General features: G+C 43.2%; 1 protein-coding gene across 4 annotated transcripts; it reads left to right on the plus strand.

The window, feature by feature from the left end:
* The first annotated feature begins 48,250 nt into the window (after positions 1 to 48,250).
* mdfic2 (MyoD family inhibitor domain containing 2) lies at positions 48,251 to 116,919 on the plus strand. Of its 4 annotated transcripts, none has more exons than XM_078203205.1 (5): positions 48,251 to 48,398; positions 49,003 to 49,090; positions 109,466 to 109,711; positions 115,714 to 115,893; positions 116,271 to 116,919. In XM_078203205.1, the coding sequence occupies exons 2-5, from the start codon at positions 49,003 to 49,005 to the stop codon at positions 116,507 to 116,509; spliced, it is 753 nt and encodes a 250-aa protein (XP_078059331.1). In that variant the 5' UTR covers positions 48,251 to 48,398; the 3' UTR covers positions 116,510 to 116,919. The 4 variants fall into 4 exon arrangements, with proteins under 4 accessions (XP_078059331.1, XP_078059316.1, XP_078059323.1 ...); XM_078203190.1 differs by lacking the exon at positions 48,251 to 48,398 and adding an exon at positions 48,418 to 48,520; XM_078203197.1 differs by lacking the exon at positions 48,251 to 48,398 and adding an exon at positions 48,418 to 48,520 and having other exon boundaries at positions 116,274 to 116,913.
* Positions 116,920 to 132,802: the final 15,883 nt, after the last annotated feature.

The raw sequence follows: 132,802 nt of genomic DNA on the forward strand, positions 1-132,802 counted from the left end.
GAGCGACATCTCGAAAGCCACGATGCAGGCGGTGGATGAATCCATCCCTTTCCAGGTGGAGAGTGATGCATCTGATTTCGCCCTAGCCGCCACACTAAACCAGGCAGGCAGGCCCGTCGTGTTCTTTTCCCGCACCCTTCAAGGCCCAGAAATTCGGCACTCAGCGGTGGAAAAGGAGGCTCAGGCCATTGTGGAGGCAGTCAGACACTGGCGCCATTACCTGGCAGGTAAGCGGTTCACCCTGATCACGGATCAACGATCCGTGGCGTTTATGTTCAGTAACACGCAGAGGGGCAAGATCAAGAACGATAAGATCTTGCGGTGGAGAATTGAGCTCTCCACCTATAATTACGATATTATGTATCGTCCAGGGAAGCTCAATGAACCTCGGATGCCCTCTCGCGCGGAACATGCGCCATCATGCAGGAGGACCGCTTGAAGGCTCTCCACAATGATCTGTGTCATCCTGGAGTCACCAGACTCTACCACTTCATCAAAGCCCGCAACCTGCCTTACTCGGTGGAGGATGTCAGGTCAGTGACTAGAAGCTGTCGGATTTGCGCAGAATGCAAACCACACTTTTATCGACCAGACCGGGCACAATTGGTCAAGGCCACTCGCCCTTTTGAGAGGCTGAGTGTGGATTTTAAGGGCCCCCTTCCCTCAACGGACCGGAATGTCTATTTTCTCAACATAATAGACGAGTATTCCCGGTTTCCGTTTGTTTTCCCCTGTGCGGACACGTCAACTGCCACCGTCATTAAGGTTTTCAGTGAACTTTTTACCCTGTTCGGGTACCCCTGCTACATTCAGAGCGACAGGGGCTCGTCGTTCATGAGCAACGACTTGAGGCAATTCCTGCTCTCATTCGGGATTGCCTCTAGTAGAACCACGAGCTACAACCCTAGGGGTAACGGACAGGTGGAAAGGGAGAATGCTACAGTCTGGAAGGCTGTCCTACTGGCACTGAAATCCAGGGGCCTTCCAGTCTCCCGTTGGCAGGAGGTCCTTCCAAATGCGCTCCATTCTATCCGCTCCCTCCAGTGTACGGCAACCAATGCTACTCCCCACGAGAGGATGTTCTCATTCCCTCGGAAGTCGTCCTCGGGGACCTCATTGCCAGCCTGGTTGACGTACCCAGGACCCGTCCTTCTGCGGCGCCATGTGAGGGCTCGCAAGTCCGACCCCTTGGTCGAACCAGTCCAACTCCTCCACGCCAACCCTCAGTATGCCTATGTGGCATATCCTGACGGGCGAGAGGACACTGTCTCCATTAGAGACCTGGCGCCCGCAGGGGACGTAGCAACTCCTGTCGCTCCTATTCCCCCAGTCACAAATCCACTACTCCTCATTACTTCCCCAGACGTGGCGCGGTCAGCACCGGGACCAGTGCATAACACTTTTACTCCCATGTACAGCTTGCCTGAGACTCGGAGATCGGCGCCACCATCATCATCACCACCACCACTACCACCAAACGTTCCAGGATCCCCTGCACCATCGCCTCACCAGGGCCGGCCGGCCCGGGAGTCCTTGAGGGGACAGCCAGACGTTGCTTTGGAAAGAGCGCCACCACAAGCACCTGCTCCGGTTTCGCAACCGGTGTTGAGGAGATCGGCACCTGCTCCGGTTTCGCAACCGGTGTTGAGGAGATCGCAGCGTCGGTGCGGTCCTCCAGACCGTCTGGACTTGTGAATCCTGTGATTTTTCTGTTATTGTCTGTTTATATGACCTGTTTTTCGTCCACCCCGCCACCTTTTGTTCTTAAAGGAGGGGTGAATGTGGTGAACCATCATTGGTTCACCACTGGGGTTTGTTACTATGTTACTGTTGGGCTAGGGTGTTGTTACTGTGGGGGTTGTACTATGTTGTTGGGTTAGGGTGTTTACCTGTTATAAGAGTTATCATGGCACATTCCAGTGGGGTCCCGCCTCCGGTGGCGAGGTATAAGACCCCCTGCTCCGGCAGGACCCCTTCAGTCTGAACTGGTGTATTCGTGTTAGTAGTTCCATTGTTACTTTATTAAAGCCTTCAATACCGAAGCCTTGGTTCCATGTGCTTATTGACGCGCATGATATGGTAATGTTTGAAGGTACTTAGAATGAATGCATAGGGACCCAATGTTGCTTGGTACATTTTTGATAATTTTTCATTGCATTGTCAGTTTTATTTTTTACATGACTTTCTATTCTAATCGTTGAGATGGAGTCTGATGACTCTTTTCAGAACAAGCTTACAGCAGACAACAAGTAATCCTAGGAGTAGTATTATGCTACAAGACTTCCACTTGTCAGTTGGTATGTGAAGTGCTGCTTCAAGACATCAATGGTATATTTGATAAAAATCATGTTTTTGACTTGAAATTTGTTGCTGCTTCAACTTGGGGTTTATTGCCTTGATATTCCTACAGACATCTTCCACTCATTATTCCCCTTCAAATAAAAGTGGCACTAATTAATGTATTAAAACAAGGACTGTCAAAACTTCTGGGGAACATTTACCAAAGTGATATTGTGTTCATGGTTACATGCCATGTATACACCAGATACAAAACATTGATTTTGGCTATCTATACTGAAATGCTGTTTACTGGCCCAAATGGCAACATGAGTGCTGTTGACAACTGTCTGAATGATGGGAAAGTGTTGTAAAATTAGCCTTTCACAATGTCCTTTAACATTCCTGCTGTTGATTGATGGTGTATGTTATTATAATGATGTAATACCTTGAGCTTATGTGCTGTACAAAATACAAGGCACTAATCACTATTAAAGAATTGGTAAACACTTTGTGGGTTCATTTAAGAAGTCTCAGCACATGAGAACAATTATACTCAGGTATAAAACTTGAAGACATCAGAGCTGTGTGTGTGCGCACTGCTCAAAGCAAAAGTGAAACTAAGATTGGATTACCTGACACATTTTTCTTCCAGTGATATCATGCTGATATCCCTTAAATGGATGTTACTGAATTCCCCTTTCTTTTTAAAGATACTTTCCTCCCTTCCAAATAAATATAATTATTTACAATAGATACTCATGTTTAGTTGACAATACATAAGTGACTAGAACTAATGAATCTATGAGTTTCCAAAGTGTAAAGGTAACCTGCTGATATGCCCAGATCTTGTAATTGTAACCTTGTCTGGAGGTTTCTTTAATTGCTCACAGTGTTCTGTCATTCTTGGAGGTTGTTCCTGGTTGCATTTGGGATTTTGTCTTAAATACAAAAGGACTGTATGGTGATTAAGGAACTGGAATAGATCTGAGTTGTCCTTGGTTAAGACTCACCATTGCACCTTTCCATGTAATGACTTCACAGAACCTTGGTTCTGAACAAATACTTGGCACCTCGGCTAGTTGCTGCAGACCTTCAGTTTTACCCTGGATACAAGCTTATTGTCACAACTGTAAACTTGACAAATCTGTGCCTGCATTTTATTGTGCATTTCACCTTCACTTGAAGTTTTAAAAGTTGCTTTCTAGTTTCTGAGAGAGTAGAATGGGTAAGAGCAGGTGGCACCATAATAGTGGGTTTGCTGCAGTGTCCTCATTCCCTCAGGGCCAAGGGATGTCTTTATGGCAGGAATGTTGCTGCGGAGCCCATCATTACCAGCTAATGACCCTCAACCCTGCAAAAAGGGCAAGCTTTAGGGTTGGGGGACATGGCAGGAGAAAGAAAATCTAGCTAACGTATCTAAGCCCAGGCGTTTACAAGAGACCGAATCCATCAAGCAAAATCTTTAATGAAGATATTAAAGATTTAAAAGATGGAAATTTTTTATCATGCGAGAGTGAAATATTTAATTTGTTGAATATTTGATTTTATTTAAACCCTTATCTTAGCTGTTAGAAAATTCACGTACTGGGGGAAAAAAAATGCTTGTGTAATCTCAGGACAATATGCTCTCACATAAAATATCAGTGATGTGTGTCCCATAGAGTGACACCTTTAACATTGAAAATAGCTGTCACAATACTACCTACAGGAGTAATAGCTACTCCAGGTATTGATAATCTGTTTTAAATTAAGCACATGTCCAACATATCAAATTTAAGATATATAGACGGATAGATATAAGCTAGATGTAAACATAAGAATTACTTTCTTTGGTTGACATAATATCAGATATATGATAAAAAATTAGTTTCAATCTATAAAGGACTGTTTTTGAATTTAATCTAAACTGTTTGAGTCGACAAGAAAAGTGAGCATATATTTAAACTAGTGGTAGAATAAGGTAAATATTTTCAGCTTCTAATCTCTAAAAATGGCCTCAGTCAAATGCATTGAATCAAGTTGTTTTATGCAATCTGTTTTGAATCCCCACTGGTGTCCATTTCTACCTGACATGCCAGCACATGTGGCAGACAGTTATTTGATATTGTCTTGTGCATGTGCAAGTTTAACGGAGGAATGAATGCAGAGGTTAGGAGGTTTGAATACCATTTGGGTCAACAGAACCAAACGAAATACAGTGACCCGGTGTAAAAATGGATAAGGTCTTTGATCTTAGTTGCTTTAGGGTATATCATTTTAAAATTACAGCTGCAGACATCATGCATGAGGTCATCTATCAGAGTGCAAATCAGCAATTATAACAGAACCAAATATGAAATGCCAAAGATGATTGACAGCACAATAGAACTGGCAAGCAGGTTAGAATGAATTATATGATATTACAAAACATTCCTTAATTTAATTTGTGAAAAATTCTTATTTGTGACACCTGAAAGGTCTTGTTCCCAAGCTGCCCTAGACTTCCTGTCTATGTATGAATGTTTTGCTAAAGTCTTCAATAAATTGCATACAAAGATAAAAGATTAATTTGACTATTTATCTCTGGATAGGTAATATATAAGTTTGGCATTTATTTCTGTAGTTTAAATGGTCATTTCTAACTATTTTAATTCGACATTCCTGGGGGGAGCACTGGATTGCTTGCTCAGTGACATTAACCATTATTATACGAATGTCACAGCCATGCATGACCTATAGTCAATCACACCTGAATGTGGCACAATGTCCAACATTTCAAACCAATGTTTATTATTATCTATATCAAGCCACCATGACTCCCTACCTGCCCCTTCTGAATGGTGGACGACTCTGCAGCCTTTTGCTTCTTGTAATCACACATGACTATTGGACTTCTTTACAATTCTTACTATAGAGAAAAACTTGGTATTTATAAAACCAATACTTGTTATTACACTTCACCAGTCCCAAGTATTATTCCACTCAATAATCCAAGTCTTCCTCAATTGATATTGCCAAAAAAATGCCAATTTGTTTGGCATTTTTAGCAGAGTGGCTGTTCTGTTTACAAGTCTTCTGGATGGGGAGAGAAATGTGGGATAATTTCCCCCTTTTTGTCTCTCAGCTGCCTGTAACAAGATGTATTTTAGAAAAATAGTGTTTTATCTCCTTGAGTGCTGTGACTTTAAATAATAGGCACAAAAATATATAAGTTTGTATCAAAAGAAAGGATGAATGTTTATTTTCCACAGTGCAAGCGCGCATGCGCGCGCGCACACACACACACGCACACACACACCAAAGAAAAATAGCCGCTGTCTACATCAATAGAGACAAAGTAGGAAGGGTCAAGAGCTTCTGTGTTTTTAGGTGTCCAAATCACCAACAACCTGTCCTGGTCCCCCATGCCGACACTGTAGTTAAGAAAGCCCACCAATGCCTCTACTTTCTCAGAAGACTAAGGAAATTTGACTTGTCAGCTATGACTCTCACCAATGTTTACAGATGCACCATTGAAAGCATTCTTTCTGATTGTATCATAGCTTGGTATGGCTCCTGCTCTGCCCAAGACCGCAAGGAACTACAAAAGGTTGTGAATGTAGCCCAATCCATCACGCAAACCAACCTCCCATCCATTGACTCTGTCTACACTTCCCTCTGCCTTGGCAAAGCAGCCAGCATTATTAAAGACCCCACGCACCCCGGACATTCTCTCTTCCACCTTCGTCCGTCGGGTAAAAGATACAAAAGTCTGAGGTCACATACCAATCGACTCAAGAATAGCTTCTTCCCTGCTGCTCTCAGACTTTTGAATAGACTTACCTGGCATTAAGTTGATCTTTCTCTACACCCTAGCTGCGACTGTAACATTACATTTTGCACCCTCTCGTTTCCTTCTCCATGAACGGTATGCTTTGTCTGTATAGCATGCAAGAAACAATACTTTTCACTGCATGTTAACACATGTGACAATAATAAATCAAATCAAATCAAAATTCCTAAACTTTCCAGTGATGTGTTTGAGATCCAATGCGGACCACTATAAATCCTGAGGCATGAGTTTAAGGCCATGGTCCACTCTGCTGATTTTTAGTGATGTTGTAGATGGAACACACAACCATGAGGAGGGAAAATGGGACAGCGAGAATTCTTTTCAGTGCCTCATGCCTGTGCAGCATGTAACCAACATTGCTGGCCCTGCATTATCCCAAGAGAAAGTAACCTGCTAGACGGCTATATTTATCAAGTTACCATGCAACTAATTCATTGAAATTACACCTTCTCTGCCAAAAGAGCGTGTTCTTTGAAAGGAACGCACACATTGTTGAATCCAGTGCTGTTATCTTATAAATGATTCTTTAGAATAAAGTATGTAAGAAAACAGTGTGGATCCTTGTCTCATTTCAGGAATATTTTTATATTTGTGACACTATAGTTAAGAAAGCCCACCAACGCCTCTACTTTCTCAGAAGACTAAGGAAATTTGACTTGTCAGCTACGACTCTCACCAACGTTTACAGATGCACCATAGAAAGCATTCTTTCTGATTGTACCATAGCTTGGTATGGCTCCTGCTCTGCCCAAGACCGCAAGGAACTACAAAAGGTCGTGAATGTAGCCCAATCCATCACGCAAACCAGCCTCCCATCCATTGACTCTGTCTACACTTCCTGCTGCCTCGGCAAAGCAGCCAGCATAATTAAAGACCCCACACACCCCGGACATTCTCTCTTCCACCTTCTTCCTTTGGAAAAAGATACAAAAGTCTGAGGTCACGTACCAACTGACTCAAGAACAGCTTCTTCCCTGCTGCTGTCAGACTTTTGAATGGACTTACCTTGCATTAAGTTGATCTTTCTCTACACTCTAGCTTTGACTGTAACGCTACATTCTGCACTCACTTGTTTCCTTCCCTATGAACGGTATGTTTTGTCTGTATAATGCGCAAGAAACAATACTTTTCACTGTATGTTAATACATGTGACAATAGTAAATCAAATCAAAAGTACAGCACAGAATAGGCCCTTTGGCCCTCCAAACCTGTGCTGATTAGGATGCCCTAACTAAACTAAAAAAAACTCTACACTTACTCGGTCTGTATCCCTCTAATCTCTCCCTATTCATGTACCCGCCCTAACTAAACCAAAAAAAAACCTGCCGTTACTCGGTCCACATCCCTCTATTCCCTCCCTATTCATGTACCCACCCAGATGCCTCTTAAATGTTGATAATGTGCCTGCTGTTAACATACTGATTGCTATCTCCAGTCAGTTTCAGTCATGTGGTAATAGTATTAATGTACTCCATTGTCCACACAATGTGTTGATGATAGATTTTCATGATACATAATGGAATGATATAGCATCAACATTCAGCCATAATTAACCAACTGAATGTATTGATTTGTAATCCTACCTTCATGGTGCCAACAAATCTAAAAGCCATTGTTACTTTAAGTCTCTTCATTTGAAATGGAAAGGATGGTCATCAACACCAACAGTCAACTGACATAAAAATTTCACTTTCATATTTACTTTACTGCCTTAAAATCTGATCAATGCTCTTTTGTTCCTAAGATGCTAATTGTAGTATCAGTCAAATGGGAGCAGCGATTGAGTCTAAATTGTATCTGTAAGTGCAACTGATGTAGTATAAAGATGAATGTTGAAACTCCATGTGAAATTGTGTGATGGTAATGCAGTTTCTGCAGTCGAGCAAACTTGCCAGAGCTGCATTGCCCTGTATAAATGATACATATATCAGACCCAAAATACTGTGAGACTGCTGGAATTATACCTCCCAGCACTGAGTTCAGTAGAGTTTGCAGGGTCATCTCATCTGCATGGCACAAGTTGGTGCACTTGGGCTGCATGTCAGGTTCCTCTTGCTGCATGATTGTCAGAAACTCAGCATCCACTTTACCGGGGCTAACATTGGCCTAAACTGCACTGGTGGGGTCAACAACTGACTAAGGGATAACCAGTATCACCTTACTTGCATATCAGTTGGTGGCACTCTTGCTTCTGAGTCACAAGATTCTGGGTTCAATTCCCTGCCGTACTTGGCATCAAAAACTAAAGCTGACACTCCACAGTAGTTATGGAATGCTACGCTGTCAGAAGTGCCATCTTTTGTACAAGGCGATGGCCTAGTGGTATTATTACTAGACAATTAATCCAGAAACTCAGCTAATGTTCTGGGGACCCAGGTCCGAATCCTGCCATGCCAGATGGTAAAATTTGAATTCAATAAAAAAATCTGGAATTAAGAATCTACTGATGACCATGAAATCATTGTTGGTTGTCAGAAAAACCCATCTGGTTCACTAATGTCCTTTAGGGAAGGAAATCTGCTGTCCTTACCCGATCTGGCCTACATGTGACTCCAGAGCCACAGCAATATTGTTGACTCTCAACTGCCCTTGGGCAACTAGGGATGGGTAATAAATGCTGGCCAGCCAGCGACATCCATGTCCCATGAATGAATAAAAATAACTGAGGACCCATCCAGCTGCTTGGATGGATATAACAGATTGTTTGGTAGTATGTCCAAGTATGGCAGGGAAGGGGCCCTAGCCAATAGTTATCCCTTGAACAGAATGACAAAAAACAGATTATGTTACCATTATCCCATTGCTGTTTATTGGAGCTTGCTGTGCACGAATTGGCTACGATGCTTGCTACATTATGATAGTAATGATTCTTCAAAAAGCACTTCTTTGGCTGTAAAGTGCTTTGGGACATCCGATGGCAATGAAAAGCACTATACAAATGTAAATATTTCTTTCTTTCAATTGGTATACCATCCTCCACTAATATGCCAGGTCCTGACTGAGTGCAAGAAGTAAGCACTCCCAGTGTAAGGAGTCCCCACATTAGCACAACTAAGTCTCTCATGTTTTACTGCGACATTCTGTTTGACTACTGATGAGAGACTGGTGGAACCCCCAAAGCATTTCTGCATCACACTGTTTGCACATAACAGAACAATAAGAAAACAGAGGCAACTGGAAAGCAAATAGTAGAATGTGGGGATTAAGCAAAAATATTCAGAGCAAGAGGCATCCAGTAAATGTGAGCCAAGAGGCAAGGACATCTAATACAGGAATTTTGTTTTGTTTCTTTATAACAAGGCATTTAATAATTTGCTACTGCAATATATTACTTGCATGTTAAGCACAACGTAAGTGCATTGCAATTTTTCATTCAAAGATAGCATGAGAGAATGTGAATAAAAGTGAGATAATAACATTCTATCTAAGCCACTACAGTTTAGAAACAGCAATTATTTCACACAGAGAGGTTTAGAAATAAAATAGATGACAGAATTATTGCATTTTGAACTCTGACCTTTCGTAACAGTTCCTCTTTGCCTAGTTGTTAACACGATAGATATGCCCGAGAGTCCAATTGTTCTATCAGCTACTGAAGCAACATATAAAGCCTCTGTATTTTGCTAGGCGTCCTTTCACCATTTTAAAATGCCCTCTTAAATAATAGATGTGAGAACAAAAAGTGACACAAACCTAGTAGGGTCTCCAAAGAATTTTCCAAAGCAGACAAATGTAACTTCTCTTATGAGCATCATAAGTGGCTAATTTTAAAACAATGGGTCTCCAGAGTACATATTTAGTAAAGTACTAACAATTATGCATGTGTGGAAGAGGAAGGGAGTAAAGGGAACTGAAAGGTCTAAATATTGTAATTCTGTCTGTCACTTCATTCCTTACCTAATGTCTTTGAGCTATATGGATTCGATGTATGCCAATAGGGCAGTTTTAAATGGATTTTTGTCATTCGGCAACATAATTTCACCTTAAATGGAAATCAGTAAAATGAACTCTGCGTTTGTCTTACGTTTTGTATATTCAATCATTTTAAATGCTTAGAAATTACTGTTGCCAACATTAAAGGACAAACATTGAACATGTTCAAGTGGCATTTTTTTGTCCAATACTTTAATAGTGACCAACAGAAGGAATGTCATACAAACAGGTTAAACATTTGTGAGCAAATGCCAGAGAGCTCATTGTGTGCGGGTCTATCCTGCTGGAATATGGTTTTGTGATGGGGAGGGGGCGGGGGGGGGGGGAGGTGTGGGGGGGGGGGGAAGTGAATCTAAAAAGAGATGAAAATATCATAAAAATATGATAAAGATATAAATCACCTTAAAAGCAGTTGAATCACTAATTAGACAAATCAGCAAATTGACTTGTATTTAAAAAGAATGATATAGCCAGTCTAGCATCTCAATACATCTTTTATATCATCTCCGGATCTGCAGTCTTTTTAACAGCTAAGCTTGGAAGCATTTAATCAATAACTGAGTGTAGAATGAGCAATTAGTCAATCAAGAGCTATGAGTCACAGAACAGCAATGAATCCATACATTTTTTATCTTCTCTAATGTGTTTGAGCTACATGGATTTCACAGTGCTGATTCTATCCAAAATGCACTCATGAAATTTAACTAATGAAAAATTAATTATTAAATGACAGCCAGAACAATATACAAGGGTACAATCAGTAATGAAATCAGATAACCCAGTAAAAACAAAACAATTACTGCAAATGAAAGAAAGTGCTATAATAAACATATCAACTAAAAGTAAATGTGTGGCCATTTTATTGATGCTAACCAGTTTACCATAGATTATCTCCATGTGACATTGTCTTATACGTGTAACTTTCTATAATATTAATGCTGCAAGGATTTTTATGCACCCCTGTATACACTCCCTAATTTTAATTGGGGAGTGAGTGGAGCCAAGAGAGTGAGAATCAGGTTTTCTTCAGCTCACTGAAGGGAGGTCTTCTTATTTTTATTCCTACATCTTATTTGAAGAGGGTAGGTCCATTCCTCCATAAATCCAGCCTCAATGACAGAGCACCAAGGGACAAGAGTGGGAGCAGGTCGTCAACAGGGACCTGTGGGAACAGTCCTTAGCAAAGGTAGGCCTGGGGGTGGGGATAGAAGGGGGGTAGGCATTCGGGAGACAATTATGGAGTGGAGAGGAGAGGTTGAACAGAAACCCTGATATTCCCTTCCCCCTCCTCCTTTTAGCATCTTGTCCCACTCTACATGACCTTTCTTCATTCACCAGTCATGTTCAACTCCCAGAGGAAGCCCTTCCAGATCTTAGGAGTCCGGGGATAATGATGCAGCTATATAAGACCCTCGTCAGACCCCACTTGGAGTACTGTGCTCAGTTCTGGTCGCCTCATTCCAGGAAGGATGTGGAAAAGATTGAAAGGGTGCAGAGGAGATTTACAAGGATGTTGCCTGGATTGAGTGGCATGCCTTATGAGGATAGGCTGAGGGAGCTCGGTCTTTTCTCCTTGGAGAGACGAAGGATGAGAGGAGACCTAATAGAGGTATATAAAGATGTTGAGAGACATAGATCGGGTGGACTCTCAGAGGCTTTTTCCCAGGGTGGAAATGGCTGCTATGAGAGGACACAGGTTTAGGGTGCTGGGGGGTAGGTACAGGGGAAATGTTGGGGGGAAGTTTTTCACACAGAGGGTGGTGGGCGAGTGGAATCGGCTGCCGTCAGTGGTGGTGGAGGCAAACTCAATAGGGTCTTTTAAGAGACTCCTGGATGAGTACATGGGACTTAATAGGATGGACGGTTATAGGTAGGCCTAAAAGGTAGGGATATGTTCGGCACAACTTGTGGGGCCGAAGGGCCTGTTTTGTGCTGTAGTTTTCTATGTTTCTATGTTTCTATCTCCCATGTCTGTTTCAACAAAAATTTTAAATCACCAAGAAGTGACTAAACACCAGCCAGATCACTCCTGATAGATTATTCAAGTTTCAGATGAGGACAGGAATACTCCAGAAATGCATACAATTGTACCACCAGCCAAAAAAGATAATGCCAACAACTAACCTACATGTGATTCATAATTCCTTTAAATAGGGCTGGGTGGGAGGGCGGGGGTCCGTCAACCCATTCAATGTTGTGTTCAGCTTTGCAACGTTAAGACAGGCATAAGCTAGAGTGGGATTTGAAAATGTCAGCAATGGCATCATATCAGCATTGCACAACGACTAACCTCATCCTCTGCCTGCTCTGCACGCTGCTGGTGGTTAAACTGGTACAAACATGGAAATCCCTTTCCCAAGATGGCATCCGGCGCACTTCCCCAATTGGAATCACGCCTCTGCATCTCATACCCATTTTGAGCGTTATTAGGTTTAAAATACAGGCACTACACAGCCCACTTTCTACCCTCCCCCTCCATCTCCCATCACATGACTCTGTGGCTTTGTGGTTTGCTGTTTCTGACCTCAATGATTGGCAACTTATCTCAAACTCACTTAGCTCTAATTTAGCCAGTCATAGCCGATCCAAGGATTGAATTAATATACATCTGCAATTGGTCTGTCTTCTGCCTTCGTATTAAATTACTGAATAAATTAGGTTTTCTATTCCTACATTTATTTTCATCACATCTTTGTGGTTCTTTCCTCAGAGTAACATGATTGGCCTATTACACATTATGCTCATATTCTGAACCCATCTAAAGTAAACCCATTGTTTTCTGCAAGGACGTAACATGAACTTTCCCCACAGTCTGCCTGGAAAATTCATTTCTTCTGCACCTTCATATTTCTACAATAAATACGGAACTAAAATGTTATCCCAGTTATTACCACTTAAATTCATCATGGTATCCTCTGTAAATTAAGATTTCCATTCATTCTCCTCACTAACTTGCCTGAATTAATTTGAATCAACTTCCCAGTGCCAATGTTCCTTCTAAAAAAAATTAACCGAATAATTTCTTAACTTCTCTATGTTAGCTTCAGTAAGATAGCTACCATATTAATGCTCAATATTCATTAAATTAATTCATAATGAAATTACCCTCTTTGGTCACTCTATTTTTGTTACCAAATCAACCACTACAGTGAATGAATTCCTTCTCACCCCATGCTGTAACTCATCTCCATAAAGAATAACCCCTCTTCACTCACTTCTCAAATGTTGTTGCCTGAATAGATTATTTCATAAAAAATACTGAAAACATTAGCTCATTTATGTCTCCATTGATTCTATCAACTCTGTTACCTAAAATTAAATAAATGACACTCTTTCTTCGCTTTGTGCTCACTCTTTGTTCCATCATCCAAAATTTATGCTTGTTTTTTTTCCTCTTTTTAAGCAGGATCTTCAGCCCCTAAATGGGGAGGAGGGTGTGAGTGTGGAGGCAGGTGGGCAGGACCGATGCAAAAAGATTTGGTGTTGTAGGTGAAACTTCAGTCTCGCGCCCCACCCACACAACCATTAACATTCAAAAATGAATATTGTGCATTAGCATGAATAAAAACGCTGCATTTATAATTACAGTTTGATTTTACATGAAAAAAGGGAATATTATGATACTGAGTGTACATTCTCATTGCTCTAAACTTTTCATAGGATATGTACTGGAAGAAATGCACTTCATAATGGGAAATACGACTCACATGATGTAATACTCCTGCAACAGCTACTAGATGTTTTTATGTGTAATTTACACAACCAATAATCATGAGGATAGAGTAGATTAGATGAAGTTACATTCCTCGATATCAGTTACTGGTTCACAGTTCTGACATAGTTATGTAACTATACACATTTATAAAACTTGCTCATAAACAGGATGGGGAATGCAAATTAAATTTTGGGAAGGCTTTAATGTAAGTACTTGGAAATCTATATGCATGTCAGTGTGTGTGGATGTATATCAGTCGATCATTCTCGATCTTTCGTTTCTACTGCCGAAATCTGTTTAAGTAAAAAGTTTTAAAATTTGTTGAGAGGATGCCTCAAGATGGAGGCTCCTTCTCTCTAGCCTTGCCTCAAATTGCAGACTGCAGCTTCTTCTGAGCTGGCAGTCCATCCATTGGCCCTCCAGCTTTGGGGGCCTACCCTAGCATGCCCTCTGGCTACTGATTAACCAATTCAGAGAAAATCAAAGCTGGGGTTGTGGTCCCAATCCAACCTAAAATCCCTGCTTTTGTCGTTTCTGATCCAATACCATTTTTCCACATTCCAACCCCTTCTAGTTCCTTCAGTAAATAAACATTCTCTACTACACTCCTGCCACTTCTTTTTCTCTCCATTGCACCCTTGGCTTAGACATCCCCTCCTCCAATTCTTTTTCTTATCTTTAGCGAACATGTCCACGTGCATTCATCATGCCATTCCCTGGTTTAGTTTAATACTTTTTAAAATCTAACTCATCCTCTAAATAACCTTCTGATTATTATATTATTCATTATCATCTGTTCCCTTTGTGTTTGCATTCACAGTCTCATTTTTCTCTGGCTCCTCCTTTCTCACAGTCTTCAGACTTTCATTTTGATTTTCATCCATCTTTTCTCTGTCTTGCAGATATTTATCTGGCTAATTGTACCTAAATCACGTTAAAATATTTCCTATTGTCTATGTACTGCCTTAACTGCAAACATTTATTTCCCATTTACTTAATTGTGTTATGAAGGAACTAGAAGGGGTTGGAATGTGGAAAAATGGTATTGGATCAGAAACGACATTTCATAAATGTTCCCAAGCCTCTTCACTGCCTACTTGCTCCAATTTGCTTTTTAGAAGTACTTCCAGCATTATCTTGTTCCTTTTTTGTATTAAAACATGCAAATCTAGAAAGCAGTCCCAGAGGATGGGATCTTTCGACCTCACCACTGGGATTGTCTGGTCCCTTGGCTGATCTGCCACATCCATTGCTGGTGCCAGTACAGAGCGAGACTGCGGATAGTTGGGAACCTGTCTCGGGGGCAGGGAATTCAGATGGTGTTCGTGGAAGTGGAAATGAATAGGGTTGGGAAGCATTTTCCGATCAGGGCCAGTGTGATCTCCTGGACTCGTTTCGATCGCCTCAGGGGGTCGGAGAGGAATTTCCCAGATTTTTTTTTCCCATATTGGCCCTGGGGTTTTCACTCTGGGTTTTCGCCTCTCCCTGGAGATCACATGGTCTGGAATGGGGGGGTAGGGGTGAGTTAATAGGTTGTGATGAACAAAGCATCATAGCTGTGAGGGACAGCTCGGTGGATAGGATATTAGTATGTAGATAGGCTGGAAAATTGGGCGGGGATCCTGGATTCAGGATTCAATCCTGGACCGGGGAGCGGCGCGGGCTTGGAGGGCCGAAGGGCCTGTTCCTGTGCTGTATTGTTCTTTGTTCTTTGTTCTATCCCCCTGTGGCGGAGCCCACCATGACGCAGCTGGGAAATCCCAGCCGGACATATAGTAGAAATCTTTGCTGTTCTTTGCGATCCAGATTACTTTAGCCTCCAGTCTATCCTTGGATGGACCAGTATTATGGCTGTGTTGATTCTGTATTTTTCTCCAATTTATCTAAATATCCCTTCCACTATGCTTGAAATATATTTAGGGGGGAATTATAGTGGGTGGAGGGTGGACCATGAAAATGTCCGTTCACCTCATGGGGATTTTCTGGTTTTAGGGCAAACACAGCTGGAAAATCCCATCCTTATTCCTTAACTCTAATCAGTTGTCGCAGAATTAACTTTCACTCCCCTTGATTTACTTAAACATAATAGTTCTGTTAAACCCCACTGTTCACAATGTGCTCTTGTTGCTGGGATAGTCTGCACCATTTCTGTTAGACCTAGTGGTTTCACCTCTCATTTCAAACTTTATTTACAATTTAACATAACAATCTTACCTTTGTGCACATTGCTTAAATAAACCCTGGTTATGTTTCATCTACAAATATATTTAATAACAATACTTTCTAGATATTATGATGATTACAGCATCAAGTAATGCATTTTCTCTCAAACACATAAAATCAACTTATAATGCTACAGCAAATTCAAATCTGGTATAATGTGTTATTTCATCTTTAGAAAATCATGCTGGAGCAATTGAAATAGATAGCCTAGGCAACAGATTTTGTAATCTATTGTCTTCGCTATGACAGAGTACATTGTAAGTGACTTGTTGCCAGCTATGTTTTGATCACTTTTTTTCACAAATTCAATGGTTCCTTTCTTAAATGTTGTGTGTTATTCTGTGGTAGCAACTTCACATAAAGGGAGGAGAATCTTCATTTTCACAGGCAGAAAAGAAAAACAGAAAGTATTCGAGAGCTTAACCCCTGACTGGGCATTGCTCACACCAGAACGTGCTCACAAAGAGTATTGATTATAAAATTGCAGGCCTGCAATGTCTGGCTGGGGGAGAAGTGATAGCTGAAATGGGCCCGGAATATGTTTGACAGAGACTACTGGAAGCAAGGCACCCAGGAAGTTCCAAACATTTTGTTTTAACTATTTACAACTATGTACGGGGACAGATAAACACAAGGCACCTTCTAGAGACATCATGCAGAATCTTCCTATCACAGCCCGCCATGGGAATCATAGCGAGTGGGTAAAGGTCCGTTGTCTTCGGGGAGGATTTTCCATTTCTTGGGCGAGCGTGGCCAGAAAATCCCACCTGTCTCCTTCTGATTTGAGATTTGTGGCATCACTAATGATGTATCTTAACTCTTAACATAATAGCTTTTAACTATTACTACATCTCTCCCCATCTTTCATTCTACTCATTATCAATAACATCAATCCCCAACTGTGTTCTCAGCTCTCTTAGGACTCTCAGCTCTCTTAGGACTTGATTAATAAGTTTGCGGATGACACAAAGGTTGGTGGATTTGCGGATAGCAATGAGGACCATCAGAAGCTACAGCAGGATATAGATCAGTTGGAGACTTGGGCGGAGAGATGGCAGATGGAGTTTAATCCGGACAAATGTGAGGTAATGCATTTTGGAAGGTCTAATACAGATAGGAAATATACAGTAAATGGTAGAACTCTTAAGAGTATTGAAAGGCAAAGGGATCTGGGTGTACAGGTACACAGGTCACTGAAAGTGGAAAAGCAGATGGAGAAGGTAGTCAAGAAGGCATATGGCACGCTTGCCTTCATCGGCCGCGGTATTGAGTTTAAAAATTGGCAAGTCATGTTGCAGCTTTATAGAACCTTAGTTAGGCCGCACTTGGAATATAGTGTTCAATTCTGGTCGCCACACTACCAGAAGGATGTGGAGGCTTTGGAGAGGGTACAGAAAAGATTTACCAGGATGTTGCCTGGTATGGAGGGCATTAGCTATGAGGAGAGGTTGGAGAAACTTGGCTTGCTCTCACTGGAGCAACAGAGTTTGAGGGGAGACCTGACAGAAGGCTGCAAAATTATGAGAGGCATGGACAGAGTGGATAGTCAGAAGCTTTTTCCCAGGGTGGAAGAGTCAATTACTAGGAGGCATAGGCTTAAGGTGCGAGGGGCAAGGTTTAAAGAGATGTACGTGGCAGATGTTTTACACAGAGAGTAGTGGGTGCCTGGAATTCGTTGCCGGGGGAGGTAGTGGAAGCGGATATGGCAGTGACTTTTAAGGGGCGTCTTGACAAGTACATGAATAGGATGGGAATAGAGGGATTGGGTCCCCGGAAGGGTAGGGGGTTTTAGTTAAGTCGGGCAGCATTGTCGGTGCAGGCTTGGAGGGCCGAAGGGCCTGTTCCTGTGCTGTAATTTTCTTTGTTCTTTGTAGGATGTATATTCTTCATAATTTTACCGGAACACAGTTGTTCAACTACATCCCCATCAGCCTTGACATCAGGGTTTGGGAAGTGAGCTTTGTGATCTGCAATTGTTAGTGCCTGCACCAGGTTGTTCTATACCTTTGGTGTCTTTATCAGAATAGTCTGGTGAATTTGCAGCCTGGTCATACTCATTAGTAATGTTCTGGTTACGTGCATTAGTGGGAGATTGATCATTGTTCTCTCTTGAAAAGTAGAACAAAGTCCAGAATTTCCTCTGACTACTCACTGGGATCAGTTCAGTCCCATTCTTCATCCACCTTCTCCGAGAGTAATGAGGGATCCTACTGCGGCTGCTGGTGTGGTGCTTTCTCTATAGAGACTAGCTTGAACCATTCTAGGTTGACTCAGGTTTCTACAGCAGCTTGTGCACAACAAAGCTGTACAAGCTTCTCTGCTCAATAAAAGTAATCTTGATCATAAATAATGTAGAAAGTGTCAGTAAGTTCTCTTCCATTATGATGGTATGTGGCAATCACCTACCCTTGCACCATCAGTGGAGTGCTCCTGGACCATTCAATCGAGTCATAAGTGGTTTGAGAAATTCAGGCTTCAGCCACTGGACCATATCAGAAAGAATGGACACTCCTGTACCTCATGTCCAACTTAAAATTGGTGTTGGGGCCATTGTTATAATTCAGGTCAGAAACTCCAAAGTCCTTTATGAAGTCTGCCTGGATCATAAGTTTTGCACTTTGAATTTGGCTAGGATAAGCATGATAGGTTTCACCTCAGGTACGATTCAAATGACCCACGAGGGAACTTTTACCAAACAAAGTTCATTTAAGAATATAATTAACATGTATGGAAAGAAAATTAGCAATAACTTTTATCAATTACAAATAAGAGAAAACAACCAAGATAATGTATAACCCTTAACAAATATATCTACAATGTTCCAATCAAACAAAAATTCCCATAGACAAAAAAACCTTTTCCATAGGTTTAACACCTCAAAGACTAATGCTCACATGATACTGGAACTGAGTCCTTTGGATGAATGCTGCAGTTCTCTTGAGGCACACACAGACAAACTTGGAGTCAGAATAGCTTCCCAGAACACCAGGGAGAGACTCTGGTCAAGCCACCAAAAGCAGATTCTCTACTCCAGGAAGGCAAGAAACCTTGTTTTCAGCCAACCAGCAGAATTTCCAAAACCAGGGAGAGAGAGAAAAACATTTATTTTCAGCTTGATGTCCCATCCAAACTAAACCTTACAGAAAATGAAACCTTAAATTCACTAGGAAGGAAAATAAACTGTCCAAAACACATGATCTTCCTCCTAATAATGCAGGGTCATAAAAGATCTCAGAGTAAAAATAAACAAACCCCATTTAAGTAGCAATAAAAGGACTTCTACAGACAACTCGGCTACACTGAGAGCTGCATAGAACATGATTTAAAAAAATATATCTTAAAGGTACACTAATATCACAACATTGACCATAATGGTCACACCCCAAAAGATGTCTTTAGATTTTGCAATTGCACCCAAGAAAGGCATGTTGTGTTCCTCTGTATATTCTACTCCCTAGATACTGTTTGATCTGATTGGTCTCCCTTTAATTTTTTGAATCAGAGGCTCGCGACTGCAGTATACGACTTTAAAATAGCTTCACCTCTGGCAGAGATGACACTCTGCATGTATGCCAGGACCACCTTCTCTTCAGTCTGGGACAATTGTTTTAGTAGGTGTGGTAGTACCTCTGTTAAGTCCATAAGAATATAAGAAAGAAGATCGGGAGTAGACCACGTGACACATTGAGCCTTCTTCACCTTTCAATATGACCATGGCTGATCCTTTATTTTCCTGCCTGCTCCCCATATCTCTTAATTCACAATTCAATGATGGAACATCCACAAGCTTCTGGGGTAGAGAATTTTAAAGATTCACAAACCTCAAAGTGTAGAAATTTCTCCTCCTCACAGTGCTAAATGATAGGCCCCTTGTCCTGAGACTGCATCCGCATGTTTTAGATTCCCCACCCAACAGAAACAATCTCTCAGTTCTCTGAAGCCCCTTCAGAATTTTGAATATTTCAGTGAGATTGCTTCTCGTTCTTATAAACTCCAGAGAATATAAACCCAATTTACTCAACCTCTTATAACAGGACAACCCTCTCACCCCAAGGACCAATTTAGTGAACCTTCATTGTACCACCTCCAATGCAAGTATATCTTTCTTAAAATCGCATATAGTATTTCAGATGTGGTCTCACCAAAACCTTCTACTACTGTCACAAGATTTCATTATTCTTGTACTCTAATCCCTTTGCAACAAAGACCAACTATTTGCCTTCCTAATTGCTTGCTGCACCACATGCTAACTTTTGATGTTTCTTGTATAGCACTCCCAAGTCTTTTTAAACATCAACCCTGGCAAGTTTCTCATCTTTTGAAAAGTATTCTGCTTTTTTACTCTTACTACCAAAGTGAATAACTTCACACTTCCTTATATGATACTCCAACTGCCATCTTGTTGCCCTGTCTATATCTCTTTGCAGCCTTTCTGTGTCCTCCCAACAGCTTACTTTTCCACTTAGTTTGGTTTCTTCAGCAAATTAATTATTTTTTTCTTAATTTATAATAACTAAATCCTACTCCTCCCAACAATACTCCCAAATTATTGGTAGTATTAAGTTCTACTGGCAGTAGTAAAGATTGCATTGGAGGTGGTACAACGAAGGTTCACTAAATTGGTTCTTGGGGTGAGAGAGTTGTCCTGTTATAAGGAGGTTGAGTAAATTGGGTTTATATTCTCTGGAGTTTATAAGAATGAGAGGCAATCTCACTGAAATCTTCAAAATCCTGAAAGGGCTTCAGAGAACTGAGAGATTGTTTCTGTTGGGTGGGGAATCTAAAACATGCGGACGCAGTATCAGGATAAGGGGCCTATCATTTAGAACTGAGAGTAGGAGAAATTTCTACACTTTAAAGGTTTGTGAATCTTTAAAATTCTCTACCCCAGAAGCTTGTGGATGTTCCATCATTGAATAAATTTAAGATTGTGAATTAAGAGATATGGGGAGCAGGCAGGAAAATAAAGGATCAGCCATGATCATATTGAAAGGTGAAGAAGGCTCAATGTGTCACGAGGTCTACTCCCAATCCTCTTTCTTATATTCTTATGGACTTAACAGAGGTACGAGCACACCCACTAAAAGAATTACTATAACTTTCGCAAGATAAAAGAGCAAAATACTCACCAACCAACCACTTACCTGTTTCCCTGAGATCTCACACTTTGATTACTCTCTCCTCTCGCACTGTTTTCAGACTCCTCTCGCTGTTAATGCTGCTGCTCTTGTGGTTAATGACCCCATTGCTCTTCCCTTGCTGTTAATGGTCCCAGTTCTTCTCTCACACTCTCTCTCTCACTGTTATTGCTTACTAACTGGACTGAGTCAATAGTCTGGCACCACAAAGGTTCTCAATCAGTTTGCTTCCAGATTTCAGTCTGGCAAATTGAACTGCCTTGGATAATGTTAATTCTTCTCTGGACTTCAAAAAGTCTGATAAGCCTTCATCGAGGATGGATATCACAATATGATCTTCGCTGAGTTCCTGTTTTAGATCCCTATTCTCAAAACTATCATCAAAATGATATGCGCATTACTGAAAAAATAAATGCTTTCTCTGGGTTCCTGAAAGCACCTGTTAAACCTCACCTGGTCTGTAGTAAGATCCCTCCAATGTCTGGAACATGAATCAAAGGCCTTAATAACCTCTTCATAGGTTGCTGTGTGCTCATCAACACATTCTTATTAAAATTCGTCTGCACTGCTGCCAATGGAATAGAGGAGTGTGCTAGCCTGCTATTTCTCAGGTTTCCATGCTAACCTTGAAGTGGCCCTGTAAATATTGAATCTGCAATACCAGTTTTTCTAGTTTGCTGCCTGGTTAGGGCTTTCCATGTAGTCAAAGAAGGTGAGGCAGTTCTTTTTCCGTGGTCATCTGTTTCTTTAATTGAATGTCTTGGGTCACCGTTGGCACTTCTTTTCCTTTCAATTCCTTGTTGCAGTCATTCCCTCGCTGCTGTATGCTCAATGACTTTTCCTTTTCCGCCACCAACCATTTTGCCAGTGATCCTTGCAATTTGTTCATTTACCGCTGCCATCATGAAGTAATATGAGAAATGGGCCCTAAGTGTATTTGACAGAGATTACTGGAAACAAGGTATCCAGAAACTGCCAAACGTTTTTTAACTGTTTACAACGATGTACAGGGACAGATAAACACGAGGCACCTTCCAGAACCATCTGCTTCTGAGCTATAGAAACATGTAGGCTGGAATTTTACCGCCCCGCCTGCCACAGGAATCGGAGTGGACGAGGGGTGGACAATGGAAAGGTCCATTGACCTCAGGCAGGATTTTATGGTTTTGGGATGAGCGAGGCCATAAAATCCTGCCCGTGATCTGACATCATTAATGATAGGTATATATGAAATGCGTAACTCTTTATACCAACTGGGTGATCAGCCCATCAAACTCATTGTGGTAGGATCATTCTATAATATGAGGATTACAAAAGCTTCGATTTGAAATACAATTTTAAATAAGTCACATTTCATGAGGCATTGTTTAGTGCATTTGGAAGTGAGATTACAGGTTATGGTGGTAAAAACTGATTAGCAAGATTAGTAAATGTTTTAGTTTATTATAAACCAGACTGCTGTTAGTTTAAATTGACAATTACATCTGACAAGAAAGTGATCAGTTAAGGGTTTGTTGAGCTTAGTAATAATATGATCCAAATATTTTGTATTTCTTAATAAATGATACAATAATAATTCCCTCTCTTAGATTATATAATGCACTTCTTGACAGTAAAGCAGTAAAAACTAACCAAAGAGAAAGAATGGGTGCTAAGGCTTGTAAATAGAATCAATGTTGATTTGAATTGTTTATAATAAGATCAGTCCTTTCTAAGCACTCCATTGTTGAGGGGTTACAGGAATAGGACCTGGGTGAGATTATGGTGGATGCAGACTCGATGGGCCGAATGGCCTCCTTCCGCATGGTCAGAATTCTATGATTCTATGTTGAGCTTACTCTTACAATGTCAATATGCCAGTAATTTATCTCCCAATTGTAGCATCCCAGACATCAAAGAAAGTGCCAAAAGTTACCAGCGGAGACTAAATATGAATAGACTTCTAACTAATGTCCTGACCCTGGTGACATAGGCTCATTTTCTTCTGTTGGTGTTCACTGATTATGCAGGGAAGGCTACTCAAAGGAGATTCCTAAATAAGAGAGAAAATCTAATGTTGTGAGGGAGCAAAATTCAGCAATGGTGTAGCTGAATACCTGATGCAGCACCAGAAGGACAACGAGGCATCTTAAAACATGCAAAATACATTTTTTTTTCAAAAATTACAGAGAGGTAACCAAGGGATATTAAAGACATGAAATGGAAAGGGAGATTAAGTATCAGGCCTTCTTTCCATAACACTGTCCAGAGCAAACTTGTCATCACAACTCCACGGTTTATTGCTTACCCATCTCCTGGTGTTTGCCACAGTTGACCTGGGAAGCAAGGATAGCGACAGATTTCCCTGACCTTCAGTCCCACCAGCATTACAACTGCAGTGAGACAACCATATTGCCCCTTCCCTTCTTATTCCTATTACCACTCACACTCTTCATTATCCTTAGCTCTACTGCCTTGAAATACCTGCCACAGTCTCCATGCCATCCCCCCTTCCCCCATCCCCCCCTTGCTCCACTCACCCATACCTTACCCATATACTCCCATCCATTACCCTCCATGACCACTTACCGGGCAGGATTTGCCAGTCCTGCCCACCCCAGGACTGGAAACACACGTTCCAGGTCAATGGACCTTTTGCCTCTCTGTCCAATTCTCCATCCTATCCGTGATGCTTTCAGCAGCAGGCGGGACCGGAAGATTTAGGCAATCATGTTTGGTTTCAAAATTTTGCTACTTTTTCAAATCCGATGTAACTAAGGAAAGATACTCTGGGGATGATTTTCACAATCTTTTCCCAGATTGTGGGAAGATGACTATGCACCACTTGGCGGTTCCTGGTCTGGAATTTTACCACTGCCATTAATTTCTTCAACTCCTTCAGCACGTTTCAGCATTGTAGAACTGTGATAAAATTTTGTGCTATCAACAGTGCACATTCTATCTACTAGCACTGGGTGCTGAGTGGCCTAGCTATCAGTTCTGAATGGGACTCCAGCAGGTTGCTCAGAAAAAGAATTTTTTTTTTGTAAAGGTTTTTGTGTAATGAATCAAAGCTTCTCCTCCTGGCCTCGTAAAAATCTTCAGACCTTTGCTCTTCCCTTTCCACCTGCTCTCCACATCCACCCTCATCCAGCATGAGAATGTTTTCAGCAGGAATCTGCCTTTGAGTGACTGAACAGTGTTCACAGTTCACCAAGGACATGGGAGGGTGTTCTGGCCTTTGTAATGACTTAGGCCCTTAGGCAGAAACCTTAGACATCAGCTTGAGCACTCCTCACACTGCCCATTTAAAGTCCATCTATAGATTAAATCTACCTCTATTTGTTTCTCTATATATTGTAAGTCTCTTTATTTCTGTCTCACTTTCTTTCATTATATTACAGATTTAACGCAAATAAAGCATTTACCTTGTTTAACTTTCACAAAGGGCAGGTGAGATAATTAATTAGCTCAAAATTCAATAGTTGACATCTTTTTTGAACATTGAACTAACACTAGTATGAAGATAAACACACATAATGGGCAGAATTCTACCAGGCAAATGTGTTTTTTTGGGGCTGTCATTATTGCTTAGATTCCATTAAGCAGCCTCTCAGGAGAGTTGGGAGCTGGGAAAATAATGAGGACATCATGCCAGTATTGTTCCTCAATTCAGCCCAACCACCAGGGAAGTTTCCCAGCAGTAGAACTGACTGTGGTTTGACTCCAACAGAACGGATCTGAGCAGCCATTTTGGGGAATTAAAGGTCTGATTATGGGTGATTTTCCCACACTGCTGTCAGCAGTGGAATGCCACCAGCCCCACAGTGCCCTCCTGCATGGAGGCAGCCTTGCTGTGGTTACCTGTGGTGGGGCAGTAGAGGGGCTCCCGTGGCTAAAGCTCCAAGGCTGAAGATGAGGGCCACCAGCAGCAAAGGCCAACCTGAAGCCCAAGCACACCACTGGAGGGCTTTCCTCTCCATTTGGCAGGGCTTTCCTAGTTGACCCACCAATAAAAAACTATGTTCATCCTGCCGATGGGGCCTCTGAGGTGTCAAGGTTTTCTCCGAGTTTCCTCAGGGGAAGTCAACCCTCTCAGTGATGCTGCCAAAGCTCCAGAGTTGCAGCCCTCCCATTTGACCAGCAGCATGGTAGGCACATTCCCCTGTTGGTCACCCCTACCCCATCTGCTGGCTCTTAATTCCCTTCACCTGGCAGAATTGTGGCCATAAACTCACCTCACATCCATGTGAACGTCTGACTTGGAAACCTCCCTGACGACATGACCGCCACCATTTGGGAAATGTCATTTGCCTTCTGAGGTTTCTAGGACACAAAACAAAATCCAACTCCAGTATGTGATCAATACACCCTCATTTTTCTCATTCTCTCTCACATGCACAAATATACTTAAAGCTGCTCTGTGTATTTTTGAAATTACTCAGTAAAATCCTTAGCTGAATGTAAGACTTCTAAAAAATGTTCTTCTAAAAACTCATGTTGTAGGGCGTAACGTATTGGCATTGATAGAAGATTGGCTCACTAAGAGGATGTGGAGAGATGGCGGCGTTGGACTGGGGTAAGCACTGTAAGAATGGAAACTGAGGGTAGGCATAAATGGCTCTTTTTCTGGTTGATGGGCCGTATCAAGTAGTGTGCCACATGGATCTGTGTCTGTTCGCTTATTTGTAATTCTGTAAAACAGCTATGAAAAAATTACTAGAAGTTGTAGAAAAACAATTTCATCAATTAAACTGAGGGAACATTCTGGTCAAAATGTACAGTACAAATTTAGTTTTCTGGTAAAGCAGCTCTGGGCAAATAAATAAATTCCAAGTCCAGGATTTTGGAAACAGCTGAGAGTTTCAAATAAATTTGATGCAACACAATTGACACAATTGATTAGCTTTTTGATACAATGTTTTAGTTCTCTTTAAATTTGTACTTTGGAGAAAGAAATTTCAATTGCTGAGAAAAATATTATCAAATTTTCAAATGATTTCCTTTTTGGAAAACATTTTGAGCATTTTTTGGGACAAAGGTACCAGAGGAACTACCATGGTTATATTTTATAATTACAGACTAAGTTTACAGAAGCAGTTTTAAATATGAACATAGAACTTTTGAAGTTGACCCAAAAATCTGCGACAACAGGAAGTATGGTTTTGCAGATAGGAAGTGCACAGAAAATTAGTGATTGAAAAGGGCAATAGTTTCAACCCCAAACCAACGATATAAGGGCACAACATCTTATATCTTTCCAGTCTGAAAATACTGCTCTCTTTTCTATTCTTTCTATCTATACTGTCATGTTCTTGTTGATATTTTAAGACTTAATTTTATCAACAACCCTCCCACATGCCACCTTTTCAAATGCATTTTGAAAATCAGTACACACATCTACTGCAGTTCCTTTATCAATAGAGTCCATTATTTCCTCAAAGAACTCTATTAAATTTGTCAGACATGACTTGCCTTTTACAAATCCACCCTGACTGTCCTTAATTAACCTATGTCTTTCTCGGTTGGTATTAATTTTATCCCATATAATGGTCTCTAGAACCTTATTGACTATGGAACTGTGTTGGGAATTAGACAGCATGCAGTGATAAGAATAACTCTGACTGCTTCACTGACAATTGATCTTCATAAACAATTTATTAATATTCTACGATGCAACAATTACAGCAATTGGTTGCATTTTGTGTAGCCAGTCCACTTTTTGGGCTGGTTGATCACAACATTGCCAATCACAAGTGTCTAATGTTGACTGCTACATTTGAGAAAATAAACACTACAAAGTCTCAACATGACCTCTGTACACTTAGACTGCAATGCTGTATATATCTCTTTGCTTTTTAATTGCTTCTCCATATTGCCTCAACATTGGAAATGATCAGTCTCCCTGTGCTAATTCCAACTCCTTCATTATGTTATTCATTCTTTCTTTCAACATGCAGTACATTTAATTTGTTAAAACTACATTTTATTTGCCTTTCATCTGCCCAATAGCACCGTAGATCACAGTAGACCTAAATCATTTGACAGATCATAGCTGTGTCTTTCATTCTTACAACTCTCTGCAGTTAATGTTATTTGCAAATTTAGCATGTTATATTTAGTTTCTGAGTCTAGGTATTATAAGAGGTAACACATCATGCAGAGCTCCATTCAACATCTCCTCCCTATGTATCTTAGAAGTACTGTGTTTCTTATTTCTTGCCCAGTCTCATCCTAAAGTCTAGATTCTCAAGGATTCTTGTTTAATTGGTAGTCTTTATTGTCAAAGGCCTTTAGAAAGGTCAAAATTATCATGGAGGCTTGAACATTTAAAGGGATTGGCACTAAGTGAGGGGCAGTGGTAAATAGTCAAGGAAATTACAAAGGGACATAGGCAGATTAAGCAAGTGGGCAGAAAGTTGACAAATGCAGCTCAGTATGAGGAAGTGTGGGTCATCCACTTTGGATCCAGGAAAGACAAATCAGAGTAATTTCTAAATGGTGAGAAATCAGGAACTGTGGAGGAGCAAATAGATCGTGGAGAAGCAAACAGATAAGATGGATTGTGTTTTACAACATAATCAGTCTTTTATTTTTTGTGAGTACAACTTGATCTTTTTGTAAATCTGCACTGCACAGAGTGCAACAGCGAAAGAGTCAATTGCCAATTCATCAATAAATATTTCTTTGGGGACAATTTTAAGTTTATCCCAAGTGACTATTATGATGATAGTATTCCTGACGCAGGAGATGCAAGCTGCCTCCAGTATATCAAATCTTTATCAATTGTGATATGCCGGATTCAATCTCCTCTTGTCAGTAAGTGTCTCTTTATATGTGTTCAAGTAACCATCCAATCAATGCCCTCCACCTGTATGTACTTAACCTCAATTGATACAATTGACATTCTGTGTTAGCTTCTCCCCCTGGAGAAATGCATTGTATTAATTGACTTCAGCAATTTTCAAATAGAAATTGTAGCTAGAAAAGCTAAGGTGTGAGACCACAGTGTTTTAGTTTGTATTATAAGATATGAGACAGAGAGCATCAGTGGTGTCAGGTTACAATGCTTCCAGGGCAAGAAATAAGTTACTTTATAATAGTCCAGGGGACATTGCTTGAACATCAGGGTTTTGGAGAACCTTGAGAAGAATCTCAATAGCTTCCTTCAAAGCTGAAGATAAAATATAGCTAAAAATGAAGAGAAAGGGAAACCTATGTGTGGACATGAGTTTACTGATGTGCGATTGCAAACAAGTGATGGAGCAACCCAACATTTAGCGGTGCAACTAATCTTTTGGCCACATGTGACTGCTACAGGCCCTGCACATGCCAATCCTGTGAGAAAAGAGAGCAATTTTTCCAGAGGTTGGTGTTGATGTTTTGCTGTTAGAAATAAGGTAAAGAAAGGATTTCTTCATTGGAATAATTGGGAAGAAACTATCAAATGCTGCATCTTCTGGTTTTCAGTCACATCTGACTGCTATTGGTAGTGATTCTCAATTGAACTGAATTGATTTGATTTATTATTGTCGCATGTATTGGGATACAGTGAAAAGTACTGTTCCTTGCAAGCTATTCAGACAAAACATATCATTCATAGAGTACATAGGGGAGAAGGAAAGGATAAGGTGCAGAATATAGTGTAGCAGTTACCGATAGGGTGTAGAGAAAGATCAGCTTAATATGTGACAGGACCATTCAAAAGTCTGATGGCAGCAGGGAAGAAGCTGTTCTTGAGTTGGTGGGTACATGTTTTCAGACTTTTGTATATTTTTCCTGACTGAAGAATGTGAAAGAGAGTATGTCCGGGGTGTGTGGGGTCCTTAATTATGCTGGCTGCTTTCCCAAGGCAGCGGGAAGTGGAGATGGAGTCAATGGATGGGAGGCTGGTTTGGGTGATGGACTGGGCTACGTTCACAGCCCTTGTAGTTTCTTGCGGACTTGTCAGAGCAGGAGCCATACCAAGCTGTGATGCATCCAAAAAGGATGCTTTCGACGGTGTATCTGTAAAAATTGCTGAGAGTTGTAGTGAGCTTGCCAAATTTCAGCGGTAAACTCCAGCCGCCAATACCCTCAGAAATATTTTCAGTTTCTCTGATGAATAAATAAAATTTTGTAGCATGCCCAGGAAACTAACAGGAAAAATATATTTTTACAGATTTTCTGAGCCATTTGTATCATGTGGATTGATAGGATACTGCTTATTTTTAAAAGGTGGAAGAATTGCGCTACCAAAAATAATTGCACAACTTTCTTGGAAGGTGTTACTTTTGTATTCTATTACACACATTAAATATGCTATGATACATATGGCCTACAGCTTTCCATGTACTTACTCTGCTGCGTCTTGCATGTTTTGTTTCCAAATCAGGCCCAACCCCAATCTGCGTTCTTCTCCAAGTCTGGATTTAATCAACACAATTCAAATACATTCCTAAAAGCGTTATTATCATCACACTGTGCATCCTTTGTGAAAGTAGGTTTATTTTAGATATAATGGAGCTACTTAAATTAATTTGGATCTATTGGAACCAAAGCAATTTTACCCCATTAACAAAAATTAAGCTGCAATACTGATGGTTGTTTTTACTTAATGTCCTAAACATAGAGAATGATGTTGAAATCAAACAATAAAGCGCACTGTGGCTAAAAACATCAAAAATTGCGAGGGATTTTGGAACCAATCACTAAATGCTTTCTGGTTATTGTTTTCTTACTTGGTGTTTGTATTTTGAAATGACTTGTGTGCACACTTTAATGATCTATTCTACTGAAAGTTAAGAATATGTAGATACCAAACAGACACTGGACTTAAAATGAAGCTGCAGTTGTGATCCTAAGATTATTTATCAACTGATTTGAGTTTCAATGCAGCAATTCTGCCAAAAGACATTTTGCTTTGTTTCAAGCACCTGTTGTATAGCGAGACTGTAAGACCTTCCAGGGTCAGTGTACTTTAAAAATCTTGCAATAAAATGAAGAATTAGGAAGATAAACAGATCTGTGTGCTCAAACGACAGCTTGCAGAGTAGCATAATCTTTAATGATAGCCAAAGCTGTTCCTCAGGAGTGATTATAACAGGTTTTACAACACAGTATGTTCCTGACTGTCCCAGGATAGCAGCCTATCGAAGAAACTGCCCAACCAGATGGCAATGTTGTTTTAAATAGGGAATTACAGAAGTAATTCTTGCTCATTTTGAGCTTGTTTTGGCAAGTCCAAAACAATGGATCTCGTTTCATAAAAGCTTTAATATACCATAATGAGCAATTTATAATACATGTGAAGACATTACTATGGTCATTTTCTACAAATGAAACCATTAACTGCCTGAAAAATTGTCAATCAAATATTTTTTCACATTTTATTTGCACATATGCAACCTGTCCCATAGCAACAGTGGAAGTTGCAGCAGCATAACTATTGGTTGCACTCATGAGACTGGGTACAAAAGCTTTATACATTGGGAATGAAATTAAAGTAGTTGTCGGAAATTAACATAATACTGTAACAGCTGCAATGAATAACCATAAACAATAAGGAGTAACCCCATTTTACCACTTATCATTGGTTAATAGCACTGAAAGGTCACCTACCATTTTGCCTGTAGTTAAATGAACAGTACTTCTACTTTTGAAATAGTTACACTTGCTTTTGGACACAAGAGATTGCTAATTTGGGGAGCAAGCTTTACTGACAGGAATGATGGAATTTTGGAATGGGTGAGGTGAGGTTAAATCACTGAAATTGACCAGTTCGAACTTGCTAACTTCCACATTTAACTACAATACATTAGGCTATGAATGAGCAGGCCTCTCAGTGGGTTGTTAATCTTAGTATTTGAATTGCTCATTAAGAGCAATTTTAACCTGGTTTTGGGATTTAAATGTCAGTACAAGGATTTTCTGGGCTCCCTGAAACTCATCACTGAAAGCAATTGAGGTCATAGAGTCACAGAGGTTTACAGCATGGAACAGGCCCTTTGGCCCAACTTGTCCATGCCTCCCTTTTTTTTTGAAACCCCTAAACTAATCCCAATTGTCCGCATTTGGCCCATATCCCTCTATACCCATCGTACCCATGTAACTATCTAAATGCTTTTCAAAGATAAAATTGTACCCGCCTCTACTACTACCTCTGGCAGCTTGTTCCAGGGACTCACCACCCTCTGTGTGAAAAATTGTCCCTCTGGACACTTTTGTATCTCTCCTCTCTCACCTTATACCTATGCCCTCTAGTTTTAGACTCCCCTACCTTTGGGAAAAGATATTGACTATCTACCTTGTCTATGCCCCTCATTATTTTATAGACCTCTAAAAGATCACCCTTCAACCTTCTATGCTCCAGAGAAAAAAGTCCTAGTCCATTCAGCCTCTCCTTGTAACTCAATCCATTAAGTCCCGGTCACATCCTAGTAAATCTTTTCTGCACTCTTTCTAGTTTAATAATATCCTTTCTAAAATAGGGTGACCAGAATTGCACACAGTATTCCAAGTGTGGCCTTACCAATGTCTTGTACAACAAGATTTAAAACAGGAATTTAGGGAGCTGGGCTGGAAGCTGAGAGCCAAGACAAAACATGTGGTGATCTCTGGTACGTTGCCGGTGCCACGTGATAGCGAGTTGAGGAACAGGGAGAGAGTGCAGTTAAACATGTGGTTGCAGGGATGGTGTAGGAGGGAGGGTTTCAGATACGTGGATAATTGGAACACATTCTGGGGAAGGTGGGACCTGTACAAACAGGATGGTGTGCACCTGAACCAGAGGGGCACCAATATCCTGGGAGGGAAATTTGCTACGGCTCTTCAGGGGGGTTTAAACTAATTTGTCAGGGGGGTGGGAAAAGGAGTTGTAATCCGGAAGTCAGTGTTGAGGGTAGTGAGGTATTGGGGAAGGTATCAAGGTCAAGGGTGGGTACCAGTATACAGGAAGGTGGGTTGAAGTGTGTCTACTTCAATGCAAGGAGCATCCGGAACAAGGTAGATGAACTTGGGGTGTGGATTGGTACTTGGGACTACGATGTTATGGCCATTACAGAGACATGGGTAGAACAAGGACAGGAATGGTTGTTGGACGTTCTGGGGTATAGATGTTTCAGTAAGTGTAGGGAAGCTGGTAAAAGAGGTGGAGGAGTAGCATTGTTAATCAAGGATAGTTTAACGGCTGCAGAAAGGCACTTCGGGGGGGATCTGCATGGGCTGAAGTTAGAAATAGGAAAGGAGCGGTCACATTGTTAGGAGTTTATTATAGGCCCCCAAATAGTAATAGAGATGTGGAGGAAGAAATTGCTAAGCAGATTATGGATAGGTGTGAGGGTCACAGGGTAGTTGTCATGGGGGACTTTAACTTTCCAAATATTGATTGGAACCTTTGTAGGTCGAATAGTTCGGATGGGGCAGTTTTTGTGCAGTGTGTGCAGGAGGGTTTCCTGACACAATATGTGGATAGGCCGACAAGAGGTGGGGCCACATTGGATTTGGTACTGGGAAATGAACCGGGCTAAGTGTTAGATTTGGTTGTGGGAGAGCACTTTGGAGATAGTGACCACAATTCGGTGTCTTTTGTTATTGCAATGGAGAGGGATAGGGCCGTATGGCAGGACAAGGTTTATAATTGGGGGAGAGGTAATTATGATGCGATTAGGCAAGAATTAGGGGGCATAAGATGGGAACAGAAACTGTCTGGGAAAGGCACTAATGAAAAGTGGAACTTTTTCAAGGAACAAATACTGTGTGTCCTTGATAGGTATGTCCCTGTCAGGCAGGGAGGAAATGGCCGAGTGAGGGAACCATGGTTCACAAAAGAGGTGCAATGTCTTGTAAAAAGGAAGAGGGAAGCTTATGTAGGGATGAGGAAACAAGGTTCAGATGGCTCGATTGAGGGTTACAAGTTAGCAAGGAATGAGCTGAAAAAGGGGCTTAGGAGAGCTAGGAGGGGGCATGAGAAGTCCTTGGCGGGTCGGATCAAGGAAAACCCCAAGGCTTTTTACTCTTATGTGAGGAATAAAAGAATGACCAGGGTGAGGTTAGGGCTGGTCAAGGACAGTAGTGGGAACTTGTGTATGGAGTCAGTAGAGATAGGAGAGGTGATGAATGAATACTTTTCTTCAGTGTTCACCAAGGAGAGGGGCCATGTTTTTGAGGAAGAGAAGGTGTTACAGGCTAATAGGCTGGAGGAAGTAGATGTTCGGAGGGAGGATGTACTAGCAGTTTTGAATAAACTGAAGGTCGATAAGTCCCCTGGGCCTGATGAAATATATCCTAGGATTCTTTGGGAAGCAGGGGATGAGATTGCAGAGCCTTTGGCTTTGATCTTCGGGTCCTCACTGTCCACGGGGATGGTGCCAGAGGACTGGAGAGTGGCGAATGTTGTTCCTCTGTTTAAGAAAGGGAATAGAAATGACCCTGGTAATTATAGGCCGGTTAGTCTTACTTCGGTGGTTGGTAAGTTGATGGAAAAGTTCCTTAGAGATGGGATTTACGACCATTTAGAAAGATGCGGATTAATCCGGGATAGTCAGCACGGATTCGTGAAGGGCAAATCGTGCCTCACAAAGTTGATTGAATTTTTTGAGGAGGTAACTAAGTGTGTTGGTGAAGGTAGGGCAGTTGATGTCATATACATGGATTTTAGTAAGGCGTTTGATAAGGTCCCCCATGGTCGGCTTATGATGAAAGTAAGGAGGTGTGGGATAGAGGGAAAGTTGGCCGATTGGATAGGTAACAGGCTATCTGATCGAAGACAGAGGGTGGTGGCGGATGGAAAATTCTCGGACTGGAGGCAGGTTGCTAGTGGAGTGCCACAGGGATCAGTGCTTGGTCCTCTGCTATTTGTGATTTTTATTAATGACTTAGAGGAGGGGGCTGAAGGGTGGATCAGTAAATTTGCTGATGACACCAAGATTGGTGGAGTAGTGGATGAGGTGGAGGGCTGTTGTAGGCTGCAAAGAGACATAGATAGGATGCAAAGCTGGGCTGAAAAATGGCAGATGGAGTTTAACCCTGATAAATGTGAGGTGATTCATTTTGGTAGGACAAATTTAAATGTGGATTACAGGGTCTAAGGTAGGGTTCTGAAGACTGTGGAGGAACTGAGAGATCTTGGGGTCCATATCCACAGATCTCTGAAGGTTGCCAGTCAAGTGGATGGAGCTGTGAAGAAGGCCTATAGTGTGTTAGCTTTTATTAACAGGGGGTTGGAGTTTAAGAGCCGTGGGGTTATGCTGCAATTGTACAGGACCTTGGTGAGACCACATTTGGAATATTGTGTGCACTATAAGAAGGATGTGGAAGCGCTGGAAAGAGTGCAGAGGAGATTTACCAGGATGCTACCTGGTTTGGAGGGTAGGTCTTATGAGGAAAGGTTGAGGGAGCTAGGGCTGTTCTCTCTGGAGTGGAGGAGGTTGAGGGGTGACTTAATAGAGGTTTATAAGATGATGAAGGGGATAGATAGAGTGAACGTTCAAAGACTATTTCCTCGGGTGGATGGAGCTATTACAAGGGGGCATAACTATAGGGTTCATGGTGGGAAATATAGGAAGGATGTTCGAGGTGGGTTCTTTACTCAGAGAGTGGTTGGGGTGTGGAATGGACTGCCTGCAGTGATAGTGGAGTCAGACACTTTAGGAACATTTAAGCGGTTATTGGATAGGCACATGGAGCACACCAGGATGGTAGGGAATGGGATAGCTTGATCTTGATTTCAGTTAAAGCTTGGCACAACATCATGGGCCGAAGGGCCTGTTCTGTGCTGTACTGTTCTAAGTCTAAGTCTAAACTTTAACAAGACGTCCCAACTCCTGTATTCAATGTTCTGACCGATGAAAACAAGCATGCCGAATGCCTTCTTCACCACTCTGTCCACCTGTGACTCCACTTTCAAGGAGCTATGAACATGTACCCCTAGATCTCTTTGTTCTGTAACTCTTCCCAACACCCTACCATTAACTAAGTAAGTTCTGCCCTGGTTCAATCTACCAAAATGCATTACCTCACATTTGTCTAAATTAAACTCCATCTGCCATTCGTCAGCCCACTGGCCCAATTGATCAAGATCCCGTTGCAATTGGAGATAACTTTCTTCACTGTCCACTATGCCACCAATCTTGGTGTCATCTGCAAACTTACTAACCATGCCCCCCATATTCTCATCCAAATCATTAATATAAATGACAAATAACAGCACTGATCCCTGGTCACAGGCCTCCAGTTTGAAAAACAACTCTCTACAACCACCCTCTGGCTTCTGTCAACATCCATGCTTTTCTCAACAATAAATACTGATGAGAAATATTCATTTAGGATCTCACCCATCTCTTGTGGATCCGCACATAGATGACCTTGTTGATCCTTAAGAGGCCCTACTCTCTCCCTTGTTACTCTTTTGCCCTTTATGGATTTGTAGAAGCTCTTTAGATTCTCCTTTGCCTTATCTGCCAAAACAATTTCATGTCCCCTTATTGCCCTCATGATTTCCCTCTTAACTCTACTCCTACACCCTCTATACTCTTCAAGAGATTCACTTGATCCCAACTGCCTATGCACGTCATGTGCCTCTTTCTTCTTCTTGACCAGGTGGCTGAAGAAATGACAATCAAAATGTTCCAGAATTTATAGAATCCCTACAGTGCAGAAGGAGGCCTTCTGGCCTATCAAACCTGCATCGACAACAATCCCAGCCAGGCCCTATCCCCGTAATCCCACATATTTACCCTGCTAGTTCCCTGATACTGAGGGGAAATTTAGCATGAGCAATCAACTTAAACCACACATCTTTGGAGTGTGGGAGGAAACCGGAGCACCCGGAGGAAACCCACGCAGACACAGGGAGAATGTGCAAATTCCACACAGACAGTAACTTGAGGCCGGAATTGAACCCAGGTCCCTGGCACCGTGAGGAAACTGTGCTAGCTATTGCGCCACCATGCTGCCCGCAACAGATTTCTTACATATTTGTATAAAAGTTTATTGCTCATAGTACTTGCTGAGAGAGATTGATTTCATTACTTTACAGATTGATTTCATAATTTGGATGTGATTTTTATGACTGTGGAGATTTGTGCATCTGACTTTCACTCTGCAGCTGTGATATATCAGTTCTTAGCTCCATTCCCTTTCATGACTAAATTTTTTATTCTCCAAAAAAAATTCCTCCTACAAAACAATTGAATCCTCCTCCTGTTTAAGTGCAGAATGAAAGTTTTCCTTCACTGCTTTCATTGAGGCACTGTTGATGATCAGTCAAAAAATCCTGGTATTCTTTTCTAACCAGTTCACAGATTGTTTGAAGTTCGTTTCCCGAGGCAGCCTGGATTTTGTTCAATTTGTCTTTCACAAGGACAACTGCTTCATCATTCTGAAGTTTTAATTCATGTTCCAGAACTCAAATTTGTTTTTATAGTTCCATTACATCGGTATTAGTTATAGCCAAGTAATTTTGTGTTAAGGCATTTTGATTTAAAGCATTTCTTTTGATTTGATTTATTATTGTCACATGCATTAGTATACAGTGAAAAGTAATGTTTCTTGTGCACTACACAGACAAAGCATACCATTCATAGAGAAGGAAAGGAGAGAGTGCAGAATGTAGTGTTACAGTCATAGCTAGGGTGTAGAGAAAGATCAACTTAATGCGAGGTAGGTCCATTCAAAAGTCTGGTGGTAGCAGAGAAGAAGCTATTCTTGAGTCGATTGGTACGTGACCTCAAACTTTTGTATCTTTTTCCTGATGGAAGAAAGTGGAAGAGAGAATGTCCGGGGTGCATGTGGCCCTTAATTATGCTGGCTGCTTTGCCGAGGAATGGATGGGAGGCTGGTTTGCGTGATGGATTGGGCCACATTCACGACCTTTTGTGGTTTCTTGCGGTGTTCCATCAACTTGGAGTGCCACTGCTGTGTTCTGCTTTGACATTTGTGGCTCTGCCTGCAAGGTTAACTCAAACAGCTTCAACTCATTCCCAATCACTTATAATTCTTTTTGACAATCTTAGATTTCCATGTTCTTTTAACTTCGGCAGTTTGAGTTTTTCACTCTTACACAACTATGGAGAGAACTGTAACTTTCACAGTAGAAATATAGATATTCGCAGATTTCTGTTTGTCACTTAATGTATTGATACATTTCTAACTTTTACCATTTCAACGGACTTGTCTGACAGCACTGTAGACAGCAGGACTTTATCTCCAGTGAGATCATTCTCTTGAATGAAATCAACATCATTAAGAGGCAATTTTAGTACAATTCCCACTGCAACAACATCAGAAATTAAACCAAAGTATGAATTAACTTTATGCTGTTGAACAACCTCTGTTGATAACAATTCATTCCTCAATAGCATCCCTTCTAGAGGGATGCATCATCATCAATGATTGAACTGACCCCATATTTCTTATAATATTTATGTGTTTGCCTGCTTCACTGAACAAAGATGTGGAGGCCCCATCCGTGAATACAAAATCCTTATAAACATGTTTGTTTAGGTTTTTACCAATAGTAAATACATTTGAAGCTACTGTGTTGTCAGATTATGATACGCCTACTGGGGCAAAATTATCTGCAGTCATACAATGCATGCTCACAAATGCTACCATTTTGGGCTTCATCTTGCAACAATCTGCTTTCACATAGCCTCTCATGTGGCAAGAATAATGTCTTGGTCTTCTCGAATCATACCTGTCCACCATCCTATCTTCTTGGCTGCCTTGAGGAGAATGTGTTTTTTCATAAGAACATAAGAAATAGGAGCAGGAGTAGGCCATCTGGCCCTTTGAGCCTGCCCCGCCATTCAACAAGATCATGGCTGATCTGAAGCGAATCAGTTCCACTTACCCGCCTGCTCCCCATATCCCCTAATTCCCTTATCGATCAGAAAACTATCTACCCGTGATTTAAACATATTCAACGAGGAAGCCTCCACCACTTCAATGGGCAGAGAATTCCAGAGATTCACTACCCTCTGAGAGAAGAAGTTCCCCCTCAACTCTGTTCTGAACCGGCCCCCCCTTATTTTGAGGCTGTGCCCTCTAGTTCTGGTTTCCCTTCTAAGTGGAAAGAATCTCTCCATCTCTACGCTATCCAGCCCCTTCATTATCTTATATGTCTCTATAAGATCACCCCTCATCCTTCTAAACTCCAACGAGTACAGACCCAATCTGTTTAATCGCTCCTCATAAGCCACACCCTTCATCTCCGGTATCAACCTGGTGAACCTTCTCTGCACTCCCTCCAAGGCCAATATATCCTTTCGCAAATAAGGGGACCAAAACTGCACACAGTACTCCAGTTGCGGCCTCACCAGTGCCTTGTACAGTTGCAGCAAGACCTCTCTGCTTTTGTATTCTATCCCCCTCGCGATAAAGGCCAACATTCCATTCGCCTTCTTGATCACCTGCTGCACCTGCAGACTGAGTTTTTGCGATTCGTGCACAAGGACCCCCAGGTCCCTCTGCACAGTCGCACGATGTAATTTTTCTCCATTTAAATAATATTCCAATTTACTATTATTTCTTCCAAATATTCCAATTTACTATTATTTCTTTCATGACTGCTATCCCATCAGGATTACTTCTCTTATCTCCACACAGTTTCTGTGTGGGTTTGCAAACAAAGGCTACCATCTATGTGTGTGGGATTAGCCATTAGTCATAACTGCATCCTCTCCCGTTTTGGCAACTTTACGGTATCTAGATGGGAACCTTGGCCACGATTCTCCCAAAAGTGCTGAATTGGCGGGAAAACTGTTCTAGATCACGACTGTTTTCTCAGTTCAGCTTCTCACCCGAATCTTTCCACTCTGTGCACTGCAGAGGTCCCAATGGTGAATAGCATTAAAAAGCCAGGGGGGCGGGGCCTATTCGCGCCAGAGTCTGACAGTTCTGGTCCCGATCTGTCAGACTCCCCGTTTGCTGGCTAGCCCAATCGCTGGCCAGCTCCAGGACCCCTGCAGTGCTGCCCTTCCAGCCACCCCCCCATGGCCCGATCATGGCCCCCACAACAAGTCCAGGGCCAGCCTTGACCCCCACCCCGGAGCACCCCGATGTCCAGTCCACCCCTCCGCCCCCAGCAGTGGTGATCCCCCCAGCCCCTCACCCTGGCAGACATTTAAAACATATTAACAAAAGATTCAAATTGCTTACCTGTCTTCCCGCCAATTTCCAGCATGGTCTGACCGGCGACTGTTAGCCGGCTCTTGGAGATGCGCATGGTTCCCGGCGCATGTGCAAATCCCAGAACAAGGTTGGCGACACGCATCTCCCACCGCGACCTGCCAGAAAAGTTGCAGGTCGCGATGGGAGAATCGCGGTCCTTATTTCTAAAGATATACTGTTTCGAACTCTTCTACAAACAACACCTGTCGAACGGTTTCAAAATCATTTTCCAGTTTAATTTCCCGATACCAAACGTTTTCTCTGACAATTTCCACAAAAGTCTGATTCTCTTCCTCAGATTTCTAAACTTTTGTCCATAAGCTTCTGGAACTAGCTCACATGCATTGGGCACAGCAGTCTTAACTGTATCATAGTCTGCAGGCTGTTCACCTGAAAGGGTTGAATGAACCTCCAATGCTTTCCCTACCGCAACAGTTTGTAATAAAATTGTTTATATTTCTTTAGGCCATTCGAACTTAATGGAATTTTATCAAGTGGTATCAAATATGTTTCAAACGTTTCCAGGGCGGCAGGGTGGCACATTGGTTAGCACTGCTGCCTTACATGGATGGTAGTCTGCCTCCCTGGTGCCGGGGTCCCGGATGTCTCTGAGCGGGTAGGAAACATCCTAAAAGGGGTGGGTAACCAGACAGATGTCATTGTCCACATTGGTGCAAATGACGTAGGCAGAAAGAGCAGGGAGGTCCTGAGAGAGCAATTCAGGGAGTTGGGTTGTAGGCTGAAAAGCAGGGCCTCTAGGGTAGCGATCTCTGGACTACTCCCAGTGCCACAAGCTAGTGAGGCGAGGAACAGGGAGATTGTACAGCTGAACGCGTGGCTAAAGGACTGGTGCAGGAGGGAGGGTTTCAAATTCGTGGATCACTGGGAAGTCTTCAAGAGAGGATGGCACCTGTACAAGAAGGACGGGTTACACCTAAACTGGAGGGGCACGAATATCCTAGCTGGGAGTTTTGCTAGTGCGGTTCGGGTGGGTTTAAACTAATGTGGCAGGGGGGTGGGGATCAGAACTATAGGTCAATAAGCATAGAGGCTGGGGACAAAGTTGGGGCCAAGACAAGGCTATCTAAGAGGAAGAGCATTCTGAGGGAGGATGGCTTCAGTGGGCCTGGAGGTCTGGAGTGCATCTGCTTCAATGCAAGGAGCGTCACGGGCAAGATAGACGAGCTTAGAGCCTTAATGCTTGCGCGGAACTTGGATGTGGTTGCAGTGACGGAGACTTGGTTAAAAGTAGGACAGGACTGGCAGCTGAATATTCCGGGGTATAAGTGTTTTAGGCGAGACAGAGGAGGGGCTAGGATTGGTGGGGGAGTAGCAATGCTGGTTAGGGAGCATATTACAGCGGTACAGAGGGTGGACAATTTGGAAGGGTCAGGTAACGAGTCACTGTGGGTGGAGCTCAGAAACAGGAAAGGTGCAGTCACTATGCTGGGGGTATACTACAGGCCTCCCAACAGCCCACAGGAAGTTGAGGAATGGATATGTAAGGAGATTCTGGACAGGTGCAGAAAAAATAGGGTTGTTGTAGTGGGAGACTTTAATTTCCCTCACATAGACTGGAAATTGCTTAGGGCTGGGGGCCTGGACGGGGAAGAATTTATCAAATGCATACAGGAAGGTTCTTTGGAACAATATGTTGACAGTCCAACTAGAGAGGGGGCTATACTGGACCTAGTACTGGGGAATGAGCCCGGTCAGGTCATCAAAGTTTCAGTGGGGGAACATGTGGCAAATAGTGACCACAATTCTGTAAACTTTAGGATAGTAATGGAAAAAGATGAGTGTTGTCCTATGGGTAAGGTGCTACAGCCGGATTAGGCAGGATTTGGTTGCTGTTGATTGGGAGAGGCTGTTCGAGCAAAAGGTTAAATCTCACGGGATAAAAGGTGAGCTACCTAGATGGGTGGAGAACTGGCTTAGCCATAGAAGACAGAGGGTAGCAGTGGAGGGGTCTTTTTCCGGTTGGAGGTCTGTGACTAGTGGAGTTCCGCAGGGCTCTGTACTGGGACCTCTGCTGTTTGTGATATATATAAATGATTTGGAGGAAGATGTAGCTGCTGTGATCAGTAAGTTTGCGGACGACACAAAGATTGCTGGAGTTGTGGATAGTGATGAACAGTGTCAGAGAATACAGCAGGATATAGATAGACTGGAACATTGGGCGGAGAAATGGCAGATGGAATTTAATCCAGATAAATGCGAAGTGATGCATTTTGGTAGATCTAATGTAAGGGGGAGCTATACAATAAATGGCAGAACCACCAGGAGTATAGACACACAGAGGAACCTGGGTGTTCAAGTCCACAGATCCTTAAAGGTGGCAGCACAGGTGGAGAAGGTGGTGAAGAAGGCATATGGCATGCTTGACTTTATTGGATGGGGCATAGAATATAAAAGTTGGCATATGATGTTGCGGCTGTATAGAACATTGGTTAGGCCACATTTGGAATACTGCGTCCAGTTCTGGTCGCCACACTACCAGAAGAACGTGGAGGCTTTGGAGAGAGTACAGAAAAGATTTACCAGAATGTTGCCTGGTATGGAGGGTCTTAGTTATGAGGAGAGATTGGGCAAACTGGGGATGTTCTCCCTGGAAAGACAGAGGATGAGGGGCGACCTAATAGAGGTGTATAAAATTATGAAGGGCATGGATAGGGTGAACAGTGGGAAGCTTTTTCCCAGGTCAGAGGTGACGAACACAAGGGGTCACGGGTTCAAGGTGAGGGGGGCAAGGTTCAACACAGATGTCAGGGGGACGTATTTTACACAGAGGGTAGTGGGGGCCTGGAATGCACTGCCAAACAAGGTGATTGAGGCAGACACGCTGGGATCGTTTAAGACTTATCTAGATAGCCACATGAACAGACTGGGAATAGAGGGATACAAACGAATGGTCTAGTTGGGCACATGAGCGGCACAGGCTTGGAGGGCCAAAGGGCCTGTTCCTGTGCTGTATTGTTCTTTGTTCTTTGTACACTGGCAGGGATTCAGGTTCAATTCCTGGCTTGTGTCACTGTGTGTGCAGAATCTGCATGTTGTCTGCTTGGGTTTCCTCCGGGTGCTCCAGTTTCCTCCCACAGGCTGTTTGGTTGCATTGGCGATGCTAAATTCTCCCTCAGTGTACCCGAACAGCGCTGGAGTGTGGCAGCTAGGGGATTTTCACAGGACCGTCAATGCAATGTTAATGTAAATCTGCTTGTGACTAATAAATCAACTTTAAGACTGAATTCAGGCACTAAGCAAATATTCCTTGCCAAATCAAAACTGGGCATTAAAGCTGACTGACGGTCAAGTCTCTCTGCTGCTCCCTATTCAGGCAATCAAAGCTTTTCTCTGTCCAATTCGAATTTTCTGGCTTCCCTTTCTTTTTGAATATTTAATACGTCTCCCAATTCCCTTTCTTTTTCCTCTCTTTCGTTTTCAAGTTTGTTTTTTCTATTTCTCTTTCTTCCTCAAGCTCCATTGTTTAAAAATTTAATTTTCCAGTTCAAGTTGCTTCAATTGCAACTGGATAACTAACCATTTTACTGGGATTACTCTTTTCTCCCTCAAGGTTCAGACACTGAGCCACTTCAACAATTTCTGCCTTTTAGTGCCTACTTTTAAATCTATTTCTAACATTTCGGCTGTTGCCTTCAAATTAACCTTTGCGAGCTGCTGCAGGGCACTCAAAGACTGGTGTGCTCTTTGACAAACACTTCCACAATAGACACAGCTATGTTAACCTTTCAATACAGCAAAAGTCACAGGGAAATCATGTTCATTTTAACCCTGTAGATTTGGACTCCCACCAGAGGCCCCAATTTGTTATAAACGCTAAACACACTGATAACTTTTAGAAAGTTATTCTAATTTCAATGACTGACTGAGTCATTCACCCAAAAAGATTTTAAGACTTTTATACACAAACTAAAAGCAACATTCTCCAAACACTAATCAGTAGGCAATTTATAAACTAAACTACAGAAAATAAATTCTTAAAGTAACCTTTAACTCTTGAAATGGCAAAAGGAACATCCCTCTCCATGGTTTTACTTTACTCTGTCCCTCAAGTAGACCCTTCATTCTCCAGGAAGCAGTCTAAAGCTCCCCATGGCTTACTCCTTTTAGCTGCCAGATATCTTCTAATCTCCAAACTGACTTTCATGGTAAAAGATAAATTGGAAATTCTGCCTTCTCGTCAAGCTAGGTGAAACTTGGGATCTGGTTTAGAACCTAATGAACTCAATCTCTCCAATCTTAAGCCTTGGAGGGGGTGCAGAAAAGATTTACTAACACGGTGCCAGAGATGTGGGACACCAGTTATGTGGAAAGACTGGAGAAGATGGGGTTGTTCTCCTTAACAGGGGGAAGGATAAGAGTTTGATAGAGGTGGACAACATCATTAATGGTTTTAATAGAGTAATAAACGATAAACTGTTTCCAGTGGTTGAAGAGTCTGCAATCAAAGGACCTGGATTTAAGGTGATTGGCAAAAGAATCAGGGCTAACAAAATTATTTGGTGCAGAGATATGTTGTACTCTGGAATGTACTCAAATGAGAATTACAGAGCTATGGATAAAGAGCAGGGTAGTGGACGAATAGTTCACTCAAACAGCCAAAGCCATTGCATGCTGTGAAGCAGTCAAAGCTGAACCATTTGCATCCTCATAGAATCCCTACAATGCAGAAGGAGGCCATTCGGCCCATCGAGTCTGCACTGACAACAATTCCACCCAGGCCCTATCCCCATAACCCCATGTATTTATCCTGCTAATCCCCCTGACACTAAGGGACAATTTAACATGGCCAATCCACCTAACCTGCACATCTTTGGACTGTGGGAGGAAACCCACAGACCCATGGGGAGAATGTGCAAACTCCACGCAGACAATCACCCAAGGCCGGAATTTAACCCGAGTCCCTGGCGCTGTGGGGTAGCAGTGCTAACCACTGTGCCACCATGTTGCTCCAGTCTTCTAGCAGTGCAATGAATTGGGAAACTATAATGGCCGGATGTGTTCCAAAATACACTTTATAAAGCTAGAAATATGAATCTATCCTTCCCCTGCATTCCTCTCTTCTACCTTTCAGGGTAAACTTCTCATATCCAGTAGTAAGGGAAACCCTGTTTCTCTCACCACAGATGTTGCTGAACCTGCTGAGTATTTCCAGCATTTTCTGTTTTTATTTCAGATTTCCTGCATCTGCAGTATTTTGCTTTCATACTGCAGAAATGGCATCTGGTAACATGTTTAAAAACATTAGGGCCATAATTTGCCTTTTTAATAAGTGCCCACAAATGATTGCCGCATACATACAATATTCCTCTACTATTTGATCAGAGGTATTAACACTGTAAAATAACCTGGTTCATACCTTTGTTAAAATATCATAGAGGGATCCTCAGTGGAAGTGTTAAGCATTCATTGCAAACAGGAATTTCTATACTCAGATTCTCTTATCACCACTGGCATTACTGACCTGTTTCTTCCACTTTTTAATGAGCAACATAGGCTTGGATGAGGCAACTGGAATGTGAGTAGATCTTTAACAAATTGTTTCCTTTGTTTAAAACACAGAAAGATTTGGAAATAAACTCTTGTGGAGTGAAACCAGAAAAATCAGATTCCAGAATGTATGGCTGAACTGCCATAAAAAGCTCGTTGCAACTCGTTGTTAAATGACCACAGATCAAATTAGGTCTCTCTCCCGCAGAGATGGAGCCCAGCCAGATGCATGTGTTGAAATGGAAGAAGAGAAGCTATCTCATGCCAGTGTTATACTACCAGAACACCAACTGCTTATCCTCTTCAGCCCTGGCTCATGAAATACCAAAGGAGAATCAGTGATAATTTTCACCAGCATCATGCTTGCATATGCTGCAATATTAAAACAAAGGTTCACATTAACATGTTACCTATTCCTAACTTTGTCGTCGGAAAAGGAGCTATGGAGGTCCAGGCCGAACCATTGGTAAAGTAAGACTCAGCTAGAAGACATGCCTGTTGAGTCCAGTTGCAATCAAGTCTTAAGGCTGTTTTTAATTGAACCTTAGAATCATAGAATCCCTACAGTGCAGGAGGAGGCCATTTGGCCCATGATGTTTGCATCGACGACAATTCCACCCAGGCCCTATCCCCTTTGCCCCACGTATTTACCCTGCCAGTCCCCCTGACACTGTGGGGCAATTTATCATGGCCAATCAACCTAACCCGCACATCTTTGGACTGTGGGAGGAAACCGGAGCACCCGGAGGAAACTCACACAGACATGAGGAGAATGTGCAAACTTCACAGAGACAGTCACCCAAGGCTGGAATTGAACCTGCGTCCGTGGAGCTGTGAGGCAGCAGTGCTAACCACTGTGCCACCGTGCCACCCTTACTGAAGTCCTTGTTCTGCCCATTTAACAAAGACTCATGTCCACTTGTCAAATAAAGTTGAATAAAACACTTTTAATCCCACCACTGACTTGTGCCCAACATCAACCAGCAAGAATGTCAACTCATCTTATTGTGTGCTGAAAAGAATATTCACATCATGGCTGACGTAATGTAAATCTATTCTTCCCCTCCATAACACTGCTTGCCTGGAGATCTTGTGCTGCAGTGGCTAGTGTCCCTGCCTCTGAACCAGAAACTCCATGTTCAAGGTCCACTCCAAGAATTGGTGACAAAGGATGGTTCATTGATAATGGAGCCAAACAAGTTGAGTAACAACTTGTAAATCCTTCCAACACATGCCAATGGCAGCAGTAAGAGGAGGGATCAGCCATGTGATGGAAATCCAAAGCCCCCGGTGACAACATTCATGTCGAAGTCTATGTTGCCACAGCGCTTCAGACGCCTTGAGGGGCCAGAGTGCTTAGTTGGCTGGCGTGGACAGCACAGGGTTTGATCCCTGGCTGGCATGGATTTGAGACCTGCCTCTTTGTCTTACCTGTGGTGGAGATCACGATGCTGTGAGTCGAGCCTGCCTTCCCCGAGAACAGAAAAAGGAAAAACATTGGTGGTACCTGAGTGATCGAAGCCCCAAAGGACAAAGCAGCGGAGTGACAGTGGAAAAATGTACTGAGGTGAGAGTGAGATAGCTAGAAATAATGTAATAACTTTAACAGCACTTCCAAAATTCAGAAACTTTCTACACTTCCCAATGCTGAATGTATTCATATTAGCCAATTACATAATATGGTAAAGTAAATAACCTATCATGAATACCTTGAAGGCTGACTGATTTTCTTTACATGTCTAACCTTCACCTGGGAAACTTACATCACTCACATGTATTCATCCATTCAGTCATTGAAGCTTCATGTAATATGAAACAGCTTTTATTAAAGATCTGTTAACATTCTGATTACCACTGTTTGACTGCAATACTTGGTAAGAAAGTGTTTTAGTTGGAAAAGGAACACATCATGTGAATTGAAGAAGAGAAGGCAGGAGGGTTTGTAATGGCATTCTGTTCTCTTTCTCATTCTAAGACACCATTATTTCCTTTCAGCAAAATTGGCTCAGGAAACATTCATACTATCCTTTTAAATGAAAGTGACTTATTAACCTTCATTTCATCCTTTAGATGTGCCCTTGAGAGTAAAGGAGGAAGATGAAGAATTGAACCCCTCTGCTTGCAAACATCAATGAGAGAAAACTGCCCAGGCAGGGATTAGAGAGTGAGACAGTATATGGAATGAAGCATAGATCACAAATGAACAAAAGCATCAGGGGATGAGCTCACCGGAGTGTGCAGAGACATTAACCTTAATCCTTCGAGCAGCGGCAATGTTGTGGATTTCTACTGCACTCCAAGATTCTCCCAACACAATGCTGCAGTGCATTTCTTCTGGGACCATCTGTACCTGGCTGTCAAAGAAATGAGCAGTACAGTGCCCCTTGGGGAACACCATCAGAGCAGTGTAGAATCAGGGAGAAAGAGAGCACACCCACTTTTTATGGCACTAACTGTTGTATGATAAACTTAAAGGTCCAGTCTTTGAATGAATGGACGAGTGGGTGAGTGATGAATGGGTAGGAGGGTGAGTGGGTGGATGAGTAAGAAGTGTGTGTGGGTGGGTTGATAGGTGGGCAGGATGATAAGTGGGTGAGTGGGTGGTTGCGTTGGGAATAGTTAGGTGGTCAGGGAGGGTGGCCTGGTGAGGGGTAGTCGACTAGGAGGTAGTGTTAGACTAGGTTTTAATCTGTTCAATATTTCCTGGATACCTATCCAGGTAAGTTCGGTGGAACTGTCTGAAGTCTTTGTTTCTACCTCAGTGGAAGAGACATTTAACATTAACATTTCAAATCCAATATGACTCTTCTTCAGAACCCGTGGTCTGATGCTGCCAGACCAGCTTAATTTTTCCAGCATTTTCTGCTTTTATTTTGGACTACTCTTACTTCTGGTACACATTCAGTCCAGTACTAGACCTCTTTGTGTTTCCTCATTCCTCAGCTCTGACTAAGGTTCATCCAGACTTGAAACGTTAGCTCCATTCTCTCACCACAGATGCTGTCAGACCTGCTGAGATTTGCCAGCATTTTTCTGTTTTTGTTTCAGATTCCAGCATCCGCAGTATTTTGCCTTTATCCTCACCCCACTCTCCACATGTCTCTGCTACTCCTTCCTCACTTTCTCTCACCTAACCTTCCCTTCTCACTCCTCCTTTATCTCCCTCCCTTATTCCTCTCTTCCCTCCTTTCCTCCCCCTTCAGCTTCTCCCTCTCCACTCCTTCCCTCCCCTTTCTCCCTCCTTCTCTCTCCCCACTCCTCTCTCCCTCTTCCTATCTAGCCTCTCATCTCTCTCCATTCCCTTCCACCCCTCCTTCTTCCCTTGCACCACCCCTTTTTCACCCTCACACTCCTCTGAATACACTCTGCCTTTTCTCCCTCTCCTTTCTCTTTTTGCCCTCCACTTACATCCCTTTCCCTCCTCATCGTCTTCCTCCTCCTCCTTTTCCTCACTTCTTCCTCTTGCTCTCTCCCTCTCTCTCTCTTTCCACCCCTCCCACGCCGTTCTCCTCCCTTTCCCTCCCTCCCCCCACCATCTCTTCTTCCCTCCCCCTTGTGCTGTTGGCTCTCCGCATTCTCTAGAGCAACACTCGCGGAGCTGTGGGCGGAACAGAGAGGAGGGTTCCCCGCACACTGACAGGACTGCCGGGGGCTTGGCCAGGTAGGAGCGGCAGCCGGAGGATGCTACTGCTTCAGGGCTCGGGTACCCTGGGCCCTGCACTCATTTACCCTGGACCCCTTCTGCTAATTTTGCAAAGTGGAGTTTCTAGTGGAAAAATAATGGTTTGATTTGCCCTGTTAGTTGCTGACTTTTAAAAATGATTCTTTGAGACCTGAACTATGAAATGGGTGAAGATAAACATCCCAGTGGGAAAACAGTGCAATATTTGCTTTGTTGTTGACAGACAGTGGGTGACAGCTCCCATTAATATTCTGCATCTCTTGGGGTTGAGTTTATGTATCTTCAGATGGGGAGATGTGTAACTGACGGCTCTGACAGTGAATTGAGAGATATCCGGTATTTCAATGCTGTCTATTGTAAACATCATTTCCACCTTCAACTTTGAAAGTTAACATACAGCTTTCAAACTATAATTGGAGTGCAGATCAACTCCATTTTGACCTGAAGGGAATGGTTTTGGAATAGGAATAAAGTTCTGGAATTCAGGGAATATTTATGCTAATGAACTTTTAGCTGTGTTTAATAAAGAGGAGGAGTCTTGGCATTTAACACTCAATGAAGCTTAATGCTGCTGCTTTTGTAGATGTCCGAATCTGCGTTGGATGGAGAGGCGTCAAACCTGCCAAATAACCATGACAGTTACAAAGAGAATTACTCATTGCTGCCTAATGGTAAGTTTCCTTGTTGGCCCAGGCCACACAAGTGCTGCTGGATTGGGGATGAAAGAACAAATGTGTGATATTAGCCAATGGTCTTTGTGAATTTCATAATGCTAAAAGGCAAGAAAAGAATGTGGGGGCAAGTGTGCATTTTGATCTGGTTAAGCAACCAAGTTGGGATATCATGAATTGATATTTGTATCAGTTTTATTTTTAATATTAATGGATATTGGAATAGCAACATTTATGCTACCAGCAAGGTTTGCATTCGGTGAACAGCTGAAAGATTATTTCCCTATGGCATTTTATACTTTTAGAAAATGTTAATATTTGTGGAATTCACAAAGGCAGCAGAGGCGGCAGGGTGGCACAGTGGTTAGCACTGCTACCTCATGGTGCCAGGGACCTGGGTTCAATTCCCAGCTTGGGTCACTGTCTGTGCGCAGTCTGCATCGTTCTCCTTGTGTGTGCGTGGGCTTCCTCCGGGTGGTCCAGTTTCCTCCCATAATCCGGACAACGTGCTGGTTAGGTGCATTGGCCGGCTAAATTCTCCCTCAGTGTACCCAAACTGGTGCCGGAGTGTGGCGACGAGGGGATTTTCACAGTTCATTGCAGCATTAATGTAAGCCTACTTGTGACACTAAGAAATAAACTTTAAAAATGGAGACCCTGCAGAAAACTCTGTACTATATACAGATTATTTTTCTTTTCAGACTAGTAAATATCACTATACTATTCACAATCAGTAGGTTGCATAGAAACATAGAAAATAGGAGCAGGAGTAGGCCCTTTGAGACTGCTCTGCCATTCAGTATGTCCATGGCTGCTCATCCAACACAATAGCCTGATCCCACTTTTCACCTTTGATCCCTTTTGCCCCAAGAGCTATATCAATAGATTATATGCAGTATATATTACAGTTTTGTTTTACATCTGTTTTATCAGTAAACCGTATAAATCCAATTGTTTATGTTACGGGCAGGAGGAGGTTTAATTTAAACTGCCCTGGTTTCTCCTCTCACCACCCATCCACAAATGGAAAGGTGCTTTGATTTAAGTTTCCCCCTTTATAAGCAGTGTTCTATTTTCCAATCCCTCAATTTTGGTGCAATCCAATTTTTATTAATAATTCCGCAGCAAACTCAAGATAGGGTACACTGAGAGGGTTAGTTTATTCGCGCACACTCAAAATGTGGGAGGGATGTGTCACTATGTAGCCCCTGGTGAATTTTCAGGCCAAAGACAACAGAATAACTCTCAAAGAAGCATTGTTCGAATCTGAAGTTCATCTGAGTTGAATTATTATTGTCACATTTATTGGTATACAGTGAAAAGTATTGGCTGTAATTCTCCGGCCGTTCACACTGGCGGGATTCTCCGGTCCCAATGGCAGCAAATCCCCACCTGCACGCATCCTGCCAGCATGCCATTCATAGAGTACATAGGGAAGAAGGAAAGGTGAGGGTATAGAATGTAGTGTTGCAGTCATAGCAAGGGTGTAGGGAAAGATCACTTAATATAAGTTAGGTCCATTCAAAACTCTGAAGGCAGCAGGGAAGAAGTTGTTCTTGAGTCGGTTGGTACTTGACCTCAGACTTTTGTATCTTTTTCCTGATGGAAGAAGGTGGAAGAGAGAATGTCCGGGGTGCATGGGGTCCTTGATTATGCTGGCTGCTTTTCCAAGGCAGTGGGAAGTGTAGACAGAGTCAATGGATGGAAGGCTGGTTTACATGATGGACTGCATTACGTTCACAACCCTTTGTAGTTTCTTGCGGTCTTGGTCAGAGCAGGAGACATACCAAGCTGTGATGCATTTGGAAAGGATGCTTTCTATGGTGCATCTGCAAAAATTGGTGAGAATCATAGCGGACCTCCCGAATTTCCTTAGCCTCCTGAGAAAGTGGAGGCATTCTTCCACATTTTGATTTTACCCTACCTCTACAGTTAGCGTGTAATGCATCCCCTTATGGTGTTGGAGTGGTGGTATCCCACATCATGCCGTCAGGTGAAGAAAGACCCATTGCTTTTGTGTCTCAAATATTGAGCAAGCCTGAAAATAACTATGCACAGATTGAAAGGGAAGCATTAGGGATCATCTTTGGAGTAAAGAAATTCCATCAGTTCCTGTACAGAAGAAAGTTCACACTGTTGAAAGACCATCGTCCATTAACTATCATTTTTGGACTACATTTGGGAATTCTGTCTCTGGCAGCAAGTAGAATGCAGAGATGGGCATTGCTATTGTCTGCACATACTTATACCATCAAGTATCGACAATCACGCCTACATTGCAATGCGGATGGACTGATTAGGTGGCCACTACCAAGGACTTTGTCATCTAGTAGTTCATCAAACTGCTAAAGCGGAAGTATCTTCTATATTGAATAGTGTTATGGATGTGCCTAGTAATAGCAGAAACAAGAATTTAACGAAGAATGATAGGTTATGATCTGCCCAGCAACAGGTAAAAATATGCCTAGCAACAGCAGTAACCAGAATTCAAAAAGGATGATGAAATGTGACCTTTCCCAGTAATGAGATTAGCGGACATCCAGACAGAATCAGGTGTCAAAAGACCCATCATCAGGAAACAGCTCACCTAGACGACAAATAGATCAGTGGAGGTATACAGATATGAGTTTCAAGAGTCGTGGAATGTGACACATGAAAATAGCTCAAATACAAAGAAGAGAGAATCAAAGAGAAACCAGAGCATACTTTCCAGCTCCTGCAGAAGCAGGCAAACATTGTAACATCTAAACCAAGAGGCTATGTTAACAAGAAGTCTTCGAGCCAACATAGCGCAGAAACCTTCATAACTGCAGTTTCAATATTTATGCTGGACCAGGAAATAATAATTCCCAGGCTTGATCATCTGCCTTGTATTGTGTGGTAACTATAAGCTAGATTTGCCTTATTTATTCATATTCAATGTTGGTCAGAATGAGAAAGTCTTAAGGAGTTCAGAGATCACAGATATATCTTGGAACAAGGGGTAATTGCTATATAAACTGTGTGCGTTTAGTAATTTATATATTTAATTGTCTTAGAGTATTTTAGTCCTATTCATGTGTATTTGATTTTTTCTTTAGTTTAATAAATAGTCTTTAGTAATCGTTATATGATGACTGAGCTGGTTATTCTCACTGGGGTTTTCGCATGATTCCTCACACCATTCCAAAGTCAAAACCATACACCAGCACGAACCAATGTTTCAAGCTGAAATGCCCTCACGGTAACCATCTGCGCAGTTTATGAGTAACGGGTAGACAGTACGCCAGTCACTTTTGGACAAGTGAGGAAGTACACTTAGAGTGATCCAATGTTCCTCAAAATGATGGACATGGCATTATGAGGGAAGACCTCAGAACCTGACTTGAAATCATACACCTCTAGAAGATTGGAGCTGTCAGTGCAGTCAGGATGTCTTCTTTGGGGGCTCAGTGTGATTGTTCTGCCTGTATTGAGAAGACGAATGTTGGACAAGTTACACGAGAGCCATTGAGGAATTGTAGGCATGAAGCAAATTGGCAGGAGTTAATTTTGGTAGCCTGGATTGGTTGTAGAAATTGAAGAGAAAGCTAGAATGCGTTTTTCATGTGTGACAGTAAGAAACCTGTCATCCGTAGCACCGCTGTATCAAATAGCCAGAAGAATCTGTGGGATCTTTTGAGGGATGTGTGTTCTTCGTAATGATCAATGCTGATTCAAAGTGGCCCGAAGTCGCTATTTCATTGGAAAAGACTATCGAGAGGCTAGGAGAAGTCTTTAGTAGGTTTGGATTCCCTGAACAATTGGTAAGCGGCAACGGATCTCAATTTTTCATGCGAGAATTTGAAAGTTTCTTGAAAGAAAATGGTGTTCAACTTATTAGATCTGCACCGTGCTATACAGCTACGAATAGACTAGCAAAATATTTTGTTCAAACCATGAAACACACATTGAGAGCAATCAGGGAACAAGGTTCACTGATCAAACATCTTAATCTATTCTTACTAATATAGAGGAATACCATTCATTCAACAACTAATACCTCTCCTTCATTGTTATTGATGAGACAACTATGTTCGGCATTTGATTTGTTGAAACCTCTGGAAATGAAAGAAATCGTTCAACAAAAGTGACAAGGACAGATAGAACGGCAGAGAAGTAAAGCAAAACAATATGGGTGGGATCTGACCTGTTTGACACACCAGTCAATCGGCGTGGCAAGCCAATAATATAGGGCAAGATGTGAAAAATTGTGTTCCCGCCTAATTTCTCACCTCTTGCGATCTTGCCAGCCCCCTTCTGCTGGCGAAATCAGACTTGTGCCTGGGAAGGCCATGAGGCTGATTTAAATAATAATGACAGACTGAGCAATCGGCCGGGGTGGCAATGGGGTGGGGAGGAGGTGTGTTGGTGGGGGGGTGGTGTCCATGGTGCGGGTGACAGATCTCCCAGTATACTGTGTACACTGTAGGCACAGTGCACTGGGAGATCAGGGTGCCTGTGCAATGGCACCCCTGGAACTCAGTAGTTGGCTTCATGGGCAAGCTGAGACTCCACCCTGCCTACTGGTGAGATTCACATTATAGCCCCTGTGTTGCACAGAGTGCCATAAATTACCAATACTTAGCACGGTGAAAAAACAGGAAGTTTTCTCGCCTGCTTTACACCTTTTTTTGAGAAAATTCCACCTTATGTCTTCCACCAAGAACAAGGACTTCGGCTAGAAGTTACTCCACAAGAGAGAAATGGGTTCCTGCCCATGATTCTTGCACAGATTGGACCTGTCTCCTGTACTGTCCAAACCAGAGATGATGTTAGCTGGAGGAGGAATGCTGAAAATTTGGGTTCAGCTATATAAAGTCCTGACCTGAACCTTCCTGAAACCCTGACACTGACAGACACTGTTGAGGAAGATAACACATGACCTTCAGACTAAGCACAGAGTCAACCTCCTGTTACAGCATCAAAGGTGGTCAAACCAGCCACTGATAAAAAGATGAAAATGCCAGAGGGTACAGCAAGTGCAAAGAAGAAGACAACAGATGCTTGCCATTAACTGTTCCCTAAGCTACAACCACCAAATCCTCTGACTTATTGATTATTGCTTCTAGATCATTCTTCATGTTTTCCGGGGTTCTTCAGGGATGGAAGGGTGGGGGGGAGGGGGGGTGTCAGGGGTATAGTCATCTGGTCAGGGATGTAACGTGCTCTGGAGGGTTAGAGAAGTAGTCAGGTGTTCTGAGTGAGACAGTCTCGAGGTCAGGGGATGGTCAATAGTCGAGGAGTATAGCTGGCTCAAATCAGTCGGGAGGGTCGGGCTGGACAGTCAGGTGGTCGGGAGGGGTTGTTGGGTGGTAGTCGGTGGGAGGGGGTGGATGTGGGGCTGCGTGTTGGGGGGTTGTTCTAGATTTCTGGATTGGTGGGATGTTGGTTGGAGACAGAAAGGTTGGAGAGGTTCAGGTATGTCATCATCCCATCTCAGTAAATGCCCTTCCCACTCCAAGCTCCTCACCATAGGATTCTGGCCATTTGTACTACTCTCAAATAATTAGAGGTATCAGATTTGCCCATATAAACTGCAGAGAATGGTTTGTATGTTTAATTTGCATAAACTGGTGACTCCATTTTCTCCCGAGCATTACAGGTGTGTACGGCCACAACATTAGATGGGTGGGTTAGAGGTAACAGCAATGCGCTATCAAAGAATGAAAACTAAGGTAATGCTGGTTTAACAATTATTGTGTATAAAATATCTATAGCTATAGTGATTTCACTATAAGTGGTTACACTAAATAGTACCTCTGGGTACATAAAATCCCATCCAAAAATTACTATCTTGCACAATGAATAAATAGATGTTGAGGACAGTCACAGGAGCTCTGATGATAGTTGATCAATGTAGTACTCAGAGATGTGAGTGAGTGGTGACACATAAATTTATCAAAAATCACAGCATTATCGAAGCAGAAAAATAATCACAAATTGGAAAAAATATGGATATTCATTTTTTTCTGTAAACTTTAACAATATAACCTGGTATTGTTTGAGAAAGATCCCAGTCATTTGGTGAAAATAATTGCTGTTAACTATAGTGAAGCAGCACAAGTTTGAGAACACCTTAGTAGTTCACTACAAATAAAAAACAGAGAAGTCTGACTTGCTGATTTCGATTTACGGTCTTCATTATTACAGAGAAAATGTCTTATTCTGAAGTAATGGAATCTTGGAACATTTTATTTTATTGTACAAAAGTGCACATTAGCAGACAAAAATGCTACGCCACAGGCAGCGTGGCAGGTTTGGATGTGAATTCCACCTTGTTGATTTTTCGTAATTAAATCTAAGTTGTCCCTTCCAGGCATGTGTGGAATAGAGGTCAGAAACTTTCTTGTAGGCTAAGGAGGAAAGAGAAGGCATCCTGGCTTAATTGTATACTTTTTATCATCTCCGAATCATAGAGTTATGAATGGCTATGAAAAAGAACAAGGCTTTTCGGCACATCTTGTCTATGCCAGCCTTCTGCAAGAGCAACCCATCTTGTCTCTCTGCCCCGCTTTTTCTCTGAAGTCCTGTAAATTCTTTCCTGAAGATATTTATAAAATTTCCTTTGGAAAACCAGGATTGAATCTGCCTCCACCACACCATCAGGCAGTGCATTCCGGATCCGAGCCACTCACTGTGTTATTAAGTATATTCTCAAGTCACCGTTGCTTCTTTTGTCAGTCGCTTTTCATTACTATCCTCTGGTTCTTGATCCATCAATTCCTCCTTCCTCACTGGACTGGAAACATACTGATGTAGAAATTTTTCCTGGCCACACTTTTCAAACTCTTCCTCCTCCCTGTCTTTTATACTGTTACTACCCAAGTAAAATGAGGATAATTAAAGACCCCATAATAACAATTCTGCCTGGCTGAACAATAGCATTGGCATCGTCCTACCAACAATGGCTACCTGTCCATTTGGTCAGGTAGCATCCCACCAATCCAGAAATCTAGAACACCGCCCCGACATGCAGCCCCACATCTGCAGAGTGGAATAATATTAACAACTATGAAATAAAAAAATGAGAGAAGTGACATAACATTTTTACTGAGACATTGGGTGGGATTTTCCGACTGCACTCGTCCCAAGACCAGAAAATCCAGCCCGAGGTCAATGGGCGTTTCTATGGTCCGCGCCCCGTCCGCTACAATTCCTGTGGCGGCAGGAAGGGAAAATTCCACCCATTGAGTCAAATCAATCAGATATCAATGACAATTCAGTATAATCCATGTTACATTGAAAGTCTTCTGTATCAAATGCACCTATTCTCCAAAAAACCTTCACTGTCTAGTATTTCAGACAGATTTATAGTAACATGAATAGTGGTTGTTCACTGTTTTCTTTTATGAACAATGCCCAATCACAATGCATTTTGGGTCTTCTGCCCAGTAAGTGGTGTTTTGCACATCCTGCTGCTGCTTACCAAGTCTCCATGCAATATGTTTAATGCAGCATTCACCTTGTATGGGAGTATAAGTTTGTGATTCTTCCAATTCTGATCCATTCCCATTTCTTTGTTTAGATTTTCTTACAGTTTCTGGCCTACTGTAATTTTTACATCTAACTCATGCCTTTAACCTTACCCAACTCATGTCAATTTTTCCTCTAACCTGAGCTGTCAGACCAACAGCTCCTAACCTGCTGTAATTTGAATGGCCAGCATGGGGTTTTTGGTCCGGCATTCCACAAATAATTTTCCTCTGGGCTTTGTTACTGACATTTTGCTCTAATCCCATATGCGTCTATTCTACAATTTCTTGGCCCAATATCTCATTCCCCACAGATCTCCTCTTCCTTTTTCCCTAGCCATGCTCTGAAAAACTCACCCACCTCTAATTTTAGACCACAGCTGCATCAAGACCTGGGCCCCCAAACTCCTATGTATAATAAAAAGGTATGATGTGGGTATGCATCAATTGGCATTGAACAATGACCAGTTTATTATGATGTGGAGATGCCGGTGTTGGACTGGGGTAGACATAGTAAGAAGTCTCACAACACCAAGTTAAAATCCAAGAGGTTTATTTGGTAGCACGAGCTTTCGGAGCACTGCTCCTTCATCAGGTGAGTCACTACCAAATAAACCTGTTGGACTTTAACCTGGTGTTGTGAGACTTCTTACAGTTTATTGTGTAGAAGGGGAAAGAAAACGGTCATTGCTTTTGTAAAGTGGGACATTAGGAGAGGCAATGGCCTTGTGGTATTATCACTGGACTATTAATCTAGAAACTCAGCTAATGTTCTGGGGACCCAGGTTCGAATTCTGCCACGGAAGATGGTGAAATTTGAATTCAATAAAAAATATCTGGAATTAAGAATCTATTGATGACCATGAAACCATTGTCGGAAAAACCCATCTGCTCATTAATGTCCTTTAGGGAAGGAAATCTGCCATCCTTACCTTGTCTGGCCTATGTGTGATTTCAGCATCCCAGCAATGTAGTCGACTCTCAACTGCCCTCTGAAAAGCCACTCAGTTCAAGGGCAACTGGAATGAGCAATAAATGCTGGTCAGCCAGCAACGCCCATGTCCCAATGAATAAAAAATAAATAAAAAAGATATATGCTAAACCCCTTCAATTGTTGGTTATGCCCAACTGAAGTGATTGTGTCCAATTCTTGGCACCACACTGATGGATGTCAAGGCCTTTGAGAGAGTGCAGATGGGATTTAGTGAAGATCTGGAACTTTAGCTGTTTGAAGATACCAAAGAAGCTGGAGGTATTCTCCTCAGAACAAGGTATGTTAAAGTAAAGTAAAGTTTATTTATTTATTAGTGACAAGTAGGCTGACATTCACACTGCAATGTAGTCATTGTGAAATTTCCCTAGTCGCCACAATCCGGCGCCTGTTCGGGTACACTGAGGGAGAATTTAGTATGGCCAATGCACCTAACCAGCACGCCTTTGGAGTTAAAAGGAGATTTAATAGAAAAGTTCAAAGTAATGAAGAGTTTTGATTGAGTAAGAAGATATAATTTCTAGTGGCAGAAGGGCCAGATTTATGGATTGAAAAATGTTTGATTTTTAACTGCCCTATGAAGCAAATCTAGCGTGAGTTAAGAAACACCGGCCTTACCAGAGACATTCACATTGTGAGAATTGTTATGATCTCTGCAGAGACTGATAACTTTTAAAAAGAGATTCAAACAACCAGTTCATAGAATCATAGAATCCCTGCAGTGCAGAAGGAGGCCATTTGGCCCATTGAGTCTGCAACACCCACAATCCCACCCAGGGCCTTTCCCCATAACGCAACTTATTACCCTGCTAATCTCCCTGATACTGAGGTGAAATTTAGTGTGGCCATTCCACCTAACCCGTGCATCTTTGGAGTGTGGGAGGAAAGCAGAGCACCTGATGCAAACCGATGTAGACGCAGGGAGGGTTTGCAAAGTCCACACAGACAGTGACCCGAGGCTGGAATTGAACTGGGATCCTGACGCTGTGAGGCAGCAGTGCTAACCACTGTGTCACCGTGCGACCCAGTTATTAGATGAAAGTAACATTCATGCCGCACAATTGCTGGGCGATGATCATCTCCAGTAGGGACAATCTAACCATCTTCCTTTGGCATTCAATGACATTATCATCATTGAATCCCCTACTATCAACATCCTGGGGATCACCATTGACCAGAAACTGAACTGAAACTGCCAAAAAAAAAATTGTGGCTACAAGAGCAGGTCAGAGACTTGGAATCCTGCAGTAAGTAACTCACCTCCTGACTCCCCAAACCTGTCCATTATCTACAAAGCACAAGTCAGGAGTGTGAAGGAATACTCTCTACTTGCCTGGAGCAGTGTAGCTCTAACACAACTCAAAAAGCTCGACATCATCCAGGACAAAGCAGCCTGCTTGACTGGCACCCCATCAACCACCTTAATCATTTGCTCCTCCACTACCAACACACACCAGCAGCAATATATACCATCTTGAAAAAGCACTGCAGCAACTCAATAAGGCCCCTTCGACAGCGCCTTCCAAGCCTCTGACCGCTACCAAAAGAGAAGGACAAGGGCAGGAAATACATAAGAACACCATCACCTGGAGGTTCCCCTCCAAGCCACTCACCATCTTGACTTGGAAATATATCACCATTCCTTCACTGTTGCCGGGTCAAAAACAGTGAACTCCCTTCCTAACAGCACTGTAGGTATATCTGCACCACATAGATTGCAGCGGTTCAAGACGGCGGCTCACCGCCACTTTCTCAAGGGCTATTAGGGATGGGCAATAAATGCTGGCCTAGGCAGTGACGCCCACATCCTGTGACAAAAAGAAAATAATAACCCCACAATATTTCATGTTTTAAAACATACAATTAGCACTGTCAACTAAATACTATGTTCTCTTAGGTAGGCAACTTATATTTACCTGCAGCAAGTGACATTTCTTGTATATTTATCAATCTGCCACAGAATTATAAATCTTTTAGCAAACAGGCCACAGTTACACCCTGCTTCCAATAAGTTGCTGATCTCCATTTCACTGCGTAGTCACTTTGACCATTTCCAGATGGTTTCCTCAGATTTTGGAAAGTTTCTTAAATCCACCACCAGCAGTGAAGCCTATTCAGATGACTATTCTTCCCCCTTGGCCATGCCAAGACTAATCTCCCAGAATCCTTCAGTGGGCTGCAGGTTATATCCGGCTGTGGTCGCTCACAGAGCCAAACAGCCTCCCTGCTTACAGAACCCCAGCTGTCTGTCTGTGAGATTCACTGATTTGTAGGAAAGTTTGTAACCAGGGCTGGAGTTTTCTGGCCACTTACCAGTGAGGACAGAGAATTTGGTGCTCAGCCAAATTTCCATTCATTGCAGCGGGACCAGAGAATCCCTCAGGCACGAAGGGCAGGGGAATCCGCCCCCCATGATCTCAAAATGACTTCCTCTGTCCTCTTCCCCATGGCAGCATGAAACATATTAAACTTGTATCCATGTAGAAATTGCCTTGATCCCAATTACCTTTCATCTTAGAATGAACCATTTATAGTGCAACTGTTTACAACCTGATAGCAACAACACCTTTCTGGGACTTTGAGAGACACAGGCTGCGATTTTCCAGTTCTTCCAAAAAAATTCAAAGTGCTGACTTCGGATAAAAATTGGAGTAACTCCTGCTAGTTTTCTTAGCGGGATTTTCAAAATGAATCTCCCACACTCAGAGCACTGCAGAGTGCCCGAGCGAGATTCACGTTGAAAATCTGTGGTCGGGGCCTATTCCCGCTCACAGCATAACGCTGAGCACTGTGCATCTGTCGACCTGTCATAGCAAGGATTTCCGACACAGAGCTGATTATGCTCAAAATCCTGGCCCCGGAGACAGGCGGAGGCCGTGACGCCCAGTGTGGAGCCCACTTAACTGCCTGTCCTACTGTCTCCCAGCCCATTGTGCTGCTAGAGCAATGCTAGATGGGCACTGACAAGGTGCTGAGGCAGTGCAAAGGGGGGGGGGTGTGTGGCCTGAGGGGGATGGGGCCTTAGGGGGTAGGGCACATAGTGGGCCATAAGGTGGGCATGTAGGGGTGTCATGAGGGAGGCATGAAGGAAGCCATCAATTGGGAGGACATGAAGGGGGGTCACAATTTGCAGATGTTGATCATAGAGCTGCCTGAATTCACCATGCCAAGGCTATCTCCCGGTCTGCCAGGGCTAGAAGGGGCAGTCCAGCCACGCCACTCATATCCCGGTAGAGAGTGGTAAGGTCAACTCCTTGCCCCCAGCCTGAACCCACCCAACCCCCCAGGACCCTCAACATCAGAAAAGGGGCAAATGGCCACTGGACCTGCCTCTCGGGGCCCAAGGCACCAGGCCAGGGTGTCAGTGCCAGGGTGCCGGGGGCAGCACAGTGTTGGCACTGCCAAAGTGCATGGCCTGAAGGGAGGCTGATTGGTGGGTCTGAGGGTGAAGGGGGGGCTGAGTGGGGGATCTGACAAGGAAAGGGGGCCTGAGGGTGGGGAGGGGTGGGTCAGGTCATCTTCATGCCTGGGTGGTGTGGCCAGGAGTGTTGTGGGGGGGTTAGTGGTGCTGTCTGGTCAGTGTGGGGGCCGCCAATTTGTTTGTGGGAGGGGTCCTTTCTCCCTCATTTTGAGATTCTCCCTGCTGCCAGTAATCTGGTTCATGTCCAGCGAGAATGTAAACCAGATTTGCATATCTAAATCTTCATTTAAATATGCAGAAACTGTTTGAAGTTGGATTCACACGGCTTCTGGAATTCACCCACCCGCCAGTGAGATGTGATGCCACAAGAATCACTACTGGTCTCCACAAACTGAGACCGGTATGATGACCATGCCAGGGGGATTCTGAGGCCATTGAAGCCCATGGGTGGTCAGGGACATGGCTGGGTAGTGCCTTGACACTGTCCCTTCACACCCTGGCTGTGTCAATCTGGCACTGTCAACCTGGCTCTGCCAGAGAACCAGGGGGCTGTGCCTGGTTGGCACTGCTATGAGGCGGAACCTGAAGGAGTTGGGGCCTGAGGGGGCACCTGAGGGGGGCATTTTGGTGACCCCATAGAGGGGTGTCATTCACTTGGGGAGGGGCAATAAGGATTGGTACCAGCGATTCGTATTATTTTGAGATGGGGACACTATTTAAACAAGGTGCCTCGATTTCTGAGGAACTGACCTTTCTGAAGCCCTCTTTTACGCGCAAATCTCCTCAACTTCCAAAAAATTGTCCAAGTGTGGGTGGATTCCCGCCAGAGGCCACACTTAGAAACCTTTTGGGAGATTTGCACCCTGTGAACGGGATTTTCCAGTCCCACACACTGTCGGGATCATCTGATCCCGCCAAAAATCAATAAACTTTTAGCTGGGCTGCTCACCACATGCTCGTGGCAGGTCCTGTCATGGCCGAGCAGGAAAACCTGGGTATGTGTCGGATTTTCTATCTAGGTGACTATCTACACCCAAGTAACAAAAGACGAAAGTTTATGCCAATCACTTTGCTTGAACTCAATCTTAAATGGAAGTTTTTTGAGTTGAGAAAGCAAGATAAAAGAGCAAAATGGAACAAGTCAGAAGATGGATTCTACTCAAAAGAACATTGTAGGAGGAAGATAGAAGTGCCATAGCTAAAACAACAGGGTATAATTGGAAATAATACAAATTTTGATTTGTGTATATTGGAAATATAATTAGTAGAAAGTGTATTTAGAATGGTTTATATAAAGGTTGAAGATTGTAATTAAGTTGAGCAACTAGAAATATAGAAAGGTCTTTGTTGCAGAAGGAAGTCTTTCAGCCCATCGTGTCCATGCTAACTGAAGGATGATATCCAGCCTCGTTCCCACCATCCAGTTCTTGGTCTGTAGCCCTGTAGGTTATGGCACCTCAGGTGGATATCCAAGCATTTTCTCAACGTGGTGATGGTTTCTGCCTCTCGCACCCACTCAGGCGCTGGGTTCAAGAGACCAGTAGAGAGGGTTAATGAGCGGGCGCTGATTTTGAGGGTTGTCTCTGGTAGGCCATGGGGTCTACAAAGAAGCACTGCCTTGCCTGACACCAGCCCATGCAGCTGAAGCTGCCAGGCTTCCCGCATGGTGTAGGCCTTCCCCTCCCATGAATAAATTTCCAGCAAAGGTTTGAGGCTTGTTTGTGGCCATTAATTCAGCTGTAAAATTTGAGACAGGTCAGCGACTGGTTGGCAGGAGGTGCTAAGGCCACTCCCCTCCCCCCCCCCCCCCCCCAAATTTTATATGTTCCTCACATTCAAATCTTCTGGTGAGGGAACATAAGATCCAGCCCTATGGATTTTATAAATAGAAAAATATCATATAAAGCAAACAATATGGCCAGCATTTTATGACCTCATTCGGGCGAGGCTCATAAAATCCCGCCTGAGGCTAACGGAGAATTCCGGTCTGCGAGCCTTGCCCGTCCCGATTTCGGGGTGGGGCATGCTGGTAAAATTCCGGCATATAGGTCTCTGGTTTTTGTTTTGATTTGATTTACTATTGTCACATGTATTAGTATACAGTGAAAAGTATTGTTTCTTGTGCTATGTAGACAATGCATACCATACATAGAGAAGGAAAGGGGAGGGTGCAGAATGTAGGGTTACAGTCATAGCTAGGGTGTAGAGAATATAAAGTAGGTCCATTCAAAAGTCTGATGGCAGCAGGGAAGAAGCTGTTCTTGAGTCAGTTGGTACGTGACCTCAGACTTTTGTATCTTTTTCCCGATGGAAGAAGGTGCAAGAGAGAATGTCCGGGGTGCATGGAGTTCTTAATTATGCTGGCTGCTTTTCCGAGGCAGCGGGAAGCGTAGACAGAGTCAATGGATAGGAGGCTGGTTTGAGTGATGGATTGGGCTTCGTTCACAACCCTTTGTAGTTTCTTGCGGTCTTGGACAGAACAGGAGCCATGGTACAACCAGAAATAATGTTTTCAATGGTGCATCTGTGAAGTTTGGTGAGGGTTGTAGCGGACATGCCAAATTCCCTTAGCCTCCTGAGAAAGTATTCATTGGTGGGCTTTCTTAACCATAGCATTGGCATGGAGGGACCAGGAGATCTAGTTGTTGGTGATCTGGACACCTAGAAACCTGAAGCTCTCGACCATTTCCACTTCACACACATTGATGTAGACAGTTCATGTGCTCTACTACACTTCCTGAAGTCGATGTCTATCCTCTTCATTTTACTAACATTGAAGGAGAGGTCATTGTCATTGCACCAGTTCATCAGATTCTCTGTCTCATTCCTGTACTCCGTCTCATCATTGTTTGAGGTTCGACCTACTGCAGTGGTGTCATCAGCAATCTTGAAAATCGAGTTGGAGGAGTATTTGGCCACATGGTCATAAGTGTATAACGAGTATAGTAAGGGGCTGAGGACACAGCCTTGTGGGGCACCGGTGTTGAGGATAATCATGGAGGAGGTTTTGTTGCCTAGCCTTACTGATTGTGGTCGTTGGGTTAGGAAGTCTAGGATTCAGTCACAGAAGGAGGAGCCGAGCCCTAGGCCACGGAGTTTGGAGATGAGCTTCAACTAGAGTTGTAGAACATTCTGGGTACGGCAATTCAGGAAAAAAGTAAAGACCTTTGAAGGAGTTGGAGAATGTTTATCAGGATGTCCCTTGAGGTGAGGCCCTTCGGTTATGAGGAGTGTTTGCACTGTTCTTCTTGAAATAGAGTAGATTAAGAGATGACCTAAAATGTTTTCAAGGTTGAAAGGTTCAATAGAGTAGATAGAAAAAATATATTTTCTCTGGTGAATTGGTTAGTAACCAGGAGTCATAGATTGACAACTTTTCGCAGAAGGTCTAAAGGGAAGATGAGATGATTTTTCTTCATTCAATAATTGGGATATGGAACACTCTACCCTGATCATGGGAGATGGGATGAAGTGTCTCAGAGTTAGCGTGAGTAAAAGGAATAGAAAACATTGAAACAGCTGCAGTAGTTATCACAGAAAACATCTAGTGAGGGTAAGAGGTTAGAGGGAGGAGTCCAGGTAGAGCGAAGATTCTGAAGTTGTGGTGAACAAGTGGGCGCGGATATAAAAGTGACAGAAAAAGACCCAGTGATGGGAAGAGTGCAATCGGGTTTTAAATCTTTCAGATTTTAAGTTCTCATCAATCCAAATTTACCCGCTACTGGGGATTAAAATTACCCGCACAAATTCTGAGTAAATTTCAGTCACTGACACACCTTTGCTCTCTACAAACTGACGTGCAATTATTAACAATGTGAGATTGATATCTGGACATTGTTTTTTTTATCCAGAACGCATACTTAATATAATCTGCTTAAAATCCGATTTGTAGTGAGTAAAGTTAATTAATTCAGGATAATGATTGCAATACATTTAGGGGTTCATTTGGCCAGTTGCACAAAAGGTGCAGTATCAGAGTAGCCGCCATTGTAAGTAACATTTGATGTTTCGTTCCAATGACTACAATGAAACACTCTATCAGGCCCTGCCCATAACAAGCAGCTGATCTGATACCACGCATCTTGTGCCACTGCGTCAAATGAATTTTTACCTCTTAAACTCGATACTAAACGGTCCTTTTACAAAAAAGATACAGAATTATATTCCCATTAAGTCTTTTTGCATTAAATATATTTTAGGCTATTTTGATCAATTTCTTTCTGGATGCTTTCTATTTAGATAGTGGATTGTACATATTATTGATTTTGTCCTGCAGTACCTTTGTACCAACAGTAATGCATTTTAACAAATTTTGCTTTGGAATCAGACAACTAATCAATTCACATAAACTTCATATTACAGTCTACTTAAAATAAGATTGTAATAGCTAGATCTTCCACCATTAATTTTAGTGAAGTCTTGTTCCTCGAGGCAAATAATAATAGTAATTTTTGTATAATTGTGCAGTCCATCCACACCGTATACAATTAAGTAGATTAATGGCCTTGTTTTTACCTTTCCAACCGTTAATCCATCATTCATTTATAAATGGGATTCTTTTAAAGACAGACAAAAAAATAAAATCTGCACTTGCCATATTTGTATTTTAATCAACTTTCAACACAATCGTGCTATTGTGTGTGCATACAGCTATATCTCAGGGAGTAAGCCATTAAACATTTTCTTCAATATGTACCATAAATATAGTGAAGAATTAGAATCATAGAGTGGTTTCAGCACAGAAGGAGGCCATTTGGCCTGTCAAGTCGTGCCGACTCTCTGTAAGAGTAACCCAGCTCGTCTCACTCTCCTGGTCATTTTGTCTAATTTTCTTTCCCTTCAGGTGCTTTAGTTTACCCAATTTCCTTCTGAAAAAACACTATTTAATCTGCCTCTTGAAGGAGTGCGTTCCAGTTTGTAATTAGATAGAATAAATTTCATTGAATCATACAGTTCAGAAGGAGGCCATTCAGTCAATCGAGCCTACACCAACCACAAACCCACCGAGGCCCTATCCCCAGAACCCTATGCATTTACCCTAGCTAGTTCCCCTGACATTAAAGGGCAATTTAGAATGCCAATCCGTCCATCTTTGGACTGTGGGAGGAAACCAGAGCACCCAGAGGGAATCCACGCAGACACGGGGAGAATGTGCAAACTCCACACAAACAGTGACCGAAGTCGGGAATTGAACCCGCATCTCTGGCACTGTGAGGCAGCAGTCCTATCCATTGTGCCACTGTGCTACTCTTGCTCATCTTGCTTTGGATATTTTGCCATTCATCATCAATCTGTGTTCTCTGCTTCTCAAGCCAATGGGAATGGTCTCTCTCTATCTCATCTGTCAAGACCCATCATGATTTTGAACTCTCTCTCAAACTTTTTGCAACCTGATGGCGCGTAGGTCAGCCTTTTTCCTGTTTCTCGAGCTAATTATTCCTGGAACAGGTTGCTAGTCTGTCACCAGGAGCTGATAGCTTGAAGGGTGCCACACACATCAAGCATAGGCACACGTGCACACACACACACACACACTCACTCACACACACACTCACAAACGCACACACACACACACACTCACACACACACACTCACACACACTCACACACACACACTCACACACTCACACACACACACTCACACACACACTCTCTCACACACACTCTCTCACACACACTCTCTCACACACTCTCTCACACACACTCACACATGCACACATACACACTCTCACACACACTCACACACGCACACATACACACACACACACACTCTTTCACACACACACACACACACACACACACACACACACACACACACAGACATTCATAGACACACACTCTCACACACACATACTCACACACACACACACACAGTCTCACACATGTGACCACAGACAAATTATGGGATAAATTATCATGGCCAATCCACCTAACCTGCACATTTTTGGACTGTGCGAGGAAGCCGGAGCACCTGGAGAAAACCCACGCAGACGCGGGGAGAACGTGCAAACTCCATACAGACAGACCTCAAGCCAGAATCGAACCCAGGTCAGTGGCGCTGTGCTAACCACTGCACCACCATGCCACCCCGTAATTTGAACACCTCTATTAAATCTCATCTCAAACTCCTCCCTAAGGAGAGCAACCCCAACTTGTCCAATCTATCCAGGTAACTGAAATCCCTCATACTTAGAACTATTCTCATCATCTCTAAAGCCCTCTCCTCCTTCCTAAAGAGACCTGCCCAGAATTGGATACAGTTGAGACAAAACCAGTACTTTATAAATGTTCAACATAACTTTCTTGCTTTTGTATTATATGGGATGAATTCTATGGGCCATGAATGGTCATGTTTTTGGTGGGGGGGACACGAATAGGTGGCTGACCTACTTCTTGCCCACACTGACCTGTTCACCATTATATTGGTGGGTAAGATGACTGTTTGCCTGCCCGGTCTTAGGCCCGTTAAGGTCCTTAACTGTCCAATTAAGGGAAAATTAAAGGCCTAATTCTGCCTCCACAACACAACACAATTGGTGGCTGAAGATGGACATGAGTAGGCTGGCTGCTTTTCACCAACTATTGTAAAAAGTGGGAAGGAGAGGGGGTATACCTCCTGGGGAGGCACCCAGTGTACATTGCCAGCACCCTCCCCTCAAGATGGTAAGCCCCAGAGGTGCTACCCCCAGTACCTCTCCTCCCCCAGCCTCCAAAACCCAATGCCCACCTCCGATACTATAGGTGCTGACCAATTAGATTGGCCAGCAGTGCATTATTGCTGAGGAGCAGCCTTTTTTAAGGTCAGTTGGTTCACAACAACAAATTTTGAAATTGTAACCTATACACACAAGACTAACCAATAAGATAACACAGGAAAAGCAGTGAATCCCGTTCCCCTTCACTGTATACCTTTCTCCAGTCTGAAAAGCAACCATCCACCACTGCTCTATATCTTCTCTGTCAAATTGATATCCATACTACCACTGCACCTTTCATTCCACGGGCTTCAACTTTGCTGGCAAGCCTATTATATGGCATGTTAGCAAACATCTTTTGCAAGTCCCTACACCATCAACCACATTATCCTCATTTATTCTCTCCAATACCACATCAAAAAACTCAATCGTGTACTAAATATGAGTTGCTCTTAACAAGTCCATACTGGCTTTCCTTAATTAATCCATATTTGCCCAGCTATCTGTTAATTTTGTTCCAGGTTGTCATTTCTAAAAGATTTTCCATCAGCGACTGGTCTGTAGTTCCTGGGTTTATCCTGACACCCTTTATGAACATGGGTATATCATTTGTATTCCTCCAGTTGTCTGTTACCATTCCCCCATCTCTGACGAGGATTGGAAGGTTATGGCTAGTACTTCCACAGTTTCTACCCTCACTTCCTTCAGTATCCTGAGATGTACCCCATTGTTCCTGATGAGTTAGCAACTGTAAGTGCAGACCACTTTTCCAATACATCACCTTTATCAACTTTTAGCCCTTCCAGTATCTTATCCAACTGCCTGCTATCTCACTGTGGCTTTGGCAGCATCTTCTTCCTCCTTGGTAAAGACAGATGCTAAGTACTCATTTAGTACCACAGCCATGCTATCTGCATGTATGCGTAAATCCCCTTTTTGGTTCCTAATTTGCTCCATCTCTCATATTAATACACTTATTATTTATATGCCTATATAAAACTTTTAGATTCCCTGTTATGTTAGCTGCCAATCTCTTCTCATGCTCTCTCTTGGCTTCTCATTTCCTTCTTCACTCCTCCTTTGAAATCTTCATATTGTGATGGAGATGATGGTGTAGTGGTAATGTCACTAGACTAGTAATCCAGGGGTCCAGGCTGGGGATGTGAATTCAAATCCCCCTACAGCAGCTGCTGCAATTTCAATTCCATTAAAAAATGTAGAATTATGAAACTTAGTTTCAGTTCCTGTACAATTATCATCGATTTTATTTAAAACCCATCTGGTTCACTAATGCCCTTTAGGGAAGAAAATCTTTTTTCCTTACCTGGTCAGGCCTACATGGGACTCCAGACCCACAGCAATGTGGTTGATTCTTTTCATTCTTCCTGCAAAGTGAACAACTTCATATTTTCCCACATTATACTCCATCTGCCAGATTTTTGCCCACTCATGCAACCTATCTATATACTCCTGCAAACTCATTGGGCGGGATTTTCCGGCCGCGATCACCCCAAAATTGGAAAATCCCACCCAAGGTCAACAGATTTTTCCATGGTCCGCCCCTCGCCTGCTATGATTCCCATGGCGGGCGGAAAGTGAAAATTTGCCCCATTATATCTTCTTCACAACATACTTTCCTACCTATCTCTGTGTCACTTACAAAATTAGACTTGATGGGCGGGATTTTACAGCATCGCTCGTCCCAAAACCGTAAAATCCCGTCCGACGTCAATGGACTTTCCATGGTCTCGCCCGCTCCGATTCCCATGGCAGGCGGCACAGTAAAATTCCGGCTGATGTCTTCATTCCTCTCAACTAAGTCATTGATGTAAATTGTAAAATGTCGAGGGCCCAGTCAGACCCCTGCAGGAATCCACTCCACACATCCGACCAATCATGCAAAGACCCATTTATGCATACTCTCTCTTTTCTGTACTGTAGAAAGGTCATTTAGACTTGAAACATTGGCTGGAATTTTACTGCCTCATTCTGGGGCGGGCGAGGCTCACAGAACGAAATTCTCCATTGGCGGGATTTTACGAGCCTCAGCGGAGGTCGTAAAATAGCGGCCATTAACTCTGTTTCATTCCACAGGTGCTGTCAGACCTGCTGGGTTTATCCAGCATTTTCTGTTTTTACTATGTTATTATTGTAACTTGTGAATTGACTTTGAAGAAATAAGTGCAAGTCAGGGCTGATTCAGATAGCAGGTTAAGTTCCCTATGCTATGTCTCAATAATGTGCCTTAATCCTAGTGTTAATATCCTCCAATTGCATCAGTGTGACATTCTTGTTCCCTATGTCAATCGTCCTTACGGCCTGTCAGAAAGTGGTTGCCAGTATAGTGCCAGAGAATGATCTATTTTGCCTTGTGGGATTCACACCCACTGGGAATTGTACACAGTATCTTTATCAAGAAGTAGATATTTTCTTCCCATCAGTCAGGGCTAGATTCAAACCTAGATCTTCCATATCTGTCAAGGAGATAACAATTTATTCTGCTGCGTTTTAAAAATCAATTCTTGCTGCCTTTATGTCAAATCTGACTTATCATTAGCTTTACCCATCACCTTATCTTTCTTGCTGACTCCTCAATCTTTTTCTTGTCCCTATGGACTCTGTTTTGCATTTTTTTGTTGCTTGATTGAGTAGATTGTTTTTGATAACCACCCTTCTACTTTTGACTTCCCTCTCCAGCCTCCCACACCTTTGTTTCACTGGCTGCTGCTTTCCCCTTTTTATTTTGATTTGCCACAGTTTGAATAATTGGTGGACACATTTCAGGAAAAAGAGCATGAAGACAAATCAGTCCGTAAGACCACAAGACTTAGGAGCAGGAGTAGGCCATTCGGCCCGTTGAGCGTGCTCTACTGTTCCATAACATCCTGGGTGATCTGGTTGCGGTCTCAACTTCAGTTTCCTGTCTGCCCCTCCCCACCCTATAATCCTTGACTTCCTTGTCTATCAAAACTCCATCTAACTTAGCCCTGAGCAAATTCAATCACCCAGCCTCCACTGCTCTCTTGCTCCCTGGGGAAGAGAATTCCACAAACTAACGGCCTGCTGAGAGACACAAACTCACCTCATCCAAGTTTTAATAGGGAGATCCCCTATTCTTAAACTCTATCCCCTTGTTCCAGTTGCCCCCACATGAGGAAACATCCACCCGGATCAAGTCCCCCAGGATCTCATGGGCTCGATTCTATGACCTTTTCAGGCAGCCGGCAGGAATCCCAATGTCCTGGTGAAGGCCCCCCCCCACCCCAATAGGCCCTGCCCCCACCCCCTTGGCACTGCCCAATGCCTGGTGGGAAGTGCTAAGGTGCCCCTTGGGCATTGCGAGTTTGCCCCTTGGGCAGTATCGGGGGCCAAGCTGGCAGTGCCCAGGGGACACAAGCCCCTTACCCCCGACCTCCTGGGGGTGGGGGAGGGGGCAGTTCAATGGCCACTCCAGCGAGATCGGCCACCTGTAACCCGTTAGTGGGGAACAGTAGTAAACCCCACTGGAGTGAATCGCTCCTGGCGGGCGTGGAAACACTGGCAGGCCCAGAGAATTCAGACAATGGCGTACTAATCAGATGGAAATTGCAATTTAAAAATTGAAATCAGCTTTGCACCGATTTCCGGCACAGAGCTGATGACGCTCGAAATCTTGGGCTGGGAGACGAGTGGAGGCCATGGCACTCAGCGGGGAGCCTGCAAAACGGCCTCTGCTGATGACTCCTGGCCCGTTGCACTGCTAGAGCAGCTCAGCAAGCTGAGAGAATCACCCCCATGGGCTACGATTCACCTGAATCGGCTTGAAGTGCCCAGGCCAGTGGGAAAACCGGAGTGTTTCCCGTTGGTATTAGCAGCATCTGTCAGGAGGGATTCACTCACTCGATTGATGCAAATTTATGCATCGCGGGAAGCATGCCAGCTCGCCCGGCATTTCTGAAATCAGTCGATCTCAGCATTCAGACACAGGTCCCCCCGCACGCCCCTGCCTACACAATGGAATAGGTGATAGACCTGGGGAGCACCCCAACCCTTCAGCACAGTGGGGGAGAGCCTCTCCCCACCAACACTGAGAGAATGGGTTACCCTCACCTCCTTGCATCCCCCCCCCCCCCCCCCCCCCCCCGACCATGCAGGCATGAGGGTGACCCCTCCCCACCCCACACACCCCACCCCCAGCAACAGACAAAGATTCCAATATAAGGTCCCCTCTGGACCCACCCCCCCTCACTGCCCCCCCCCCCCTGGATTTGCCACCCAACGGGAATCCTTTTTTAGCCCCAAAGCCCGATTCAGCGAGACATTGGGATTCTCGCTAGAGGCGATCGGTGCCAGTAAATCCCACCCCCATAGTTTTGGAAGACCGTCTTAAAATAGGAAAGAAAGATAAAGGGGCGATATTATCAAAAATTACTAACTGCTGAACGAGTGTGAAAACAAGAGAGAATCACGCCAATTTTTTGGGCGAACTCCCAGTCGCAATCATATGGCATGTAGGATAAAAAGAGCTCAGATGCGATTCTTGCCAACAGGGGGTGGGGCAGAGCCTATTCTCACCGGAAGGCCGGCTGCTGAGTTCTTGGGGCACCATTGCGCAGGTGCCCTGATCTCCCAGTGCACTGGGATCTGTCACTCCCACCCCACCCCCCCCCACCCCCCCCACACCCTCCACGAGCATCGCCCCCACTCCTCCGTCGCCCTGATCGCTGCCCCGGACATCATTCCCCCCCCATTTGATCACTGCCCCAGATATCAAGCATATCCCCCCTCCCCTCTCACCCCCATCCCCCCAGATCACCACCCTGGCCGATCCCAATCTCCACATCCCGATTGCTGTGCCGGTCAATGCCCACTCCCCAAAGCAGAGTCCCCACCTGCTCTCCCCTACAGAGATACCGTCGCCTCCTCTGTCATGGGACAGCACCCTGTCATGGGCCCACCCCCTCCAGGCTCTACCCCCTTCAGGCCCTACCCCCTTAGCACTTCCCAGTGATCGAGCTGGCCAGCAAACTGCAAGCTGACAGATAGGGGTCACTGTGCATGTGCAGAGATCCAGAACTGTCAGCCTCCAGCTTGAATAGGCCCCGCCCCCTGAGCTTTTAATGATGTTCACGATTGTGACTTCTGCATTGCACAGAGTGTGGGAGATTCGAGTGTGAGCTCCCACTGAAAAAAAATCATGATTTACATCAGTTTTTCTGCAAATTCAGCACTTAGAACTGTTTTGGGAGAATTTCCCCCACCCTCTTTATTGTCTGAATCTCCCCCAGTTCTCCTTGTCTAGGATTGATCAGCCGGGCTGTCAGTCAATCCAGTTATCATCTTTCAATCTGGAAATCTGTTAATACATTTTATTGTCTCGAACGGATTTGGAATGTAAAGTACACTATGCAGAATAGCTGCCTCCACAATTTCTAATTTCTCAGAATGTATGGCTTCTGCAGCTTTTGAACCAAATTCGCACTGCCTTGGTATCTGGTTTTGTGCCAATTTTATTGCATAGTCTCTGTGAAAGCAAATCAAAGCCATGCATGAAAGTTGAGTTGGTACAATTTACCGTCAGATCATATAATTCAAATGTGTCACTCCAGTTGTCAGAATGTGTAACATTCTCAGAGCCTCTCTTTATTGTTAAGAAAATTATTCCAAAGAAGTGATATGTACGTCAAAGTCTGATCCTTAGTTTATCAATCTCAAGCTGCATATGAAGTTTTTGTATCTGCTTGATAATTTTGTGCATGTAATGCAATTGAATTTTCCTGAGTTGCTATATTTTGGTGTACTACAGTGCAAATGGCATGATTTAATGTTTTATTTCAGTTGGTATGGAGTAGTTACAGATAACTATATAGCAGATCATTATTTCAAGGAGTCCTTAAATATTCTGAGGTTTGAATACACTAGGTACAGTCACTTTGTGATTAACATCTTACTGGATAAATTATCAAGAACAGCTTCTGTGCTAACAAATATGTCCCTGTCTAAATTGTTACTATATGGATTGATTGTAAACGTAATACAAGTACACTTGAAACATGTAGAATTAGGATTTGCTCTTAACAGTACAAAAGAAAAAGAACTTGCATTTATACAAGTGTATTTCACACCCTTAGAATGCCTGAGAAACAAACTAATTTCCCTGTGACCCACCTCATATATAAGCAACCTCAGCAACCACAAGTAGACAGTCAAGTTGAAAGTGTTGGATCCAATTCTAGTCTAAAAGCAAACCCATCCGAGGCTATTCACACCGGTGGGATCTTATAGAATAGAATTATAAAATGCACAGTGCAGAAGGAGGCCATTTGGCTCATCGAGCCTGCACTGTCAACTATCCCACCCAGACCCTATCCCCGTAACCCCACAAATTTACCCTCCTAATCCCACTGACACTACGGGTCAATTTACCACCTTTGGAGTGTGGAAGGAAACCGGAGCACCCGGAGGAAACCCACGCCAATCTTCTGGTTCCCGCTAATGGCGCAGCCCTGCCATTCCTTTCCCAGTGACGTGTGGTGCAGCCAATGGATAATCCCATTGACAGCGGCGGGACCAGAAGATCCTGCTGCCAATAAACGGCGTGCCACCCCCCCATCACAAGAAACACAACAGGGGGAGGCCAGAAAAAGCCTCCCGCAAAACCCAACCCAAAGTTTTGCCTACGTCTTGTGTGGTCAGTAAGTTGCATGTGTTGCAAAATGATGGGACATGGTTGATCTTTTTTGTTTGTTTGCAGGATAAACATAATGTTGGGAAGACTATATTTATTCCCCATCCTTAATTACCCTAATGTCTGACTGGCTTACTAAGCCACCTTGGAAAGTATCAGGAGTCAGCCATAAAAATCATGTCGGCCAAAGAGGATGGCCCTTACCTGAAGAAAAGTCATGAATGGTTGGGTTTTTACAATAATCTCACCATCCTGAATATTCAGGCCATAGATTTGAAGGATGGGAATTTTCTTGTAGCTTCTCCAATGAAGTTTCTGTTATCACATTGCTTGATTGTCCAACAAAACAGGGCTGAACAGAATTTGCGCAATATGCAATGATTTCAGAGCAATAATGTGCTCACAGTAATTTGACATCAATCGGCTGAGTTATTAACATTTCTAGATTTCATGGTTTGAATCTCTAATTTGCAATTTATTTTGGAACCTTATTTTAATGAATAAATGTCAAACTCACTTCCTGCATTGCAAAACTTCATTAGCCAATAAATGTCTGCCTTAGTCCAACAAGTGTGAGCTCATCAATTTCTTCTTCACAAGCAATGCAACTTCAGAAAATGTATTGCTGCTTTCTAATGATTGATCTCAGGTGCGAAATACACCCTTTGTTATGAGGTCGGAATGCTGATATAACGATGTCTGATATGAAATAAAAACAGAATGTGCTGGAAAAACTGTCTGGCAGTATCATGCTGATTCCTGGGGTGGCAGGTCGTCATATGAGGAGAGACTAAATCAGTTAGGATTATATTCACTGGAGTTTAGAAAAGTGAGAGGGGATCTCATAGAAACTTATAGAACTCTAATAGGATTAGACAGGGTACATTCAGAAAGAATGTTCTCAATCGTGGGAGAGTCCAGAACTCGGGGTCATAGTTTGAGGATAAGGGGTAATCCTTTTAGAACTGAGGTGAGGAGAAATTTCTTCACCCAGAGTGTGGTAAATGTGTGGAATTCACTACCACAGAATGTAGTTGTGGCCAAGACGTTGTCTGATCTCAAGAAGAAATTAAATATAGCTCTTAGGGCTAAAGGGATCAAGGGGGGGAAGGGGGATCAGGATATTGAATTCGATGATCAGCCATGATCAAAATGAATGGCAGAGCAGGCTCGAAGGGCCAAATGGCCTACTCCTGATTCCAGTTTCTATGTTTCTCTGTATCTGTGTAGATAGAAACATTTCAGGTCTGTGACATTTTGTAAGAAGGAGAAAAAATAGAAATGCAATAGGTTTTGAGCAAGTGAAAAGGTGGAAAATGCAAAAAAAGGAACAAAAGGGAAGGTCTGGGATAGGGTTGGAAGACATGACAGATTAAATGGCAAAAAGGTTAATGGTACAAGGCCAAACAGAGTAGCAATGGGACAACTAAAATGCCAAAGATGTGACTGGAGGAGGTGTGAATGGCAGGATTATTAATAGCTCCCATCTAAAGACAAAAAAAGAACAAAATAGAGAGAACATAGCAAACCAACAAAAAAACAGGAATCAAAATGGGGGGAAGAGAATATGGGCCGGAATTCTCTAGCTGTTCACGCCACAGGGATTCTCCGGTCTCACCGGCAGCACACCCCTGCCTGCGGGTTTCCCACCGGTGTGGGGTGATGTCAATGGGAATTTCCATTGACAGCGGCAGGTCCAGAAAATCCCGCCACGAGCAAACAAAGCGCCACCTCCCACCGGCAAGAAACATGCGGCTGGGAGGCCAGAGAATCTCGCCCATGATCTCAAATTGTCAAGCTCAGTGTTAAGTCCAGAAAGGCTCAAAAATTCCCAGTCTAAAGATGAGGCGCTGTTGCTTGAGCTTACATTGAGCTTCAAAGGAATGCTGTAGGAGACTAAAGAGAAAGGCAAGAGTGGGGGCAAGTTGGAGAATTAAAGTGACTATTTAGATTTTCAGCATCCACAGTATTTTGCTTTCCTGTAAGTCTGATATGATCACTTTTTTCCCATTGACAGTCTGTGTCTTCTTATATGCTAGTATTGATTATTCAGCAGTTACAGAACACTACAACCACATCATAACTAGAATTCTTCTTCAGCAGACCCTGAAAGAAGGTCGTTGACCTGAAAAGTTACCTCTGTTTTTCTCCACTGAGTATTTCCAGCATGTTCTGTTTTTAGTTCAGATTTCCAACCTCCCAGTGTTTTGCCTTTATACAATTCTTCTTCCTTGTGTTGTCCTCATACATTTGCAATGATGCAGAGAGAGCAGTATAATTAGGGGGTCAGGACCTAATCTAATCGCAATGAAGCTGGGAGGTGTGAGCTCATCTTTAGTAATCATTGTGAATATGATGATTTCAAATAATTCTAGTCCAGTGAAATGGTATGTGAAAAAAAGACACGTGAACACTTTTTAAACTTGGTATGGAACTCTTCAACATTATAAAAGGAGCTATGTTCCCCAGATTGTGAAAAATGCAAATTTGGACCTGTTTTGAGTACTGAAGGCTATTTGCTGAGGAATTATTTAGTTGGATCAAAATTACATTTGGATTAATCTGATCTTTATATTATTGATAACTAGAAACCAATTAGTAGGTCACATCTCAATTCCAATTTAGATATCTTATACTATAAAAATACAGGAAAGGAACAGTGATACATATGTCAATCTGCAATCATCGAGAAAGCTTTTATGTACTAAAGATGAGTCAGGAGGGAACTGATACAAAGATAACCTTACATAATTGGCAAGAAAATGGTAATCTTCAGAACTACATCAGCTTTTGACTAAAGCCTCTTAGTAAGACTTAGAGTGACAGATAACAGTATACCTTAAAGATCATTACACTTAGCAAGTCTGGGGCTTTTAAGTGAACAGGCTGTGAGAGCCCTAATACCTAATTGTATTAGGAGAATGTGCATGTGAAATTCTATTCCTGTTGTTTTGTACCGTTCAAAGACAAAGGGATTCATTTCAGAAACCTTTTGCATTTAGGGTGCAGATAGAGTTTGCCATAACATAGTTACCTCATTGTAATGATCATTTATATGAAAAAAATTATGTCCAAAACTGGGTTTTGGCCAAGAAAAAATATATCCTTTCATAGTTCAATATGGGAAATGTTGACGTAAATAATTCCGTACTGAATATAAATAAAATAGTTAACATTTGGTTTTAAAAGACCATATTTGTTCAATTAGTTTGTTCAATCAGTCGTACAGATTGCAGACAGAAAGCTGAGCTTCAGTGTTTAAAGCATTGGGGAAAATTTGACTTCTGGACCTGAGCCGCTGATTAGACCAGTCAGTTGTCAATTCTGACAGCAAAAACGATTCATTGATTTTGACACATGGATGTTCAGACGCAGTGATCCCGTTTCGGTTGATAGGAATGTCAGCCAGCTGGGATACTGGAGGCAGCTGCAGGTGGATCCAAGACACTGGATTAGCAAGGGGGACTAGGCAGGATTTTTGTGGGACTCAGAGGAGAACTCCTGCTTCTCCTAGCCTCACAAAAATAGACACAGGCATAGATGATAGGATATCTTTGGATGGAGTCTGTGCTGTGCAGCTCTGCAACAATAATCTCCTTAAACATTGGCATTGGAGGTCCTTTATATGTCATATCATTCCAATTTGCATCTTGAGCAGGCCTCCCGATTGACTCACAGCAAGATGTGGAGGTCTCCCCATTGGCCTGGGGGAAGATGTCAGTGCCCACAACCCCACTGGGAGCAGGATAAGTTATTCCTGACCACTTTTGGGTTACTAATGCTTTGCTTATGCTGGGTGCGGTGCCTCAAAGTTTAGTACACCATTTATAATTTCCAAAGAAACCTCCTCAATTCTATTTATCGGTTTGAGTGGCGCGCAGCAATACAATTCAGCTCTTTTGATGCCAATCACTTCACACAACCCAATTAATACCCCTGATGACCTCCGAATCAATGACGAACTTTCACTTCATTAAGCTAGGTTGCTCATTTGCTCCCCAATTTTGTAGGGCGTGGCTAACAAAATAGGTACAAAAAGTTCCAGATGTAGCTGGGAAACTTTATGTCCTCCTTAACAAATCGTGTGTGGGTTGGTAGTCTTGATGATTTGTTTTCTATTGTTAATAAGATGTGTTTGTTTATATAACCTCACACTTTATCCTTTCTCAACATTCAGCCTGATTTATGGCATTTCTTCTACAGTAGTGAAAGGCAACCTAGGCTAATGAGTGGGTCACATAACCATGACCCCATGAATACATTTAACACATGCCAAATATTTCATAACAAGTTATAGAAAATGCTTAATCATTTATCTGTTAATTGAACTGTCAACTTCAAATGGTATAAACAAAATAAGTATTTACACTTTGATTAGACACAGTGGGAGTGCACAGCTCTCACAGTCAATTTGTGAGCAATTAGCACTTCACTTGCCTTTGCTTTATGTGTGTATCATTTTAGTCATGCAGTAGGAAAAAACCTATGTGGATGGAAACCAGCGGAATCTGGCAAACCTTCACGTGGGCAATGATGAACAAAGTGTCTCGTGGGCTGCACTCAGAAGCCTGACGGACCACATGGGGTCCATGGGCGACTGATTGCCCACCACTGTTCTACAGCTGTTCCCTTTTGGAAGTTACTTGGGAAATATGTCCAACAGCCAGCAGGAGACCTGTTGATTTGATTTGATTTATTATTGTCACATGTATTCGTATATAGTGAAAAGTATTGTTTCTTGCGTGCTATACAGACAAAGCATACTGTTCATAGAGAAGGAAACAAGAGAGTGCAGAATCTAGTGTTGCAGTCATAACTAAGGTGTAGAGAAAGATCAACTTAATGCAGAGTAGGTCCATTCAAAAGTCTGATGGCAGCAGGGAAGAAACTGTTCTTGAATCGATTGGTATGTGATCTTAGACTTTTGTATCTTTTTCCCAAGGTGCAAGAGAGAATGCCCACAGTGCATGGGGTCCTTGATTATGCTGGCTGCTTTTCCAAGGTAGCAGGAAGTGTAGACAGAGTCAATGGATGGGAGACTGGTTTGCGTGATGGATTGGGCTACATTCGTGACCTTTTGTAGTTTCCTGCAGTCTTGGGCAGAACAGTTGCACATTCTCACCAGAGGAACACCATTTCTTGAGTGAGTCAAGATCACCACTGCCTTGAATTTCTTTGTGTCTGGTTTCCTCCAGGCAGTTTTGGGTGGTCTTTGCCACATTAGTCGAACAGATACTTATTACTGCATCTTGAATGTCATTGATGCTTTATTCAGAAACCTGAACAATTCATGTCCTTCTCAATTAAAGCAGACAAACAAAGAGAGGAGGAAGAGTGAGCCAATTCTGAAAGGGCTCTCACAGATGTAGGAAACAATTGATGGAACTCAAAACCCTGTGTTATAATTCCTCAGTTTTATGAAGAGGAATAGTTTGCATTCTAATTATAAATAACAATGCTGGGAAAAGATTGAGTAAAATACCAAAGCAAAATCCTGTAGCTGGAAATTAGGGAAAGAGAAAGTCAGACAGCATCTGAGGAGATAAACAGAGGTAATGGCCGGGAGTCAACAGTGGGAGGCCTTACCAGTCGCAAGTCGACGAGATGCTTTTTTGTAGCATAATCTGCTTGATGCGCAGTTGATTACAATATGGAAATTACAATTCTCCAGGCCGGTGATCATCACTTCCCCCCGCTGCCGGGGGTGGTCGCCACTAGCAGTGTTTACAACTGGCCACTACTAATGGAAAACAGGCGTCCTCACCCTGCTGGTGGGGGCAGAGGCCTCGGGTGGTCAGGAGCAAGAAGGAGTGTCCCTTGAGCAATGCCAGCCTGGCAGTACCACGCTGGTACCCTGGCACTACGCAACGGGCAAGCAGACACTGCCCAGCAGGCACCTTGGCACTGCCCACTGGGCAGGGCCAGAGGGGGTGGGGCATACTGGGGCAGGGTCTATTGAGGGACGATCGGTGGGGGGAAACCCGCTGCCACTCTGCTAGAAGGATCGGTGGGAGAGGGTGAGAGGAGGTGATCGAGGCTGGTCATGGGCGCAGAGGGGTCAGGCCTGGACATCGGGATCAGCGGGGGGGCGGGGGGGGGTCAGGGCTGGCCATGCAGGTGTCCGGTAGGCCAGTGATCGGGAGGGGGGGGGTGGGTCAGGAAACCAACGATTGAGTGGGGGCTGTCAGAAGGCCAGCAATTGGGAGGCCGGCAATGGGGGGGAGGGGTGGACAGTGTGCATGCGCCGATCTCCGCACTGACAGATTGGTGCATGCGCAGTGGCCTGCTCGGCACTATGCTGCCGGCGTCCAGTGCGGGAATGAGCCCCACCCACCACTTCCCATAGTGAATCCCGCTGAGGCACTCTGTGTTGCTCAGAGTGTCGGAGATTCGTTCTGGTAAATACGCCCAAAAAACGGGTCGGAAATACTCCCATTTCCCTGCCCGTTGGGCACTTAGTCATCATTTCAGGCCTTGATGACCCTTCATTTGAACTTGTAGATTTATAAAATGCAAAGCTGATCTTGATGTCTCATGGACTTGGTGCTGTACAGGAAAGCTCAATAACGTGCTGCTTGACCCACTTTTATGTCGATAAGTCCCTCTTTGTGGATGCTTGTTGTTGAAAGCCAGGGGAGTTATTGTGTTTCAGTTTACTTCTGCTTACGAATCATGCTCATAGCTCATTTTCCAGACTTCCCCTTTCTCTTTTTTGCTAAGCTCCATAATTTGTTTTTATTTATTATCATACATGTTCACTTTTAATCGATGAATTGTTCCGGTACACGCAGTGTCGGTATATAATTTCCATAAATAATTCTCCCCTTGATTTATTATTTTGTTTCTCTTTTTAAAGGCTTACATTGTGTGACTACTCAATGCTTATTTCATATTTAGGTACCCATAAAAATTTGAAAAGAGAGTAAATGTTAATTGTGGAATTAGTTTCTTCCCGTGGAGAGGACCCAGATTAATAGGTTGTTTAATTAATGTTTGAGCATATCGAGTTGGAAATCAAAATGCTGCAATACTCCAGTAGAATTAAAGCTTTTAAATGTATTGATATAAAGAAGCTTACTCGTCTCCATGGTGAGCATTTGTACACCACAACCACGCTAAATGTCTTTCTTCATGCTATCTCCTACCCCTCCCTCAAACATCCCTTACCTCTTGCTTGCTGTTTTATGTCAGATTCACTCTACTTTTCTGTCAATCTTTTATTCCCATATTCAACATTCTGACATTGATCATTAAAAGCTTCTTTGCTCTTACAGTTGTAGCTGAATTTTTCAATGGCAGTTTAGCTGCCTATACTTTTGATAAGCTGGTTGAATCTTTGTCAGGCTGTCAAGCCGGTTTTAAATTCCTCAAGCAGGATAAAATATACTTGCTGCATTTTGTTAAAGCTTTTTGTAAAGGATCATAAAAAAAAAGGAGCACGAGTTGCCCATACAGGCCTTCAAGCTTTGCCATTTGATAAGATCATGGCTGGTGCGATTGGCCTCAGCTCCATTTTTCTGCAATAACCCTTGGCTCCCTTGTACATCAAAAGCCTATCTAAATCAGCCTTCAATATATTCAGTGACTCAATCACCACTGCTCTCTGCCTACAGAATTCTGAAGAATCACCACCTGCTCAGAGAAGAAATTTCTCCTCGCCTCCATCTTAAATGGGCAAGCACTTATTCTGAAACTAAGCCTCCTGCTTGTACATTCTGCAATCAGGAGAAATATCCATTCAGCAACTACCCCATAAAGACCCCTCAGAATTGTATGGGCAAGATTTTACGGCCTCACTTGACCTGAGACCGGAAAATCCCGCTTGCGTCAACGGACCTTTGCCTGCTCCTGTCCCACTTGCTACGATTTCCATGGTGGGTGTGACAGGAAAATTCCGCCCTTCATCTTCTATTTTCTCTATCAAAGTGGATAACCTCCCATTTTCCCACATTATATCTCCATTTGCCAATTCTTTTGTCTACTCACTTAAGCTATCCATATCCCTTTGCAGACTCATTACATCCTCTTCACAACCTGCTTTCCCATTTATTTTTGTATTATCAGCAAATTTGGAACAGTACACTCTGTCCCTTCATTAATATGCATCGTACAGTTCCCAGCACTGATCCCTATGACTCGCCACTAGTTAGTTTTCCAACCTGAAAATTACTCTAAAAAGAAAAACACATGTTTTCTGTTAGTCAATTCTAATATATTAAATATATAAATCCTATATTATTACTCAAACTCTGTGACCTCTTGTGCAGTAATATTTTACGTGTGTCCTTATAAAATGCCGTTTGGCAATTTAATACTCTACATCTACTGGTTCCCCTTTGTCCACCCTACTCATATAATTTTAATAATTTGTCAAACATGATTTTCCTTTCATAAAAGCATGTTGGTTCTGCTTGATTGTATTATGATTTTCTAAATATCCTGCGACTGCTTCCTTAATAATGGATTCCAAGATTTTCCCAGATGTTAGGCTAGTTGGCCTATGATTTCCTCTTTTATATCTTGTTCCTTTTTTGACTAGGGGTCAATAATAACATGGAATATTTACATATACCTATACAGACAGGGATTGGTTTAATGTCTCTTCTGAAAGGCAGCAGCTCCGATGGTGCAGCGCTCCCACAGCACCTCGCACTGTTTCAGCCTATATTTGTACTCAAGTTTTCAGAGTGGGATTTTAAACCCCAACCTTCTGACTCAAAGGCAAGTTTGCTACCCATTAAGCCTGACTGACACTCGCCAATCCTCTTACAAGTTTACATTTTGAGAAGGCATCACTGTAATAAGCTTTCTCTTTGATAATTCTTTTAATTTTTGAAAAGCCTTGTATATTAAAAATATACTAAATCAATTGGTGTGATAAACCCAGCACAGCCTGATTATAAGTTTCCTAGTAATTATGAGTCTTGCATTTTTCAAAGATATACATACAACAGAATCACAAAATGATGTGCACGCTGAACATTCTTTTCTCAATAGAGGAATGTGATTCAAGTAGCCATTACGACCTCTAAATAGTTTGATGCTGTAGATAAATTGATAAAGTCACAATTTTGGCCTTTCTAAACAGCTACCTCACACTGGCTCCATCTCTGTCATCTTCGATTTGTTGAAACTCTAAATCTAGGACTACTTGACAGGTTGCAGTTTGGATTTCAATCCTTCAGACTTCTCCACGAGAGAGATTCAGATCTTAAAACACAAAAAGCTAAGAATTATTTTTAACACAGGAAAGATCTAAAAGAAGAAACTCCAGGTCGAAAATACAGTAGCGAAGAATAATTAAAAAAGACAAAGAGCTGGGAACAAATTATGACGTATAAAAATGCTTTACGCAGGTGCAAGAGATGGTAGGAGGGACAATGGAAGCAAGGACAACATTCACTTCTTGAAACATGGGCTTACTTATTACTTATGGGAATTCTCACAGAGAAAACCACAGACAATTGTAAAGGCAATATATCGTGGGGCGGTGGGGGTAGGGGGATGGTAGTGGGAAGGTGGTGGTGTTGTCACTAGACTAGTAATCTAGAGATCCAGGGAACCCAGGTTCGAATCCCACCTGAGAAGATGGTGGAATTTGAATTCAATAGAAATCTGAGATTAAAAGTCTAATGATGACCATGAAACTATTGTTGTAAAAGCCCATCTGGTCCGATAATGTCCTTTAGGGGAGGAAATCTGCCCATCTACCTGGTCTGGCTACGTGTGACTCCAGACTCACAGCGATGAGGTTGACTCTTAAAATGCTCTCTGAAATGGCCTAACAAGCCACATAGTTCAAGGGCAATTAGCGATAGCAATAAATGTTGACCCAGCCTGCAATGCTCACATCCCAGAATGAATTTTTTAAAAGTCCAAATTTCAGCACTTCTCGTTATTCTCTTCAGGGACTCTAAGGCAGAGAAATACAACCAAATTGGTCCTGCATTTAAAGTGGCATGCTAAAACTTGAAATAAATAAAAAGTTAACAGTGTGAGAGACTTATTGGAGTAGAGTGGTTTATTGCCTACAGAGGCAGAGATTTGATCTAAATGCAGGCAGAACACAGGGCAACTGGCATTTATATGTCACTTACAATGTAGAAAATGCTGCTTGAAAGTGTCAAAGTCATGGAGAAGGGTTTCAGTTTCAATGCAAGGTGTTAAACAGTCAAGAGGGGACTTAGTTTAAGGTTTCAGACAAAATGAAGACCAAGGTGGGATTTTCCGGCCATGTTCACTCGAAGGCCGAAAAATCCCGCCCAAGGTCAATGGTGCTTTACACAGTCTGTGTCCCGCCCATTACGAGTCCTGTGGCGAATGGGATGGTAAATTTCTGGCCCAAGTACGCAACAATCCCTCATTACGGAAGCGACAAAGCGATTCGGAACTGAGTTGCTAACAGTGAGCCAAGCAGTCACATAAATAGTTCAAGCTTACCTTTTTTTGTACGTTTACTGATGCATCTTTTTTTAAACTAAGAAAAGAGGAAAATTGCCACAGAGAAATAAGAAAATGGACTAACATGGGCCTGCATTTTCTATCAGAAGTGAAGCAATGGCACCCATTATTGACTTCACAGAATGTTGCACACACAGATTTTGCAATCACTGTGGCATCGACTTCCCCTTTCTTAATGTCCACCTGAGTCTGGTATCAAGTCAAAGAAGTCACCTGGGGTAGAATTTGAAGGATGCCAAACAATAGACGTTCACCATCACCAGGGTTGGCACCTAACATGCAGCCGCCGATCCTCTAAGTTCCACTGCCATTTAACACTCACTTCAGCATTGATTAGCAGTGGGCGGGACCTCCATCTGCCCTTGGAAGGAAGTCCCACCATCAGATTGGCCGACAACTCTTCAACCCAGCCAGGCACAACACTGCAGTGGCCAGAAGTGGTACTGTCGCACTTAGCCTGGGACTAAGTTCCGGTATCTTCGAAAAGGTAAGTCCTGGAATCCAATGGAAGGGTTGGGGTGGGGGGGTAGGGGGTGGGTGTTGGCGGGGTAGGCCAGCAGTGGATGGGGTCCTGGAGCTCCAATGTCCTGGTGTGGGGGCAACTCTAAGGGGGCCTTCAGAGTGAGGTACCCCCCACACCCCTCTTCCTGCCCGAGCTAGAAAAAATGCAAATGTCTCTTTCCCACCCACCAGCCTCAAAATTGAGGCTGGGTGGGATAAGGCCATGGCCATTAAGTGGCCACTAAAGGGCCTTAATGGTTGAAAAAGTGGGTATCCTGCCCAAGGCCCTAGCCACACTCAAGCGTGAAATTGCACTTGGATTGTCAGGTTCCCAGGGAGAATCCTGTCCATTTATTTTTACGCTCTCAGCCTCAGCACCCACCCTTGGGGGAGTGTAAAATTCTATCCCAGGTGTTCAAGAGTAGTGATGCCATCAGGCAGGGTAAGGAGCCAATCACATTGCAATATTCTCACAGACAGTAAGCCAGGGTGTGAGAACCACCGAATCCTTTAATTTTAAAGGTAATTGGAGTTTCAATATGCTTTGAAGTAATTTTAGTTTGGCAATATGTCAATATGTAGGACACATAAGTCCTAAAGTTCAAATACTGCGCCTGCCTTGATGCGAGGGCATTCAATTTTTATATTGTGAGGTTTTCTTTGCTACCTTCAACACAGCAAAGCAGAAAAATGTTTAACCTAATAATTTTACAAATCAACTTGTTGCTGTCAATTTTCTGCGGTACAACTGTAAGCATCCAACAATTTAATCTAAGCAATTACCTCCCTATTGTCTCCTTCAATTCATGGGGATCAAAGTTCAATTTGATTGGCTAACAAGTCTGCTCCACTTATATGCAGTGTGCAGACTGCTTTGAGGTTTTAAATTAGAACAGGCAATTACAGTCTTAAAATATTTTTTTGAAATTCAATTCAAATTGCAAAAGCATTGCTGAGAATAACTAATTTAACTGGCTAGAAAGCTTTTGCTGGAAACTGCTCGAATCACAATAATACTTAAACCAAACATTACAGATTATAGTAATATGCAGATGACAGTTCTGCAGGAATTTATACCACATTATTATTTAACTTTGTAGAAATTTGTAAATGTGCTGTGGTACAGACAGATGAAACCCAAATTTATTGTTTCACCTCGAAGGCAATAGTTTTTTTTTTAATAATGCCAATTTAAAATCAGAGTACTTTCGCAAAGCCTAGCATTGCCACCATAATCACTGAGTTAGAGGAAGCAATCCCTCCTCCTCTGTCCCCTATCATCTCTTTGAAAGATAACTATATACTTTTTCACAATTCAAATAACAAAGAGACCACCGCAGCTCTTCAGTAGAGAACACAGTTTCCTGTTATTTCTAACAATCAGAATAAGTTTATGGTGGTGATGAGGAGGAGTCATGGACGATTGCAATCTCCTCCAGTGATGCGCGTCAATAAGCACATGGAACCAAGGCTTCGGTATTGAAGGCTTTAATAAAGTAACAATGGAACTACTAACACGAATACACCAGTTCAGACTGAAGGGGTCCTGCCGGAGCAGGGGGTCTTATACCTCGTCACCGGAGGCAGGACCCCACTGGAATGTGCCATGATAACTCTTATAACAGGTAAACACCCTAACCCAACAACATAGTACAACCCCCACAGTAACAACACCCTAGCCCAACAGTAACATAGTAACAAACCCCAGTGGTGAACCAACGATGGTTCACCACATTCACCCCTCCTTTAAGAATAAAAGGTGGCGGGGTGGACGAAAACAGGTCATATAAACAGACAATAACAGAAAAATCACAGGATTCACAAGTCCAGACGGTCTGGAGGACTGCACCGACGCTGCGATCTCCTCAACACCGGTTGCGAAACCGGAGCAGGTGCCGATCTCCTCAACACCGGTTGCGAAACCGGAGCAGGTGCTTGTGGTGGCGCTCTTTCCAAAGCAACGTCTGGCTGTCCCCTCAAGGACTCCCGGGCCGGCCGGCCCTGGTGAGGCGATGGTGCAGGGGATCCTGGAACGTTTGGTGGTAGTGGTGGTGGTGATGATGATGGTGGCGCCGATCTCCGAGTCTCAGGCAAGCTGTACATGGGAGTAAAAGTGTTATGCACTGGTCCCGGTGCTGACCGCGCCACGTCTGGGGAAGTAATGAGGAGTAGTGGATTCGTGACTGGGGGAATAGGAGCGACAGGAGTTGCTACGTCCCCTGCGGGCGCCAGGTCTCTAATGGAGACAGTGTCCTCTCGCCCATCAGGATATGCCACATAGGCATACTGAGGGTTGGCGTGGAGGAGTTGGACCGGTTCAACCAAGGGGTCGGACTTGCGAGCCCTCACATGGCGCCGCAGAAGGACGGGTCCTGGGTACGTCAACCAGGCTGGCAATGAGGTCCCCGAGGACGACTTCCGAGGGAATGAGAACATCCTCTCGTGGGGAGTAGCATTGGTTGCCGTACATAGGAGGGAGCGGATAGAATGGAGCGCATTTGGAAGGACCTCCTGCCAACGGGAGACTGGAAGGCCCCTGGATTTCAGTGCCAGTAGGACAGCTTTCCAGACTGTAGCATTCTCCCTTTCCACCTGTCCGTTACCCCTAGGGTTGTAGCTCGTGGTTCTACTAGAGGCAATCCCGAATGAGAGCAGGAATTGCCTCAAGTCGTTGCTCATGAACGACGAGCCCCTGTCGCTATGAATGTAGCAGGGGTACCCGAACAGGGTAAAAAGTTCACTGAAAACCTTAATGACGGTGGCAGTTGACGTGTCCGCACAGGGGAAAACAAACGGAAACCGGGAATACTCGTCTATTATGTTGAAAAAATAGACATTCCGGTCCGTTGAGGGAAGGGGGCCCTTAAAATCCACACTCAGCCTCTCAAAAGGGCGAGTGGCCTTGACCAATTGTGCCCGGTCTGGTCGATAAAAGTGTGGTTTGCATTCTGCGCAAATCCGACAGCTTCTAGTCACTGACCTGACATCCTCCACCGAGTAAGGCAGGTTGCGGGCTTTGATGAAGTGGTAGAGTCTGGTGACTCCAGGATGACACAGATCATTGTGGAGAGCCTTCAAGCGGTCCTCCTGCATGATGGCGCATGTTCCGCGCGAGAGGGCATCCGAGGGCTCATTGAGCTTCCCTGGACGATACATAATATCGTAATTATAGGTGGAGAGCTCAATTCTCCACCGCAAGATCTTATCGTTCTTGATCTTGCCCCTCTGCGTGTTACTGAACATAAACGCCACGGATCGTTGATCCGTGATTTACCGCACTGGCTGCAGATTGCCGTTCTTGCCGGACACTGTTGCCGTGGATGCTTGGCCCCTCCACAAAAATAGCATCGCTGGCCACCTAGAGCTGCCGCCGTCGTCGAATCGATCTGGGAGCGCGGGTTCGCGGGGCGAGGAGGGAGCTGAGCTTGCTCCAACCACGTTGACTGCACGTGGTCCTCGGGGTACAGCGCCAAGCTCTTCGACGCCGCCTCCAACCTCACGGCCATCTCCATTGCCTGGGTCAAGTTGAGTTTCCCCTTTTCTAGCAATTTAAGCCTGATGTACGAGGACCCTACCCCTGCTACGAACGCGTCTCGGGCGAGGTCGTACATATACTGTTCGGCGGAGACGTCCTTACAGTCGCAACCCCTGGCAAGCTGCAGGAGCTCATTGGCATAATCCTCCATGGTTTCGCCCGACTGCCGACGTCGTGTAGCGAGGAGGTAACGAGCATGTATCTCGTTGGGTGGCATAGTGTATCTTTTCTTTAGGAGCTCGACGGCACCCTGGTAAGTGGGAGCTGCACGAATGGCTAGGTAAATCGTGTCGCTTACCCTTGCGTGGAGGACCTGGAGTCTATCACTGTCCGTAGTGATAGCTACCGAGGCTGCCAGGTAGTCCTCAAAGCACTTCCACCAATGGTCGAATGTGTTAGCTGCACCGACCGCACGTGGGTCCAGTGTCAGACGATCCGGTTTTAGAATCTGTTCCATACTCTCTGTTTTTTCTTCTTGTTGCACAGTTGTGAGTTTTCTGTTTACTTTATTAAATTGATGCGCGTCAATAAGCACATGGAACCAAGGCTTCGGTATTGAAGACTTTAATAAAGTAACAATGGAACTACTAACACGAATACACCAGTTCAGACTGAAGGGGTCCTGCCGGAGCAGGGGGTCTTATACCTCGTCACCGGAGGCGGGACCCCACTGGAATGTGCCATGATAACTCTTATAACAGGTAAACACCCTAACCCAACAACATAGTACAACCCCCACAGTAACAACACCCTAGCCCAACAGTAACATAGTAACAAACCCCAGTGGTGAACCAACGATGGTTCACCACATCCAGTGAGTGAGAAAGGAATTTCCTTAATTAGCTCGAAGCTAATTTCTCCGGTTTTTGACTCTTGAGAATACAATATGCTTTGCGAGTGGACGAATGAAGTACAAGGCTGCACCATTGAATGAGGGGTGGGACTGACAGTATTTTCTTGGCTTCAGTTTCACATGTTCTCACTGCAGCACTTCCAGGACATCTAAACTGCCATCATTGAAAAGGTTCACAAGCCATTGACCATTGGAGAAAATATGCATGTGCATATATGTTGTTTGTCATTGAAGTCAAATGAATTGATTATGCTAAAATAGAGCAGGGCCAATTAAGAGTTGATTCCCTGCATTCTATATTCATTTTGCTCCTTGCACTAGCAGGAAGTACACAGGGAGCACACTGACATCATCATAAGCTGATGAATGCCAGCTCTCAACTTGCAAAAAGCATCATGCTTCCTTGGACAGAGAAAAAACTGAGCATAGGGATACCAGCTCCAATTTGCTTATATTGAAAATGAGCTTTTGAAAATGGCATCTTACCAACTTAGTCCCTGGTGTGACAGCAGGATCATTCTCAGGTCTGGAGCCCAGAACATCATGTCGTCCCTTCCAACCTGGAAACAATGGTGCAGATCTTCTGGTCTCCAATTGGCCAGCATGGTGGCACAGTGGTTAGCTCGGTTTCCTTTACCTGCTGGTGCACAAGGCAGGAATTCATCTATTCCCATAGAGAGATTTTTCCTGGAACAGGTCGCTAGCCTGTCGCCAGAGGCTTATAGCTTATAGCTTGAGAGGCGCCACTCCACATCAAACATGGCTGACCGGACTCTCTCCCACTCCTATTGCCTGTCATTGCTGGAAGGATTTTGCAGGTTGTTACTGAACCTGTTGGCCACATTATCCTGGGGCAGGACTCAAACCCAGAGCTTCTAGCTCAGAGGCGAGGACATTACCCACTGCTCCGCAAAACTCAGAAGACTAAGAAAATTTGGCATGTCAGCTACGACTCTCACCAACTTTTACAGATGCACCACAGAAATCATTCTTTCTGGTTGTATCACAGCTTGGTATGGCTCCTGCTCTGCCCAAGACCGCAAGGCACTACAAAAGGTCGTGAATGTAGCCCAATCCATCATGCAAACCAGCCTCCCATCTATTGACTCTGTCGATAGTTCCCTCTGCCTTGGCAAAGCATAATTAAGGACCCCACACACCCGGATGTTCTCTCTTTCACCTTCTTCCGTCAGGAAAAAGATACAAAAGTCTGAGGTCACGTACCAATCGACCCAAGAACAACTTCTTCCCTGCTGCTGTCAGACTTTTGAATGGACTTACCTTGCATTAAGTTGATCTTTCTCTACACCCGAGCTATGACTGGAACACCACATTCTGCACTCTCTCATTTCCTTCTCTATGAATGGTATGTTTTTGTCTGCATAGCACGCACGAAACAATAGTTTTCACTGTGTGTTAATAAATGTGACAATAATAAATCAAATCAAATTTTTTAAAAAAGACCTCCAGAGATTTCAGTGTACAGAGTATAATCTCAATAATAGCGAAGACGGAAATTTGGAAATTTGGAAATATTGTGAAATATTGGAAATTTGGAAATATTGTGAACTATGAGGAAGATAATGGTATATATTGTGAACTATGAGGAAGATAATGGTATATATGGATTTTAGTAAGGCGTTTGATAAGGTTCACCATGGTAGGCTTCTGCAGAAAATGCAGATGTATGGGATTGGGGGTGATCTAGGAAATTGGATCAGGAATTGGCTAGCGGATAGGAAACAGAGGGTGGTGGTTGATAGTAAATATTCATCATGGAGTGCGGTTACAAGTGGTGTACCTCAGGGATCTGTTTTGGGGCCACTGCTGTTTGTAATATTTATTAATGATCTGGATGAGGGTATAGTTGGGTGGATTAGCAAATTTGCTGATGACACCAAAGTCGGTGGTGTGGTAGACAGTGAGGAAGGGTGTCGTAGTTTGCAGGAAGACTTAGACAGGTTGCAAAGTTGGGCCGAGAGGTGGCGGATGGAGTTTAATGCGGAGAAGTGTGAGGTAATTCACTTTGGTAGGAATAACAGATGTGTTGAGTATAGGGCTAACGGGAGGACTTTGAATAGTGTGGAGGAGCAGAGGGATCTAGGTGTATGTGTGCATAGATCCCTGAAAGTTGGGAATCAAGTAGATAAGGTTGTTAAGAAGGCATATGGTGTCTTGGCGTTTATTGGTAGGGGGATTGAATTTAGGAGTCGTAGCGTTATGTTGCAACTGTACACAACTCTGGTGCGGCCGCACTTGGAGTACTGTGTGCAGTTCTGGTCCCCACATTACAGGAAGGATGTGGAGGCTTTGGAGAGGGTGCAGAGGAGGTTTACCAGGATGTTGCCTGGTATGGAGGGGAGATCCTATGAGGAGAGGCTGAGGGATTTGGGATTGTTTTCGCTGGAAAGGCGGCGGCTAAGAGGGGATCTTATTGAAACATATAAGATGATTAGAGGTTTAGATAGGGTGGATAGTGATAGCCTTTTTCCTCTGATGGAGAAATCCAGCACGAGGGGGCATGGCTTTAAATTGAGGGGGGGTAGTTATAGAACCGATGTCAGGGGTAGGTTCTTTACCCAGAGGGTGGTGAGGGATTGGAATGCCCTGCCAGCATCAGTAGTAAATGCGCCTAGTTTGGGGGCGTTTAAGAGATCCGTAGATAGGTTTATGGACGAAAAGAAATTGGTTTAGGTTGGAGGGTCACAGTTTTTTTTTTTAACTGGTCGGTGCAACATCGTGGGCCGAAGGGCCTGTTCTGCGCTGTAATGTTCTATGTTCTATGTTCTATGTTCTATAATGGTAGACTTCAAGAGAACATAGGCGAACAAGTGGCAGAAGAATTTAATGCAGAGAATCATAGAATTCCTACAGTGCAGAAGGAAGCCAATCAGTGCATCGAGTCTGCACCGAACCAACTTTTTATTTTTCCAGGCCATATCCCCGTAACTCCACATATTTACCATGCTAATTACTCTACCCTACACATCTTGGGGCACTAAGAGGCAATTTAACATGGCCAATCCACCTAACCTGCACATCTTTGAATGGTGGAAGGAAACCGGAGGACCCAGAGGAAACCCACGCAGACACGGGGTAAACGTGCAAACTCCACACAGACAGTCACCCAAATCCAGAATGGAACCCGGGTCCCCGGTGCTGTGAGGCAGCAGTGCTAACCACTGTGCCACCGTGCCGCCCAAATGTGAAGAATGGTAGGAAGAATGAGGAGAAACAACATAAAATATAGGATGCCATTCTAAAGGGTGCAGGAACAGAGGGACCTGGGAGTATATGTGCAGAAATTGTCGAAGGCGGCCGGGCAGGTTGAAAAAATGGTTAAAAAGGTGTACAGGATCCTGGGCTTTATAAATATAGGTACAGAGTGCAAAAGCAAGAAGATTATAGTGAACATTTATAAACACTGGTTTTGGTGCCAGTTGAAATATTGGGGGCGATTCTCCCATTGCGACTGCAAATTTTCTGGCGGGTCTGGTCAGGCGAATTACGTGTCGGCCGTTTTGTGGGATTTGCGCACGCATTTCCTAGAGCCAGGGAACAGTCGCAGTTGGGACCGCACTGGAAACCAGCGGGAAGACAGGTAAGTCATTTTAATCTGTTTTAAATATATTTTAAATGTGGTTTAAATGTGATTATCGGGCCCGGCAATAGCATCTCCCACCCCGCCATGAGTACTCCATCCCGGCGGTGTTTAGAGTAGCTCCCCACATTCAGGGAAATAGCAGGAGACCCTGCCAGAGTGAAGGGGGGCAATTGGGCCCCCCAGGGGGTCGGGCGGTGGGGGGGCGGTGCCCCCTAGGCATGGGCACCTTGGCAGTGCCAGCCTGTGCCTCCTGGCACTGCCCAAGGTGCAAAGTGCCCATGCCCAGGGGGTATCTTGGCTCTGCCCATCGGGCATCGGGCAGTGCCAAGGGGGTGGAACCGATTGTGGGCAGGACTTAGTGGCAATTGGTGGGGGTGAGGGGTCCCACTGCCACTCTGCATTGGGATCGGTCTGGGCTGGAGGGAGGCCAGCGATCGGGGTGGGGGGGTGGGTGGGTGTTGGTCTGCCCGGGGGGGGGGGGGGGGGGCTGCCTCCAAGGTGGGTCTGACCCCAGGGGGGGTCAGCGGAGGAGGGGGGGGATCTGCTGGGGTGAGGGGGGGTGGAGATGGGGGGTTGGGGTCATTGCCACTGCTGGGTGTTGGGGGCTGGACATCGGGGAGCTCCAGGAAGGGGAGTCAGGAGGGGTTTGAAATGTAGACAGGGAGAAATTGTTCCCATTGACAAAGGGATGCAGAACCAGAGGATAGTCATTTAAGGTGTGTGGCAAAAGATCCAAAAGCGATATGAGAGAAATGTGTTTATACATGGTGTTACACTCTGATTAGGAGAGGTCAGCTGACTTCCTATCTTTGTCCCACTCCTGGGTTTAATGTGCTCACACGAGAAGCTGGGGCTACTCTGCTTAGAGAAGAAAAGGGTGAGAGAGATTTGATAGAGGTGTTCAAAATCATGAGGAGAATGGACAGAGTAGATGGAGGGAAACTATTCTGTTTGGCGGAGGCTTAAGAGGACATAGATTTAAGGCGAATGACAAAGGAACTAAAGACAACATGAGAATTTTTTTTTTACACAGCAAATGGTTAGGATCTGGAATACATTGCCTGAGAGTGTGGTGGAGGCAGATTCAATCATTACGTTCAAAGAAAAAATGGATAATTACCTGAGAAGAATTGCAGGGCTATAGGGAAAAGGTTAGCATAGGACTGACTGAATTGCTTTTGCAGAAGGTCAGCATGGATATGGTGAGCCAAATAGCCTCCTCCATTCTGTAATCACTCTATGATTCTGTGGTGAACCCTGGTCAATTGTCGACTGGTCAGAAAATAGCTTCAATGGCTGGGAAATCCAGGATTGAGTGGTAAATGACTTCTCAACAGTCTCAATAACTTTGAAATGATTACCAACCAGTCCCATGGGGGTGCTCCCCACTGAAATCATAAACTGCCCTAGGGAAAGTGCAAGAAGGCAGGATCCTGACCCAATGTCCTTTTCTGCAACTCTCCCAGCTCCTGAACTGACCTCCAAGGCTGAAGACCTATTGCTCTCTATATTTAGCCTATACTTAGTATTACCTGGAGTGGCTTGCATTTACCAAGAGTAGAAAAGCGTTCATTTTCTAATATCCCTCAACTTGTTTTAAAATCTTAACCAAAAATTAATCAACAAACAAAATGTTCCCTAAAGACTCCAGTCATCTTTGATGGACTTCAGACTTTCTGTTCCCCAGTAGTAACTAGTGCCTACTAGTAACTAATAACATTTCCATAGCATTTAAACAGTCTGACACATTCTGAATATTCTCCGAGACAGAGAAAAAACTGAGCAGGAAAAATGTTCAGAAGAGTTAGTGAAGCATATTTAAAAGGGTAATGTTTTGAGGAGGTTTTCGAAGATAAATAGGGATTATTCATTATTCTTCGTGGGATGGGCATTGCTGGCTGGCCAGCATTTATTGTCCATCCCTAGGGAGATGGAAAAAATAAAGCAATTGTGGGAGGCCTCCAGAATATAGGGAGCAAATGACTGAAAAAGAAGCTTTAGATAAAATAGAGGAAGTGGGGAACAATTGCTAATCCAGCCAAGGTAAGGTGTGTACATTGGGATTGTACATGGTAATGTATCACCAAATGCACTAGACTCATCCTACAAAACAGCTGCAATTTGACATTAAGATATGAAAGATGTTTGTACTAATTCAATTCTGAAAATGTTTTTTTCCACATGTTTAAGATCTACTGAAAATGGCAATACATTATGTCCTTGCACAACAGTCACTGAAAGTAAGCATGCTGGTGCAGCAAGTGGTAAAGAAAGCAAATGGTATGTTGAACTTCATAGTAAGAGGATTCACGTTTAGGAGCAGGGATGTCTTGCTGCAATTATACAGGGCCTTGGTGAGATCACACCCAGAGTACTGTGTGCAGTTTGGCCTCCCTATCTGAGGAAGGATGTTCTTCCTATAGAGGGAGTGCAGCAAAGGTTTACCATACGGACTCCTTGGATGGCAGGACTGTCATATGAAGAGAGATTGAATCTGTTATGACTGTATTCGCTGGACTTCAGAAGAATGAGGGGGGATCTCAAAGAAACCTATAAAATTCTAACAGGATTAGACAAAATAGATGCAGGAAGGATGTTCCCAATGTCGGAGGAACCAGGGGTCACAGTCTAAGGATACGGGGTAAACATTTTAGGACTGAGGTGAGGATAAATTTCTTCACCCAGAGAATGGTAAACCTGTGGAATTCGCTACTACAGAAAACAGTTGAGGCCAAAACGTATTTTTTCAAGAAGGAGGTCACTTAGTGACTTTTAAGGGGCGACTTGACAAATACATGAATAGGATGGGAATAGAGGGATATGGTCCCTGGGAGGGTAGGGGGCTTTAGTTCAGTCAGGCACCATGATCGGTGCAGGCTTGGAGGGCCGAAGGGCCTGTTCCTGTGTTGTAATTGTCTTTGTTCTTTGTTCTTTGAGTTGGGACTAAAGGGATCAAACGATATGGGGGAAAATAGGAACAGGTTACTGAGTTGGATGATCAGCCATGATCAAAATGAATAAAGACAGCAAGGTGGCGCAGTGGTTAGCACTGCTGCCTCACAACACCAGGGACTAGGGTTCGATTCCGGTCATGCATAACAATCGGTGTGGAGTTTGCACATTCTCCCCGTGTCTGCCTGAGTTTCCTCCAGGTATTCCGGTTTCCTCCCACACTCCAAAGGTGTACAGGTTAGGTTGATTGGCCATGCTACATTACCGCTTAGTGTCCCAAAATGGTGTAGGTTAAGGGGATTAGCAGGGTAAATACATGGAGTTACAGGGATAGGTCCTGGGTAAGATACTCTGTTGGAGATTTGGTGCAGATTTGATGGGCCAAATGACCTCCTTCTGCATTGTACTGATTCTATGAATGGCAGAGCAGGCTCGAAGGATTAAATGGCCTCCTCTTGTTCCTATTTTCTATGTTTCTAGGTTTCAATACTTTGAGCTCGAAACTTCTTAAAAAGATATAGATGTTTATATTGCCCCATCAACATCAACAACTTTTTGAATTAAAGGTATTGCTACAGTGCTGACCCTGACATCCTGATTTCCCTCTCTTGGCTATTGACTGTACCCTGGTGACCAGCTACCCACTCACCCACACTAACCACGTCACACATCTACCATCCTACTTAATAGTCACCCTACTCACCTACTACCATAATAAGCTGTCACTCTATCCATTTACCACCCTATCCTCCTACCATCCTACACAGCTAATACTCTACCCATCTACATCTGACTCACCTACCACTGTCAGCCTACCCACTACCACCCTACCCTCTGACCATCCTGCACAGCTAACATTTTACCCACCTACCATCCTTCTCACCTACCACCCAACACAGCTGCTGCCCTGCCCACCTACTGCTCTATTCACCTAACTTACCCAGTTGCCACCCGATGCACCTACTACCTCACCCACCTTTCACCCTATGCACTTACTCACTTACCTCACCCACCCACCAACTTACCCAATTATACACCCATTCACTTGTCCATTCACTCATTCACTAACATGCTGAGAAACTTAGGGACCTTTACACACGAATACATCAGGGAGTGCCATGAAAAGGCACTTTGCTGCTCTCTGTGAGGATTCCTGTGCTGAGGTAGTTCCTCAGCCTCATGGATCGTAAGTCGGAGTCTTTTCATCATATGCAAGCAAATGGATGGTTTTCGAGCTGATCAGCGTTGGTCCAATTCAGAACGGAGGCTTTTGGCCCTTGTTCATTTCAGTTCCTCTGGCTCCAGCTCCCTTCTTTGTGCTCCTCAGTCTTTTTCACCTTCCCTGTTGACTGACAGATAAACCAATCCTTCCCTGTGTCTTACTAATGTGATGTGAATAATGCGTGTACTTTCTCTGTCCATAGTTTCCCACTACATAAGATCCCGGTCTGTAAAAGGCAATGTAGAGATGTGAAAAGCTTACAATATAATGAGGAAGGTGGAGCCTCCCGTAAAGTCCTACGATCAAGATTCACTTAGTCAGAAGAGTCATGGTCATATGCCCTCTTTATTTTACCCCAAGTGCTACTAAAATAACCATTGAAACATTTTTTTCTGACTGTAATGCAATAGACCCTGATGAAAATTATCTGGTTCATGGCAGTGTGTCCTATTAAAGTGGCTCCAGAGAGCACTAACTGTCGAGTCTGTGATGGGTTATCCCTCTGTATAGCAGCAGTTATTCTGTTGTTGGCCTGTTTATTTAAATGTTGCTTCACAAAATAATAGGCAGATAGTTTCAATTTAAAGTAGAATTCCTTCTCTCAGTGCTGTTCTTTTCAGCAAGGCAGAAGTATATGTCAGTGTTATTATGCTGCCTGAGCTTCGCTTGGGAAACCAAGAACCATGATGCAAAGCTTGGTTAAATATTTCTATCAGCTGTGCCATGTTAAGTTGATAACAAAAGCTATTGTGTCCTTTGTGTCTATTTTACACCTAGAGTTTTCCAGTGGCTTCCAGGGGTATTTGGTAATCGATAATTCAGCGGAGAACATTGGTCCACTCAGCCAAGTATTCTCGATAGTTGTTATTCTGTCACAATTTAGCACTCATTGATGGGGCTTTGGGGATATTGCGGGTGAAGTTGGTGATTAAGTGGAGAAATAAACATTTACAATGACCTTCAAGGAGATGTAAGAGCTTAATTTGCAGTCTTGCTGCAATGGCAGCTCTGTATCGTTGGCCTGGTGCCATTTGACTTGCATGTTCTCTGATCAGGTTTAGGACATGTACGGATGGAAGGGGCAACATATCTGGCTGGAAAATTTAACGGGAGGTGGCCACTTAAAAACTAAGTGATTCGTGGTAAATGGGATGGTGGTGCACTGGGGGAAATATTTCCTGCCTTCAGAATTGCTAAAAACATTTCTTTCATATATTTGCTTTTCCCAAAGGTTCTATTGGAAGAGTATGGTGGTGGAGATGGGGGAGGGGACTTAAATGGGTTGTAAGTGGCAGACCACAAGGAAGTGAAAGTAAATGTAAAGTTGCAGTCAAAATGGAGCAAGATGTAGAACAGCACAGGATCCAGGTTCCTGCTAGATGGCTGCTTGAGATAGGTGTGGAGGACTTTTCACCTCTTCAGCCAACAAGGTAAGTGTCCCCAGGAGCTGGCAAAGAGTAGTATTAATGGCCCAGATTTTGTAGTCGTAATGACAGCCAAACGCTTCTAAATCCTTATGCCTCTGAAACTGACAGCAATTTCTAGAGTTTGCACGTGCATAGTTAAACAAGGAAATCCAGAGATTTGTGCCTGTGATTCTATGTTTCTCTAGAGGATGCTCAGAGGAAAAGTCCCCTCAGACTTCAATCAATTGAAAACCTATGAGCTGATGAGGACGTCCATTCCTATGCTCTTAGGATGGGATTCTCTGGAGTTGTTTTTGACAGACGAGAAAGCCGGTGGGGCGGAGAATCCAACAGTAGTCCCTAAATACTTCTATGCCAGTTTAAAAGGTTGAGAACACCATTACTATGGATTTAAATATCAATAACGGGCTTCCCCACTGTATTATCCCTCCACATTGGGATTTCTCCCGGGCCAGGAGGCAGTACTGGGTGGAGCTTCTGGAGAGGTCCGTGGTTCCTGGGGGAAGAGGGGGCTTACCTTGGGGGCTGGGGGGGGTATATCAATGGAGGGGGTGGTCCATGTCCATGAGGTGGGGCAGAAGGTCCCATGTCTGTGGGGTGGTTCCTTTTTTTATTTTGTACTTTTCCTCTTAGAAGATGAGGTTGCTGGTGGGGCAGGCTGATTCAGAGGCTGCCCCGCCAGTGTGGTGTCGTGGGAACCACCTGCAGGGTTTTTTGACCAAATCTCAAAATAATGGCAAGAAAAGCCAGCAATGAAGCTGATGGACTACAACCCACTTTTTTCCACCTGAGCTATCACTTAGTGAAAAAATATACAATTCTGCCCATTATATCACTGGAAAAAGGTTGTAAAGCCACACCTTTTTGAATGAGGTGTAACTGTGTTGTAATCGCAAAATAAGTTCATAATCAGTACTTCTCTGGCCCTGAAAAACTAATTTTCTTTTTGTGGTGAGTCAAATCTCTCTATTTCGACAAAAACAATTCCAGACATTTTCAATGATTTTAAACATTTGTTTACGATATTTCAGCTTCTATCTTAATCTCATGTGACCACAAATCATCAGTGCCATTGTCTGTAATATTGAACTAAACGTGAAGGATGATCGGTCAATTTTACTTCCTAGTTTTCTGTCTGTGAGAATACTTCAAAGCAATTGGCTAGTTTCTCTGCTTGATCACATTGCTGTTGGCAGATGGCTGGAAATCCCTTTGACAAGGTGCCCATTCAAACTGAGAGCAGGAAAGGGGAAATCCATGCCTTAGTGTTAGTTCTTTCTTCGAGGTTGTCAGCACATACTGTCGCTTCGCTGCCATTTAAAATCCAGGCCAATGCTTTGCACAAAATGCAAGACTCTAATAGAGGAGGAGGAAGATAGTATATTTTGATAAAACTAGCACCACTGAATGCAGTCTCCATAGCACACCTTAAAATGAAGACTCCAGCAGAGCACTATCTTTACTAGCAATGACTGTCCCATTTGAACAATCAATTGAGCTATGCATTAGTACAGTAAAATGGGCATATCACTATTAAGTTTGCAGTAGTATTTTTAAGGTTATTTGGCCTATGAATGAATGAATAACTTGATTCATTTTTCTTTAATAGGAAGAAAGCAGGCGATAAATGAGTACTACACCACACTTCTAATGTTGCTGGCTCTTGTCTCACTATTGCTGCCAGTTAACAATAAAGCTGGTTGTCATTTGACGCTAAAATCCTACATTGTTAAAGAAAATTTATGTATTTTATCATAATTGATACAAAGGATAATTGGCTTGACTTTGGAACACTAACCAATTATCTTCCAGAAATGTTTGTGAAGAAGCCTCAATGTTTTATGATTGCTGTGATAAGTCACTGACATGGGGGAATAGACTCCTAATTAGTGTGGCAGTCAAGGTTGATTGGGGCTGCAAATGGAAACAGCATGAATTGTTAAAAATATACATTCTGAAAAATGTGGTTCACAGTGGTCAAACTATTGGTGCCCTTCTATTTCACAATTGCTTGTCCATGCATGCTCTGCACTGCAACAAGAATTATAAAAATGTTCAAGACATGCATTTTTGCTTTAAAAAAAACCCATTACAATTTATAGTGCGTTCTGTTGTGTTCTAGTTGTCCATTCTCTTTCCAAACATACTGAACCAATTATGTTGATTTTTGAAAACCTTCAGTAAACATATGAGCTTGCCAACAAACATATTATTAGTTATTTCTGTGCTATTTGCAGGAAGCAGTATGTAATGTATAAATTATATTTGTTTTAATGTGAAATAATTTTTAGCATATCTGAATTGAGAACTATGAGATTTTGTGGAGTACGGCACATTAAAATACATAATAGATTCAGCAAATGAGTGGAAACATAATGCATGCAGGAATCTGTCTAGACACTGTCTACCTCGCTAATTGTAGAAGCTTGTGAAGCTTAGAAATAAACCAGCATCAGATTTATATACAAAAATAACAAATCAATGAATCTCATTAAATTTTATACAGCAATTGGACCCACAATTGAATTTTAAATGATGACTTAAGATTTGATTTCTTGAGGACTTCATGGCTTGAATATATTTACATTCTTACCCTCAGTTAGAATAAAATGAAATGGTTTGTCTCCTCCCCTCGAGAAGCAGGAAATTAAGAAACAAATAATGGGAGTGTAAATAATGAGTGATTCAATCCAGTCGCTGACCTGCAGTCCAGCGATTCCACTGAGGAAATGTATGGAAAATCGCAGACTGTACCCCCACAATCTCCCTTGTGAGCAATGCTGCCCACTGGGAATGTCAGATTGTGGAATCACCCCTGTGGAGAATACTTAGCAGTTCCTCAGGAAATATATTGGTTACATTTCCCAGTCCCTAAGGCTGGTACCACAGGAGCCAGGCAGGTGCTGTGCAAGCAGACATTTGGCTAAGATCCATTGCTGGATTTGTATCACTTACCCATCAAGCGGGATTTGCCAGCAAACCTTTTAGAATGATCTAGCAGGATGTCGTGGAAAAGGAGACAAAGCCTCATTTAAATATTGTCGTACATTTTCCTAAAATCGCCATTTATTTAAACCAGGATTGAGCTGGACACTAATTTGCTTTTTCCAGAATGGAGCCAAGGGAAGTGACATAGAATCCCTACAGTGCAGAAGGAAGCCATTCGGCCCATCGGGCCTGCACCAACCACAATCCCACCCAGGCCGTATTCCCATAACCCCACATATTTACCCTGCTAATCCCTGACACTAGGGTCAATTTAGCATGGCCAATCAACCTAACTGCACATCTTTGGAGTGTGGGAGGAAACCCATGAAGACACAGGGGAAATGTTCAAACTCCACACAGACAGTAACCCGAGGCCAGAATTGAACCCGGGTCCCCGGCACTGTGAGGCAGCAGTGCTAACCACTGTGCCACCGTGCTGCCCCATAGATAGATCTTCAAAAGGGTCCAAGACTTTCAGATCAGTTTGGTGCTACATTTTTATTAAAGCTTCTATAAAGGCTCAAAATGGATTTAAAACAATTAGCAGCTTTTGTGCAGAGGCATGCAATAAAAAAGAAGAAAAACCCATTGTAAAGGCATAAAAGGGCATCTGTGGACAGGTGATGGAGTAATACAACATTTGAATCACTTCCGACCTTCCTATCCACATCTTCACTGTATAAAGTTTGGAAAAGTGAATGATGATAATGGAAAATGATGGACTCTGTGATAAAGGAAGTAAGAACAGGGCATTTCGAAAATGTCAATGGTTGCATGAAAAATAAATCATATTTGGCTAATTTATTAGAGCTGTTTGAGGAAGTAACACGTAAGGTAGATAAAAGGGAACCTGTAGATGTGGTGTACTTGGATTTCCAAGAGACATCTGACAAGGTGCCACATCAAAGGTTATGGGGGGGATTCTCCCAGCTCGCTGAGCCAGGAGACATCGGTGGAAGCTGTTTCACGGTCTCCACTGGGCGCCATGGCCTCCACATGTCTCCGGCTCCAAGTTTTTTAGAGTCATTAGCTCCGCGCCAGAAATTGGTGCAAAGCTGATTTAAATATTTTAATTTTAATTTCCCTATCATTAAGACTGAAGTCTCCGGGCCCGCTAACATTTCCCACCTTTGCCAGGACTGGTTCACTGCAGCAGGGTTAACAACAGCTCCCCACAAACAGGGAACAGGCAGCCAACCTTGCTGGAGTGAACAGAGGCATTGAGGCCCTCCCAGGAGGTCAGGGGTAAGTGGAGGTGCCCCCTGGGCAGTGCCAGCCTGGCAGTGCTGGCCTGGCCCCTTGGCACTGCCCAGTGAGGCAAACTGGTAATGCCCAGGCATCAGGTCGTGTCAAGGGGCTGGGGCCAGATGGGCAGGGCCGATTGGGGTGGGGCCTGTGGGGGGGGTGCTGATCGGTGGGGGTAGGGGATCCCGCTGCCACTCCGCATTCAGGGTCTATGGCAGAGGGAGGGAAGGGGGTGATCGGGGCTGGCTATTTGTTGGGGGGGGGCAGGTTGTCGGGGGGGTTGGGGCTGGCCATTCGAGTGGGGCCGGGACTGCCGAGAGGGTGGGATCAGGACAGCCAAGGTGGGTTATGGAGATCGGGCCCAGTGGGTGGTGGCGAGTTGTGGGAGGGAAGACATCAGGGCTGGCCCGGAGAGTTCCGGGAGGCCAGTGATCGATAGGTGGGGAGGGGGTCAGAGGGGCAGCGATGCAGGATCGCAGGGCTGGCCAGCAATCGAGCTGGTCAGCAAATGGGAGGCCGGCAGTGCAGGGTCACTGCGCATATGCCAATCTCCGCTCTGACAGATCGGCGCATGTGCAGCGGCCTGCTCAGCGCCTTGCTGCCGGCCTCTCCAGCGAGAATAGCTCCGCTCCCATATTTTCAGAGTGAATCATGCTGGGGCACTTTGCAGCCCTCAGAGTGTGGGAGATTCATTCTGAAAATCCCGCTAAAAAAATTGGCATGAGTTTCTCCAGTTTTCACGCGAATTCGGCACTTAGAATTTTTTTGGGAGAATCACCTCCTATCTATTACACAAAATGGTGTAGGTGGCAACATATTAGCATTGATTGAGAATTGGTTAGCTAATAGCAAGCCACATGCATAAATGGGTCATTTTCGGGTTGGCAAAATTTAATGCAAGTGGAGTGCTGCAAGGATCAGTGCTAAGGCCTCAACTATTTACAACCAATATCAAGTAATAAAATGAGGGGTACAAAGGCATGGTAGCTAAACTTGCAGATGACACAAAGGTATATCGGAAAGTATGTTGTGAAGACGGCATAAGGAGGTTGCAGACGCATATAGATAGGCCAGATGAGTCAGCAAAAATCTGGCAAATGTGGGAAAATGTGAACATGTTCACTTTGGCAAAAAGAATAGAAAGTAGCATGTTACATTATTTAACTCTGTGGTACAGAGGGATCTGGATGTTCTCCCATGTGAATCAGAAAAAGTTAGTACGTAGGTAAAGCAAGTGAATAGGAAGGCAAATGAAATGTTGTTGTTTACTGTCAGGGGAATGGAATATAAAGATAGGGATATTTTGCTATAGTTGTACAGGGCATTGGTGTGACCACATGTGGGGCATTGTCTGGAGTTTTGCTCACCTTATTTGAGAAATGATGTAATTGCATTAGAAACAGTTCAAAAAATGTTCACTTGACTGAATCCTTGGGTAAGGAGGTTGTCTTATGAGGAAAAGCTGGACAGCTTGGGTCTTTATCCATTAGAATTGAAAGAACGAGTGATGATTTTATTGAAACATATATGCCAACAACCTCTGACCTGACCCGTGGCTGGGATTCTCTGGTGCTGCTGCAGCGAATGGAGTTTTGGCTGAGCACCGAATTCTCCATTCTCGCTGGCAGTGGGGTGGGTATGGATGAGATTGGCGAATCCTGCCTATAAGGTCCTGAGGGGACTTGACAGGATGGATGCTGAAAGAATGTTTCCCCTTTTGGGAGAGAATAGAATTAGGGGATACAGTTTAAAAATAAGATGGTCTCACATTCACGACAGACATAAGGAGGCAGGAGCCTGTGGAATTCTCTTCCCCAGAAAACATGAAGGCAGGATATTTAATATTTTTAAGGCAAAGTTGGATAGATTCTGGACTAACAAGGGAGTTAAAGAGTATAGAGGGCAGACAGGAAAGTGTAATTGAGGCCACAATTAACCATGATCTTGTCAAATGGTGGAGCGGGCTCAAGGGGGCAAATGGCCTAATTTGTATGTTTGTATTTTTTTCATCGCATGCTATTGGTGCCAGGAATTATTCTGTTTAGCAATCTCAGAACAACAGCAGTACATCATACCTGGTAGGAATTAGCAGTCAAGCTTAATGACTGTGCAGTCCTGGAACCTAGGAATAAGCGCAGGAAAACAATGGAGGAATATCATAAGGCAAGTCAATCGAACAATATAATCAATGTTTCATATAAGATTGCATGTTATGTTGCCGGTCGACCTGTTCCATATTTAGTGCTCATCATACCAAACTTAAACATCTATCCTTGCATCTATGCACCTCCACATCTCATTGTGGCATATTCTGGGGTTGCATTATATCGTTGAATACTTTGCTATTCATGTGTTTCAAGGGCTTCATCAAATTGTACCTCAACCAAGTAGCATGATATATGGTCAATACAGACAATGATGTTGAATAACAAAGTGAGCTTTGCGAAGTGAATCTTTATGCATGTGTATCTTAAATACGGTAAGAAGTCTCACAACACCAGGTTAAGGTCCAACAGGTTTATTTGGAATCACGAGCTTTCGGAGTGCTGCTCCTTCATCAGGTGAGTCAACCATTCATAACCACTTACCTGATAAAGGAGCAGCACTCCGAAATCTCATGATTCCATATAAACCCGTTGGACCTTAACCTGGTGTTGTGAGACTTCTTACCGTGCCCACCCCAGTCCAATGCTGGCATCTCCACATCATCTTAAATATGCGTAGAAACCATGTCGATGATTACATCACAAAATGGCACATAATATAAAGAAACAAAACCAAACTAGAGGATGGCCCAGAAATTAAAAATAATTAACTTTCCTTTCAGTACATCACCAGTCTATTGAGGAAAGATCAACCTCAGAGCTAGTACCATCTTGCTGTTGTTATGTATTGCCTTCCTTTTCATGAGAAAATACTTAGAAAAAACATTGTAATCAAGGTTTAATCCAATGTTTCCATGGAGCATGGATCAGACAATCCTCACGACAATATTGTAGCACTACTTCCAGCATGCATTGAGAACACTTCCCCTCTGGGATCACATAAATACGTCATAATAAAAGCTTTTTTTGGAGATGCTGCTTGTATTTGTTCCTATTGATGGCGGCACAGTGGTGAGCACTGCTGCCTCACAGCGCCTGGGACCAAGGTTTAATTCCAAGCTTGGGTGATTGTGTGGAGTTTGCATGTTCTCCCCGTGTCTGCGTGGGTTTCCTCCATGTGCACTTGTTTCCTCTCACAGTCCAAAAGTGTGCAGATTAGGTGAATTGGCCATGATAAATTGCCCTTTAGTGTTCCAAAATATGTAGGTTAGGGGGAGTGGCAAGGTAAATGCGTGGGGTTACAGGGTATGGGGGTGTGCCAGGGAAAAATGCTCTGTCAGAGAGTCGGTGCAAACTCGATGGGTCGAATGGCCTCCTTCTGCATTGTAGGGATTCTATGATTCTGTTCAATTATTGGAGTCCTGGCAGAGCAGTCTGCCAGTGCTATCAGTGGCCCAGAGCAAGTTTAAATGTTGAGCACCTAACGCTGACTTTTCACTGCATATCCAATTGTACTTTGAGTTAAAATCAGTGTTTGAATATCAACCATGAAAGGCTGCCAGGTTTAAAAATTATTAAATATTCTTCTGGCGGAATGTTATGGTCCCTCCCACCAGTGGGAATTTCCATTCCTAACGAAGTCAATGGAATTTTGTGTGGCTCATCGCATTTTATAGCCCTGTCACCACCACAACAGGGCTGTAAAATTCCACCCTATCATATACTCGTGATGACTATGCATACTGGACAGCGCGATACTTTTTCCATTGTTTATTCTTACATTTTTAGTGAATTCCACATAGATCTGTAGTCATGAGTAAAATGATGTGAGAAAAGTTTTCAAATGTCTGAAGTATCAAAAGCCCCACATAATGGGAGCAGGAATGTATGATTAGCAAGCCAATTTCTTTAAAAATACAGCAATGAAAAATAGAAATGGATTAAAAACAGCAAGAAAGAAATGGAAAAGAGAGCTTTTAATATTTTTGAAGCATTTAAAAACCCACTCATCTTTACTCGGTAACAGAAAAGCAGAAACCCAAGTCAACGTGTAAGAATGTAACAGACTTCAGAGGTCAACTTTTTTCTCTTTTATTAAAATTGCTTATCCCTCATAAGAAGGGATAAATTGTGATTCTGTTGTAAGAAAAAAATAACAAACAGAAAATGTTCAGAGCTTTCTCAGTCCTTTTTGTGATCAGGAATTGTATATATTAGTAGATATCTGGCATTGAAATAAAATCCTGATGTGCTGAGAATCAGACACATTGAAATAGCTTCAGCTGCATTTTGAAAATGTTTCCCTTGTGTTTGGTGGTTTACTGGGATTTACAGCTATAAATATATCAAGTTCCCTAATGTATAAACTTAAGACCATTTGTGATAATTGTATCTGTTCCTTGCATTTCTTAAAGGGAACATTTATGATTTGATGCTATTCTTGTCTGCAGAAAATTATAGGTGTCATTTATTGTCATTTTTTCATTTATTGGTAAGACAGATGATGAAACATTTCAACTGATTTCATACTTTATGTGCTGGGCATGCATCACATTTTGGCATCACAATTTTTAAATGATCTCCAAAGATGTGCACGTTAGGTGGATTAGCCATGGTAAGTGTGTGGAGCCACGGGATAGGGTTGGATGCAGGGGTGGGGGGGAGGGGGGGGGAGAATTTTGGAGAGTCGGCACAGACTTGATGGGCTGAATGGCCTCCTTCTGCACTGTAGGGACGCTATGTAAAATACAATAAAATGATACTTTACTCGTCTTTAAATTAAGAAGTACCAAAAAGATGACATGATCTTGTTTCAATTGGGTCTTGTTTATTTTACGTACTTTCCTGAGTATGTCTGCTTTTACTCTTTCTCTGTACTTCTTAACTAATGCCACTCACCGCTCAGAGATAGGATATTAACATTAACGGCAAATATGTATATCTTAATATGCCATTAAATAGCTTTTTAAATGTAATGTTTGGAATTGTGTCCAAACATAAAATAGTGAAGTTTTAGAAGTTAATAGTACTTACTGTCTTGTATTCACCACCGTCCTGTAATTTATTAAGTAAAACATTCATTTCATGCATTTGCTAATGAGCTATTACAGATGGACTGTCAGTCTCCATATACCTAATTCTGTATGCATATGAAATCACACATATAAGTTCAACACACACTTGAGTGAATATGATTGATGTCATTTAAAAAAATAGGTTTTGGCCTGACCTTTATGTATTAAGATGAAAATAAGATTGCATAAATAGCATCAAGGTTAAAAAACATTATTCTCCTTCATTTGACATGCTTCACACAATGTAGGAGTTAAGCCGAGCTTGATTGATTTTGGAAAAATGACATGACTTAATATTAATAAACAAATGTGGTCTTGATTTCAGCCATGGGAGATGTTGCTTTTGGTCTTCTACTTGTTCTGGATAGCTCCAGTATCTATGCAATGGTGCTGGCTAGTTTTCCCTCAAGAAGCAGGTTAGGGTTTCTGCTCCTAAAATTGTGTTGTGTCAGGCTGGATCAGTTCTTCAATACTATACCTGTTTGTATGTCAGATTAGAGGCTTTTTTTCCCCAGCTTTTGTGTATTGCTAAGATTCCATCCAACAGATATGAATTGTGCAGACCATAATCACAATCCGTCGTAATCATTTAAAAAAAATCTTGCCTGGATCACACTTCGACCTTCCAAATTCAATGAAATATAAGTCAAATGAATTCAACCTTTTCTCATAATTTGAGCTTTTGCACCTGATATCATTCTGGTCAATGGGCAGAATTTTCCCATCCTGCCTGCCACGGGAATCATAGTGGGCGGGACAGGACCATGCAAAGGTCCGTTGACCTCGAGTGGAATTTTCTGGTCTTGGGGCAAACGCGACCAGAACATCCCGCCCAATGTATCTGTACTACACCAGTGTGAAGCAGGCGGTTATGGTTTTTGATATTATTAACTCACCAAGGACAATTCAAAATAGTAGAGGATTTGCTACCAAATTCCAGCAATTCTAAACATTCACCCCATATGGGGATGGAATTGCTCTTTCTCTTGTGCTTTACAAATATCTGGTTTTACATGTATGATCCTTTCCCCCCGGCCAATGATTTACCATAAATTGATAAAAAAAACTATGCCTAAAAAAAAATATTGTAACAACTAACATTGTTCTCTGTTAGAAATCATGTGTATCGCTTCCTGTTTAGTTCAATTTGCCATTTGATTTGTGGTAGTTCAGTAGATAAAAATTTTTTTGTATTGTTCTAGCTCACACCTTCCCTCCACCAAATGATCAGTCTTCAAATGATGGGATATGTGAAGTTATTAGCCCCATACCAGAACACAGAAAAGGTGCTACAGAATGCACAGGCTGTTCACTGTCACCTTCAAAAGAAATGCCAACTGAAGATTCATGGATGAATTCAACTCCGTCACTGTGCTCTACGGAGAATAAGAAAAGTAAATTTGGATACCAATCAGCAAGCTCACAAATTCATAATAAAAACACTGAAGGTAGGTTTATTGACCACTAAAATGTTGACTAGCTTGCAATAACGTTGGAAATTACATTCAAATTAAACAGAAGGTTCTAGAAACATTAATTTTAATATTTTACAGCTCTTTGAGTAAAAATATTGTAGCTTATCGATGTACAAAATAATATGGCCTGAAAATTCCTGGGTGGCCCATTCCACTGGTATAGTTCACCAGGACACAAACCGAGACTTGGGCCAAAGAACCACCAACCCAAATCCCTGGGCCAAGATCCTTTACATACTTGGGATGGGCTAACATTAGACAGGGTAGATTGAAAAAGAATGTTCCCGATGATGTGGGGAGTCCAAAACTAAGGGTCGTAGTTTGAGGAAAAGAGGTAAAAATTTTAGGACTGAGTTGAGGAGAAATTTCTTCACCCGGGGGTGGTGAATGTGTGGAATTCACGAGCACAGAATGTAATTGATGCCAAAACCTTGTCTGATTTCAAGAAGAAATTAGATATAGCTCTTGGGGCTAAATGGATCAAGAGATAAGGGGAGAAGACAGAATCAGGATATTGAATTTGATGATCATCTATGATCATAATGAATGGCGGAGCAGACTCAAAGGGCCAAATGACCTACTCCTGCTTCATTGACTAGATTAGACTCTCTGATTAATCAGCTGTTAGCTTTATCTCTTGTAGCAGAATACTGGGGTAAGACAGTAGGGTATCTAAAATCACCAAACATTTCTCAGGAAGTATACACACTTTTTCTATGTTAGTATTTTTGTATCTTGAAACTGAAATGTAAATTCTGGCCTATTAGTATGCAGAAATGTTCAATTATGTACCAAAATTTAATAGCAAAACTCTTCAAAAACTTAACTAAATCATCTAATGTATATGCCATGAATTGAATTATTGATCGAGTTGTGTTTATTCTCTACACTGTTTAATGTAACATGTTCCAGCCACATCTTGATTGTGCACAGAAATTAGGTTAAACTATAGTAGTAAATGAGATCACACTTTGCAAGATGGATTCAAATGAAGAGGTTCCTTCAGCTTATTTGATGGCTTGCTTCTGAATAACAATCTCCCAAAGTCATTGACTGGTTGCCAAGTTTGGTTCCAGAGTCCCTAGTTACTCTCTAGCAGCTCATGCAAGTGGCTGTCACCCATATGTGAGCCCCAACAATGAGCATCAGCAAGCTATTCAAACTTGGTAGATGCAAACATGAACTTAGAATGCATTATATCTGACGTCTACAGCCATTAGATTAAAACACAGGGGCAGGATGAAGCCATTTAGCCCCTCAAACCTGTTCTAACATTCAATGAGAGATCATGGTTGATCTAACTCCATATGTCTTTGGCCCCATATCCCTTGTTAACAAATATAGAACATAGAAAAAATACAGCACAAACTGGCCCTTCGGCCCACAAGTTGTGCCGGTCATGTCCCTACCTACCTAAGCTTATATATAGGCTTACCTATAACCCTCAATCCTATTAAGTTTCATGTACTCATCCAGAAGTGTCTTAAAAGACCCAATCGAGTTTGCCTCCACCACCACTGACGGCAGCCGATTCCACTCACCCACCACCCTCTGAGTGAAAAACTTACCCCTGACATCTCCTCTGTACCTACTCCCCAGCACCTTAAACCTGTGTCCTCTCGTAGCAGCCATTTCAGCCCTGGGAAAAAGCCTCCGAGAATCCACCCGATCTATACCTCTCAACATCTTGTACACCTTTATCAGGTCACCTCTCATCCTTCGTCTCTCCAAGAAGAAAAGACCGAGCTCCCTCAACCTATCCTATAAGACCATAAGACATAGGAGCGGAAGTAAGGCCATTCGGCCCATCGAGTCCACTCCACCATTCAATCATGGTTGATTTCAACTCCATTTACCCGCTCTCTCCCCATAGCCCTTAATTCCTCGAGAAATCAAGAATTTATCAATTTCTGTCTTGAAGACGCTCAACGTCTCGGCCTCCACAGCCCTCTGTGGCAATGAATTCCACAGACCCACCACTCTCTGGCTGAAGAAATTTCTCCTCATCTCTGTTCTAAAGTGACTCCCTTTTATTCTAAGGCTGTGCCCCCGCGTCCTAGTCTCCCCTGTTAATGGAAACAACTTCCCTACGTCCATCCTATCTAAGCCGTTCATTATCCTCATGGATCCTCATAAGGCATGCCAACCAATCCAGGCAACATCCTTGTAAATCTTCTCTGCACCCTTTCAATAATTTCCACATCCCTTCTGCAATGAGGCGACCAGAACTGAGCACAGTACTCTAAGTGGGGTCTGACGAGGGTCTTATAAAGCTGCATCATTATCTCCCGACTCCTAAACTCAATGCCTCGATTGATGAAGGCCAGCACACCATACGCCTTCTTAACCACCTCCTCTACCTGCGAGGCCGATTTAAGAATCCTATGGACCCGGACCCCAAGGTCCTTCTGATCCTCTACACTGCTAAGAGTCTTACCCTTGATATTATACTCCTTCATCCCATTTGACCTGCCAAATATGTATCACTCTCAAGTTTAAAAAAATAAAACTGATCTTGCATCAATTATTGTTTGCAGAAATGAATTCCGAACTTCGACCATTTTTTGTGCGTAGAAATATTTCCTAATTGCACTCTTGAAATATCTGACTCCAATTTTCAGTCCTAGACTCTCCAACCTGTGCAAATAGTTTCTCTCTATTTATCCTGTCTGTTCCCCTTAATATCTTGAAACTTTTAATCAAGTTACCACGTAATTGTCAAAATTCCAGGAATACAATCCTAGTTTATGTAGCCTCTCCTTATAATTTGACCTTTGGAATTAAAGTATCATTCTGTTAAATACATGCTGCACTCTCTCCAAAGCTAATACGTTCTAAGATGCGCGTTCATAATTGCTCACAGTACTCCGGGTGTGGGCGAACCAGTGTTTTGGAGAGCCGAAGCATTACAGCAATCCCCTTCTATTCGACCATTTCATTATCCTATTGATTGTTTTCTGTATGAGATCATGACATTTTAATAACCTATCTGTCTAGATTCCAAGGCCTGAATTTTCACTCCAGGATAGGCGTGCAGGGTCAGGACAATTCTGACCTGGGAAAAAATGCTCCAGAAGTTCCAGTTTTTGGTCCAAAGATAGGGTGAAATGAAAGACATAGCAGATGGCCCCAGAAAGTGTGCTGAAGTAGCGCAGGGGCAGCAGTACAGTGGTGGGCTCGGTGAAAGACTGGCCTTAGTGACCCAGCACCTTGTTGAAGGTACTAAAAAAATGAATAAAACAAAAAACAGCTTTCACCCATCACACCCCCTCACTCTCAAACACTCCCCATGCCCCATCCATACCAACCCATGCTACTTCATACACATCATGGCTCCTCCTTCTAACCTATGTCCTTCCACCCACTCACCCATGCTCCCTCACAAATTGTGCCCCTCCACCACTCCCATGGTCCTTTATATCCCCATGCCAACTTGTGCTTCATTAACCATCCTCATGGCCCTTTATAATCCATATGCCAACTTATGTCTTAATACCTACCTCCCATCCCGCCCCCTCCCCCCCCTCCCCGCACCACCACCGCAATCTTAAGAATACTGCCATTCCCTCATAGGCATCAGCCCTCATCAACACGCATAAAGGGAATGTCTTCCATGGGACCGCTCAGCAAACCCACCCCTGGCACTTCCCCCGGCACAGGTTTGCATTGCTAAGTCCCCTCTGATTCTCTCCAGATTTTCTGCCTGTTTGACGATCCCGCAAACGGCTAAGTGGGCTCAAAATCACCCCCTTTATCAAATGCCTTCTGGAAACATAGAAACATAAAAAATAGGAGCAGTCGTAGACCATTCAGCCCTTCGAGCCTGCTCCACCATTCATTATGATCATGGCTGATCCTCTATCTCAACACCATACTGCTTGCTGTCTCCATATCCCTTGACATCTTTAGAGTCCAGAAATCAATTTATTTCCTTCTTGTATCAATTCAATTACCTGACTCCATGGCCTTCTGTGATGGAGAATTCCATAGGTTCACCAGCCTCTGAGTGAAGATGTTTCTCCTCACTGCAATCCTAATTGGCCTAACCCGTAACCTGAGAATCTGACCCCTTGTTCTAGATCCTCTCAGTAAGAAGGTTAAAAGCCTACCAAATAAACCTGTTGGACTTTAACCTGGTGTTGTGAGACTTCTTACTGTGTTTACCCCAGTCCAACACCGGCATCTCCACATCCTAGATCCTCTCAGCCCGAGGAGATAACATCCTTGTATCCAGTCTGTCCAGCCTGATCAAAATTTTATACCTTTCAATTAGATGCCCTCTTATTTTTCTAAATTCCAGGCCCATTCGACCCAACCTTTCCTCATACAAGAATCCTGCCATCCAAGGAATCAATCTAGTGAACCTCTGCTGCACTCCCTCTATGGCAAGGATATCCTTTCTTAGATAAGGAGACCAGAACTGCACACAATATTCCTGGTGGTCTCAGCTGCAATAAGACTCTACATAAACAGTATACATAGGGGGCGATTCTCCACACTTCCGCTCGAGTCTCCGGGAGACTCAAGCGGAGGCCATTTTGCGGGCTCCCCGCTGGGTGCTACGGCCTCTGTGTGTCTCCCAGATTTCTGGTGCCATCAGCTCCACCAGAGGGTCAGTGGGGGGGATTGGGGCTGGGGGAGGGATGTTGACCTGGGCATGTATGGATCGGGCCGTGAGGGGTTTGCACGGCTGGCCACGTGAGGGTCGTGGGGCTGGCCAGCAATCGGGAGGCAGGCAGATAGGGGCCACTGCGCATGCGCTGACCTCCACTTTGACAAATCAGCATGTGCACAGTGGCCTACTCAGCGCTATGCTGCCGGCCTCTCCAGTGGGAATAGGTCCCTAGCTTTTTGAACTTATTCACACGAGTGCACTCAGCAGTGCACAGCGTGGGAGAAATTCATTTTGAGCCTCCTGCTGAAAAAAACAGCGGGATTTACCCCAGTTTTTACATGAATTTGACACTTCGAATTTTTTTGAGAGAATCGTCTCCATAGACTTTCCACCGTCCACTTATTCTGTTCGTCAAAATATTCAGTCAAATTTGTTACGCAAACATGGGCTGTGGTGATCAGGAATGTAAACTATGACTGGTTTTGCACTTCTTGATCCAGGGGTGAGGAGGCCAATTATAATAACTGTGCCACAACCAGGAATCCAATGGGGTTTCTCAGGCTTTTATTCTTCAACTACTCAGTGGCTAAACTCACTGAATCATTGAGGGAAAAAACTCATTCAGTCAGACTTAATTGAGTTCAGTAATTCTACAGCACTAATTACCAATGTTTTTCCATGTGTCACAAAAAGCAAAAGAGTCTTCTCATACAAACCAAAACTCCACTCGATCAACTGGGATGGGACAACAAAAAATGCATTGTCTAAGTTTTGTTCCCTTAAGTGTTAGCTTGTCATTTAAGGCCATTTGCAATCTGCACAATTTATTAAAATATTGCTACGATATTGTAAACAGCCATGTAAATCATACAGCATTGCTGGATGCCTCGGAAATACAACTGAGCCCTTTCTGACATGTGTATTATGTATTTAGAAAGTGATTGTGCAAAATGATTGATAGCTGTGATTGAATATACAAAATGTAATTTGGAGCTAACTCTGCACTTGCCTTAGTGCCGCAGTAAGTATTTCCAGAAATAAAAATGCCTCAGCTAATGCAATGTGCCTTAAATTTGTGAATTTGTGAATTTGCACTTGAAATCATTCTCCAAATTCTATCCACTTGCTGTCAAATTTGCAAAACGTTGGATTTTACAGTGAAAAAAATCAAATTAGGTGTTTAATATTAATTTATATTCAACTAAAACTTTATTGGCGTTTTATTGCTACTTTGTGTTGCTACCTACGTTGCGTCTATTACATGTTCAAATATACTTTCTAGATGTTGATGCTTCCACCATCCTTATTTCATAATCACTAACTCTATCCTGCCTCTTTATCGTCCCATCTTTCTTATCAGATGAATGTGCGTCCCTCATTCTGAACTGTTTGTTCTGCCAGTTCTACGATTTTCTGATCATGCTACCTCACACATGTGCAAATCAGTGGAACCGAACATGTGGTTATCGTTGCCATAAATATAATTCTGATGTGAGCCACAACCACCATGATTGTAACTGCTCGTGTGAGTTTGACTGCGGTATGTTTGACTCTTGTCAGGAAACCAGTGAGTGTTTGGAACTAGCTTTAGAAATTTCTGAAATTTGTTACCGTTAAGCTCTCTTATGGATATGATGGGAATGTTACAATAAAGCTAATAATCATAGTCTGGATACATAATTACATAGTCTCTCTTTGAGCAAGTAAAGACAGGCTCTTTTGTGATTATATATGTGCATTTAATGACTGCAGAATTCAGGCATTATTTTCTGAAAGTTTCCAAAATAAACCCAGAGTGCAGCTCCAGTTGTGAAGCTGGATGTCATAATTTGTTCATCTATGTTATATATAGATTTAAATATATATATATAATGTTGGATCACATTTTTCACCTTTTACTTTCCTTATATCCTTAAGAAGACCACTGTGTCCAATGCCTGCTAGCCTGCCTGTTTTGTGAAATGCTGTTCCTGTTCAAATCCTTCTCTGATGCTGCATCATGTGCTGGATTCAATATGTACAGTTGCTGTTGCGAAGATGTTGAAGACTTCAGTCTGCCTTGCTGCACAGGCTGCGAGAACCCAGAAGAAAATTGCATGAATTCCATTTGCGTGGGGATTTGTTCTGAGTGCTGCGGCCTTTGTTTTCCATCGTGACCACTGAAGGGCAAACCTTTGTCCTTAGTCAAAATACTCGACTTCTGAGTTTTTGTGGCACATTTATGGAAAGTGAGAAAACAATACTTCCATGGTGCACAAAAGGGAAGTAGATTACAAACACAAATCTCTTAGAACTTCAACACAATCGAACAGTAAACCAGTGCTCTCCACACAATTTGAATATATTAATGTATGCCTTGATCTAATGTGCATTATTCCTGTCTTGGTTTGCAAATGCTCAAGAATACAGACTTTTAGTGAAAATATTAAACAAGTTAACAAAGTAAAGTACAAACGTATGAATTTAAGGACTGCTATAAAATATATATTCCAATTAAAATTGTTTATTGGAATAGTTAAGGATTTAGAAGTGATTTGATTAAATTGTAGCATGAGACATACTATAGTTTTCAAAGGTACAACAATAATGCATTGTTATACTATGTTAATATATTACTATTCAAAACCTTATATAGTGAAATACCCTCATAATAGTGTTACTCTCCAGTTATGCACTTTTTTCTGTTATTAATATCAACTGTCTAAATAAATAAAGATATACATGATAGAATATGTATCACTCATTCAATGTCTGATATTCTCAGAAATTATCCGCCAGTCACATTCCAGTTCTGGACCCATCATGGACTCCCACTTCCACTTTCTCTCCTCCAGTCTCTACCCACTCGGTGATACGAGGCTATTCACTGACATTACCACGTTACAGCCCAAACAAAAATGCATCAATTGCTTTCAAGTTTATTATACAGTTTTTCTTTTTTACAAAAACAATTTTTGAAGCATAATCAAGATATTGTGCAACATTACATAACAAGCAAAAGTCCCACTTTGCTCCTTAAACATGCCTATAAATGCAGGGAATCCACCTTTCAGTTGAGATGCTAAATTGAAGTCCTGTCTGCCCTTTCAGATGGAAGTAAAATATTCCATCGCACTATTTAAAGAGCAGAGGAGTTCTCCTGGTGTTCGAGCCAACATCTTTCCCCAATTCAGCACCATTAAAAATAATTTAATTGGTTATTTATCTCATTGCTGTTTGCGGGACCCTACTGTGCACAAATTAACTGCTGCATTTCTCGATGTTACAACAGTTCAAAAAGTAATTAATTGGCTGTGAAGTGCTTGGGATGTCCTGTGGTTGTGAAACAAGCTTCATTAAGGCCTGCTCTTCTTGGGTTTTTTATTATTTCTCACATTGCTTCTATAGAAATTATCATTAAAATGGTCATAGCTAAAATTTCAGTGCTTAAGAGGGCAACCTGACCCAATTAGGGTGACACAGTGGCACAGTGGTTAGTACTGCTGCCTCACAGTGCCAGGGACCTGGGTTCAATTTCGGCCTTGGCTTACAGTCCGTGTGGAGTTTGCATGTTCTCACCGTGTCTGCATGGGTTTCTTCCAGGTGCTCCGGTTTCCTCACACAGTCCAAAGATGTGCAGGTTAGGTGGATTAGACATGGTATATATGCAGGGTTTCAGCAATTGGGGTGGGGAATGGTAGGCCTGGATCGATGCTCTTCCTGACAGTCAGTGCAGACTCGGTGGACTGAATGGCCTCTTTCTGCACTGTAGGGTTCTAGGCGTCTATATCTACAGTTCCTTTGATCCCAGAATGCTAAAGAAAATGGGTGTGTCATATATGAGTCAATGATTTGGGATTTATTAGATTTATCTGCTTGATATGGACACGTTGGGTAGAGGCTCATGAAGATTGCAAAGAAAGAGGTGGGAGTCCATGATGTGTCCAGAGCAGGAATGGGATGTGAGGATAATTTCTGATAGCTTCTTAGAAATCCACAGCAAGTGTCACGTGGCTGTGTATTTCGGTCCATTCAATATAAAACAAATTTAGACCACATAAAAACTTGGCATATTTAGACTGAGTATGGTATCCATCTTTGCCCCTCTGCACATGGTGAAGAATATTGAGGCCTCATTGTAGGAGCAGAGGAGGATGACCAGTTTAAGGACTTTTATTTATAAGGATAGACACGCTGTGTTAAGGTAATGGGGATATGATCTTTTTTTAATAATAAAGGCATTGGATTCAGTCAGATTGGATAACTTATTTGAGACAGATATAAACATATGTACCTGTAAGATTTTCGGGCAACACCAACGCATATAAGGACTGTAAAACGCACGTTGACCATTTAAATGGTAGAAGTGCCACGTTTGGCTGCAGAAACTGGCTGTTTTCTCCCAGCAGGCTCAGCCCTGCCTGCCTCCAGTCAAATTCACAGTCACAGCCCAGACGGGCTGCTGATTAGATTAACTGAACCACAAAGGGAGCAGATGACCTCACCAGACCAGACCTGCATTGAGATTGGAAGATTAATACCAGCCACAATGTACCTGGATAAGATACAATAGATATGATAATGGGGCTATCCAGCAGTAAGGAGAAACCCATCTCCATGATGGGAAAACAAACTGTAAGCCCCGGTAAAGTGATTAGGCACATCGATGGGCCATTCATACTGGACAAGGCAGTCTCAGCCATTTGTGATTTCAATAGGCTGTGCTATCACTGGAGCTGATAGCGATCTAGGACCATTGTTCTTGCAATTGCTGGTGGGGGCGGAGCTCGCGGGACTTTTGAAATCTGAACTTTAAAAAGTGTGGTTTTGCAGCCATTCTTTCTCTTTTCTCTTCGGACCAGCATGGCAACTCTCTCCTCTCTCTTCTCCTGTTCCTGCCTGCCTCTCGTTCATCTCCAGCACGCAGCCCGAAGTCCACTGAGCAATTTAAACTAGGATTGTGAGTATCCTCTGGTAATTCGCGAAGTTCCCGAGATCATCATAGTGGATGAGGCTTTGGGGAAAGGGAGGGCCTTTTGCATGCACCTTTCATAGTTTAAGACACTGGTAAACTTGTGTAAAGTAAGCATTCCCGTTGTGCCCGTTTTAGTATTCCTTCCATAGCTATAGTCTTATAGAGCATAAGGCATTGTGTGTTGTTTTCCTGGTGTTTGGTGATCTTGACCTTGATGTTTTAACAAATATATATGTATCTTTGACTTCCATTGGAGTCTGTTTTGATCTTTTCAATTTCTCACCAACGATCTCTGACCAAGTCACAATATTAAATATCCCTTACCATAATTCCGGAGTCGAGAACTGAGGGTACTCTGGGCGCTTCGAAACCGCCCACTCAGGAAAGGCTGCCAGGTAAAGGTGGGCAGAGGCTTTCCTTTCCTCTCTCTCTCTCTCTCTAGCGGAGTTGGCGCAAGGTGGCTGTGAGTCCACCGGTAAGAGGGAGAGGATCACCCGGGCAGTGGTGGGGTTTGGACAATCGGTGTGCCAAGCCCAAAGTGAGCCCGTTGGGTGGAGTTAAAAAGGGAATCCCGCTACATACCAGAGGACAATCTTATAAAATATTTAATCAAAGAGTTAGGCTATATGCCACGAAGCATGTTGTTTTCGAGTGAGACAATATTCCCTAGAACAAACTACTTGGACATGTGAATATACTGCTTTCCTTCAAACAGAATCCTGAATGAAGCAAACATTTCCAGTAACCTGTGGGTAAGTTACTGGTAGTTGTAATTATGAGGGTTTGTGGAACTCTGCTTGGTTACCTTTGGGGAGTTGGGGAGAAATCTCACCAATTTTTCTGAATTGGCCACAGATTTTTTTAGCCCATCTAAAGAGGTTGCATCATTAGGGGGTAAATCAAGGATATGCAAGGTTGTGCTATGTCTGGAAGAGCTAACGTTTGGGGCCTTATACTTTTCCCACCTTTTTTGACTTTTCTGTGCTTTCTTGCATTATTAGCAGAAACATACAATTCCAAATTGTTTCCCCCATGATCTTGACCATTAGGAGATTCATAAGAATAGTCTAGGCCAGGCTTGTCCAACATTTACACTCAGAGAGCACATTAGCATTTCTTTTCTCACTCAAGGGGCCGATGAACACATTTCAGAAAGGTAACATTTGGCACAACAATAAACTAAATTTCGAAAAATAGATGAGGAATTAAGAAAAAAATAATTCTGAGTGTAAGTAATGTCATAGCATTCATTTGCTAAGTTAAGAAGACCAAATGTCAAAAATGACCAGGTGAGAGGGTTCAGGTAAGAGGGTTCAGTGTGCGTGCATCCATCTCGTTCACAGAGGGAGGGGGTGGGCTTGCTTTTCAGCCCGCTTTTGCCATGGTAAAATATGGCGGCACCAGCAGAAAATCACGCCAGATCGTGGAAGCAAGAATCCCATCAGTGAGATCCCCCATTTTGAGAGTTTCTCTGTCCCTCACTGGTGACACGACAAGGTTCCCAAAGGGCAGCAGCCACATTTAAAAATATTTAAAACCAATTTTTCAGCATATTGCGAAGTTACTTTATGGATCATTTGCAGATCAAAGTCAGCAACTACCGGCAAGTGGCTTCGCCTCTTAACCAATATTAAAACATAAAAGCCAGCTAATTGGTCTTTAAGAGCAGATACATTGGCACAACAGTCTCTGCAACTTGTGGACTGAATTGTTTCAGTAAACTTAGTATTAATCTTGAAGTTACTGAGACAGGAGGCAAAAAAATAAGCCATGGAGAGAATCATGTGAGACAAAACTTCCCTCTGCACCAAGGAATGTGTATTGCCATATGCAAAACAGTGGAAAAAGGTTTTGGAAGCTCAGGATGCAATGTTTCACAATCCAAAAAAAAGATCATCCCTACATTTTACTGGGCGAGCAGGGGATACTTTGGAGATGGAGGGCGGAATTTTCACATCCCGCCTGTCACGGGAATCGTACCGGGTGGGGGGGGGGGGGGGGGGAGGGGGGGCGAACCAGGCAAAGGACCATTGACCTTGGGCGGGATTTTCCAGTCTGGGGGCGAGTGCAGCTGGAAAATCCCGCCCCGAGGGAGAGTTTTTAGTGGTGTTTCTGCACAGTAGTAAGAATGCCCATGGCAGCTGCCATTGTGTTCAGTGCAGATCTCTCGTTTTGCTGGCAGCAGTTGACTTTCCTGCTTGTCTATGGGCAGGCCTATGCTATGGGAAGTTCAGGCTATAAAAGATATAGAAATGTAGATGAGATTATTTCAGGACAGCTCAGATGATATACCATTTGGGTTTTACAAAATGGCTGTAGAATAAGTCAGGTCCACTTTTACTTAATGACACGGATCCTCTGTGATAGGAACTTGTTTTGCAGGAAAGATTCTTACATCATTGCCCGACAGATTTCTGGCAGTCAAGTGATTGACTTGATTTGTTTCTACAATTTAATTTTCCATAATTCCTTCCCATCCAAACCAAAGAGGCGTTCTTGGTGACAAAACAACATTTTTGCCGTCTGCAATCATTAAATGAAAACAATCCTGTAATTATTTTCACCATTAAAATTAATAATTATTTTTTTCACAGAAGGAATTCAAATAACATTCCATATCTACACAAAGTTATAAATTCAAAGAATGCAATAGCGTGAATAATTCCAATTCCAAAAAAAAGGTTGATTTTTGAAATGTTTTCACTTTTGTTAAATAAATCAGCCATCTTCCTTATATATCAGCAAGCTGTGATTTAAAACACAATCCATTTTTATTGTAAACTCCAATGCAAATTGTGTCACATTGCTTGTTTATTGTTAAACTATTCCCAGCAAATCTTTCAGAATTCAGAACATCCGGGTGCTCCTGTTTCCTGCCACAGTCCAAAGATGTGCGGGTTAGATGGATTGGCCAGGCTAAATCGCCCCTTAGTGTCAGGGGGACTAGCTAGGGTAAATGCATGGAGTTATGGGGATAGGGACTGGATGGGATTATGGTCGGTGCAGACTCGATGGGCCGAGGGGCCCCCTTCTGCACTGTAGCATTCTATGCTTATATAGTCCTATTGAACACCGGAGATGACTTTGATTCATGTTGCAATGCCCATTGTCCAGCAACTATTTCCAATTTGATTTGAAAGCTAACATCTCAACAATAACGATGATATGACTCAACTCTGTTCTCACAACTAAAATGTTTGATGTTTCTGGAAATTTAAGATTCAAAGATGTTGAAAGCAGCCTTGCCACATTGACAGGAAAAGTATGTATAGATTTGTTTGTGTCAAAAATGACGTTCCCTGCTACTTTATAAGTCACATATTGGACCAGTTCAGATGGGTATAGGGGAATATCATTACATCCACTGTATTATGTCTGATCCAACAGAATACCTCATCTGCATGGATGGAATACAATTTTTAAAAAATCAATTCTGCTTTTAAAATTAAACCACCCACCTCATCTTTCTGAAATAATTGTTTACGAATGAACAAGAACTGTTCTTTGCATTCTTCACAATTAAATGCTAGTATCAATTTGTATGAATGCTTTCAAAAAGAAATTCATTTTTTTAGCCTTTAATCGTTTTAGATTTACTGCATCAGTGGACCATAGTATGCAAAGCAACTGCCTATTAAATTTGGAGTAGAAAGTTCAAGTGACATTTATCTTTTCCCCTGAAACATTCTCAAAATACACTTACTCAGCTTACCATATCTTCCCTAAACAAGACAATACTGATTTTGGTGCTGCCTAACAGCAAGATTTGCATCAAGTATCATTGTGCAGCCCAGCAGAAAGAGAAGGCGGCTATTTCACTTTCATTCAATTAGGCCATGCCTGTTGCTCAGTATCTCAATGCTATTCACTTCTTGCCTATCGCTCAGTACTTCAATGCTATTTACTTAGCTTCATGTTTCTTAATACTCGTGTCATTGCGATATATATGTCACCACTTCAAAACTCCAGTCAGTTACCAGGATTAAGCCAATGGCACCATCTAGCTAAAAAGAAAAGTCTGTAGAATCCCGATCACCTGAAGAACATATCATAATGTGAGAAGTCTGGGGGGACAAGAATTGTGTTACACCACAACACCGTATTTAGTTCCTCCTTATTTCCTTTCCCATCTAAACACCTTTGAGAATGCACCATTTCCAGGCAAGAGAAGACCGCGCACACTTTGAACAATGTTCATTGTTACTGACTCTTAGGAAATGCAAACAAAATTGATTAACTGACTGATTCTGCCCATCTTTGGTTAGCACCTTCCCAGTGGCATTGCCAACGTTGCAAACTTCAGAGGTGCTACTTTATCAGAAAAGATCATTAATCACACAATGATCATGGAGGAAACATAAGTCACCTTCAGCCTTAATGATAGCTCATTATTGAAAGGTGCAGTAGCCTATAGAACATGGCTATAATGGGATAAGCACTCCACTAGTATACTTCCTTAACCAACTACATATAGTGCAGTCCTTTCAACCCTGGCAGTAACAGGTCAGTGGCCATGGCAGTCTTCAAGAGGCTGAAATTCTATTGCACACATGGTTGCACACAAGCCAGCATGACAGCAGCTTAGCAAGGCAGCCTGAACAGGTAAAACATTTGTCAATGGTTAGCACAGACTGTCTCAGGAAGGACAACATCCCTCCAAAGACCAGCTCTGATGCAGACGTTGCATCTCATTACTGAGCCCCAAGGTCTCATTGAGCATCCGGACACAGTGATCTGTTACCTGACAGCTTGCACCCAAAGTTGCAAGTTATGTCTCCTCACAGAACATATAGTTCAGCAGGGCTATCATTTTATTATTGACAAACACTCATTACCCTGCACTCACAAGAAGCCTACCAAGCTCACATCCTGCATTGCCTTGGCAGCTGGGAGAGATATGGCCCAGTCAGTTTTCACACGTCGGTCAATGATGACATCTTTTCATGGATCCTGACGAACACTCAGGAGATGCTTCAGAGCATTGCTTTCATAGCATTACCGTCCTTGACGTTGTTCACCATACAAAGGACAGTCCTTTCCATCTATCCTAAATCAATTTAGTACAGAGTCATGCAATGAATTCCGTACCAATTCATATTCTGTGACTTTACAGAAGGGTTCCGTAAAGGACTGCTAGGCAATTGTTCAGGAGAAAAGTAAGATGCTAACAGGTTAGTGGACAGCTTCATCAGAATGAGCACATGCCTCTAACATCAGACTCATTTGCACCTAGTAGACACTTCCAATGTCATCAAGTGGAATCAACTTCCTTTGTCCACCATCATGCATGGGGAGAGAGTGAACTAAGAAAGAAATAACGTTCAACCTTAAATGCGGAGACGAAAACATGTTGCAGGGAGGCATAAAAGGATATGGTGCTTGATGACCAATACTACTCTTCTCTAAAACTCACAATTATAAAATAAATGCCATTGCAAAGTGCACTTGCGAGAAGAGACTCCAATGTTGGTTGCAATAAATAATTGGAACATCCACAAACTACAGAACTCAGTGTGTTAACACCAGGATAATCACTAACCTTGATTAACAATTGTCATGAGGTTAAATAATGTCACCAAGGGTTACATGTGTATTGTCCAGCCATCAGTTTCATAGAGGAAGTCTCTTTGTTCATGTTGCAAGTGTGCAACAAAAGACAATTCATTGTGGCGTGATTGAGACTTAATGGAACTGAGGGACAGGATGGGAAATAATTGGGGTGGTGGTTCATTTTGTACCCTTGAATGAACGCAGGACCTTGCATCACATTGATTAGCCATTTAATACCTGGGAGTTGGAGAGGGATAAATGTGAATATATTTACAATAGTGCAGATTATATATAATGAATGTATAACTGTGCCATCATTGTATATTCAAAATGAGTTAATTTACTTAAATTGACTGCTATGTCTAGATGCAACCTTAACATCTGCCAAAGAGATGGAGACAGCCTGCTGACTGCAATACACTGTTGTCTAAGATGACTTTGGTGGGCATCCTCTGGTGGCCTGAGGCCTGAAGCACTCCTGTTTACTAAGGGTTGCTTACTCAAGGGCACTCTCCTCGGTCCGACCAGCTGGAATTGATGGCAGAGAGGATTTGAAGAATCATAGAATCATTTGATTTGATTTATTGTTGTCACATGTATTAATATACAGTGAAAAGTATTGTTTCTTGCACGCTGTATAAGCAAAGCATACCGTTCATGGAGAAGGAAACAAGAGAGTGCAGAATGTAGTGTTACAGTCATAGCTAGGGTGTAGAGAAAGATCAACTTAATGCAAGGTAAGTCCATTCAAAAGTCTGACAGCAGCCGGGAAGAAGCTGTTCTTGAGTCGGTTGGTACGTGACCTCAGACTTTTGTATCTTTTTCCTGACGGAAGGAGGTGGAAGAGAGAATGTCCGGGGTACGTGGGGTCCTTAATTGTGCTGACTGCTTTGCCAAGGCAGCGGGAAGTGTAGACAGTGTCAATGGATGGGAGGCTGGTTTGCATGATGGATTGGGCTACATTCACGACCTTTTGTAGTTCCTTGCGGTCTTGAGCAGAGCAGGAGCCATACCAAGCTGTGATACAGCCAGAAAGAATGGTTTCTATGGTGCATTTGTAAAAGTTGGTGAGAATCATAGCTGACATGCCAAATTTCCTTAGTCTTCTGAGAAAGTAGAGGCATTTCCTCACTATAGTGTCAACATGGGGGGACCAGGACAGGTTGTTGGTGATGTGGATACCTAAAAACTTAAGCTCTTGACCATTTCTACTTTGTCCCCATTGATGTGGACAGGGGCATGTTCTCCTCTATGCTTCCTGAAGTCGATGACAATCTCCTTCGTTTTGTTGACATTGAGGGAGAGATTATTGTCGTTGCACCAGTTCACCAGATTCTCTATCTCATTCCTGTGCTCTGTCTCATCATTGTTTGAGATCCAATCCACTACGGTGTCATCAGCAAACTTGAAAATTGAGCTGGAGGGGAATTTGGCCACACAGTCATAGGTGTATAAGGAGTATAATAGGGGGCTGAGAACACAGCCTTGTGGGGCACCAGTGTTGAGGATGATTGTGGAGTACATGTTGTTGCCTGTCCTTACTGATTGTGGGTAGAGCACATATAGCGCATAAGAGGCCCTTCGGCCCATCAAGCCCACACAGACATATTAGAAACACCTGATCTCCCACTTCATCCCATCTGCAACACTTGGCCCTTAGCCTTGAATGTTATGATGTGCCAACTGCTCATCCAGATACTTTTTAAAGGATGTGAGGAACCCAACTCTACCATCCTCCCAGGCAGTGCATTCCAGACTGTCACCACCCTCTGGGTAAAAAGGTTTTTCCTCACATCCCCCCAAACCTCTTGCCCCTCACCTTGAACCAAAGCCCCCTTGCGACTGACCCTTCAACTAAGGGGAACAGATGCTCCTTATCCACTCTGTCCAAGTCCCTCATAATCTTGTACACCTCGATCAGGTCACCCCTCAGTCTTCTCTGCTCCAATGAAAACAACCCAAGCCTATCCAACCTCTCTTCATAACTTTAATGTTCCATCCCAGGCAACATCCTGGTAAATCTCCTCTGCAACCCCTCCAATTACATCCTTGCCATAATGTGGCGACCAGAACTGCACACATTATTCTAGCTGTGGCCTCACCAAAGTTCTGTACAACTCCAACATGACTTCCCTGCTTTTGTAATCTATACCTTGATTGATAAAGTCAAGGTTGGACAGCCTTGGAGTATCTCTGGGCAGCTGCCCCATGGTTGGTACTGCTCCTCCCTATGGGCACTCAAGCATCCCTCACTGACTCTTTGAGGAGAAGGGGCACCTGGAGGGTGGTCAAGGTGACCCATCCTCCTATCGCCTAGCCACTGTTGGAATGCACTCATGGCTAGAGTATGTGTAGGTGCGTCCACAAATATGGCAGAAACTGCGGGACCGGGGTCTCCAAGGCAGCCAGCATGTTCCCATGGAGACCTGGGGATGGAGTTTGCGGCCTCGCTCGTCGCAAAACCATAAAATCCCACCCAAGGTGAACAGACACTTCCATTGTCCGCCCCTCACCCGCTCCAATTCCGTGGCAGGTGGGGCAGTAAAATTCCCGCCCTAGATGCACTCACATAGCGAAGCATCGACTTTACACAGAGCATGAACGGACTCCTCCATCCTTCATTCCAGTCTGCTGACAGCCTCTGACAATGCTGGGCGGCACAGTGGTTAGCACTGCTGCCTCACAGCACCAAGGACCCGGGTTCGATTCTGGCCTTGGGCCACTGTCTGTGTGGAGTTTGTACATTCTCCCCATGTCTGCGTGGCCTTCCTCTGGGTGCTTCGGTTTCCTCTCATAGTCCAAAGGTATGCAGGCTAGATGGATTGGCCTACTAAATTGCGCCTTAGTGTCCCAAAATATATAGATTAGGGGGATTAGCGGGGTAAATACGTAGTATTATGTGGTAAGCCTGGGTAAGTTTCAGTGCAGACTCAATGGGACAAATGGCCTCCTTCTGCACTGTAGGGTTTCTATGATTCTATGAACGCTGTCGGATGTTCCCCTCTATGTCTTTGTATCTCCATCATTTCTCTCAGGGACAATTACAGTGGTTCATCACCAGACTTGGGCTCAGCAGGAGTCCCATGTCCAGCAGTCCACTGAAGGTCAGGGACCTCGGCTGTCACTGCCGCTGCCTGCTGGGGTCAGGGATTGGTGAGGTGATCACCAGATTGTGACACTGGCTCTACTCCAGAACTAGAACTCACGAAAGTGTGTGCATCTGCACTGGTGAAGACTGCAGGTAAACACAGGATGGTTCAACTGTTCCCTTGTTAGCGGTGCTCTGGGGATGGGAGCTGCAGCTGAGACACTTCTGATCTTCTTCTGTTTTTTCTTGGAGATAGCTAGAACAGAGTAAATAGATAATTAGTGATTGTTTAGGCAGGCTCCAACTAAATATAAGGCATTGTTCCCATGTTGTCAGTGTACACTGGGTGGATTCTCCCTGCTTTTTGGGAAAGACTGATCTCACCTTCTGCAGAGGCATTATCTCTGTCCTCGGTACTGAGCTCTGCCACCTGCTTTTCATGGGAGGAGAGTGTCCTCAGCTCAGGACTACCACTTATGGTCTTCGCTCTCCCTCTTGTCCTGCATAAAGACAGATGGATTGACTGTGAGCACAATGGATGAAAGAGAAGTTCAGAAGCATGCATGCCTGTTGTGTCTGCCGAGCCCTCCCCAGTAAGAGATTAAGACACTGTGCAGGATCTTACATGAGATGATGATCTTAAAGTGGCTGGCAGACATTCAGTGCTGATGTTACAGGTTGTGTGTGACATCCCTGTGGAATCTAACCCTTCGACTGCCTGATGCTCTTATGAGAGTGGGCGTTTGGAGTGCGTAGAAGTTGTGACAATACTGTGCCTTTAAGAAATGTATTTTGATCATGTTTCTCTGCAGGATGTTTCTAGGAGTCCCTGGCATTTTGTTGGAAACATTTTTCTGCAACCGGTATCCTCTATTGTTATTGAAACAGTATAATTGATACCATGTTTGTTTTAATCTGAACTAATACAATGTTCTGCTGTTATAGTGTTCCCCGGGGATTACAAAGTAGAGCTTGATTGAGATGATTGACAGATCAGGTCATATGACTGGGGACAGCTAGGCTTTCACAGAGAAGTCCAGCTTAGTTTCTGGTTTCTGTTTCAGATGCTGTTTGGAGTTGGGAGAGAGCAGTGTCTATTTATTCCCCTCTCTGGAGTTGGAGATTCTGCTGTCTGAGTGTTGCTTTTTTGGAAACTGCAGGGAGAGAGGTATCCTTTTTTGTCGCTAAATCTGAAGACTGGAAGCTGCTAGAGAATAGGGGGATGATTTTACCACTTCACCCCCACCCATCGATGAGCAGGGCGAGCTGGTAAAATCACGAGAGAGCTGGGAAATCAAGTTTGCGCCCGATTTCGCAGCTCTTGCAACCTTACTGGCAATGGATATCTGGCGCATTCAGCCTCCTGCCCATTTCCAGTGAGAGGCAGAATAAATTATTTAAACATATGGTAAACCTAATTTAAATGAAATTAGCGAACCCGGGATGCAATTGTCCGGGCTCGCTTGACTTTGTGGCCTCACTAGGAGAGGTTTTCTCTGGCAAGGAAAACACTTAGTCCCCATGAATAGGGGGAACCAGTCATGATGGCTTCGCCAGTATAACTGCAGGCCATTGAAGTCTTACCCACGAGGTCGAGGGCAAGGGGGGAAGTGACCCCTGAGCAGTGCCAGCCTGGCAGTGCCAGCCTGGCACCATGGGGTGGGACCTGAGAGGGCAGGGCCTGAATTGGATGGGGCCTATGGGGTGGGGTCAGAAGGGGTGGAGCTTTAAGGGGTGAGACCTGAAGGAGCAGGACCTACAGTGACAGGCCGTTTGGGTAGGGCCAGCTGACACTTGGCATGTGATCGGTGGAGGGCGAGGGGGCAACCAGTCAGGGATATTTCTAGGTAGGGGGGGCGCTCGTGATCAGCCGCAGGCCCTCGGATAACTGGGGGGGTACTTTGTCAAGGCCGGATCCAGCAGAAGGGAACTGACAGATCTCTTTCTCAGACCTGTCAGCTGTCTGTTGATTGCCATTGCACATGCGCAGCCGCATAGGTCTGCACATGCGCAATAGTCCCCTCTGCTGCTGCAGTAGCCTTCCAGGTGAGTTAAGCCACTCCTCCTCCCTCTAGTGGCTAGAAACATTCTAGTTCATTTTTTCCTACTCTGAGTGCATAAGATATGCAATTTGGACTTGCCCAAAAAAGGGGTCTGAGCTCTCTTGTTTTCACGCTAGCTAGGCACATACAATTTTTCCCATAAAATCGCCCCCTAGGTTTATTTCCCTGTTTTGCTGTCCAGAGGATATATCCTTCTCTGAAAACTGCTGTTTAGATTTCTGTCCATAGGTTTTAAAAAGGTGGAAATCTAGTATCACGTGAGCATACTTGTTTTAGTGCAAACTAATTCTGAAGAAGGATGTATATCTATCAGATAACGATTTAAATTGGACAAACAGAGATAGCTAGCTGTCATGTTTAAGTCTTGTAATTGGTGAACATTTTGCTAATTCTTTCTGTCCTGTTCTAACCATGTTCTTAAATAAATTTTGTTTGATAAAAGCTTCCTCGTGGGTCACTTGAACCATATCTGGAGTGAAACATTTTATGCTCACTGATGCCAAAATCAATTGTAAAACTTAGGGTCTAGGCTAACTTCACAAAACACCTTGGAGTTTCTTGCCTGGGCCTTAACAAAGTTTCACTTACCTTGGCAGAGTGCATCAGATCATTCATTCTTTTCCTACACTGCAGGGTTGTACTTTTCTATTAACTACAGGCACTGACCTTGCTGGTGACCTCCTCCCCAGGTGTGGTCTGGTGAGGGACCTCCTGTTCCCAACCCAAGGAATGAGGAACTCCCGCCATTTCTGAATGGCTGGAGTGGAATCGTTAAGCTGAGGGTTTTGTACATTTGGGCTTCACAGTGAAGTGGAAGTTTATACCAGACATGATTGATAGTGAGGGAATACCTGTGCGGGTGCTGTTTAAATATGGCACTTTTGATCCCTTCAGGTCAGAGCAGGAATCACTGTCGAGACATGAGATTCAAAAAGATCCTTGTTGATGCATAGGTAATGAGCTGAAAGGAGCAAAATTGGATGGATAAATCTGACCCGCCTTCCACCCAGCGGGAATCACACCGATCTTCCCACCACCACTGCACTTGGTCTCCAGAATGGAAATTTCTGCCCTAAGTATCAGTTTTTTTTCAATAACATTGCTGCTCACTTTAGTTCTTCCCTAGCTGTACAATGCTACTTTTGCAATTGGAATGAAATTGGACTAGGGGGGCTTATAACCTCAGGAACCTATCACCATATTAGACAAAACCGTTCACTCGATCTGCATCCATGCCTTTGAACTGAGTATCCATCCCCTACATCCCAGAATCTCAGTAGATGCAATATCCACAGCACCAAGATTACTTTCATAGCACCTCCTAGCCCCGTGAGATCTGCAAGCAAGATGGACAAGAGGAGCAATATCATGGTAATGCCATCACTTTATAGTTTGCCTCCGCATCACACAGCACCCTGACTTGGACATATATTGCCATTCCTATATCATCATTGGGTACAAATCCTGGAATTCCAACACCACAGAGTTCAGGACAGTTCAAAGGCTTCCTTTTGGTAGAAATCTTAAAGGCTACATGAGTGTTACTGACAACAACTTGAACTTTGGGAAATTCTACCCATTTGGAGAAGTCCACAGCTTGAGCCTGTTCTACCTTGAGATCCGGGGGAAATTATGTAATGATTGGCTCTTCCGATTATTACATGAATTATTATTGATTGCTGTGATACATTACTAATTTATCTCCAGCTGTCCCCCTGGAAAGAGCCCAGCGCAAAAGGCTTTTATGCTACTGTATATTTGACTGGAGTTAACAGACCTAGGGCTGGCTTTTCAACAGCCTGTGAGCACGAGGTCAGATGTGAGCATGCTTTGAAAACGGTGATCTTAGATAGAGTCTGGACACTTTGGAATGCAAAGTGATTTGCAAAGGGAGGGCGGAAAGGGGAGAAGTGTCAACCCACACCATCTGAAATAACAGATTGCTGAGTTCATTGTGGAACTCAGTAACAGTCATTGGAGCAGCAGTTTTCAATTTTCAATTCAAAGGTGTGAGGAAAAGGGAGGGTCTGGGCGATGTTAGGGAGCAGCTGTTGTGTACACAGTGGGGAGACATGAGTCATAATGGTTAACAGATGTGACAGATGAGAGATAAAGTCAGCTGCTCAACCAGTGGAACAGAGCTGCTATTGCTGGTGCTGAGAGGTTTGTCTGTGTGAACAGTGAGTATGGCATCAATTGGCATCAGAATTGGATAGAGGAAGCCCTGGTGAACCAACAAGTGACATCTGAGGGAATGGAGATGGCAGCAGCCTCATCTGACATTGGAAAGTGTGGTGGGGAGGAGCATGGAGATTTGTGCTCTGGTGCCACAATGACCTAATGCCTCACAGTCTTCATGCATTCACCTGCGTTGCCCTTGACATCAAGCAGCATGTGCATGGCATCAAGGAGGCTGAGCAAAACTAGAGTCAATAGTAATCAGGAGGGAAACTCCCTACTGATTGGAGTTATGCCTGACACAAAGGAAGATGGTTGTGGTTGCTGGAGGTCAAATCATCTCAGTCTCAGAACATCACTGCAGGAGTTCCTCAGGGTAGTGTCCTTGGCCCAACCATCTACAGCTGCTTCATCAGTGACCTTCCCTCCAACATAAGATCAGAAGTGGGATTGTTCACGGATTGTTCACTGCACAATTTTAAGCACCTGAGATACTGAAGCAGTCCATGTCCATTAGCAGAAAGACCTGGACATCATTCAGGCTTAGCTGACAAGTGGCAAGTAACATTTGCACCACACAAATACCAGGCAATGACCATCTCCAACCAGAGAGAAT

The sequence above is a fragment of the Mustelus asterias genome, chromosome 3 (assembly GCF_964213995.1).
Source record: "Mustelus asterias chromosome 3, sMusAst1.hap1.1, whole genome shotgun sequence".
Lineage (NCBI taxonomy): Eukaryota > Metazoa > Chordata > Chondrichthyes > Carcharhiniformes > Triakidae > Mustelus > Mustelus asterias.

Coding starts and splice junctions, on each gene's coding strand:
- mdfic2 (XM_078203190.1), top strand. CDS start 48,419: ATGCTACTGCTTCAGGGCTCGGGTACCCTGGGCCCTGCACTCATTTAC. Junction 49,091..109,465: donor TTACTCATTGCTGCCTAATG/GTAAGTTTCCTT, acceptor GTATTGTTCTAG/CTCACACCTTCCCTCCACCA. Junction 115,894..116,270: donor CTCGTGTGAGTTTGACTGCG/GTATGTTTGACT, acceptor TATATCCTTAAG/AAGACCACTGTGTCCAATGC.